Below are 144179 nucleotides of genomic sequence, written 5' to 3'. Positions count from 1 at the left end.
TATGCCTTCTGACTGTGATGTAGAGGGTCAAATTTTACCCTCATGATGCACTATGGGGGCGAATCGAACTTCCGGAAAAGTTTGCGGTTGAACGCGAACCACGGAAGTTCGCCAGGAACCATTCGCCGGCGAACCGTTCGGGCCATCTCTATCCTCCAGTCCCTTCAGTCCACGATTCAGTCACGACCTCCTTCAATGAGTCCTCATCCACTCCCAACCACCTCTCGGTGGGAGTCCCCCAAGGCTCGGTCCTTGGCTCCCTACTGTTCTCCCTATACACATCCTCCATTGGCAAGGTTATCTCCTCCATGGGTTTTAACTATCATCTGTATGCAGATGACACCCAGATCTACCTCCACACCCCTGACATATCCTGAAACTAAATCTAGACAAAACGGAATTTATGATCTTCCCATCCCGGCCATCCCTGAACCTCCCAGATGCATGTCACTGTTAAATAACCACACTACCATTCGCCCTACCTCTCAAGCCCGTTGTCAAGCCCGTTGTCTGGGAGTCACCCTGGACGCCACACTCTCCTTCACTCCTCACATCCAAAACCTCACAAAGTCCTGCAACTTCCACATTCGTAACATCTGCAAGATCCGCCCTTTCCTGACCTCTGCCACCACCAAACTCCTCATTCATGCCCTCATAATTTCCTGCCTTGACTACTACAATGCCCTTCTGTCTGATCTCCCTATGACTCGAATAGCCCCGCTGCAGTCCATCATGAATGCGGCAGCCAGAATTATCCACTTCTCCCATCACTCCACCATGGCAGCTCCCCTCCGTGAATCCCTCCACTGGCTTCCTATCCAGTCCAGAATCAGATTCAAGATACTGTGTCTGACCTACAAATTTGTCCACAAAACCTGTCCAACCTACATTTCCAATCTTACTCAGAGGTACAAACCTAGCCGCTCACTCCGCTCCTCCAATGAACTTTGCCTGACTGCCCCCCGCATCACCCAGTCCCATGTACGCCTCCAGGACTTCTCAAGAGCTGCTCCAAAACTATGGAACTCCATACCTCCACCCATTAGGGCAGCCCCTTCCTTCAACATCTTCAAGAAGGCCCTCAAAACTCACCTTTTCACTCTGGCCTACCACCACTCACAAGTGTTCTAAACCCGCAGCTGAACTGTGATCCCCTACCTTTCATGTTCCTACCTCTCCCTCTAGATTGTAAGCCTTTGGGGAGGGTTCTCCTTCTTTTGTGTCCTACCTGATCATGCACCTCCATTACTGTGAACCCATGCTATGCATTTGAGTGAACTCAAATTGCTTAATCTCCATGCTCCCATCCAGTGACTGACTAAGCTAGAGTGACCAGATTTTTGTAGGTCCAACCTGGGACAGGGAGGGTGGGGGCAGGGGGGGGGGGGGCGTGTGGCCGCGGCGAAAAGTGGGGAGGACTGAAGAGTGCACAGCGATGAAGACCGGGGGGGGGGGGGCTGCGGCGAAAAATGGGCGTGGTGATGACATGTAACACCGAGGCATAAGAAAGCAGTGTTTACGCCATGATGTGGACAAACGAGACTTTGCATCATGGGTGTGCAGAAACTGTGTGATGCTAATAGTATACCGTAACCACAAAGCAGCAAACATAGCCATCTATGACCATTAAATAATAAATGCAGTAACAGTTACCCCGGACACCAGAAACTAAATGCAATGGGCAACATGTCAGCACAAAATAAACGCAATGCGGGCAACATGTCAGTACAAAATAAACGCAATGCGGGCAAGCATGTCAGTACAAAATAAACGCAATGCGGGCAACCATGTCAGTACAAAATAAACGCAATGCGGGCAACATGTCAGTACAAAATAAAAACGCAATGCGGGCAAACATGTCAGTACAAAATAAACGCAATGCGGGCAACATGTCAGTACAAAATAAACGCAATGCGGGCAAACATTTCACCAGAAAATTACTGCAATACGGGCAAACATTTCACCAGAAAATTACTGCAATGCGGGCAAACATTTCACCAGAAAAGAAACGCAATGCGGGCAAACATTTCCCCAGAAAAGAAACGCAATGCGGGCAAACATTTCACCAGAAAAGAAACGCAATGCGGGCAAACATTTCCCCAGAAAAGAAACGCAATGCGGGCAAACATTTCCCCAGAAAAGAAACGCAATGCGGGCAAACATTTCCCCAGAAAAGAAACGCAATGCGGGCAAACATTTCCCCAGAAAAGAAACGCAATACGGGCAAACATTTCCTCAGAAAAGAAACAATGCGGGCAAACATTTTACCAGAAAAGAAACAATGCGGGCAAACATTTCACCAGAAAAGAAACAATGCGGGCAAACATTTCACCAGAAAAGAAACGCAATGCGGGCAAACATTTCACCAGAAAAGAAACGCAATGCGGGCAAACATTTCACCAGAAAAGAAACGCAATGCGGGCAAACATTTCCCCAGAAAAGAAACGCAATGCGGGCAAACATTTCCCCAGAAAAGAAATGCAATGCGGGCAAACATTTCCCCAGAAAAGAAACGCAATGCGGGCAAACATTTCCCCAGAAAAGAAACGCAATGCGGGCAAACATTTCCCCAGAAAAGAAACAATGCGGGCAAACATTTCACCAGAAAAGAAACAATGCGGGCAAACATTTCACCAGAAAAGAAACGCAATGCGGGCAAACATTTCACCAGAAAAGAAACGCAATGCGGGCAAACATTTCACCAGAAAAGAAACGCAATGCGGGCAAACATTTCCCCAGAAAAGAAACGCAATGCGGGCAAAGATTTCCCCAGAAAAGAAACGCAATGCGGGCAAAGATTTCCCCAGAAAAGAAACAATGCGGGCAAAGATTTCCCCAGAAAAGAAACAATGCGGGCAAACATTTCACCTGAAAAAAAAAACAATGCGGGTAAACATTTCACCTGAAAAAGAAAGCATTTACTCACCTGGCAGAAGTCTCCGGCCTCTGGCGCGCTGCTCCCAGGACCACCTTCCTCCTGAAGTCTCCCGCTCTGACAGCCTGGCAGAGCAGGGCTACGGCAAGATGGCTGCCGAAGCCCTGTACTGGAGACAAATAGTCTCCAGTACAGGGCTTCGGCAGCCATCTTGCCGTAGCCCTGCTCGCCTGCCGGTGTCGGAACAGACACCGGAAGAGGAGGCTGGAGCGGGGCTGCGGGCAATGAACTGGCACGGCGTCTATAGACGCCGCTGCCAGTTCACAAGCATAGAATGGCCAGAGTCCCGAGGCCGGGACGTCCCGCTGCTGAAAGCGGGACGTTTCCCGGGACCTCATGCAGCCTGGGACAGCGGACCCCGAATCCGGGACGTGTCCCGGGCAATCCGGGACGTCTGGTCACTCTAACTAAGCATTACCTTGTACTTTTACTGTGCAGCGTCATCTGGTTTTTGTTGTATTCCTGTATTATCATATTGCTGAATGTCACCCCTAAATATTGTCTGTAACCTAAACTAATGTCCAGCACTGCGTAATATGTTGGCGCTTTATAAATACAATAAATAAATAAACTTCATGCAGAGAAAATATTTGACCTGTTGCAGTTCAACAGACTTACCCTGTGCCATTACTAGTGGTGTGAGTCCCTCTAGTGGTATGTCATGCACAGTACATACATACTATCTACAACTGAACAGCTAATAGATATCAGAAGAAACCATGATTGTTTCACCAGTGAAATTTATTTCAAGAATGCCAATCCATTATAATAATTAACAATAAAGTAAACAGGACATATAATGCAACTATGTTTAAAAATGGATGTGATTCAAAGCTGTTGAACAACATATGTTGGTATTGGTAAAGTATATTTTTTTTTTCAGTGTTATTCCAAGAGTCAGGCCTGGAGAGAAAGTACTCAAAACCAACTTGCCAGATTGCCCAGCACCCTAAAAAGCTGGGTCAGAAGATTTGTACTGAGGATATGTTAGACAAGGGACCTACACCCCCCCCCCCCCCCTTGGCCCCCCTTGGTGCCCCCTGTACCCTCCAGATTACATGACTTGCACCCTGCGCTACTATGCTCCATGCTTACCCTACAAAAGTGGCTGTTCCATTGCTTTCTGCAGGCAGTCAAATATAGAAAACGAATGACCTTAACCCGTTTAAAAATGTGCCGTGCGTGCCTGCCGCATGCTCACGTGCCCGTGCGCGCACACTCCCGTTCCTCCTGGCCCCTCACCACGTCATTCCACCAGCTCTCCTTAGTGTCTCTGCGTCCCTCCCTGCACATGTGCACAACAAAAACACACACACAGGAACACGGGACGCAGAGACATTAGGGTTTTATTATATTGGATGAGGTAGAGAGATGGGTCTGAGTGAGTTGTAGTCTATCTATCTATCTATCTATCTATCTATCTATCTATCTATCTATCTATCTATCTATCTATCTATCTATAGATATAAGAAAGATGAAATCCGCTCCACCTTTGTTGCTAGGGCAGTGCTGGAATCAGGCAACTTGGACCCAATCTTGGACCCATAGCACCATGGTGCTATGATTAAGGACCAGTAGGTCCGAAATATGTCAGTTACCTGGCTGTGTGGCTTTTAACCTGACTCAATAAAATTGGATCATTTTTGCTACGGGCATAGTGCAGAATTTCTTCCTATCTATCTATATCACATATGAATTTAGCATTTATCCCACTTCTGTCAGAGTAACTCCACTGAGCGTGGAGACTTACTCCTCAATTGTAAATTAACAGCCAACAGCAGATACCATACAAAAGGCTATTCACAATCCCATATGTAGACTCCAGTGACAGAGTAGTGGTATTGTTTACACTCCCATGGGCAATGGACAATAAACCTGTCCAGGTTTGAAGAACATAATATGGTTATGAATATAAAAAGAGGAGAGATTGAGTACAGGTCGATATTGCATGCTCTTGGAATTTATTGCAAAACTGTGCACTTACCGTACATAAGCCAAGTGTGTGCAGCATCAAGAAGCAGAAAAGCTATTAGGCACCCAGGCACTGGGCCAGCATAGGCCGTCTTGTGCTCCTGCATTTGTTCACGGCTTGGGCGATGAATGTTCAAAATGATCTCCAGGCATCATAGTGAATAAGGCTCCAGGAGTTACCACACTAATATCTCAAATGAATGCTGTGGGCAGCACTGTAGCAAAAAAAAGGTTAAAATATATTTTTCTAATAAGAATATTTGCATTACCTGATGTTTTATTATGTGGGGTATCACATGCGTCCTGCTATTGTACATTTACTGTCATCTTGAGCTGGGTTATGGACAGAAAGATCTCATCTAACCCCTATTTACCCAGGAGTGCTTTTTGAATATCTAAAAAGCATATTAAACCAATATATTGCATATAATGAAAGCTAAGCAAATTATTTATATCAGGAAGGACCCTGTTATTCTGTGTTTTCTGGCTGTATCCTTCACTACATTACACAAGGAGAATAGAGTGAGAGGCTTCACTTCTCCCTCATTTGCATTGAAGCATCCCCTCCCTTCTGACCACTGAGCGGGAAATCTCTGTCAAGGGAGCTAACAACCCTGACTCACTTAGTAATCCATTAAGTGTGGCTGAATGATGAACTGGTACTGAACTGGTACTGACTAAAATCCATCACCAAATGGACCAAAAGACAGCAAGGGGTGGGTTACAGCTGTGGTGGAGTATTTTTTTAAAAAATGTTCAAAGATAAATTTTACTGGATAGAACTTAATGAATAAAATTGCTTACATTTTACAATATTCATACATCTATTATTTAGTCAATGTTTAAATCTTAAAGGGGCACTATAACGAAAAATGGTAAAATTTAAATTTTTCCAGGGTAAAATGAGCCATAAATTACTTTTCTCCTATGTTGCTGTCACTTACAGTAGGTAGTACAAATCGTGACAGAAATGACTAGGGGATTCTCATGGATTTATTTATTTTCAAAAGCACTTAGTGAATGGCAGTTGCTCTGTCCAACTGCCAAAAAACTGTGTAGGCAGCATAGAAGCTGGCCAGCATCATTGATTAAATCCTTTTTAGGGAATATCTTTTTAAAGAATAAAAGCCTTGCTGAGAATCCCCTATGAAGAGCTGGACTAGTCCAAAACCTGTCATTTCTGTCAGATTTCTACTACCTGCTGTAAGTGATGGCAACATAGGAGAGAAGTAATTTATGGCTCATTTTACACAGGAACAAACGTTGATTTATATTCTTAAATTTATCAGTGATGCCATCCTCTTTACTGCTGTCAAGGTGAATAACTGTGGAATGTTTTTTCTCCCTCTGTGTAGTGAGGAGGAAAGTCAGTTGATCTCCCAAAGTGCTGTGGGGCAGAAGTCTGTGTGACATCATAGCCTAGGCTAAACGCGTTTCATACCAATATATAGTTACTACGGTAGGCGTTTTAGCTTGTTACATAATGGGTGCTGAACACTCGGGTGTAAAGGATGAACCATGAAGAAACACAATCAATTGGTTTTCTGATAGTGATTCACGATACAATCCAGATTGCATGTCTAGGAACAGCAGAGAGAAACACCTGGGGTCTGGCTATTCAAGCTAGATAACACAGATTCTATTCAGGAAATCATTTGGCATTTCTGTTCTGGCAAATAGTTTCCCTCAGCTAAGTGTGAATTTTAGTATGAAAAAAATCTTCTTTCAGCAGGCACCTCACAGTTAGGTGTGAACAACAGACATTTGGTAGTACTCTCCAGCCAGCAAGCTTCAGCTCAGCATGGGGGCAGACAGAGCAGAAGCAAGAGTGCTGGCTATACTGTATTTAATAACTATACTTTCTTATCTTTGCCTTTTAAAGATATACCGTACTTATGATCTATATGAAAATTATATCATTTGATTGCTAGGGTCCTGCTGAGTATCCTCATATTTAATTTGTGAAGCTGGCATAACCAACAACCGGGTTATTAAACTTCTCAGGAAGGGAATGTCACACACTATTCATATCTGATATTAATGTGATCCATATTCTTTGAGGTTGCAGAATTTGCTACTATTATTTGTGTGCAATGAACATGGTCTGCAATATGGAATGTTACATATTTTGGACTTAAGAGTCCCACCGAAAATAAAATAACGCCCAGACACCAGCCCAGGGGCTCACTCTGAGTTCCGCCCTCAGACCAGGTCTGGATAAAGGAAACCCAGCAATTTTAGCAAGGGGTTCTCCTTTTTAACACCACATATGGACTGAAGCCACGGCTAGATTCCTGGAATTCTGAAACAAAGGAACTTTGAATTTCTTGTATTCTCCACACAAAGGCCATATTTCTTCCAAAACTTTAAGTATTCATTTTCTTTGTTGCTACCTTTTATTTTATCTGGACTACAGACTCCACAATTGTTACTTTTAATAATTTTCTGTATATATTATTTATATTGCATTTCTAATAAAAGACTTAAGGTCATTTTCCTCGGGTGCATACCTACTTTAAGCACCGCAGAAAGAATCCTAGCCTTTCTGAAGATTCGCTACCTGAAGTATTGTATTGTTTCAGCCAGACGTGTTTTTAACAACTTTATTTGCAGGTTTAGAATAGTCAGAGCAAGTCCTCTGTCCTTCTTCAGAGGTGGTGGCACCCCTGTATCTAAAATATTGTGTAGTAAAGTGTTTATGTGGCTTACACTCTCCTAGCCTGTCTGCTGCCCAATTCCAGTGGTTTCAGCACATCGATTGCATCCACAAGGTTGGATGGTCTGTGGGTTGAAACAGATTGGAAGGCATTGAGCAGTCTGGCCATTAGGGGGTCTGTGACATTGGGCACACCAGCCACGGCCCTGGACCAATTCATTGCAGCGGCACACACACGACAGGACACAGAAACCAGGCATTATTATTATTTAGTATTTATATAGCGCCGACATTTTCCGCAGCGCTGTACATTACAAGTATATTATCTTGTACTGTAACTGTCCCTTAAAGGAGCTAACCATCTAATCCCTACCTTAGTCATATGTCTATGTTTGTATCATAGTCTAGGGCCAATTTAGGGAGAAGCCAATTAACTTATCTGTATGTTTTGGGGATGTGGGAGGAAACCGGAGTGCTTGGAGGAAACCCATGCAGACACAGGGAGAACAAACAAACTCCTTGCAGATGTTGTCCTGTCTGGGATTTGAACCGGGAATCCAGGGCTGCAAGGCGAGAGCGCTAACCACTAGGCCACCGTGCTGCCCAATGGCATCTTATTAAGTAGGATAAGAAGCATTTCTAATACAGAAACCAGGATTATTGATGTAAAAATATTATTTTATGTTCTGCTATGAGTTGTTTCAAATATATAAAAAAAGGGGTTAAATCCTGGCACCTAAGGCAGTCATCTCATTCACCTTGCCCATGAGCCAGCCTTTCTTCCTGACAGTAAAGGTACCCATACATCCAGGGCCGGAGTTCTGGAAAGGCCACCAAGGCTCAGACCTTGGGCGGCTTCAGCTCAAGGGGGCACCTGGAAATGAAATAGGGGTCGCTACATATGAAAGAGGAGGCTGAAAGTGGGGCGCAACAGATGAAAAAGGAAAATTGATGCTCAAGGGAGCTGTTAATAAAAGCGAGGGGTTACACTAAATAGATTATACACATGGCAGAGGGGCTGCACATGGAATAGGAGGGGTGCTGCTGCACATGAAAGGGGAGCAACAACAAATTTGACCTAGGGGCACAAAGAGTATAAATCTGGCCTTGCATACACCAGGCAATGTATGAGCAGTTTGAGCATGAGAAAGTTCTCTCTCTAAAGGAATCTGATCAGAGAGATATGTTGCCTGCCCATATGGACATTGCCTTCACCGTCTGCCTCCCTCCTCCTCCCACCCCAAATGTTAAATGTCGCCTCTGGTGCCCGTGCTCTGAAAAATATAATCTGTCTTACTGCTTGGACTCTCAACCACTACTCCACTCTCACTGGCACTCGTGTAACAGCAGACACTAGGATGACAGAGGGTAAGTGATCCAGGAGTAATGTCGGTGGACAGTTGAGAATTTTCAGAGCAAAGGCATCAGGAGGGGACATTTAACGCTTGGGGGGACAGTAGGCGTGGGTCGGTTGCATACATTGGTTGTAAGCCGTTTACTGCCATGTATCTGATCAACCATGTGCAACCGAGATTTTCCCACATGTGTGATCAATGCTTTTGACTGATTACGGACCCAAATCAATTCAATCATCGATTGGGTGGACAGGTTGCAACAAACAGGTTACAAAATTTTAATCTGATTAAAAAAATATTATCGAATTGGATGGTCATTCGGGCCGCAAAATCAGTAGCTGTATGGCAAACTTAACACAGAAGCCTGACAGAGGTTCTCCTGCTGCATTATTGTAACAAATTAAAGAAAAAAGTTTAAATAGTCTTTCAGTTTAAAGGTCAGCTGTAACAAGGAGAGGGATATGGAGGCTGTCATCATTATTTCCTATTAAAGAGAATCTGTACTCTGAAATTCTTACAATAAAAAGCATACCATTCTATTCATTATGTGCTCCTGGTCCCCTCTGTGCTGTTTCTGCCATTCTCTGCTGCAAACCTGGCTTGTAATTGCCAGTTTTAGGCAGTGTTTACAAACAAACTAACCAGCTTCTAATAGGCTCAGCTAAGCAGAGTGTGTTAGTCACACAGAGCCTGCAGGGGGTGTGTACAGCTTCTAGCTAATCACAAGCAGCCCTGCACATTCCAGTCTGACTGCCTCAGCCTGACTGTGCCGACTATAGAGAGAAGATTAGATCATATAACAGAGATAACACAGCTACTGTGCAATTAGGAAAAGCTGCAGTAAGCCAGACCACATTAGAAAAGGCATAGGAACTTATAGCATAGAAGAAATAAAGATAAACAATTTGTTACAGAGTCTCTTTAAGCAATACCAGTTGCCTGGCAGCCCTGCTGATCCTTTGCCTCTAATCCTTTTAGGCATGGGGGGAACTAGAAATCACTTGGCCCCTCTGCAAAACTCTGGATGGGTTCCGCTCCCGACAAACACTCCCTCCATTGAAAAATACATACAGACAGCAGTGAAGCACTGAATACATTTTCTCTATCAATCACATTAGCTTCTGTGTCAAAACATGCATGTCTTCACACATACAGACACACATGGGGTTTGATTCACTAAACCGTGATAACTCAAATATCACACCTTATCAAAGATATCACACCTTATAAAGGTTAACACGCCTTATCAGAGTAGCATAGCGAGCACTACGAACCTGCAGGGGCTCAGGGCAGGACGAGTGCCATTGCCAATTAGCAGGCATAAGTTCGTAGTGCTCGCTATGCTACTCTGATAAGGCGTGTTATCTTTGATAAGGTGTGATATCTTTGATAAAGTGTGATATCTTTGATAAGGTGTGATATTTGAGTTATCACGGTTTAGTGACTCAAACCCCTGGTGTGCAGAAAACACATACAGAAGACCGATAGACGAGTGTGCTCTCAGCCTCAACTTATTACCTTCACTCTGTCCATCTCTGATGGAGCAGAACTGGCTCTGCAGACTTCTCCAGCATCACTACAGTACAGAGCACTTGGGGAGTGGTAAAGAGGTTTGGGTTGAGCATTGTACAGAAAAGCCTGCTACATACTGAATAGGGACAAATCTCTGTATGTTCCTTATCAGTGGCTGAGCAGATGCAGTCATTAGAACAATTGTGCAGTGAATATAAAAGCTTTTTCTCTCCTAGCTCCTTAGTTCTCAGTCTATAGGGACAGGGCCCCCTGGGGCTTCTGGCCCCCCTGCAGTTGCATCCCTTGCAGGGTCTATTGTTATGCCCCTGCTTTTAGCCTTATACCCTGAACAAGCAAGCAACAGATCAGGTGTTTCTGACATTATTGTCAGATCTGACAAGACTATTTGAATGCTTGTTTCTGGTGTTATTCAGACACTACTGCAGCCAAATAGATCAGCAGGGCTGCCAGGAAACAGGTATTGTTTAAAATGAAATAAATAGGGCATCCTCCATATCCTTCTCACTTCAGTTGTCCTTTAAAACCACATAACGACGGCCTAACGCCGATAGGTGTCGGCAGGTCGCAGTGGTATTTCCATGGAAACGTTCCATCCTCCGATTGCGGCTTGCAGGCGAAATGTAAACACGCGGGGAAGAAATCCCCCCCCTGTTGCAGCAGCGCCGTAAAGGAGATCGGCGAGCCCCGGCCTCTGATTGGCCGGGGATCGCCGGCATCTGATAGGCTGAAGCCTATCAGAGGCGGTACAGGACGGATCGCAGTCCTGTGCCTCCCACAGACAGTAGGAGAGGGAGGGAAGGAGAGGGAGGGGGGAATAGCGCTGTGGAGGGGGGCTTTGAGGAGCCCCCCCCCTGCTAGGCAAAACAGAGCGGCAGCGATCAGACCCCCTCAGCAGGACATCCCCCCAGTGGGGAAAAAGGGGGGGAAGTCTGATCACCCTGCCTAAAACCTGATCTGTGCTGGGGGCTGAAGATCCCACGCAGCACAGATCAACCAAAACACCCCTGGTCCTTAAGTGGTTTTAATGTTATTGGTTTGTGATTTTTTTTTTTAGTGATTCTGTAAAGGGGTAGTCTTATAACAGAGCAAATGGTTAAGTGTGTTTTAAGAATTGATATAAAAAGAAGTTTGTTGCCACTGACTACATCTGACATCCTGCTCATCTCAGGAAATACAGTAAATATCACATTCTTAACAGGCTGCAGCATGAAGCATCACAAGTGCCAGACAAGAACGAGTTGAAAATGACAGGCATTCTTCTGGACATGCCATAGGAAGGAATTCCACTTTTACTTTTCAGTAAAGATTCAGACAATGCCTCCAGCTATTCAACATTACATTGCTGAATCCCTTGTGTTTTTTTAAGAGACACTAAATCAGTGTATTTTTTAATATATTTTTTACAAGTTATTTTTACAAGTTTCAGAATATTTAGAGTTACTGTAATGTTCACTTTATATATATATTTTTTCTGTTACGGTATTATATTTGCATACTGATAGTTTATAATATCGATGTTCCTCCTCACACAGGCCAGCAGTGCGACATTTGGTAACGGGGTCACTTGACAGCATCATTTTTTTTCCTCTCAAACATTCCAGGGATGTAAAATTGACTCAGGGTTGGTTCACACTTGGCACTTTTCAGCGCTTTGCTGATCGCCGGCAATCAGCAGAGCATTGCTGCTAATGTATCCCTATGGATACATTCTTACTGCAATGTTTGCGATCATTCGCAAATACGCTTTGGTAACAATCGCCCTGTGATTCTCGTTCTATTGACCAGGAATCACATGTGCAAAGTGTGGTAAATCGTGAGATTTTGCCCGCCGAATCGCAATCACGGACATGAGTGCAATCGCGATAAAGCGCCCAGTGTGATCTAGCCCTCTGTGGCAATGACCATGAAGTGGGCAGACTAGAAGGCCAACTGGGTACTAAGCCTGAGAGAGAGAGGGTGGCAGGCAATCAGAAGGGGCTGTGGGTACTGTCACGAACGGCTGCTTACAGGTAGAAAACTTCAGCAGGAGCTACGTGCTCAAGACAGGGGTTAACAGTACATTGCAATTCTTTAAAAAGAAAAAAGAGAGCATGGATGTCTGGCACCGTAGCTTTAATGAAAGCAGCAAGTGTACAGTGGATGGTAATCACAATAAATACACAATGGCATGTGTTTACGTGAAAGAATGAGGTACTTATCGTGCTCTGCTGAAGTGGGGAGGCAGCTGCGGGCGCCACAGGGTGCACGGCCTTACGACCGTTTTGCAATGGGGTGAGCCTTGCTTCCTTGGAGGCTAACGTGCACGTTAGCCTCCGAGGAAGCAAGGCTCACCCCATTGCGAAACAGTCGTAAGGCCGTGCACCCTGTGGCGCCCACAGTTGCCTCCCCACTTCAGCAGAGCACGATAAGTACCTCATTCTTTCAGGTGAACACATGCCATTGTGTATTTTTTGTGATTACCATCCACTGTACACTTGCTGCTTTCATTAAAGCTACGGTGCCAGACATCCATGCTCTCTTTTTTCTTTTTGAACAACTGGGTACTAACGAGAGGAGGAGGGCAGGAGGCGGAAGGTGGAACACAAGGAGGCTGGCTTGCGCTTTGACTGCTTCTTTCTTTCAGGGCCTGTTGACACTAGGGGCGTTTTCCGCCTTTTTTCCAGCGCTGGCGATTTTTTAAAATTGCCCACGAAACGCTTGTGCAATGAGTGAGTTCACAGCTGAGCGGTTCGTTTCCGATCTGCTCAGCAAAGCGGTGCCTGTACCATTTTTGAGGCATTTTTGCTATAATGGAAGGTAAAGGAAAAATGCAAACGCTCACAAAATCGCTTTGTGGAGTGATTGCATTCACATTTTTAAGAATAAATACATTGTATTTATTCTTTTCCCGGTCAAAGAGTTAACTTCCTGACTTCCGTCAGGGAGTGAATTACAAAACCACTCTGAAAAAGCGCTTAGAAAAGCGCTTTTTACAGAAACGCAGCATGCAGTGGAGCGCCGGGAGGGGAAAAAAAGCACACAAAAATGCAAAGTGCTTGTGTTTTCATTTTTAGGTGTGAATGGGGCCTCAGACAGAACTTCTTTTATAGGAGGAGAGTGGCCTGGGTGTCGATAAGGTTGGATTAGCCATCCCGTCCCATCTGACTTCAGTGTGAAGGCATACCTCCCAATTTTCTTGAGATCAGAAGGAGGGGCTCTTAAGCCACACCCCTGCCATGCCCTTTGTCACACCCCCACCACACCTTAAAGATTTGATGAGAAAAATATGTTGTTTTAGAATTCAAATCTCACTGGTCCTTTTTATACTGCTTCATTTTCTTTCATATTAACATTTGAAAATAAGAAATGGATAGGAATATACTTTATAGTCAAATAAACACATTTTTCAGTAGAAAAATACATATATCTACACACATCTGTACATCAGTCCTCAAAGAGGGACAAATTAGAGAGAAAAAGGAACAGAAGAATTGGGTTCCCAAAGAGGGACTGTCCCTTCAAAAGAGGGACAGTTGGGAGCTATGGTAAAGGGGCAGAAATGGCTCCATGGGTAAGTATGGGTTGGTTGACAATGGCCTGTATAGTTCCCGTTACTTGCTAGGGGGAGTTGTGACCTTCGCCGGTGATCGTGTCCTGCCATCACTAATGGCGTGACTGCATCCACAGGGACTCTTTTTTAAATAAATCAACATTGACCTGAGTTTATTACAAAGAAAAAAAATGTTTACTGCAGGCTCCAAGGAATCCACACTATGGAATCTTAAGATTGTGGGTTACAATCTTTTAGGTGATACAAATGAGTAAGAGCTGGTACACACTATGCAATTTTCACATCAGATCGACGTGAAATTTGCTTTTGATCAAGAAAGGGATCAATTTTGGAATCAGTATTGCACAAAGCCGATCCCTTTCTTGATCGGAAGCAGATTGGACATGTTGGAAATTGTCAAATGATGGGGAATTTACCATCAATCTGACAGGTAAATTGTATGGTGCGTACCAGGCATTACAAAACCTCTTGCCTGGAGTAACAGATTTTCCCTGCAGAAACGGGGGGGCTTCAGGAGAGTCTTATAGCAGCTTTGTTCCTAAAGCTAGACGTACTCTATATAGCATTGGTGGTAAATCAGGTAAATTGTCAGGAAGTGTATTTGATTGACCCAATTCCAGGCTGCATATAATTTGCATGCGATCAACAAATAATATTTATTATGAACTGAAGAAAAGGAGTAGCATCTGTCAATTATCTGTAGCTTTATTGTAGCTAGATAGACTCACAATCGTAAAGCGCATGGGAGCTGAATGTTCAGGCAGGAAGGTGCAGTAGGACAGCTGCCAGCTAGTAGCACTATGGCTGCCTGCCTCATCATCCAGCTCCTATGCTCTTCTGGATTATGAGTCAATCTATCTGCAAGAAAGACATGGGCAACTGACAGATGCTTCCTCTTCTCTTTAATTCATACTCAAACCTGAACTAAGCACCTTTTCCCTCCGCTCTCTCCTGTACAAATAATTCCTATCTACTCAGCAAGCAGTGTGTGTAACCTAAGTTCATAGCAACAAAAATAGTTATGACATTATTTGCACAATGTTTTTGGTTCTCTTACTGTGGAATTTAAAGGACCACTGCCGCGAAAATCTTAAAATTTTAAATTTATGTAAACCTATACAGGTAAGAAGTACCGTATGTTTCTTCCAGAGTAAAATGAGCCATAAATTACTTTTCTCCTATGTTGCTGTCACTTACAGTAGGTAGTAGAAATCTGACAGAACTGACAGGTTTTGGACTAGCCCATCTCCTTATGGGGGGTTCTCAAGGTTTCCATTATTTTCAAAAGCACTTAGTGAATGGCATTTGCTCCGTCCAACTGCCAATAAAGTGTACGGTAAGCAGGGAGGCTGGCCAGCATCTTTATATAAATCTTTTTCAGGGAGTGTCTTTATAAAAAATAAAGGCCATGCTGATAATCCCCTATGGAGAGATGGACTAGTCCAAAACCTGTCGGTAATGTCAGATTTCTACTACTTACTGTAAGTGGAGAAAAGTAAGCAACTGCCATTCACTAAGTGAGGATCTTGCTATCCTCCAAGCTTTAAAGCTTTAAAGGAGTTACAAGGAGATACTGAGGCTTGTTCTCAAATTGAACATACAAATGTATACGCATCTTATTTTGTCCCTACTCTAGAGGAGGTGGGATTGCGGAACACTTCAAAAAAGTTTCCACCTTTTTCTCTTTTCCCTAATCTGAAAATTTTTATGGAGGTGGTAGAAAGGGACATTTCTAAATTAAGAGGACATAAGACAGATGGTGACAATCTGGATTTGGCTGAACGTAACACACTTGCAGAGTTAATGTTAAACAAAAAATGGGTTATCAAACCCTCAGATAAAGGGGGAAACATTGTGCTGATGAGGGCTGAGCATTACAGAGAGATGTGCCTGGATATCTTGAAAAATCAGGATTGTTATGTGAGGGTCTCCCCGTCCAGAGCTGCACGCTGCCAGGGGGAGCTATTTGCAATAATCGAGGACGCTTTTTCCCGCACGGTAATTGATTTGGATATAGTGACGTTTTTGAAAGTACTTAATCCGGTTTTACCAACATTCTATTCACTTCCCAAAGTTCACAAAGACCTCAAAAAAACCCCGGGGCGCCCGATTGTATCGGGTAGGGGATCCCTTACTGAACGGGCAAGCGCATATATAGATAGACATCTTCAGCCGCACGTTTGTGCATTACCATCATATGTTCGAGATTCATCATACTTATTGCAGATCTTGGAAAATCTTCAGCTTCCCCCTGGTGTGTTGCTTGTGACTCTGGACGTGGAGGCCCTCTATTCAAGTATACCACACGATTTAGGTGTGGAGGCTGTTAGGATTTTTTTGGGGGAGTTGGGCATACAGAATACTCCACATAATATGTTTCTGTTGACCCTTCTAGATTTCATTTTAAGAAACAATATTTTTTTGTTTGAGGACACCCACTACCTCCAGGTGCAGGGGGCAGCGATGGGCACCACGTGTGCTCCGTCGTATGCCAACCTGTACCTGGGGGCGTGGGAGAGGGAGCTGTTTTCCGATGAGGGCCTGGCAATGTACCTGTGCCACGCTTTGGCCTGGCACAGGTACATTGACGACATCTTGCTTTTCTGGACGGGTGGCAAAGAATTATTGCTACAATTTATCACAACTATTAATAAGAACATCTGGAATCTTAGGTTCACTATGCACATGACTCATGTGGAGGTTCCATTTCTGGATCTTCTGATCTCGGTCTCGACTGCGGGCCTTGTCTCTACAAGTTTATATAGAAAAGAAACGGCAACAAATGCACTTCTGAGAGCAGAAAGTTTCCATCTAAAACATACTATTAATGGTATCCCTACTGGACAGTATTTGCGGATTCGACGCAACTGTTCAGAGGATGATGCTTTTCAGAGGGAGGCCCTGCAGCTGAGATCGAGATTCAGACAAAGAGGATATAAGAATAAGACTCTTATTAAGGCTTATAAGAGAGCTAATGCTAGTAACAGATCTGCCCTATTGGATAGAAGTAGATGTCCCACCCGTGAGAGATCAGAGGCAATTAGGTTCTGCACTAGATTCTCGGCACAGCATCAAGAGGTTTCGAGGATATTGGATAGGCATTGGCATATCCTCACTAACGATGCCAAATTGAGCACGGTGTTAACACAAACTCCCCTTTATTCATTCCGGAGGGCACCGTCCCTACGGGATCTTTTGGTTAACAGTCATTTTGTCGATCCTCGGGCCAACAAAAAGCACTGTAAGGTGACTGGTACATATACCTGTGGTGGTTGTTCGGTATGCCGTTATATCCAGGTGGGCAGATTGGTCCGCCTTCCGGATGGCCGGGATTGGTGTTTCCCACACTATGTAAATTGTAGTACTACTCTTGTGGTATACTTGTTGCTCTGCACTTGCGGGGCCTTTTATGTGGGAAAGACCAAGAATGAATTTCGTACACGCATCTCGCAACATATTGCTAGTATTAAGAGTCCAAATTATAACAACCTCACTCCCGTGGCGAAACATTTTAAGTCCGCTCACGGTGGTAGGTTTCAACATGTGCGTTTTGTTGGTCTGGACAGAATTCATAACTCTGCAAGAGGTGGTAATATGGATCGTTTGCTTTTACAACGTGAAGCAAGGTGGATATTTGATCTGGAGGCAACTAAGGAACCAGGCCTCAATGAAAACACAAGTTATGTTCCCTTTCTGCCACCTTAGGGATTTCTGGTGCAGCATCCCACACCTGAAGGGTCTGCATTGCTCTTCCAGTGGGGGGGGGCTTTGGGGGCTCCCTGCTGGGGCATCTCATATCTAGTTTTCCGCATGATGTTTATGGAGAAAATTTCTTGATTTGTGTTTATGCCATAATTGGCTTGATCCTCATTTGGACAGGGGTGTGCATGTATGCACATCTCTTCTTTTTCATGATGGGGGTAGTCTAAACGTAAGAGTGAGCGGAATCTTATACACTGTGATTTAAATTATTCACTTATCTTTGTTGTTTTGTAAAGCCACATATACATATGTTAGGCATTTTCTAATTGCGAATAATAATCATTATTGTATAGTTATTTTGCTTTTGTGATGTTGTTTTGGGATGGGACGTGGAGCGCTTGTGTCTGTTTGTGCTGCCGCCGTCTGATCCGGCTGCTTTGGCGTCTCCCGCCCCTTCCCCGGGGCCTGCGTGCGGGGGGGCGGGGCTTGGCGGACGCGCCGGGTGAGCTATTGGGCGCGCCCGTCGTGTCTGCCTGCTCCGCCCCTCCGCTCGCATTGGCCCTGGTGTGGGGGCGGGAGATGCCGTACCTGCGGTCGGATTAGACGGCGGCCTGCACATAGACGCAGCGCAGTCCACAGAGAGACACGCCTCCTGAAGAAGCCGGCAGAGTCCGGCGAAATCGATCGAGGACGCCGTCCTCCACCATGAGGTCTTCCCCTCAATGCCTCCATGCTGCCTAAACCGGGTGCTGCATCCTCCTCTCCATACCTCCATCACTAGAGACTCGGCTAGTCTTTCCAGGCTCCGTCATAGCAGGTCAACACCAAGGCCCCAGACTGGTGGATACAGTAAGAGCCCTCAGGGCACCTCAACTGCACATGCTGCCTGCATAGAGACATTGTTAACATTGCCATGCACCTTGTCTGCTTGTTTTGCTTTATGAATTGGCTAGCACTGGATGTGCCTTGCTGCTGCTTCAACTTGATACATGCTGCCACTTGATGTGCTTGTTTGCCAAAAGTTCCTTAGGAATCATACTGCATGTGCTATGCTATGCTATAATACAGGACTGCACTCTGCCATATCAACATACTACACTGAGGTGACTTGCTAGCCTGATGGGACGCTGAGTACTCTATTTTGTTCTATTGGATGACTATGTGCACGGTCCCCATACAATATAGGAGGCTATATGATATGAAGAAATCATTATGTACTGGATGAATGTTCTGGAATCCATTTTTCAAATGAACTGCTTATGATATCCATAAATCTCCGCTTGTGAGAGATTCAGCAACATTTTTTCATAACAAGGTTTTGATCTATTTTTGCAGGGCTGCGCAGCCATTAATACGTGTGCACAAGATCCAGAGATACATTTATGCTTAGGAGGGGGAGAGTATAGGGGACGCCTGGGTGGGTATGTGCATGGATGGGGTGGGGGATGGGCTACATGGTGGGATTTTATCTTGCAGTTTTTAATAATGAGCATATGTTTGAATAAAGTTTTGTATTTTTGAATAAGACTGATTTGTATTCAATCAGGTCTCACTCCTCCTTTACTCTATCTCATAGTTTGTACTTTTGAAAATATAGATAACCCTGAGAACCGCCCATGAGGTGATGGGCTAGTCCAAAACCTGTTGGTTCTGTCAGATTTCTACTACTTACTATGAAAGTGACAGCAACATAGGAGAAAAGTAATTTATGGCTCATTTTACTCTGGAAGAAATGTTCTTATTTATTATTTATTTATTATTTATCGTATTTATTCTTATTTATTTACATATATTTACATTTTCAGGTTTTCGCAACAGTGGTCCTAACTGTAAATATTACATTTTTTTAAACAATAGGCATGGATACATGGTTAACGTGAGCACTACTGCAGGAACACAAGTTACACAAGTAATATGGTGTGTGTTACCTTAGCAATGCTCGTTTTACCCATGTACTTCATGTTACATTGATTGCACAACACACGGTACTCTGCTGGTATAAGTACCAGTACAAATGCCATGCGCTGCCTCTACACAGCAATATTACTGGAGCTAAATGAATCAGGCCCAATATCTCATTATACACTGAAAAAGACATTAAGAAAAATCCATGTTTAAAATAGGTATTGACTCTAATAATAAATTAATATATTTAAAAAGTATTGCATAACAGAGGGGAAAGCCCTCAATTTTTTTTCCTTGAAGGAGAGCCTAAGCGTGGTCCTAAAGCATATTTTGTATGGGGACTAAAACATTTTCTTAGATTTCTGCAAATAATGTTAACAACAATAATAGTGTTGTGTGTTTTCTAAAGAAAATGCATTGGTATGCAAATTCACCACTAGAGGGAGATAAATATCTTACTGTAATCATCCCTCCTGTTTAACAAATGTGATTCAGATCAGTCTGGTATCTAGGTATATAAACAATAAAACTAAGGGCTGCCCATAATTATTCATACCCCTGGAAAATTTTGACTTAAAATTACTTTTATTCAACCAGCAAGTAATTTTGTGACGGGAAATGACATAGGCTTCTCCCAAAAGATAATAAGACGAGCAGCAGGGGCGTTGCTAGCCCCAAAGATCAGTGGCACGTGCCCCGGATCTATTCTGGGGTGCCCCAGATGTCCCCCAGGCAGAGTCAGCTGTGGTGCCTCAATGGCAGCAATGCTGGGAGCTGTGGTGCATCAATCAGGGGTATGCTGGTTTCTGTGGTGCATCTGTGGGCATACTGGGTGCTGTGGTGCCATGCTGGGCACTGTGATAACCTCATGGGGGAATGCAGGGAGCTGTGGTTCTTCCATGGGACATGCTGGAACTTGTGGTGCCTCAATGGAAGGCCCATGGGAACATGGGAGGGACAGTGGCGTACCTAGGGTATTTGGCACCCGTTGCTGATTATCCACAGACACCCCCCCCCCCCAATTAGGAGGACAACGTGCGAATGGGGCTACATTGTGCGGCTGCGCTGAAAAATGGGTGTAGTCATGGACCAAAATGTGGTTTTGGTCACAGGTGGAGACAAATTTACATGAACTTAGCAATGGTGGGACATTAGATTAGGACAGTGGTGGCAAACCTTTTGGAGGCCGAGTGCCCAAACTGCAACCCAAAAGTCACTTATCTATCGCAAAACGCCAACAGCAGTTTAAACTAAATACAAACATTTTAGCTCATACGTGAACATTATGGAAAATCCAAGTTGAAAATAAACTGTGAAGATAAACAACTCATCCATCCTACTCCTGAAAAATGTATTGTTTTAGAAACCCCCTCCCCCCAGTTTTAATTTTCTGTTTTAAAAGGCTAAAGAAGTAGGTTTAAGGCTATTGTCTCATATGATTATGATTCAGCTTTTCCCATAGTCTCACAGTTAGCAATCATGAGGCCCCCAACAAGACAAATTCAGCAATCATGAGGCCCCCAACAAGACAAATTCAGAAATCTTGAGGCACTCAACAAATCATGAGGCCACCAACAAGATAAATTCAGCAATCATGAGGCCACCAACAAGACAACTTCAGCAATCAGGAGGCCACCAACAAGACAAATCCAGTAACCATGAGGCCCCCAACAAGACACATTCAGCAGTCATGAGGCACATAAATAGACAGCATTTCACATAAATGGGCAGAATGCCCCCTTAATATGGTAGACACCTCTCACCTGGCTTCTGAGTTCTCCTCTACTGGCTGCTGTGCCTGGCTGGCAATACTGTTTTTGGCTGGATTGGGGATGATGTGTGGACTGAAAGGCCTGGCAGTGATGCTGTGGCCTGGCTGGCGGTGATGCTGTGGCCTGGCTGGCGGTGATGCTGTGGCCTGACTGGCGGTGATGCTGTGGCCTGACTGGTGGTGATGCTGTGGCTGGGCTGGCTGGCTGGCGGTGATGCTGTGGCTGGGCTGGCTGGCGGTGATGCTGTGGCTGGGCTGGCTGGCGGTGATGCTGGGCTGTGCCTGGCTGGTTGAAGTAAATGCTGGCCTGACTGGGGGTGATGCTGTGGCTTTTTTGCCAGTGATTCTGGGCTTGTTGGCTGGTGGTGATGTTGGGCTGGCTGGCCTAGATAGTTTACGTAGTGAGAGGTGCCCCCTAGTTTAGGTAGCGCCAGGAGCCAGTGTAGGTAGTATTGTAGTCCCCAGTACAGCTAGTATAGTGGCCCCCAGTATAGGTAGTATAGTGGTCCCCAGTATAGCCAGTATAGTGGGCCCCAGTATAGCCAGTATAGTGGGCCCCAGTATAGCTAGTATAGTTGCCCCCAGTATAGCTAGTATAGTTGCCCCCAGTATAGCTAGTATAATTACCCCCAGCCAGTATAGCTAGTTTAGTTGCCTCCAGTAAGTATAGCTAGTTTAGTTGCCCCCAGTAAGTATAGCTAGTTTAGTTGCCCCCAGTAAGTATAGCTAGTTTAGTTGCCCCCAGTAAGTATAGCTAGTATAGTTGCCCCCGCCAGTATAGCTAGTATAGTTTCCCCAGCCAGTATAGCTAGTATAGTTGCCCCCAGCCAGTATAGTTGCCCTCCACCAGTATAGCTAGTATAGTTGCCCCCAGTAAGTATAGCTAGTTTAGTTGCCCCCAGTAAGTATAGCTAGTATAGTTGCCCCCAGCCAGTATAGTTGCCCCCAGTAAGTATAGCTAGTTTAGTTGCCCCCCGCCAGTATAGCTAGTTTAGTTGATCCCAGCCAGTAAAGCTAGTATAGTTGCCCCCACCCAGTATAGTTGCCCCCAGCCAGTATAGTTGCCCCCAGCCAGTATAGCTAGCATAGTTGCCCCCAGTAAGTATAGCTAGTTTAGTTGCCCCCAGTATAGCTAGTTTAGTTGCCCCCAGTATAAATGCCCCAGGAGGGTGAAAGCAGCGCTAGAAGGAGGGGCTGTGGAGGCAGCGGTGGGGGGGGGGGAAATATCCTCCCCCTCCCTCACCTGGCACCCCTCCTTCTGCCTCTCTCCCCCTCCATAGATAACTTTCGGGAAGTGCAGGGGCGGCCGGAGGCGTGCTGATACTTACTCACCTCATCTCCGCGATCCAAACGTGGCAGCGTCATGTCGTCACAGATCTCCGCCTTCAATGCCGCCCACTGTGCTTCCGCTAATCAGGAAGCACAGTGGGCGGCATTGAAGACAGAGACCTGTGACGACATGACGCTGCGCTCCACGCTTGGAACGCGGAAATGAGGTGAGTAAGTCTCAGCACGCCTCCGGCCGCCCCTGCACTTCCCGAAAGTTATCTATGGAGGGGGAGAGAGGCAGAAGGAGGGGTGCCAGGTGAGGGAGGGGGGGGGGGATATTTCCCCCCTCCCCACCGCTGCCTCCACAGCCTCTCCTTCTAGCTTCTGCTTTCACCCTCCTGCTGTGCTGCTGCTGTGGGGGGACGTGGTGACACCCCCCTGGGTGTCTGTCACCCGGTTGCCCCCCCCCCCTGCGCTCTATGGTAGGGACGCCACTGGGGAGGGGTACACTAGAAAGCCAGGGAATGCTGTGGGGGAACTGTCAGATAACCTGGCAGCAGGTTAGCCCACCCAGCAGAAAGCCAGACCAGCCAGCACAGAAGCCAGGTAACTCGGCTTAGTTTAAGTAGCACTGCCTATTTATGTGATGTGCTGCATTTTTTTTGTCTTAATGGAGAGGAGGCTTCATCCAATGTGTTGCTGAGCAGGACTACTTAGACCGCTGTTCATATAAATTTGGCTCCACCCATGACCACACCCACATTCTGGTGTGCAGCCACACCCATTTTCCAACTGGAGTGCCCAAAAGTGCCCCTGATCTCTTAGGATCCTAGCATTCATACCCTTCACAAACTGTCACAGTCTGTGGAAAAATCCAAAGTTCTAAACCACTCCAAATAGTCCAAGCTGTTCTAAAGCATCCTAATTACACTGATTAATTGGGAACAGCTGTTTTAATAAACTCAACAGGTGAAAACAGCAGCTCTCTTCAGTTGGATTGTGGACAGTCATGGCTAAGACAAAGGAGCTCAGTGAGGACCTGCGGCTGCGCATTGTGGCTGCTCACAAGTCAGGTTAGGGCTACAAGGCCACTTCTAAATGTTTTCTAGTTCCAGTGACTACAGTGTCAAGTATTATTTAAAAATATAAGATGTTCCGCACTGTGGAAAATCTCAGAGGATGTGGTTGGAAGCCAAAAGTTACACCTGTGCTCGCCAGGAGGATTGTGAGAGAGTAATCCACGCATCAACACCAAGGCCATCCTGGTGAATATGGGCTCTGCTGGTGACAATGTCTCAAGGCAGAAAATCCAACGGACACTGCACACTGCTGCGTTCCACGGTTGCAGACCAAGGAGGACGCCACTTCGCCAGTTAAGGCACACACAAGCTTTTGCAAATGCTCATCTGGACAAAGAAGAAGACTTCTGGTCTTCTATGTTATCGTCAGATGAAACAAAATGTAATAAGTTGGGTCACAATGATGTTTCCTTCATTTGGCGTAAAAAAGAAGAAGCCTTCAATTCAAAGAACATTATCCCCACTGTCAAACATGGTGGTGGGAACTTAATGCTTTGGGGGTGTTTTTCAGCCAATGGACCAGGGAACCTAATCATGGCACCATGACAAAAGAGCAATAAATGAGGATTCTCAATAACAACATCAGGCAGTCTGTAGAGAAACTTGGCCTTGGGCACCAGTGGACATTTCAGCATGACAATTACACAGAACACATAGCAAAAATGGTGAAGAAATGGTTAGCAGACAACAACATTATTATGGAAGATAAAAAGAGAGAAAACGAGAGACCAATATGGTGTAGTATGTACTGGATCAAAGGAGATAATGATTAGTAAGTAGTATACTCACAAACATGGGTTACCGCTCGGGTAACCACTGTATAGGCAGGTGGGGAGATTAGACCTGTCTCCACTCAGGATTAAGATGTCGCTCTCTGCAGAAGGAAAAGAGGGTTTATCACCCTTCCACCAAGGGTGGAAATATTGACTGATAGATGTACAGAGGCGCCAACAGGATAAAAAATATTAAAATGTTTAAAACATTTGGGTGGCGGCGGTGGACCAGCCACTCAAAAATGGACTTGATGCTGTCAGTTGAAAAACAAACCAATTTATTCACATACTCCACGAACAATATCGCAACGCGTTTCACGGGCACAATCTGTGTGCCAAGCGTATACTGGACCTGCACGTGTGTAATACTCCCATTGTTGAATGCCTGATGAAGCGGGATTGTGCCCGTGAAACGCGTAATAATGTCTCTTGTACATCGTCTTATTATCTTTCGGGAGACACCTATGTCATTTCCTGTCAAAAAATTACTTGCTGGTTAAATAAAAGTAACTTAAAGTCAAAATTTGCGGGGGGTATGAATAATTATGGGCAGCACTGTAAATGCAAAACCATATGTTTGCTCAACTCGACTATTAACAGTTTAATTGGGAGATGATCTAATGCTCATATGGGCTTCCACAACTTCTGGGCCTGAACATGCTGAGCAAAACAGTGATCGGCTAAGTCAGGTTTTCTCTCCAAATTGACATTTTGGTTAAGACAAGACAATGATTTTGTGCTTTTCTTGATCTAGCTTCTCTCTGAGCAACCAACAAACATACTTGGCCAAATTAAAGCCCATTCCAAATTTTAAATAACATGATTGTGCACTCTCCACCACACCTCAAATCTCACTATACTCACCTCTGAAGGTCTGCATCTTGAGGCCACGTGACACCAACACCTGCTGGTCATTCAAACATGGAGCCTGAAGCTATCAGAATTCACTTGGATCCAATCAACGCAGTCCATACTAATTGCCCTTCCACAACCCCAAGCATGACATAATCTCTGGAACTTCAGGAATCTTAGTCTTGTGAGTATAAACATGTACTTATATATATATATATATATGGAATGGGTTTTGATCCACCCTATTTATTGTAAGTGGGTGGGGCAATGTTCTTGGAACATGTACGTGGACTTTAAAACCCACTCAAATTCATAACTGAATAAGGCAAATTATAATAGTTGAATAAACGTGTGAAAATAAACTGCATGGAAGGAAAGGAGTGTGGGTAGAATGTCTATTTCATGGGCCAAGTGTGCCTGGCAAACTGCACAACAGCTCTTTTCCTGACATCTCTGGATTAAACTGACCAGAGAGTCAATCAGAGTGACCATGAAACACCCAAAGTACGATCAATAGATGTCAGACTATTTTTTACCGTATGGCTCCATTATAGATTATTGGTAAATCCAGGTAGGTTAACATCACTTAAGGGTTTGAATTTTGTGGGCAGAGCTATGAACTGCATAGTGCTGCAGCGAGTTGTCGAAAGACAGAATATATGAATATATTAATTTTACATTAATGGCAGTTTGATCTGCAGCCTCAAGGGGACTGATCAGCACCCTTTAGAGACAATGGTGCTCCAGGTGGTGGCCTGGACTGTCTGTGCCAAAAAATAGCCCTAGTCCCATGGCTCCGGCTGCCTTCCATGCTGTCAGAGGCAATCATTCTGAATATAAGCAGATGGGTTTATTCATTTGACTTGACTTGTGGGACAGAATAGGAAAAGAACAATGGAGGCTGGGAAAACTTCTGAGAAATAAGTCTATTAGCTATAATCCCATTATTACAAGGCCATTGTCACCAAAGGGCTACATAATTATTAAAAATTAGTATTATGTAGCTAGTATTAGATATCTCCTTTTTATGCAAGCTGAACTGATTCAAACTGCATTGCTACTTTTTCAGACTGCTTTAATTTGCAGAGGCCTTTCACACTTATTTGAATTTGTGTGCATTTTGAGTTTTTGTGAAATCGCTTTCTTCATTCATCTAATATATTTCAACGGCATCACATTTTTTTTTTGCGTTTTTTTCCGCTGTTTTCATTTTGTGATTTTTCTGCAGCATGGCAGGTCTTTTTTTGTGTGTGTGATTCACATTTGATGCAAAGTAGAAAAATCATGTTTTGCAAATTTGAAGTTAATGAGATACATATTCATATAAATTAACTTCATTGGCATGCATGGAAAAATCACAGTTCAAAAATTGGAATATGAACACTCACAAAAATGTGAAATTGCATGAAAGCACCTGCAAAAAATGTTCGAAAAACCACAACCACACATTCGTGCATGCAGGAAATCACATGCAGAATTCCCATTGATAAGTGTGAACAGCTTATTATTATTAATATCATTATTCATTAAAACAGTGATAACAGTTTTCCTGAACACTGATCGCAATGCATTGTACAATTTATGCCACTGTCTCTTCACCCTTAAAGAGGAACTCCAGTGAAAATAATGTAATAAAAAAGTGCTTCATTTTTACAATAATTATGTATAAATGATTTAGTCAGTGTTTGCTCATTGTAAAATCTTTCCTCTCCCAGATTCACATTCTGACATGTATTACATGGTGACATTGTTACTGTGGGCAGGTTATGTAGCTGTTTCTAGCTGTTCTGGCTGTTACAGACAGCTGTAAACAGCGAATTCCTGTCTGTGAACATTGTTACATTGTGGCAGTTTGCCCAGAGTACCTTGGTATTCAGAGCTTCTTGTGGGAGGAGTTTCACCACAATATCAGTCATACAGCACCCCCTGATGGTCTGTTTGTGAAATGCAATAGATTTGTCATGTAAAAGGAGATATCAGCTACTGATTGGGATAAAGTTAAATTCTTGGTCGGAGTTTCTCTTTAAATGTCCCTACCACAGTCCAAACTATGTGGGAAAGCTAATGAACCTATCAATACATAAGGATAGTATATTAGATTATACTATATATTATATATAGTATATTGCATGTAAATAATTACATGGCTGACAATTATGTCTGACCTGCACACACTCACCTTGTGTATAAGATCTCTATCCTAATTTATTGCAAACATCAGCACACTTATATTTCCCTTTTTATTCTTGGTTTGCATAGTAATAAATCTATTACACACACATCCGTTTGCTCAATACAATGACTACCTACTAATTGCACTTAGAATTTCTAATTTATGGCCACAATAAAATAAGAACGGCTCTTACATGCTGATTACTAAAACAAGAGATAGAGAAAGGCTTGGAGACAGGAGTCCATGCCCTGCAGCATCATATCTCAGAGGTAGGCAGAAGTCACACCCCTCACACAGGTATGGATAAATGTGCACACAAGTTTCTCTCAGCTGCAGCTGTCAGACCTGGTAAACACTCCCAAAATGCACTGAGGCAGAAAGGAGTGGCTTATGCAGTACCTGTGAGTCTACAGAAGTAATCATTAACTCTCCATTGTCTTTTTCAAAGTAACCAGGTGAGCCTTCAGGTCATTTGAACAGTGTCCTACTTTCTCGGGAACACTACGAAGAAGCAAGTGAAATGCAATGCCAGTTTCTTGAAAGGACATGGTAAGTGTCATTTAAACCTTGGTTGCGTTGTCAGTGACTTTGGCCAGGCTGCCTCTGTTCTCAGGTGACACGTCTTGAAAAAACTGAAAGTAGTTTTCACTGAACTGTATACATATCATTCTGTGTATGTCACTGGTTAAGAAACATACACATGAAAAAACACTCAAGCAGCATACCTAGCATACAAGAAAGAAAAGACCAGGATTCAAGGACCAGTGAGCTTTACTTTATGTACTTATGAAAGAATTCAGCCCTTTTAAATAAATGTTTAACCTAGCTAATGTGTACAAAATAGAGATGAAAGCTTATGCCTTGTCTTTGTTATGAAGCCATGCATGACATGTGTTGCCAGACTAACTATGCACAACGCTCAGGATCCTAGAATGTACAATGATTTTTGCTTGCATTTTGTGAAGCAAAAATACACGTATTTTTAATGCTTTTCATCATATTTAGTATTATTTTTTTTCATTTACTACGATACAGTGTATTTACAATTGTAGATATAAATACCGGTAGATATACCCCCATTAATTCCCAAAAAAATAGCACAGAACACACATGAATTTGAAAAGCAATCTGTGCAACCGATGGACAACGTAACACTCACAAAATATTTATGACACTCTATTGTAATCTGCTTAAAGGACACATGAAGTGAGAGGTACCGTATATGGAGGCTGCCATATTTGTTTCCAATGCACATTGTCAGGCTGTCCTGCTGATCCTCTGCCTATAATATGTTTAGCCATAGACTCTAAACAAGCATTCAGATCAGATGTTTGACTGAAGTTGACTGGATTTGCTGCATCCATGTTTTGAGGTGTGTGACATACTGGCCTAATAATTTCCTCTAGTAACAGGAAATATGGTACAGAATGATATACTGCTGACTTATGATTGGTCAGCATTATCGGGAGGATTTTCTCAGGAAAGACAGGGTCTAGAGAAGTAACAAAGGTGATCGTTAACTAACCTCCCTGGGTTTTGCTGGCTCAGCAGTAAGCACAAAAATGCAGTTGTTAAAGTGTAACTCCAGTTACAGAAAGTAGACAGAAAAATCTTCTATCTGGTTAGGTTTAAATCAAATATCCAATTATTATTACAAATAGTTTTCATTGCATTTTGCAATAGCGGATCACAAACCACTGTACCTACAGTACTCACCAGTTTAACCTCGTTTCCAAGTTAAATACTCTCTGAATGCTATGAGGTCAGGGAACGTCCTGTAGCTTCATCTTTGCTTAAAGTGGACCTGAACTCAGAATGTCCTCTCTGCTCTAAAAAGATACGCAACAGCATCATAACCTTTAAAGTGACTCCGAGCTCACCCAAAAAAAGAAAGTTGTACTCACCAGGGGCTTTCTCCAGCCCAGTGCTGGTCGGGAGGTCCCACGCCGGCGTCCTGGCTCCTCTCCTTCTCCCCGCTCCGGAATGGCTGACAGGCCGCAGCCCGGGCGACACTCGGCAGAGTGTCGGGCTGCTCCTTCCGCGTATGACGCGGCTGACGTCACACGCCGGCCGCCTCGCGTCATCACGGCGGCCGGCGTGAAAGTACTGCGCATGCGCGCTTCAAACATTTCTTTGTTACAGCTGATACAAATCCGAAAATAAATCTGCACTGTTTCTATTTCCTGATTCATGGAAGCAGACATATTGTAAACACCCTGTGCTTTCAAATGAGCTTATCTTCCATCTCTGCCATGGCAGTCATGTGACACAGGGAGAGTTTAAATTACAAATTGTGATTAGACACAAATGAGGGGGAATTAAACAGGCTAAACTCTCTAAATACATACAGGGTGCATTACTCTATGTTTTCCTTCCGTCTTGTGAAGTGTGAGTTCAGGTCCACTTTAAGGTTATCTCATAAGAGTGTGAAATCTCCTTTAAGTTCATTTACTTGATCTGCTTCCTTCCAAGCGATCGACCAAACGATCCATCGGATACCATTAATGTAACGAAAGATTGTTCTATCAGCTGAACAACTGTCTGTGTCGAAGATTATCTAGTGTGTAAAAAGCTTTAGGCTGTGCTAGGGACATTAGACTGTGACTATGGCAGATATTAAACCGTGGGCTCATTTGAGAAAGAGGTAGTAAATAAATTGTTTGATACTCTGTGTAGCACTGCATAAAGTGTCAGCATTCGATAAATAAATAAAAATAATAACAATAAAAAGCCCCTAACAGGAAACCACACATAGCAGGTATTATTTTTTTAATCTTTATCAGCTTTTTGTTAATTTTGAGTCTTTTCTGTAAATAACCCATACACTGTTATTTTTAACTTTTCTTAAATTATATTTTAAATCAGTAAGCCAATTCATTAAATGCTCTTAGCAGAAAAGCATTGAATCCTGCCTCTAAAAACACTGCTGTAGTGTATTTTGCAGACTCTGGTTACCCTGTCACAGAATATGACAGTGAGTGGCACATTATTGAACTTGTGTGTAGTGTTGGGCGAACAGTGTTCGCCACTGTTCGGGTTCTGCAGAACATCACCCTGTTCGGGTGATGTTCGAGTTCGGCCGAACACCTGACGGTGCTCGGCCAAACCGTTCGGCCATATGGCCGAACTAAGAGCGCATGGCCGAACGTTCCCCGAACGTTCGGCTAGCGCTGTGATTGGCCGAACGGGTCACGTGGTTCGGACCCGAACGCGCTCTGATTGGCCGAACGGTCACGTGGTTCGGGTAAATAAATACCCGAACCACGTCATATCTCCGCCATTTGTCTGTGGGTTTAGCTTTGGGTAGGCAGGCAGGGTAGTTCGCGCTCCAGCCACGCTAGCCAGGGTCCCCCCTGTCATTGTGTCACTGCTGGGAACAGTAGTACACCGCTTGCTCAGCCACACTATATAGCATTCTGTTTACTGCCACTCTGTGTACCTCGCTCAGCCACACTATATAGCATTCTGTTTACTGCCACTCTGTGTCTGCTGGGAATAGTAGTACACCGCTTGCTCAGCCACACTATATAGCATTCTGTTTACTGCCACTCTGTGTACCTCGCTCAGCCACACTATATAGCATTCTGTTTACTGCCACTCTGTGTCTGCTGGGAATAGTGGTACACCGCTCGCTCAGCCACACTATATAGCATTCTGTTCACTGTTCTGTGTCTGCTTGGAATAGTGGTACACCGCTCGCTCAGCCACACTATATAGCATTCTGTTTACTGTTCTGTGTCTGCTGGGAATAGTGGTACACCGCTCGCTCAGCCACACTATATAGCATTCTGTTTACTGTTCTGTGTCTGCTGGGAATAGTGGTACACCGCTCGCTCAGCCACACTATATAGCATTCTGTGCACTGTTCTGTGTCTGCTGGGAATAGTGGTACACCGCTCGCTCAGCCACACTATATAGCATTCTGTTCACTGTTCTGTGTCTGCTGGGAATAGTGGTACACCGCTCGCTCAGCCACACTATATAGCATTCTGTTTACTGTTCTGTGTCTGCTGGGAATAGTGGTACACCGCTCGCTCATCCACACTATATAGCATTCTGTTCACTGTTCTGTGTCTGCTGGGAATAGTGGTACACCGCCCGCTCAGCCACACTATATAGCATTCTGTTCACTGTTCTGTGTCTGCTGGGAATAGTGGTACACCGCTCGCTCAGCCACACTATATAGCATTCTGTTCACTGTTCTGTGTCTGCTGGGAACAGTAGTACACCGCTCGCTCAGCCAGAGTATATAGCATTGTGTTTACTGCCACTCTGTGTACACCGCTCAGCCAGACTATATACCATTGTTTACTGACACTCTGTGTACACCGCTCAGCCAGACTATATACCATTGTTTACTGACACTCTGTGTACACCGCTCAGCCAGACTATATACCATTGTTTACTGCCACTCTGATTCTGCTGGGAACAGTAGTACACCGCTCGCTCAGCCAGACTATATAGCATTGTGTTTACTGCCACTCTGTGTACACCGCTCAGCCAGACTATATACCATTGTTTACTGACACTCTGTGTACACCGCTCAGCCAGACTATATACCATTGTTTACTGAAACTCTGTGTACACCGCTCAGCCAGACTATATACCATTGTTTACTGCCACTCTGATTCTGCTGGGAACAGTAGTACACCGCTCGCTCAGCCAGACTATATACCATTGTTTACTGACACTATATAGCAGACTATATAGCATTGTGTGTACACCGCTCAGCCAGACTATATACCATTGTTTACTGACACTCTGTGTACACCGCTCAGCCAGACTATATACCATTGTTTACTGCCACTCTGATTCTGCTGGGAACAGTAGTACACCGCTCGCTCAGCCAGACTATATACCATTGTTTACTGACACTCTGTGTACACCGCTCAGCCAGACTATATACCATTGTTTACTGCCACTCTGATTCTGCTGGGAACAGTAGTACACCGCTCGCTCAGCCAGACTATATACCATTGTTTACTGACACTCTGTGTACACCGCTCAGCCAGACTATATACCATTGTTTACTGCCACTCTGATTCTGCTGGGAACAGTAGTACACCGCTCGCTCAGCCAGACTATATACCATTGTTTACTGACACTATATAGCAGACTATATAGCATTGTGTGTACACCGCTCAGCCAGACTATATACCATTGTTTACTGACACTCTGTGTACACCGCTCAGCCAGACTATATACCATTGTTTACTGCCACTCTGATTCTGCTGGGAACAGTAGTACACCGCTCGCTCAGCCAGACTATATACCATTGTTTACTGACACTCTGTGTACACCGCTCAGCCAGACTATATACCATTGTTTACTGCCACTCTGATTCTGCTGGGAACAGTAGTACACCGCTCGCTCAGCCAGACTATATAGCATTGTGTTTACTGCCACTCTGTGTACACCGCTCAGCCACACTATATAGCATTGCGTACTCTGCCAGTCAGTGTGTATATTGCTGGGATCAGTAATACTCCACTCACCGTCAACCACTATATGAGCTCAACATGAGTTCCCCAGAGACCTCCGCTGTGAGCAGCACTCCCAACAACAGCAACAGCCAACGCCCCACGCAAGCTATAACATCCACCCCAGCAGCCAGTGGTCAGCAGCAGCCCTCCCCGGAGGAGAACGTTGTGTCCATCAGTCCGTCGCCAGAGCGATTAATGAGGGCTGCCATTGAGGAGATGATGGGGCCTGATGTGGAGGAGGAGGTCTGGCTCAGGCCAGCATCCCAAGTTAATGTTGAGGACGATGAGGGGTCTGTGTCTGGGGATGTTGGGGTGGCAGAGGTGGTGGGTGGGTCAGACTCAGGAGAAGAGTTGTATGATGAGGATGATGATCGGGACCATCTGTATGTGCCTCAGAGTCCGACCCCGGAAAACATGTTGTATCGTGTGTTTAGGTACTAAAATCTGCGTTCCCTCCCAGTAGTGTTGGGCGAACAGTGTTTGCCACTGTTCGGGTTCTGCAGAACATCACCCTGTTCGGGGTGACTATATAGCAGACTATATAGCATTGTGTTTAATGCCACTCTGTGTACACGGCTCAGCCACACTATATAGCATTGTGTTTACTTCCACTCTGTGTCTGCTGGGAACAGTAGTACACCGCTCACCCGCCACTGTATAGCATTGTGCTCTGTGTCACTGCTGACAATAGTGGTACACCGCTCACCCACCACTGTATAGCATTTCTGTACTGCCACTGTACTGCTGCCAGTCAGCGTGTACTTTAAGGATAAGTGAAATGAGGAAGAAATCCGGTGAAAGAGGGAGGGGCAAGGGAAGAGGTGTTTCCCCTGACGGTTCACGTACAGGCCACAGGGGAGCACCCAAGAAAACCCACTCAATACTGCCCATGTTGTCCAGGACAACAACCCTCACAGATCCAAAAGAACAGGACCAGATAATTACTTGGATGACCTCTCAAGCGTCCAGCAGTGGGTTAAGCAGCACCAGCACATCACGCACGAGGTCCGAGTCCTCAGCCAGTTAAAGTCTGGGCTTTCTTTGAAGACTGCACTGAGGATGTTACCATGGCGATTTGCAAGGTGTGCAAGACCCGCCTGAGCAGGGGGAAAAGTATTAACAACCTCTCCACCACCAGCATGAGCCGCCACATTCTATCCAAACATCCCACTCTGTGGGCAAACGCGGCAGGACAGGGTACCACCAGCAACACTGCCTCCCTTGGGTTCACCAGACTCACCACCAGACCCGCCTCAGCAGCAGCAGTAGCCCAGCCATTGCGTGGTTCACAACATTCACAAACATCAGACGATGCTGACACTGTCACTTTCCGGACTAGTGCTCTTGAGGTCTCCCAGTGTTCATCAAACACAACAACCAACAGCCCTTCGGTGTGCAGCGCTACGGTTGAGTTGTCTGTCTCTGAGATGTTTGAGCACAAGAGGAAATTGCCAGCAAATGACCCCCGGGCCGTGGCAGTAACAGCCAGCCAGCATAGCCAAGCTTCTGGCCTGCGAAATGCTGCCATATCGAGTGGTGGAGACAAACAGCTTCAAGGGCATGATGTCAGTGGCCATCCCACGTTACGTTGTTCCCAGCCGCTACCACTTTGCGCGCTCTGCAGTGCCTGAGTTGCATGAGCACGTGGTCAGCTAAATAACCCGAAGCTTGAAGAATGCCGTTGCCTGCAAGGTTCACCTCACCACTGACACCTGGACGAGTGCGTTCGGCCAGGGTCGATACATCTCCCTTACCGCGCACTGGGTGAACCTTGTGGAGCCTGGCAGCGATTCCTCACCTGCTACGGCGCGGGTGTTGCCCACGCCGCAAACAGCTGGATAACAACAGCAGCACCTACCTCTCTGACTCCTTCTCCTCCAACGCATCTCAAAGCTGTACCTCATCCGGAAATGCTAACCCAGCACCAGCAGCAGTAGGATCGTGGAAGCAGTGCAGCACAGCTGTTGGCATGCGTCAGCAAGCGTTGCTGAAGCTGATCTGCCTTGGGGATAAGCAGCACACAGGGGAGGAAATTTGGAGGGGAATAAAGGAACAGACGGATTTGTGGCTGGCACCGCTGGACCTGAAACCGGGCATGAAGCTAGACACCTGGCACGAACTGGCAATGTACGCAATAGAGGTGCTGGCTTGCCCGGCAGCCAGCGTTATGTCGGAACGCTGTTTCAGTGCTGCCGGAGGCATCATCACAGATCGGCGTATCCGCCTCTCCACAGAAAATGCAGACCGTCTGACTCAAATTAAAATGAATCAATCCTGGATTGGAAACGACTACGCAACACTCCTGGACCCCAACCAAGTAACATGACCGATGAACATCTGGGATGGTTTAGCGTTTCCGGTCCCTGTTTATTGAACCTCTCATCTGTATTACATTTATGACTGCATGGCGGCAAAAAGCATTGCTGCTATATCCGCACGCTTTTTGTCCTCATGCAAGGCCTGGGTTGTTGTGTCTCACAAAGCGTGGCCTTCTCCTCCTGTGCCTCCTCCTGTTCCATCACGTGTGCTGCTGCTGCTGCTGCTGCTGCTGCTGCTGGGTTACCGTTGCCGGTCCCTGTTTATGGAACCTCTTATCTTTATTACATTTATGACTACATGGCGGTACAAAGCATGCTATCCGCACGCTTTTTGTCCTCATGCAAGGCCTGGGTTGTTGTGTCTCACAAAGCGTGGCCTTCTCCTCCTGCGCCTCCTCCTGTTCCATCACGTGTGCTGCTGCTGCTGCTGCTGCTGCTGGGTTACCGTTGCCGCGTGGTCCCTGTTTATGGAACCTCTTATCTTTATTACATTTATGACTACATGGCGGTACAAAGCATGCTATCCGCACGCTTTTTGTCCTCATGCAAGGCCTGGGTTGTTGTGTCTCACAAAGCGTGGCCTTCTCCTCCTGCGCCTCCTCCTGTTCCATCACGTGTGCTGCTGCTGCTGCTGCTGCTGCTGGGTTACCGTTGCCGCGTGGTCCCTGTTTATTGAACCTCTTATCTTTATTACATTTATGACTACATGGCGGTACAAAGCATGCTATCCGCACGCTTTTTGTCCTCATGCAAGGCCTGGGTTGTTGTGTCTCACAAAGCGTGGCCTTCTCCTCCTGCGCCTCCTCCTGTTCCATCACGTGTGCTGCTGCTGCTGCTGCTGCTGGGTTAGCGTTGCCGCGTGGTCCCTGTTTATTGAACCTCTTATCTTTATTACATTTATGACTACATGGCGGTACAAAGCATGCTATCCGCACGCTTTTTGTCCTCATGCAAGGCCTGGGTTGTTGTGTCTCACAAAGCGTGGCCTTCTCCTCCTGCGCCTCCTCCTGTTCCATCACGTGTGCTGCTGCTGGGTTAGCGTTGCCGCGTGGTCCCTGTTTATTGAACCACTTATCTTTATTACATTTATGACTGCATGGTGGTACAAAGCATGCTATCCGCACGCTTCTTGTCCTCATGCAAGGCCTGGGTTGTTGTGTCTCAAAGCGTGGCCTTCTCCTCCTGCGCCACCCTCCTCCTGTTCCATCACGTGTGCTGCTGCTGGGTTAGCATTACCGGTCCCTTTTCCTGGAACCTCTTATATGTATTACATTTATGACTGCATGCCGACAAAAAGCATGTTACCTGTGCAAAGAAAACAGACATTTCCCGCATTTAAAAGACAGTTTTCCCTTTGAAACTTTAAAATCGATTTTCTCAAAAACTATAAGCTCTTTTTGCTAATTTTTTTTTTCCTCTTGTACCCACTCCCAAGGTGCACATACCCTGTAAATTTGGGGTATGTAGCATGTAAGGAGGCTTTACAAACCACAAAAGTTCGGGTCCCCATTGACTTCCATTATGTTCGGAGTTCGGGTCGAACACCCGAACATCGCGGCCATGTTCGGCCTGTTCGGCCCGAACCCGAACATCTAGATGTTCGCCCAACACTACTTGTGTGCACTGGAGATTTTGTTGTTTCCACTTAAAAACACATGGTGTACCTGTACCACTAAAATATGGTGTACCCCAGGGTGTGATATTATCCCCTGTGCTGTTTACCATATACATGCTACCACTTGGAAAAATCTTACAAAAACATGGCCTAAGATATCACTGCTTTGCTAATGACACCCAGCTATATTTATGAATCAAACATGATGTCACAAACCCTACCCCACAAATAAATGCATGCTTAGCTAAGCTTCAGTAATGGATGAATGATAACTGGCTAAAACTAAATGCTGACAAAAAACTGAGGTTCTTGTTATCGGAGGTCAGTTCTCAAAAGCAAAGCAGCTCCAGTACCTGCCAACTCCACTAAGGATAGGAAGCTCAGACCTGAACAAGTCAGACCCAGCCTGAGTGTACTGATTGGTGAGGAATTAAATTTCAGGAATCAAATCTCAGCTGTTGTGAAACACTCCTTCTTCCACCTAAGGAACATTGCAAGGATTAAACATCTCATACCTCCAGCAGATCTTCCAACCCTAGTTCATGCCTTCATCATATCACGGCTGGACTACTGCAATGTTCTCTATTCTCTCTATTCAGGCCTTCCAAACAAAGACCTACATCACCTGTAATTACTTGGAGTGCTGTCTAGAGTTCTGGAAAGTGCTGAGTAGAGTGCTGGATCACTGGATTACTTTCGTATAGTTGCTGCTGAAAAGAAAATCAAAGAAAAACCTAACCGGCAGATATGGCAACCACAGACTCTTCTTTTTTTAATATGTTGAAACTGAAACAGACTCACTGGAATTTTGCTTTGTATGGTAATGTGGTGTATAAGGCACAGTGGACTTTGCACACCACATTCCTTATAGTGTGATCAAGGACAAGTCATTGGTGTCTTACTCAGTAATCCCAGTCTGCTGCAATCCATTATATACACAGTATGTATCTAATCTGAAACTGAACTGAGGTCTTTATGATGGTTTCGGCACTGCAGGAGAACTCCACCTAAGCAAATCAGGGCTTTTATATGTACTGTAAACACTCTCCACCATAGAATTCATGTTAAATAGGTGCAAGAAACTGCTTTCTGAAAACACCTTCATTCCAGCACACCGTCAGAAGATGGAGCTGAAGTTACTTACAAAACACTATAATTCGGCCTCCAGCACTTGCTGGAAGCCGAATTATTTCATTCCACACCATCCATGGCAGCCTGGAGGGGGAATAGTATTTAACATCCATGGGAATGTGTGCAGGAGCAGGATCAGCCATACAGGCTGTATCATACGCACTTTCTGGCACAAGCTGCAATGTCTTGGCACAGGTGCTCTGTTATTCTATAGCCAACCACCTCTTATTGACTACGATATCAAATGCTCACCTATCCGACAAATGAACGTTGACACTCAAACAATACAGATGCCAAAAAAGACAATGGAAGGCATTGTTTAGGGTAAGGAGCTCTTATAGAAGAGTTAGTATGAGGGTATATTTAGGGGGAGGTACCATTAAATAATTTGTATAAGGAGGTTAGGATATGGTTTTTGGAAGGAGAAAAGGATTAATAATTTATAATCAAGTTTATGTTAGGCATACATCAAATAAGGGCACCAGGAAAAAAAGGGCACAGGGATTAGAGATGGCCCAAATGGTTCGCCGGTAAACAGTTCCCGGCGAACATCAGCTGTTTGTGTTTGCGGTGGGTAGCGAACAGATAGGGTGGTTTCGATCCGCCCCCTATACTTCGTCATTGGGCTAAACTTTGATCCCCTACATTACAGTCAGCAGACACATGGCAGTCAATTAGGCTGCACTCACCCACGGACCCCCGCCCTCTATATAAAAACGCAGCAGCATCGGCCATGTTCTCAGTCTTTGTCTGCTGCTGTAGTGTGAGGAAGGGAGAGACATTGTTGGAGATAGGGAAAGCATTAGTTAGGCTCTTGTTAGCTTGCTTCTCACTGAAAGTTGTTGCTGAAAGCACCCCAAAAAAAGCTCTTTTGAGGGCTAATATTCTTCTGATCTGATCTGTAATCTCTGCATAAAAAAAAACAGACTCGTGGAAAAAGCAACACCCACGTAGGAATAAGTGCCCTACGAAGGCACTTGATCTTTAAGCACAAACACCAACGGGATGAGCACATCAGGAAGAGCAGCACACAAACACAAAGCCACCCTCCGCCTCCTCTTCCTCCTCCAGGTGCAGCATCCTTAGCCACTTTATCCTCTGCTGCCCTTGCACCTTCACAGCCACCCTCCTCCACTCCATCTCTCACCTTGAGAAGTTCCTGCTCCTCTGCCTTCAGCAGCCAGGTGTCCATTAAGGAAATCTTTGAACGGAAGAAGCCAATGTCTGCCAGTCACCCCCTTGCCCGACGTCTGACAGCTGGCTTGTCGGTACTGTTAGCCCGCCAGCTGTTACATACAGGCTGATGGACTCTGACGCCTTTCGAAAATTTGTGGTGATTGGAACACCGCAGTGGAAGATACCAGGCGGCAATTATTTTTCCAAAAAAGCGATAATTAAACCGTACATTACTTACATTACCTGATCAATGTATACACACGCAAGATGTTTTAAAGCTTCCAATTTAGGAATGCAATGTGATTTCTGCCCTTTAGGGATTATAACCCTGCTCTGCGTCAAATACGTAATTTTCCCAGGAACTTTTGGCATGTATCCCACTCCGCCATGCCTCCTCCAAGTGTTAGACCCCTTGAAACAACTTTTCCATCACTTTTGTGGCCAGAAATAGTCCCTGTAGGTTTTAAAATTCACCTGCCCATTAAGGTCTACAGCGGTTCACCCCAGTTCGCGCGAACATGAACTTTTTCGGAAAAAACAAAATCTGAAGTTCGGGCCATCTCTAGTGGGGATATAGCCGAAATTTTAAGATATTGTCTATAACCATATTTTTATCATTTCTTCATCTTTATCTGAGATAGCAAGACGTTTTAAATCAGGATGATACCATTTATTGGCTAACTAAAAAGAATAAGAATAAGCAAGCTTTCGGCCTTGAAGCCTTAGTCGGGCTTACATCCTGTTTGTTTGCAGGCTGATGGTACAGACAGCTATATACATGCAACATCAAAAGGGAAAACATAAATACATGTCATTAAGATGCCTTAAGTGGAACAGAACATCTAAATGGGGTGGGAGGTTGTTAGCTGAGACAAGGATCCTTGTTTACACCATGCTCTCAGACCTAGGAGTTGGACTGACACAGAGGTATCGTAAATTCTGAGTTCACAAGTTTAGCTATACAGGCTGAGAAAGAGTTTAAATATCATCAGCCTCATACCAATATAAAAAGTTTTTGTCCTTATTCAAGCCCTTGTCCACTGCTTTGAACCAATTTATAAATTTTGTTTCTGCTATTAATCGATTTTTTGATGTTTTGAAGCCACCCTTCAGGGCAGTGACACGAAGATCATACATGCTGTGTCCGTTGGAACGAAAGTGTGTAGCAACCGGGAGTTCAGATTTGGTATCATTAATAGTTTGCCTGTGTCCATTCATATGTTTGCGCAGAGTTTGTCCAGTTTCTCCCACGTACATAACATTGGGGCATTTAGCACACATGGTCAGATATACCAGATTGGTGGAACCACAGGAAAATGTGCCTTGTACTCTGCTCCTGTTGTGAACCTGGTATCGTTAACCCGAGTGGAGTGGAGTAAATGTGTATGCAGGTCCCACACCTTTTTTTGTCGGCTGGGTGATGTTCCGTTTTGTTGAGGCCTGTTCAAAGAACTCCTGACAATCATCTGTTTCAGATTGTGTGGTTGCCAATATGACTTGAGGGGAGGTTTAGGGAATATCTTTCTCAGTCTGTGATCCTTGTGTAAAATGGGATGAAGTTCCTTAGCAATCCTCCTTAAGATTTCCAGGTGTGGGTTGTAGGTGACAACCAAAGGGACAGGGGCGTAGCAATAGGGGGTGCAGAGGTTGCGGCCGCATCGGTGCCCCTGGGCCAGAGGGGCCCTGAGGGGCCTTCCCTCAACTGCAGTATTAGCTTTCTATTAGTCCTGTGTTCATAATAATCACTTCTATAGATGCTATGAATAGTGGTACTCATTAACAAACTGTTCCCCATCCCCTTCTTGCACCTCTGACACTGTAGTTGCCATTGGCAGGTTTTGGTGCGTTGCATCAATAGTTATGTATAGAGTGCATGGGGGGCCCCATTGTAAAACGTGCATCGGGGCCCACAGCTCCTTAGCTACGCCACTGCAAAGGGACACGGTCCTCTTTCTGGTTTTTCATATATTTTAGGAGTTCAGTCCTGGTGATGATGCTGGCCTTCCTGATTTGGGCCTGAGCCATAGGAGGACTGTAACCTTGTTTAATGAAAGTGTTCTTAAAGCGGAATATAACCCTGCATGTCAACTTTGCTCTAAAACATTATTTACAGCATATTATATGCAAAAAGCATATTTTTTTTACTAGACCAGCATTGGAAGGGTTAAACACAGAGGTTTAAAGTTCCATGGAGAGATATGCAGAATTTCAGATAGATACATTCTATTTAGTTAAATGTATCTATTGAGAAATGTTACACACTCTTTGGCTGTCCTCCAGCTTCTTCTCAGTCAGAGACAGTGAGTCACATGCCACACTTAGATACATTTATGTAAACAAAATGTATCTATGTCAGTTTCGGATGCGTCTGCAGAAATCTCCAGGAACTTTAAAGCCCTGTGTAACCCTTCCAATGCTGGTCTAGTAAAAAAAAAAAAATGCTGGTTGCATATAATATACTGTAAATAATGTTTTAGAGCAAAGTTGAAATGCAGGGTTATATTCCGCTTTAAGGCGATCCAGGTGCTTGTCTCTGTCCATCCTGTCAGAACAAATCCAGTTGTACCTTATAGCTTTGCTGTAAATTATAGAGTTCTTAATGTGCTTGGGATGAAAACTGTCATATCTTAGGTATGTGGGACGGTCTGTAGGTTTGCGATACACAGAGGTTTGCAGGTTGTTACTCCTGATGTATATGGTGGTGTCCAGAAAGTTAATCTTTGTGTGAGAGTAGATAAGTTTCAATTTGATTGTAGGATGGAAGGCATTGAAGTTCCTGTGAAACTGGAGAAGATTATCCTCACAGCGGACCAGATGATTAAAATATTATCAATGAAGCGGAAGTAGGCCATGGGTTTTATGCACATGCATTGAAGTATTCCTCTTCGATTTTGGCCAGGAAGAGATTTGCATACTGTGGTAAAAATTGTGAACCCATTGCCACACCCATCTGCTGTAAATAGAGGTCCTGTCCAAAAGTGAAATAATTATGAGTGAGAATGAATTTGATCAGTTCAGCAATAGGCTTCACAGGTATGCCCTGACCCTGAAGATATTTCCGACAGGCCACAATACCATCATCACGGGGGATGTTCGTCTATAGGGACTCCACCTCCATCGTGGCCAGTATGGTTCCCTCAGGTACTAGGCCGATGGCCGTCAGTTTGTTCAGGAGGTGGGTGGTATCCTGTATGAAGCTGGGTCTTTTACAGATAAGAGGTTTTAAGATGTTTTCCAGCCACCCTGAGATGTTCTCTGTAAGAGTTCCGCTCCCTGAGATTATGGGCCTGCCTGGGTTTCCCTCTTTGTGGATCTTGGGAAGCATGTAAAAGCAGGCTGTTCTAGGCTCTTCAGGGATAAGGGTCCTTACATGTTGTCTGATATTTGCAGGCAATCTGTTAACCATCCTATTGAGTGCCATCCTGTAGCCTTTTGTGGGGTCAGCCTGTAATTTGGTATAGTGAGTGGTGTTGGATAAGTGTCTTTGGGCCTCCTGGATGTAGTTACTGGTGTTTATTATGACTATGGCACCACATTTAGCCGCTGGTTTAATAATAATGTCCTTATTCTCCTTAAGGGATCTGATGGCCTGTTGCTCCTGTGGGGTTACGTTCTGGGCCAGTGTCTTTCTTTTATTCAGGATCCTGTCGGAGATTCTGCATCTGAATTTGTTGATGTATTTATCCAGGGCCGGGTTTTTTCCTTTTTTGGGGGTCCATCTTTTTTTTATTCTTTTTGGATCTGGTGCGTTTTGGTCCATTATCCATTGTATCATGTACTATCAGCCTGCAAACAAACAGGATGTAAGCCCGACAAAGGCTGCAAGGCCGAAAGCTTGCTTATTTTTATTCTTTTTAGTTAGCCAATAAATGGTATCATCCTGATTTAAAACTTCTTGCTTTTACTAATGGCTAACACGGTACAATACCCTACTGCTACTACTTTATCTGAGATAGAATAATTAATATGTTAAAATACCGGTAATACAAACGCAAAATATTGTCTATAACAATGAAAACTAAAATATATTTACAGTCGTAATAAGCACAGTAAAACATTGGTAATACCGTATTCTACTACAACTAATTCTAACCCTACTCGCACATAGAACCCTCCCTCTACCGATGCAAACAACGTTAATACAAAAAGCGATACATTTCTACAATAAAAGTTCAAAACATTAATTTATGATATTATAATTTCCAAAACTAATTTCAAAATGATATTTATCAAAACATAATTCTCAAAATAAAAAATTTAATTTGGATGGACCCGGCACCTGCTAATTATCGGCGCCCAAATTTCTTCTTTGGCGCCAAATAGCCAATATTTTGCATTAGCACCTATGGGGCACCCAAATAGTCCATTAGCCCCAAGCGCCCAAATTTCCTGATTCCGTATATATTAGTGGGGAGGTTAGAGTTCAGCTTTAGCAGGGGTCAGTTACATAGCTAGATATTAACTCTTTCAGGAAGGGAAAAAAGAAAAGGAGCATAGGTGTTTGTGTTCTTGCCACTGTATATGCACGTCTATCTCTACACATCACATGTCATAATGGGTACACTTTAACCACTTGAGGACCGCGGTGTTAAACCCCCCCTAAAGACCAGGCCACTAAATTGGGTCACTGCAGCTTTAAAGGCCTCGCTGCAGGGCTGCACAACTCAGCACACAAATGATCCCCCCCCCCCCCTTTTCTCCCCACCAACAGAGCTCTCTGTTGGTGGGGTCTGATCGCTCCCCCAATGTTTTTTGGTTTTTTTTACAAATTTTTTTTTATTTATTTTTTTAATAAAAATGGTATTGGCTATTTCTTTAATAATTTTCCCTCCCTCCCTCTCTCCCACAGTCAGCCTATCACTGCGATCGGCTGTGATAGGCTTTAGCCTATCAGCGCCAATCGCTTATGTGTTCCCCGGGGGACAGCCGTGTCACACGGCTGCCCCAGTACAGCGCTGCCTTAGATCGCAGCGCTGTACACGTATATTAGACGGCGAAAAGTCTCCGAGCAGCGACCGCCGCTGGGAGACTGAAGGCGGAGCGGAGCACCGCCGTCCAATCGGAGATGTGCACGTATCAGCATATGCCCTCTTCTGCCATTCACACCAGTCGGCGTGGAGCAGTCCTGGGTGCTGTAAAAGTGTTCCTATTGGATCCCAGCACTTACCTTGAATGTACCTGCACTGAGAATATTCCTTTTGGCAATAATGCTTTGCCATGGCACAAACACAAAGGTCCTGCCATGAAATGTCCAAGAATTGAATCAGTAGGACCAAAAGGACGTGTTCTCACTTGAAGCTAAATTCCAGAAATCTAAGACTTCAGCTGTTAGCATCCTCAGAGCAACTCAAAACCAGTAATGGTGCTAATTTAAACAAAAGGTATAAGTCCCAAAATGTCATTAAAATAGCTTTGATTATGTGAAATTTACTCTCCTTTTGTGCCTAGCCTGATTTCCAGGCATCTTCATCTCGCTCTAAGAATCCTGACAGTCAGTGCCACACCTCCCCTACTAAGCCACTGCAGAGAGGGCATGATATTGCAGAATTACTGTAACTGGTAATGAGGGATATTTCTCTTCTGATAAGTGGGCTGGGAACAGGGAGAAGAGTGGAACAGGAATCAAGGAATAGCTGTTATTACAGTGTGGAGTTTTTTTTTGTTTTTTTTTAATTTATGCCACTACTGCTTTTGGAGTGTCTTAGCAGTGCCCTATCCATCACTTAAATTCCAAGATTCCTGGAAGAACAACAGAATCCTGCTGTTTAGCTTTTTCATATCCCGGCTGGGGTATGTGCTTCATTTACCCATGGATCTTAATACCATCAGAATCATTGTTATTCATTTTCACACAATGTGGACAAGAGGAATAGGATAACAAGATTTCTACTGTTCTTTAGATCGGTTTACTTGAAGCACCTTAGGGACAGGGTGTGAAGGTGGTATGCAGGAAGTATGGACAATGGTATATATATTGGACAATGGGATATATATAACTTAGGGTCATTTTTTTCTCAAGAGCTTCACATAGAATGGGGCAGCCACATGATCTGTTCCATTTAAATCAAATTGTTGTTCTGTTCCATGTAGATGTGAATGTTTTGCTTTCAAATACTTTGCCTTTGTTTGCCATTGTACTTGAGTATAACATGGTTTTAGGTGTTTTTCACAAGACATACTGTAGCTTCCCTTAAAGGGAAGGTCCAAGCAAAAAAAAAAAATGAGATTCACTTACCTGGGGCTTCTACCAGCCCCATGCAGCCATCCTGTGCCCTCGTAGTCACTCACTGCTGCTCCAGTCCCCCGCTGGCAGCTTTCTGACCTCGGAGGTCAGGGCCAAATTGCGTACATTTTTACACATTCCCGCTAGTGCAGGAACATTAACACATACATTTTTACGCGTTAGTGGTGAAACGCGTAAATTTTTGTTCCTGCACTAGCTGGAATGCGTAAAAATGTATGCAATGTGGCCCTGACCTCCGAGGTCAGAAAGCTGCCAGCGGGGGACTGGAGCAGCAGTGAGTGACTACAAGGGCACAGGATGGCTACATGGGGCTGGTAGAAGCCCCAGGTAAGTGAATCTCATTTTTTTTTTTTTGCTTGAACCTTCCCTTTAAAGGACACCTGTAATGAGAGGTATATGGAGGTTGCCATATTTATTCACTTTTAACCACTTCCGTACCTGCAGTCTCTGCCCCCTTAACCACTTGCCGACCGCCCACTGCACAGAGGCCACCGGCAAGTGGATCCCGCAAGGACCGCCGCATGTACAATTGGCGGCGGTCCTTGTATGGGCATGGGCTTAGCGATCGCGTCATTCGTGACGCGATCAGCCACCGGCGACTGGCTCCGCCCCTCTCGCGCTGTAACCCGCCGGCCGTTCGGAAGCGCCGGCGGGTTACTAGCACCCGCATTGCTGCATACAAAGTGTATAATACACTTTGTAATGTATACAAAGTGTATTATACAGGCTTCCTCCTGCCCTGGTGGTCCCAGTGTCCGAGAGACCACCAGGGCAGGCTGCAGCCACCCTAGTCTGCACCCAAGCACACTGATTTCCCCCCCCCCTGCCCCCTGATCGCCCACAGCACCCCTTAGACCCCTCCTGCCCACCCCCCAGACCACTGTTTGCACCCAATCACCCCCCTAATCACCCATCAATCACTCCCTGACACTATCTGTAAACGCTATTTTTTTATGCCCTAAACTGCCCCCTGCTCCCTCCTGATCACCCCCCCACCCCTCAGATTATCCCCAGACCCCCCCCCCCCCCTGTGTACTGTATGCATCTATCCCCCTGAACACCTGTCAATCACCTGTCAATCACCTGTCAATCACCCATCAATCACCCATCAATCACCCCCTGTCACTGCCACCCATCAATCAGCCCCTAACCTGCCCCTTGAGGGAAATCTGATCACCCACCCACACCAATTGATCACCCGCAGATCCGACGTCAGATCACCTCCCAAGTGCAGTGTTTACATCTGTTCTCTACCCTAAACACCCACTAATTACCCATCAATCACCCATCAATCACCCCCTATCACCACCTGTCACTGTTACCCATCAGATCAGACCCTAATCTGCCCCTTGCGGGCACCCAATCACCCGCCTACACGCTCAGATTGCCCTCGGACCCCCCCCCCCCCCTTATCAATTCGCCAGTGCATTATTTACATCTGTTCTTCCCTGTAATAACCCACTGATCACCTGTCAATCACCTGTCAATCACCCATCAATCACCCCCTGTCACTGCCACCCATCAATCACCCCCTGTCACTGCCACCCATCAATCTGCCCCTGTCACTGCCACCCATCAATCAGACCCTAACCTGCCCCTTGCGGGCAATCTGATCACCCACCCACACCAATAGATCGCCCGCAGATCCGACGTCAGATCACCTCCCAAGTGCAGTGTTTACATCTGTTCTCTACCCTAAACACCCACTAATTACCCATCAATCACCCATCAATCACCCCCTATCACCACCTGTCACTGTTACCCATCAGATCAGACCCTAATCTGCCCCTTGGGGGCACCTAATCACCCGCCTACACGCTCAGACTGCCCTCAGACCCCCCCCCCCCCCCCCCTTATCAATTCGCTAGTGCATTATTTACATCTGTTCTTCCGTGTAATAACCCACTGATCACCTGTCAATCACCTGTCAATCACCCATCAATCACCCCCTGTCACTGCCACCCATCAATCACCCCCTGTCACTGCCACCCATCATTCTGCCCTTAACCTGCCCCTTGCGGGCAATCTGATCACCCACCCACACCATTAGATCGCCCGCAGATCCAACGTCAGATCACCTCCCAAGTGCATTGTTTACATCTGTTCTCTACCCTAAACACCCACTAACTCCCCATCAATCACCCCCTGTCCCTGCTACCCATCAGATTAGACCCCTATCTGCCGCTAGGGCACTCAATCACCCGCCCACACCCTCAGAACGCCCTCAGACCCCAGCCCTGATCACATCGCCAGTGCATTGCTTGCATCTATTCCCCCCTCTAATCACACCTTGAGACACCCATCAATCACCTTCTGTCACCCCCTAGCACACCTACCCATCAGATCAGGCCCTAATTTGCCCCGTGTGGGCTCCTGATCACTCGGCCAAACCCTCAGATCCCCCTCAGACCCCATCCCTGAACACCTCCCCAGTGCATTGATTGCATCTATTTTCCCCTCTAACCGCCCCCTGAGACACCCATCAATCACTTCCTGTCACCCCCCTAGCACTCCTATCCATCAGATCAGGCCCAATACAACCTGTCATCTAAAAGGCCACCCTGCTTATGACCGGTTCCACAAAATTCACCCCCTCATAGACCACCTGTCATCAAAATTTGCAGATGCTTATACCCCTGAACAGTCATTTTGAGACATTTGGTTTCCAGACTACTCACGGTTTTGGGCCCATAAAATGCTAGGGCAGTATAGGAACCCCACAAGTGACTTCATTTTAGAAAAAAGACACCCCAAGGCATTCTGTTAGGTGTATGACGAGTTCATAGAAGATTTTATTTTTTGTCAAAAGTTAGCGGAAATTGATTTTTAATGTTTTTTTTTCACAAAGTGTCATTTTTCACTAACTTGTGACAAAAAATAAAATCTTCTATGAACTCGCCATACACCTAACGGAATACCTTGGGGTGTCTTCTTTCGAAAATGGGGTCACTTGTGGGGTTCCTATACTGCCCTGGCATTTTAGGGGCCCTAAACCGTGAGGAGTAGTCTAGAAAACAAATGCCTCAAAATGACCTGTGAATAGGACATTGTACCCCTTAGCGCACCTAGGCTGCAAAAAAGTGTTACACATGTGGTATCGCCGTACTCAGGAGAAGTAGTATAATGTGGTTTGGGGTGTATTTTTACACATACCCATGCTGGGTGGGAGAAATATCTCTGTAAATGGACAATTGTGTGTAAAAAAAAATCAAACAATTGTCATTTACAGAGATATTTCTACCACCCAGCATGGGTATGTGTAAAAATACACCACAAAACACATTATAATACTTCTCCTGAGTACGGCGGTACCACATGTGTGGCACTTTTTAACACCTTAAGTACGCTAAGGGGCCCAAAGTCCAATGAGTACCTTTAGGATTTCACAGGTCATTTTGCGACATTTGGTTTCAAGACTACTCCTCATGGTTTAGGGCCCCTAAAATGCCAGGGCAGTATAGGAACCCCACAAATGACCCCATTCTAGAAAAAGACACCCAAAGGTATTCCGTTAGGAGTATGGTGAGTTCATAGAAGATTTTATTTTTTGTCACAAGTTAGCGGAAAATGACACGTTGTGTAAAAAAACTATTAAAATCAATTTCTGCTAACTTGTGACAAAAAATAAAATCTTCTATGAACTCACCATACTCCTAACGGAATACCGGAGTGTCTTCTTTCTAAAATGTTGTCATTAGTGGGGTTCCTATTAGTGTTGGGCGAACATCTAGATGTTCGGGTTCGGGCCGAACAGGCCGAACATGGCCGCGATGTTCGGGTGTTCGACCCGAACTCCGAACATAATGGAAGTCAATGGGGACCCGAACTTTTGTGGTTTGTAAAGCCTCCTTACATGCTACATACCCCAAATTTACAGGGTATGTGCACCTTGGGAGTGGGTACAAGAGGAAAAAAAAATTTAGCAAAAAGAGCTTATAGTTTTTGAGAAAATCGATTTTAAAGTTTCAAAGGGAAAACTGTCTTTTAAATGCGGGAAATGTCTGTTTTCTTTGCACAGGTAACATGCTTTTTGTCGGCATGCAGTCATAAATGTAATACATATAAGAGGTTCCAGGAAAAGGGACCGGTAATGCTAACCCAGCAGCAGCACACGTGATGGAACAGGAGGAGGGTGGCGCAGGAGGAGAAGGCCACGCTTTGAGACACAACAACCCAGGCCTTGCATGAGGACAAGAAGCGTGCGGATAGCATGCTTTGTACCACCATGCAGTCATAAATGTAATAAAGATAAGTGGTTCAATAAACAGGGACCACGCGGCAACGCTAACCCAGCAGCAGCACACGTGATGGAACAGGAGGAGGCGCAGGAGGAGAAGGCCACGCTTTGTGAGACACAACAACCCAGGCCTTGCATGAGGACAAAAAGCGTGCGGATAGCATGCTTTGTACCGCCATGTAGTCATAAATGTAATAAAGATAAGAGGTTCAATAAACAGGGACCACGCGGCAACGCTAACCCAGCAGCAGCAGCAGCAGCAGCACACGTGATGGAACAGGAGGAGGCGCAGGAGGAGAAGGCCACGCTTTGTGAGACACAACAACCCAGGCCTTGCATGAGGACAAAAAGCGTGCGGATAGCATGCTTTGTACCGCCATGTAGTCATAAATGTAATAAAGATAAGAGGTTCAATAAACAGGGACCACGCGGCAACGGTAACCCAGCAGCAGCAGCAGCAGCAGCAGCACACGTGATGGAACAGGAGGAGGCGCAGGAGGAGAAGGCCACGCTTTGTGAGACACAACAACCCAGGCCTTGCATGAGGACAAAAAGCGTGCGGATAGCATGCTTTGTACCGCCATGTAGTCATAAATGTAATAAAGATAAGAGGTTCCATAAACAGGGACCACGCGGCAACGGTAACCCAGCAGCAGCAGCAGCAGCAGCAGCACACGTGATGGAACAGGAGGAGGCGCAGGAGGAGAAGGCCACGCTTTGTGAGACACAACAACCCAGGCCTTGCATGAGGACAAAAAGCGTGCGGATAGCATGCTTTGTACCGCCATGTAGTCATAAATGTAATAAAGATAAGAGGTTCCATAAACAGGGACCGGCAACGGTAACCCAGCAGCAGCAGCAGCAGCAGCAGCACACGTGATGGAACAGGAGGAGGCGCAGGAGGAGAAGGCCACGCTTTGTGAGACACAACAACCCAGGCCTTGCATGAGGACAAAAAGCGTGCGGATATAGCAGCAATGCTTTTTGCCGCCATGCAGTCATAAATGTAATACAGATGAGAGGTTCAATAAACAGGGACCGGAAACGCTAAACCATCCCAGATGTTCATCGGTCATGTTACTTGGTTGGGGTCCAGGAGTGTTGCGTAGTCGTTTCCAATCCAGGATTGATTCATTTTAATTTGAGTCAGACGGTCTGCATTTTCTGTGGAGAGGCGGATACGCCGATCTGTGATGATGCCTCCGGCAGCACTGAAACAGCGTTCCGACATAACGCTGGCTGCCGGGCAAGCCAGCACCTCTATTGCGTACATTGCCAGTTCGTGCCAGGTGTCTAGCTTCATGCCCGGTTTCAGGTCCAGCGGTGCCAGCCACAAATCTGTCTGTTCCTTTATTCCCCTCCAAATTTCCTCCCCTGTGTGCTGCTTATCCCCAAGGCAGATCAGCTTCAGCAACGCTTGCTGACGCATGCCAACAGCTGTGCTGCACTGCTTCCACGATCCTACTGCTGCTGGTGCTGGGTTAGCATTTCCGGATGAGGTACAGCTTTGAGATGCGTTGGAGGAGAAGGAGTCAGAGAGGTAGGTGCTGCTGTTGTTATCCAGCTGTTTGCGGCGTGGGCAACACCCGCGCCGTAGCAGGTGAGGAATCGCTGCCAGGCTCCACAAGGTTCACCCAGTGCGCGGTAAGGGAGATGTATCGACCCTGGCCGAACGCACTCGTCCAGGTGTCAGTGGTGAGGTGAACCTTGCAGGCAACGGCATTCTTCAAGCTTCGGGTTATTTAGCTGACCACGTGCTCATGCAACTCAGGCACTGCAGAGCGCGCAAAGTGGTAGCGGCTGGGAACAACGTAACGTGGGATGGCCACTGACATCATGCCCTTGAAGCTGTTTGTCTCCACCACTCGATATGGCAGCATTTCGCAGGCCAGAAGCTTGGCTATGCTGGCTGGCTGTTACTGCCACGGCCCGGGGGTCATTTGCTGGCAATTTCCTCTTGTGCTCAAACATCTCAGAGACAGACAACTCAACCGTAGCGCTGCACACCGAAGGGCTGTTGGTTGTTGTGTTTGATGAACACTGGGAGACCTCAAGAGCACTAGTCCGGAAAGTGACAGTGTCAGCATCGTCTGATGTTTGTGAATGTTGTGAACCACGCAATGGCTGGGCTACTGCTGCTGCTGAGGCGGGTCTGGTGGTGAGTCTGGTGAACCCAAGGGAGGCAGTGTTGCTGGTGGTACCCTGTCCTGCCGCGTTTGCCCACAGAGTGGGATGTTTGGATAGAATGTGGCGGCTCATGCTGGTGGTGGAGAGGTTGTTAATACTTTTCCCCCTGCTCAGGCGGGTCTTGCACACCTTGCAAATCGCCATGGTAACATCCTCAGTGCAGTCTTCAAAGAAAGCCCAGACTTTAACTGGCTGAGGACTCGGACCTCGTGCGTGATGTGCTGGTGCTGCTTAACCCACTGCTGGACGCTTGAGAGGTCATCCAAGTAATTATCTGGTCCTGTTCTTTTGGATCTGTGAGGGTTGTTGTCCTGGACAACATGGGCAGTATTGAGTGGGTTTTCTTGGGTGCTCCCCTGTGGCCTGTACGTGAACCGTCAGGGGAAACACCTCTTCCCTTGCCCCTCCCTCTTTCACCGGATTTCTTCCTCATTTCACTTATCCTTAAAGTACACGCTGACTGGCAGCAGTACAGTGGCAGTACAGAAATGCTATACAGTGGTGGGTGAGCGGTGTACCACTATTGTCAGCAGTGACACAGAGCACAATGCTATACAGTGGCGGGTGAGCGGTGTACTACTGTTCCCAGCAGACACAGAGTGGAAGTAAACACAATGCTATATAGTGTGGCTGAGCCGTGTACACAGAGTGGCATTAAACACAATGCTATATAGTCTGCTATATAGTCACCCCGAACAGGGTGATGTTCTGCAGAACCCGAACAGTGGCAAACACTGTTCGCCCAACACTACTGGGAGGGAACGCAGATTTTAGTACCTAAACACACGATACAACATGTTTTCCGGGGTCGGACTCTGAGGCACATACAGATGGTCCCGATCATCATCCTCATCATACAACTCTTCTCCTGAGTCTGACCCACCCACCACCTCTGCCACCCCAACATCCCCAGACACAGACCCCTCATCGTCCTCAACATTAACTTGGGATGCTGGCCTGAGCCAGACCTCCTCCTCCACATCAGGCCCCATCATCTCCTCAATGGCAGCCCTCATTAATCGCTCTGGCGACGGACTGATGGACACAACGTTCTCCTCCGGGGAGGGCTGCTGCTGACCACTGGCTGCTGGGGTGGATGTTATAGCTTGCGTGGGGCGTTGGCTGTTGCTGTTGTTGGGAGTGCTGCTCACAGCGGAGGTCTCTGGGGAACTCATGTTGAGCTCATATAGTGGTTGACGGTGAGTGGAGTATTACTGATCCCAGCAATATACACACTGACTGGCAGAGTACGCAATGCTATATAGTGTGGCTGAGCGGTGTACACAGAGTGGCAGTAAACACAATGCTATATAGTCTGGCTGAGCGAGCGGTGTACTACTGTTCCCAGCAGAATCAGAGTGGCAGTAAACAATGGTATATAGTCTGGCTGAGCGGTGTACACAGAGTGTCAGTAAACAATGGTATATAGTCTGGCTGAGCGAGCGGTGTACTACTGTTCCCAGCAGAATCAGAGTGGCAGTAAACAATGGTATATAGTCTGGCTGAGCGGTGTACACAGAGTGTCAGTAAACAATGGTATATAGTCTGGCTGAGCGGTGTACACACAATGCTATATAGTCTGCTATATAGTGTCAGTAAACAATGGTATATAGTCTGGCTGAGCGAGCGGTGTACTACTGTTCCCAGCAGAATCAGAGTGGCAGTAAACAATGGTATATAGTCTGGCTGAGCGGTGTACACAGAGTGTCAGTAAACAATGGTATATAGTCTGGCTGAGCGAGCGGTGTACTACTGTTCCCAGCAGAATCAGAGTGGCAGTAAACAATGGTATATAGTCTGGCTGAGCGGTGTACACAGAGTGTCAGTAAACAATGGTATATAGTCTGGCTGAGCGAGCGGTGTACTACTGTTCCCAGCAGAATCAGAGTGGCAGTAAACAATGGTATATAGTCTGGCTGAGCGGTGTACACAGAGTGTCAGTAAACAATGGTATATAGTCTGGCTGAGCGGTGTACACACAATGCTATATAGTCTGCTATATAGTGTCAGTAAACAATGGTATATAGTCTGGCTGAGAGAGCGGTGTACTACTGTTCCCAGCAGAATCAGAGTGGCAGTAAACAATGGTATATAGTCTGGCTGAGCGGTGTACACAGAGTTTCAGTAAACAATGGTATATAGTCTGGCTGAGCGGTGTACACAGAGTGTCAGTAAACAATGGTATATAGTCTGGCTGAGCGGTGTACACAGAGTGGCAGTAAACACAATGCTATATAGTCTGGCTGAGCGAGCGGTGTACTACTGTTCCCAGCAGAATCAGAGTGGCAGTAAACAATGGTATATAGTCTGGCTGAGCGGTGTACACAGAGTGTCAGTAAACAATGGTATATAGTCTGGCTGAGCGGTGTACACAGAGTGTCAGTAAACAATGGTATATAGTCTGGCTGAGCGGTGTACACAGAGTGGCAGTAAACACAATGCTATATACTCTGGCTGAGCGAGCGGTGTACTACTGTTCCCAGCAGACACAGAACAGTGAACAGAATGCTATATAGTGTGGCTGAGCGAGCGGTGTACCACTATTCCCAGCAGACACAGAACAGTGAACAGAATGCTATATAGTGTGGCTGAGCGGGCGGTGTACCACTATTCCCAGCAGACACAGAACAGTGAACAGAATGCTATATAGTGTGGATGAGCGAGCGGTGTACCACTATTCCCAGCAGACACAGAACAGTAAACAGAATGCTATATAGTGTGGCTGAGCGAGCGGTGTACCACTATTCCCAGCAGACACAGAACAGTGAACAGAATGCTATATAGTGTGGCTGAGCGAGCGGTGTACCACTATTCCCAGCAGACACAGAACAGTGCACAGAATGCTATATAGTGTGGCTGAGCGAGCGGTGTACCACTATTCCCAGCAGACACAGAACAGTAAACAGAATGCTATATAGTGTGGCTGAGCGAGCGGTGTACCACTATTCCCAGCAGACACAGAACAGTAAACAGAATGCTATATAGTGTGGCTGAGCGAGCGGTGTACCACTATTCCAAGCAGACACAGAACAGTGAACAGAATGCTATATAGTGTGGCTGAGCGAGCGGTGTACCACTATTCCAAGCAGACACAGAACAGTGAACAGAATGCTATATAGTGTGGCTGAGCGAGCGGTGTACCACTATTCCCAGCAGACACAGAGTGGCAGTAAACAGAATGCTATATAGTGTGGCTGAGCGAGGTACACAGAGTGGCAGTAAACAGAATGCTATATAGTGTGGCTGAGCAAGCGGTGTACTACTATTCCCAGCAGACACAGAGTGGCAGTAAACAGAATGCTATATAGTGTGGCTGAGCGAGGTACACAGAGTGGCAGTAAACAGAATGCTATATAGTGTGGCTGAGCAAGCGGTGTACTACTGTTCCCAGCAGTGACACAATGACAGGGGGGACCCTGGCTAGCGTGGCTGGAGCGCGAACTACCCTGCCTGCCTACCCAAAGCTAAACCCACAGACAAATGGCGGAGATATGACGTGGTTCGGGTATTTATTTACCCGAACCACGTGACCGTTCGGCCAATCAGAGCGCGTTCGGGTCCGAACCACGTGACCCGTTCGGCCAATCACAGCGCTAGCCGAACGTTCGGGGAACGTTCGGCCATGCGCTCTTAGTTCGGCCATATGGCCGAACGGTTTGGCCGAGCACCGTCAGGTGTTCGGCCGAACTCGAACATCACCCGAACAGGGTGATGTTCTGCAGAACCCGAACAGTGGCGAACACTGTTCGCCCAACACTAGTTCCTATACTGCCCTGGCATTTTAGGGGCCCTAAACCGTGAGGAGTAGTCTTGAAACAAAGATGACCTGTGAAATCCTAAAGGTACTCATTGGACTTTGGGCCCCTTAGCGCAGTTAGGGTGCAAAAAAGTGCCACACATGTGGTATCGCCGTACTCAGGAGAAGTAGTATAATGTGTTTTGGGGTGTATTTTTACACATACCCATGCTGAGTGGGAGAAATATCTCTGTAAATGGACAATTGTGTGTAAAAAAAAATCAAACAATTGTCATTTACAGAGATATTTCTACCACCCAGCTAGGGTATGTGTAAAAATACACCTCAAAACACATTATACTACTTCTCCTGAGTACGGCAATACCACATGTGTGGCACTTTTTTGCAGCCTAACTGCGCTAAGGGGCCCAAAGTCCAATGAGCACCTTTAGGCTTTACAGGGGTCCTTACAAATTAGCACCCCCCAAAATGCGAGGACAGTAAACACACCCCACAAATTACCCCATTTTGGAAAGTAGACCCTTCAAGGTATTCAGAGAGGGGCATGGTGAGTCTGTGGCAGATTTCATTTTTTTTTTTTTGTCACAAGTTAGCAGAAATGGAAACTTTTTTTTTTTTTTTCTTGTCACAAACTGTCATTTTCCGCTACCTTGTGACAAAAAATAATATCTTCTATGAACTCACTATGCCTCTGAGTGAATAATTTGGGATGTCTTCTTTCCAAAATGGGGTCATTTTATTTGGGGGGTATTTATACTATCCTGGAATTCTAGCCCCTCATGAAACATGACAGGTGGTCAGAAAACTCAGAGATGCTTGAAAATGGGAAAATTCACTTTTTGCACCATAGTTTGTAAACGCTATAACTTTTACCCAAACCAATAAATATAGGCTAAATGGTTTTTTTTAATCAAAAACATGTTTGTCCACATTTTTCGTGCTGCATGTATACAGAAATTTTACTTTATTTGAAAAATGTCAGCACAAAAAGTTAAAAAAATCTTTTTTTTGACAAAATTCATGTCTTTTTTGATGAATATAATAAAAAGTAAAAATCGCAGCAGCAATCAAATAGCACCAAAAGAAAGCTTTATTAGTGACAAGAAAAGGAGCCAAAATTCATTTAGGTGGTAGGTTGTATGAGCGAGCAATAAACTGTGAAAGCTGCAGTGGTCTGAATAGAAAAAAAGGGTCTGGTCCTTAAGGGGGGTAAAGCCCGTGGTCCTCAATTGGTTAAGGACCAGAGACTGCTGGTACGGTAAAACACAAATTGCCGCACATACCGGCCACTCTCGCCGGTCACGACGCTGCCCCATCGCCGCTGGCTCCTCTCTCTGCTGTCTCTATGACGGCAGAGTGCTGACAGCTTGTCAGGAGTAGAGATGGCCTGAATGGTTCACACACGAACTTGTTCGTAGTGAACCGCGAACTATATGTGAGATCGACCCGCCCCCTATACTACATCATTAGGGTCAACTTTGACCCTCTACATCATAGTCAGCAGATACAGGGTAGCCAATAAGGCTACACTCCCTCCTGGAGCCTCCCCCCCCCTTATAAAACGCAGGCAGCGTCAGCCTTTTCACTCACTCGTGCGGCTGCAGTAATTAGAGAAGGGAGAGAACCTGCTGACATAGGGAAAGCTTAGTTAGGCTCTTGTGTTAGGCTTGTTAGGTTGCTCCTTCTTGCTGATACTTATTGCTAAAAAGCACTCCTCATCATCAACAGCTCTTTTGAGAGCTGATGTTGTTCTTGTAATCTATTTCTTTTTTTGTGCGTGTATGTGTCCCACAGACACTTGTGTTGCATATACAGCCCTGTCAGTCAGTCACAGCTGCTGGACCTTGGCCCCTCGGTAATTCCTACTGTGCCACTGCTAGGCCCAGCACATTTAGTGACTACCTGTGTGTGTGACAGCTGCACATTTGTAATACCAATCACTGCATACCCACCTGTTCAGTGCACCTACCTACCTACGTGAGTGCACACAGTTTTATATACCACCAGTCGCTGCACCTATTGACGGTACCTGTGTGTGTGACAGTTGCACACTTGTTATACCACTCACTGCATACCCACCTGTTCAGTGCACCTACCTACCTACGTGAGCGCACGCAGTGTTATATACCACCAGTCACTGCACCTGTTCACGGTACCTGTGTGTGTGACAGCTGCAAATTTGTAATACTAGTCATTGCATAATTGTTCACAGTACCTGTGTGACCGCATGCTGTTTAATATACCAGTCTGTGCATACCTGTTAACTGCACGTGTGTGACAGGTGCACATTGTGTTGTAATACCAGTCACTGCATAACTTTCACTGCACCTGTGTGACTGCACATTGTATTAGTCAAGTCAGTGCATACCTTTCACTTCATCCCCCTCCCCCCCGATACGGACAAAACAACAGGCAGAGGCAGAGCCAGAGGCAGGCCACCCGGCAGGTCTGTTCGAGGTTGTGCAAGCAAAGAGGGATCCGCAAGCCAGACCAGGTAGAAGAAAAAAGCTGTTCGAGGTTGTGTTGATGTGATTTTGTGTGGCCCTGACCCAAAGTATAGTGCTCAGAAGAAGGCATGTCCCATCAACTCCCAAGATTGTCAGAACGCCGGCCGTTTGGTGAGTCGCAGTGAAGGCGCCATCAGAGACTTGATCCCATATGCTTTCTTCCTGGAGCGTGCCGTGCGTAGAGTGGTGGATCAAGCTGTGGAGGAGCGTGAACAGGAACAGTTACAGGAACAGGAGGAGGAGTTGTGGGATGAATTCTCAGAACCAGATGTTTCCTTAACACCTGCGGCAGCACAGTGGAGGGGGGAGGAGGAGGGGGAGGAAGAGTCATGTGGGGAAGAGGAGTCAGATGATGAGGAAGGTGTTTTTTTTTTTAGGAGGAGGCGGAAGAACAACCACAGCAGGCGTCGCAGGGGGCTTGTTCTGCTCAACTTTCCCGTGGTATTGTTCGTGGCTGGGGAGAGGAGAACTTAGCTGACATCACTGAGGAAGAGCAAGAGGAGATGGATAGTACATCTGCATCCAAATTTGTGCAGATGGCGTCTTTCATGCTGTCCAGCCTGCTGTGGAACCCCCGTATAAAAAAACTCAAGGAGCATGAGCTGTACTGGGTGGCCACGCTACTAGATCCTCGGTATAGGCACAAAGTGGCGGCGATGTTTACAAATCACCAGAAGGCAGAAAGGATGCAGCACTTGCAGAACAAGCTGGCAACTATACTTTACAGTGCGTTTAAGGATGATGTCACAGCACAATGGAATAAAGGTGCCACTGCCAGTAATCCTCCTCCTCCCATGTCCACGCAGGCAAGGACAGGATGTTCTAGCGATCTCATGGTGATGTCGGACATGCGAACATTCTTTAGTCCAACGTCTCGCCTTAGCCCTTCCGGATCCACCTTCCACCAACGCCTCGACCGGCAGGTAGCCGACTACCTGGCCTTAAGTGTGGATGTAGACACTGTGAGCAGCAAATAACCCCTGGTCTACTGGGTGCGCAGGCTTGACCTGTGGCCAGAGCTGTCACAATTTGCCATCCAACTTCTGTCTTGCCCTGCCTCAAGCTTCTTGTCAGAAAGGACCTTCAGCGCAGCTGGAGGCATTGTCACTGAGAAGAGAAGTCGCCTAGGTCACAAAAGTGTTCAGTACCTCACCTTTATCAAAATGAATGAGGCATGGATAACAGAGGGCTACTGCCCGCCCGAAGACTAAGTCAGTCCCCACACACAGCATCTCTGCCTGCACGCCGTGTGACTGCCTGCCTTATGACTAAGTCGGTCCCCACATAGCATTTCTGCCTGCAGGCCGCTGGGGGGGGGGGGGGCGGGGGGGGGGGGGCACACCCAAGGTAATAAGGTCGTTGCTTTATTGTGGACAGACCAAATTCGATTAGCTGGACAGTCACTGTTCTGTAATTGAGCTACCTCAGCCCGGTGACCATATGGGCTGGAAAGCCGCCATCACCTGCACTCTCGTCATGGTGCACACCAGTCCAGCACGGCCGTCACTACACAAACAGCTGTTTGCAGTCACTGCATACCTTTCACTGCATCTGTCACTGCACATTGTCTTATACCTGGCAGTCAGTGCATACCTTTCACTTGAATGGATGGCAGACTTGCCCTCCATAACAGATTCTTGTTAAAGGATTTAAAGTTGATTCGTCTCATATACAGCAGGGCCTCGAAAGTCCTCCTGTATTGTTGTTTTTCGTCACTACCTCCCTGAGTCGGGACTTGCATGCCATGCCTGCTTCCTCCCTTGGATGTGTGGTGGTAGCCGTTTCTCAGGCTCCCACTCTGGACCGGAATCGAACCCTGATTCCCCGGCGATTACCCGTGGTCACCATGGTACTGAGAAAGTAATATGGAAAGTTTATCAGTCACACAGTTGAATGAATGGCAGACTTGCCCTCCATAACAGATTCTCGTTAATGGTACTGAACAGCAAGCAGAACAAATATTTAAAAAAATAGATGTAAGCTTTAACAATGGTAGAGAAAGAACCATTGAAAGTTGATAAGGCATTCAGACATTACCTGAATTCACTGAGGAAGAGTAATCTCACCATGGTGCGCAGTAGTCCAGCATGGCCGTCACTACACAAACAGCTGTCTGCGGTGCGTTACACAGTGAGTTTGGTCTGTCAGTGTGAAGCAGTACACTAATTACACTACCTGATCGTTAAAGGTACTGACTTGCCCTCCATAACAGATACTTGTTAAAGGATTTAAAGTTGATTCGGGCCTCGAAAGCCCTCCTGCAGTGGTGCTCAGCAGAGCTCGAATATTCGAGTAGCTCGAATATTCGAGCTCTTTTTCAGCTATTCGAGCTCGGTATTCGAGCTCCGAATAGCTGCAGCTATTCGAATGGGCTATTAGCGTACACTCAAATAGCCCATTCACTATTCGAGCTATTCGAGCAAACGGCGCTATTCGAGCTCGGTACCGAGCTCGAATAGCGTCATAGCCCAGATTGATGTCCTTAGAGCCAATCAGAGGGCTCCCAGGCCCTCTGATGGCAGCCAATCACAGAGGGGGACCCTGGCCAGCCCCTACCCTATAAATAGCGGCCGCCATGTTACGTTTCTCCGTCCTTGCCTGAGACTTGCATAGAGAGAGAGTTGCTCCTTTGTGCTTTGGCTTAGCAAGAGCTTTATTGTGGTCATTTACCTAGCGTTTTTGCTCACATACACCTCCTATACACACCTATATTGTTGTTAGTTAGTTAGACATTGTATTTTAGTTAGTAGCTTTTGTGTTACATAGAGACAGGCCAGCTGCTGCAGGCTTACAGCTTTAGGCCTCAGGGCCTGCCTGTGTGGGCAGCTGTCCTCCTGTCCTCTGTTTATTTCTCTCTATTCTATACCAGTATTTCTGCTGTCCTTTACTACTGATTGTATTAGTATTGTAGTTATATACTGTAACTGTACTAGGACACTCACTGTCACTGTTCATAGGCTACTAGCTGCTCCTGCGTGTGTGCACTCACTGTCTGTGTACACACTACACACACTCTATTTCCAAGTTCTGATAACTGATTGATTATTGTAATTGAATATTGTAATTAGTTAGTTAGTTGTACTCACTGTTACTACTTACTGTACTAGGAGTCTCGGACACTCAGTCACTGTTCATAGGCTACTAGCTCCTGCGTGTGTGCACTCACTGTCTGTGTACACACTACACACACTCTATTTCCTTCTGATAACTGATTGATTATTGTAATTAGTTAGTTGTACTTACTGTTACTACTTACTGTACTAGGAGTCTAGGACACTCAGTCACTGTTCATAGGCTACTAGCTCCTGCGTGTGTGCACTCACTGTCTGTGTACACACTACACACACTCTATTTCCTTCTGATAACTGATTGATTATTGTAATTAGTTAGTTGTACTTACTGTTACTACTTACTGTACTAGGAGTCTAGGACACTCAGTCACTGTTCATAGGCTACTAGCTCCTGCGTGTGTGCACTCACTGTCTGTGTACACACTACACACACTCTATTTCCTTCTGATAACTGATTGATTATTGTAATTAGTTAGTTGTACTTACTGTTACTACTTACTGTACTAGGAGTCTAGGACACTCAGTCACTGTTCATAGGCTACTAGCTCCTGCGTGTGTGCACTCACTGTCTGTGTACACACTACACACACTCTATTTCCTTCTGATAACTGATTGATTATTGTAATTAGTTAGTTGTACTTACTGTTACTACTTACTGTACTAGGAGTCTAGGACACTCAGTCACTGTTCATAGGCTACTAGCTCCTGCGTGTGTGCACTCACTGTCTGTGTACACACTACACACACTCTATTTCCTTCTGATAACTGATTGATTATTGTAATTAGTTAGTTGTACTTACTGACTGTTACTACTTACTTACTTACTGTACTAGGGACACTCACTCAGTCACTGTTCATAGGCTAGCTCCTGCGCGTGTTTGCGCGTGCGTGCACTCACTGTCTGTAGTGTACACACACTAAATTTACTTGTGATTACTACTGATTATTGTAAGTTGTAACTGCTAGTTGTACTTCCTGACTGTTACTACTTACTTACTGTACTAGGGACACTCACTCAGTCACCTCACCCACCAACCCACTCCATTAAAGTACCCCACTTTTCACCCGCCCTTTTAAAAAAACTTTTGTCTATACGCCCAAAACATCGAAGATGTCTGGAAGTGGCAGCCAGCGCGGTTTGGGCAAGGGGAAGGGCAGCAAGGTTATCAGGAGGAGAGGGAGCAGCATTGTGGCAAGCCGCGGGCGCGGGCGCGCCACCATGCACAGTTCCGCAGCAGCAGCAGCGTCAGTGGCTAACATTCCTCCCATAGCCACTGGCCGTGGACGCCTTGGGCGCCGCCCAGCAGGAGCATCTGCAACTCACGCTGCAGAGACACAGCAGCAGCAGCGTGTAGCACCTGCTCCGATTTTCCTCCAGCCGGGTCGGAAACGTCCCATTGAGGAAAAGCATGCAGACACTGTGGTGCAACTCATGACGGAGGATGAGCAGCCCGCCATCAGCTCTGCATCTGAGGCCTCCACCCTCACCACCACCACCACCACCCCTGTTCGCAGCAGCCGCCCAGCAGGGTCTGGGGAGGAGGCCAGTTCACCGTCACTCGCCGACCTGTCATTCAGCAGTCTTTTGACCCCAGGCATCATGAGTAAATTGTCTGCTGTTGTTGGCGATCTTGAGGAGGAGATGCTGATGGGCACTTTGGGGGATGAGGGATTGGACAGCAAGACTGTGGCGACAGTCAAGCAGCCCATCCATGCATCAGGAGAGGAGTTTGAGGGGTCCTCATCCCAGCAGGACATGTTTCAGGAGGGGGAGGATGTTGATGACCCGGTGACAGACAGAGACTGGGTGCCACCACCTCCAGGGGATGTCGTCCTCAGCAGCTCTGAGGAGGAGGAGGAGGATGCTCTTGTGGGCCTTGCAAGGAGGCGCATCATTGCAAGCATTGGCAGCAGCAGTAGGCAGGTCCCACAGCCTGCTGGTGTCTCAGGCTCAGCAGCAGCAGCAGCAGCATCTGCCAGTACCACCACCAGCCGCACCCAAGCCCCCCAAGCCCCCCCCCCCAAACCACCACAGGGAGACAGGCAGCAGCGCTTCCATGCCGTAGGGGGATGTTTCTGTCACCAATCTGGCGCTTTTTCACCATGCCCACAGTGTACAGCAAGTACGCCACTTGCAACCACTGTCAGCGGAAGTTGAGCAGAGGTGCAGACCCCTTAAAGTTCTGCACCAGCTCGCTCATCAACCACCTCGCTGCGAAACATTTCCACCAGCATCAGGAGTTCCAGAGGCTGAAGGCATCTGGTGCAGGCAGTGGCACCACACCCATCACTGCACAGCCTTCAGCAGCAGCAGCAACAGCAGCCACCCGCCCTCCTGCTCCTCCAGCAGCACCAGCAGGAGTGCGGAAACGCACTGCTCCTCCCCCCTCTGCAACTCCTGCCGCCGACACTGAGGCCTGTTCTGGCAGCCAGTCCTCAGTGGCCTCCTCCGCTGTGTCTGCTGATTCCCGTGCCAGCAAAAGGCCACGCCAGAGCCTTTTGAGCGAGTCCTTCCAGGGGGTGGTTAGGGCTCTGCCTCCCAGCAGCCGTCGCGTGCGGCAGCTGAACGGCTTGCTGGCACGGGCCATGTGCTCCCAACTCCTGCCGTACACGCTCGTGCAGGAGGGGAGCGACATTCGTGCGCTGCTTGCTTGCGCAGCCCCAGACTGGCAGCTCCCCAGCAGACACTTTTTCTCCCGCAAGGCCATTCCTGCACTGCACCGCTTTGTGATGGCCAATGTGGAGCGAGGGCTGGAGCACGCGGTTGGTGAAAGGGTCCACGTCACCATGGACTCCTGGAGCAGCCGCTTCGGGACAGGCCGCTACCTGTCCTTCACTGTCCACTGGGTCAGCTTGGTGGAAGGGGGTGAGGATGGGAGAGCAGCAGCGGGCACAGCAGCAGCAGCAACACAGTGGGTGGTGCCACCCCGCAGGGTCAGGGGAACTGCAGCAGTTTCCTCCGATCCTCTGCCATCCTCCGGCACACCTGGCCAAACCCCCCGCCTCAGCAGCAGCGTGAAGGCCCGCCACTGCCAAGCGCTGCTGCACTTGGTCAGCCTTGGGAAGACCAAGCTGACGGCAACCCATGTGTTGGCCAAACTCCAGGAGCAGGAGAGGATTTGGCTGACCCCCAGAGGCCTCAGAGTCGGAGAGGTGGTGGCCGACAATGGGGCCAATCTGGTTGCCGCAATAGACAGGGGAAACCTGACCCACATCCCCTGTCTTGCCCACGTGCTGAACCTGGTGGTGCAGAAGTTCTTGCGCACCTACCAGGGGATGGGCGAACTGCTGGAAACGGCAAGGAACGTTGTGCGTCACTTCCGGCGCTCGGCTGCAGCCTGTGCGAGCCTGGAAGACGTGCAAAAGGAGCTGGATCTGCCACGCCATCGGCTGATCCTTGACGTTCCGACTCGCTGGAACTCCACCCTGGCAATGTTGGAGCGTCTGGTTGAACAGAAGCGCGCTGTCAAACAGTACCTTGCCCTGGCCACTGTTTCTGCCGCTCAGAAAAGGGACAAGACCAGCAACATCCCATCCATCGTCCCCGATGACGACTGGAGGCACATGCAGCAGGTGTGCTTAGTGCTGGCTCCCTTTCTGCAGGCCACTAACATGGTGAGGGACCATGCTATGGTCTGCGAGTGGGTGCCCCTGGTTTGTCTGCTGAACAGGGCCCTCGATGCTTTGCTGGAACAGGGAGCGGCAGCCTTGGACCAGCAGGAGCGGCAAGCAGCTGCACAGTCCACCTCTGAGGGGGAGGAGGAGGAGGACTTGGTGGAGGTCCCTGACCTTGCTGCTGATGAGGGGGATCAGCATAGTGCAGCTGAGTTGGTGCGGGGGTGGAGAGAGGATGAGGCTGACGAGGCAGAGGAGGAGGATGAGGACAGCAGCACTGCCGTCGATGTGCCAGCAGACGTGGCCCGCCTCTTCCTAATGGCAGCGCACATGCTGACGTGCCTGCGCAGAGACCCCAGGGTGATCCAGATGAAGCAGAGGGAGGACATCTGGATCAGCATGATGTTGGACCCACGCCTCAAGGGGAAGTTGAGCCAGTTCCTGCCGCCTGCAGGAGGAGACCCAGCGCAACAAATAAGGAGCTTGCAGCAGGCCCTTGTTGAGCGCTTGGAGGAAGCCTTCCCCCAGCCTTCCACCCCCACTGTCCAGCAGCCAGCACAGAGGCAGCAGCAGGTGCCTGCATCCAGCAGCAAGCGCCCCACAGACCTGCTGTCTCTCAGCCATGAGCTCTACAGGACTGTAGAGGCTCCGGCAGCAGTGACTAGAGAGGAGGTGCATGCAGCAGCATCCTCCACCGGTCACAGCCAGCGCCTGACCCGCATGGTGGCTGACTACATGGGGTCCTACAGCGGGCTTGACAGCGATGCCCCTGTTGATCCCATGGAGTATTGGGTCAAGCGCCTGGAGATCTGGAGCGAGCTGGCGCAGTACGCCCTGGAAGTGCTGTCCTGCCCCCCTTCCAGCGTGCTGTCCGAGCGCTGCTTCAGTGCAGCTGGTGGTGTGGTCACCGAGAAACGCTCACGTCTGTCTCACAAGTCTGTGGACAGACTGACGTTTCTCAAGATGAACCAGGCGTGGGTGGAAGGCGAGTTCCTGGCCCCTGTTGTCGGCGAGAGGGGGACATGAACTGGCTAAGAACCATCGTTAATGTGCCTTACCACCCTTTACCACCTCCTGGCTCCTGCTCACTAAGCCAGCCTGGTTCACTTTGACTATTACGTCGCCTGCAGCCACACATTTTACACCTACAGTGGGCTGCTGTGTACTGCCCTTCTGCTGTCTGTCTGTGTTTCCCACTGCCAGGGTACACAGATTTACCTTCTGCTGCCACTCTGCCACCAGCTATTACGTCAAACAATAGCTATATATCTGTGTAATTTGTTTTACAAACAAAACCAAAAAACCATTAAAAAAAAAAAAAGGTTTAATTTTTCTGAGGTGCCCGGGTTGAAAACTGTGTTGTCCCAGTTGTGTATTGGACACGATGTGGGCTGCACGACCGCTGTCTGGGACCTCCTGTTGTGTTCATTTACGGCCTGGTATCACCGCTAGGTACCAGGGCTATTATGTCACGCTGCCTGCCTGCTGCCACACTCACACTACTCCTCCATTCCTCCTGCTGCTGCTGTCTGTCTGTGTTTCCCAATGCCAGGGTACACAGATTTACCTTCTGCTGCCACTCTGCCACCAGCTATTACGTCAAAAAATAGCTATATCTGTGTAATTGGTTGTAAAACCAAAACTACAAAACCATAAAAAAAAAAAAGGTTTAATTTTTCTGAGGTGCCCGGGTTGAAAACTGTGTTGTCCCAGTTGTGTATTGGACACAATGTGGGCTGCACGACCGCTGTCTGGGACCTCCTGCCTGCTGTGTTTATTTACAGCCCTGGTATCACCGCTAGGTACCAGGGCTATTATGTCACGCTGCCTGCCTGCTGCCACACTCACACTACTCCTCCATTCCTCCTGCTGATGCTGCTGTCTGTCTGTGTTTCCCAACGCCAGGGTACACAGATTTACCTTCTGCTGCCACTCTGCCACCAGCTATTACGTCAAACAATAGCTGCTCACATTACTCCTCCATTCCTCCTGCTGCTGCTGCTGCTGTCTGTCTGTCTGTGTTTCCCAACGCCAGGGTACACAGATTTACCTTCTGCTGCCACTCTGCCACCAGCTATTACGTCAAAAAATAGCTATATCTGTGTAATTGGTTGTAAAACCAAAACTACAAAACCATAAAAAAAAAAAAAAAAAAGGTTTAATTTTTCTGAGGTGCCCGGGTTGAAAACTGTGTTGTCCCAGTTGTGTATTGGACACAATGTGGGCTGCACGACCGCTGTCTGGGACCTCCTGCCTGCTGTGTTCATTTACGGCCTGGTATCACCGCTAGGTACCAGGGCTATTATGTCACGCTGCCTGCCTGCTGCCACACTCACACTACTCCTCCATTCCTCCTGCTGCTGCTGTCTGTCTGTGTTTCCCAACGCCAGGGTACACAGATTTACCTTCTGCTGCCACTCTGCCACCAGCTATTACGTCAAACAATAGCTGCTCACATTCCTCCTCCATTCCTCCTGCTGCTGCTGCTGCTGTCTGTCTGTCTGTCTGTGTTTCCCAACGCCAGGGTACACAGATTTACCTTCTGCTGCCACTCTGCCACCAGCTATTACGTCAAAAAATAGCTATATCTGTGTAATTGGTTGTAAAACCAAAACTACAAAACCATAAAAAAAAAAGGTTTAATTTTTCTGAGGTGCCCGGGTTGAAAACTGTGTTGTCCCAGTTGTGTATTGGACACAATGTGGGCTGCACGACCGCTGTCTGGGACCTCCTGCCTGCTGTGTTTATTTACAGCCCTGGTATCACCGCTAGGTACCAGGGCTATTATGTCACGCTGCCTGCCTGCTGCCACACTCACACTACTCCTCCATTCCTCCTGCTGATGCTGCTGTCTGTCTGTGTTTCCCAACGCCAGGGTACACAGATTTACCTTCTGCTGCCACTCTGCCACCAGCTATTACGTCAAACAATAGCTGCTCACATTACTCCTCCATTCCTCCTGCTGCTGCTGCTGCTGTCTGTCTGTCTGTGTTTCCCAACGCCAGGGTACACAGATTTACCTTCTGCTGCCACTCTGCCACCAGCTATTACGTCAAAAAATAGCTATATCTGTGTAATTGGTTGTAAAACCAAAACTACAAAACCATAAAAAAAAAAAAAAAAAAGGTTTAATTTTTCTGAGGTGCCCGGGTTGAAAACTGTGTTGTCCCAGTTGTGTATTGGACACAATGTGGGCTGCACGACCGCTGTCTGGGACCTCCTGCCTGCTGTGTTTATTTACAGCCCTGGTATCACCGCTAGGTACCAGGGCTATTATGTCACGCTGCCTGCCTCATTGACTGCCTGCTGCCACACACTCATCCTCCTCCTCCTGCTGCTGAATTTACCTCCTGCTGTCTGTGCGTTTCCACTGCCAGGGAGCACATACAATGGCGCTTCCAACATGCGTGCGCCACCAGCTATTTGTTACGCTCAAAAATAGCTGCATTTCTTTAAAAAAAAAAATTTGAAAAGAGAAATAAGTGAAGAAGAAGACGATATAGAAGAAGATGAAGAAGATGAAGAAGAAGAAGATGAAGAAGAAGAAGAAGAAGATGAAGAAGAAGAAGAAGAAGAAGAAGGAGAAGAAGATGAAGATGAAGAAGAAGAAGATGAAGAAGAAGAAGATGAAGAAGATGAAGATGAAGAAGATGAAGAAGATGAAGAAGAAGAAGATGAAGATGATGAAGAAGAAGAAGATGAAGAAGAAGATGAAGATGATGAAGAAGATGAAGATGATGAAGAAGATGAAGAAGATGAAGAAGATGAAGATGAAGAAGATGAAGAAGAAGAAGATGATGAAGAAGAAGAAGAAGATGAAGAAGAAGATGAAGAAGATGAAGAAGAAGAAGAAGATGAAGAAGATGAAGATGAAGAAGATGAAGAAGATGAAGAAGAAGAAGATGAAGATGATGAAGAAGAAGAAGATGAAGAAGAAGATGAAGATGATGAAGAAGAAGAAGATGAAGAAGATGAAGAAGATGAAGATGATGAAGAAGATGAAGAAGAAGAAGAAGATGAAGAAGTTGAAGATGAAGTAGATGTAGAAGAAGAAGAAGAAGATGAAGAAGATGAAGAAGAAGATGAAGAAGATGAAGAAGAAGATGAAGAAGAAGATGAAGAAGATGAAGAAAAAGAAGATGAAGAAGAAGAAGATGAAGAAGAAGAAGATGAAGAAGAAGAAGATGAAGATGATGAAGAAGAAGAAGATGAAGAAGAAGATGAAGATGATGAAGAAGAAGAAGATGAAGAAGATGAAGAAGATGAAGATGAAGAAGATGAAGAAGAAGAAGATGATGAAGAAGAAGAAGAAGATGAAGAAGAAGATGAAGAAGATGAAGAAGAAGAAGAAGAAGAAGATGAAGAAGATGAAGATGAAGAAGATGAAGAAGATGAAGAAGAAGAAGATGAAGAAGATGAAGAAGATGAAGAAGATGAAGATGATGAAGAAGATGAAGAAGAAGAAGAAGATGAAGAAGTTGAAGATGAAGTAGATGTAGAAGAAGAAGAAGAAGAAGATGAAGAAGATGAAGAAGAAGATGAAGAAGAAGATGAAGAAGATGAAGAAAAAGAAGATGAAGAAGAAGAAGATGATGATGAAGAAGATGAAGAAGAAGAAGAAGAAGACAATATAAAAGAAGAAGAAGATATAGAAGAAGATATAGAAGAAGAAGATATAGAAGAAGAAGAAGAAGAAGATATAGAAGATAAAGAAGAAGAAGAAGAAGTATATACAGTACTGAACAAATTTCTGGACACAACTTCTCTTTTCAACTTTTTTTTTTAAAGGAACATCCCCACATAATCACTTGCTGTTGTTACTTGGAAAAAAAAGAGGTTTCTTGCATCATTCACCCTCAAAACAAGTGTTGGAAGCTATTTAAGGCCATTTCGAATAGTCAGCTCGAATAATGAGCTCGAATACCGACTCGAATAGTGAGCTCGAATTCCGAGGTTGAATCGAATAGTAAAAATTATTCGACTCGAATATTCGACTGATCTCGAATAATTTACTATTCGAATTCGACCTAACTCGAATTTTGAAAAGGGGTATTTGAGCACCACTACCCTCCTGTATTGTTATTTTTCGTCACTACCTCCCTGAGTCGGGACTTGCATGCCATGCCTGCTGCCTCCCTTGGATGTGTGGTGGTAGCCGTTCCTGCTCCTTTGCCCACAGCATGCCTGCTTCCTTCCTTGGATGTGTGGTGGTAGCCGTTTCTCAGGCTCCCACCACACATCCAAGATGTTTTAAAGCACTTTAGGCCTCCAATTTAGCATGCAATGTGATTTCTGCCCTTAAAACGCTGCTGTGCATCAAATCCAGATTTTTCCCCGGGACTTTTGGCGTGTATCCCACTCTGCCATGCAAAAACTCAGACGTTAGACCCCTTGAAAAATCTTTTCCATCACTTGTGTGGCCAGCATAAATGTTTCTAGTTTTTGAAGTTCGCCTACCCATTGAAGTCTATTGCGGTTCGCGAAAGTTCGCACGAACCAAACTTTTTGCGGAGGTTCGCGTTCGAGGTTCGCGAACCGAAAATCGAAGGTTCGAGCCATCTCTAGTCAGGAGCCGCTTTCATTGGCTCCTGACGCTGTCTATCAATGGGAGCCAAAGTGATTGGTTCTCCGTGATCGCGCGGTCAGGAGCCAATAAAAGGGGTTGCTGACCTGCTTACAGAGCTCTGCCGAATTGCGGCGGGTTCAAAGTGGCTAGATCGGCAGTAACGGCGGGGACGCATCATTCATTAGGACGTTGAATCTACGTCCGGTCAGAGCACAGCACTACCTGTTGGATGTGGATTCATACTGAGTCAGTCCGGAACCAGTTAAACAATACCAGTTGTATGGTGTCCTACTTTCTTTCATGAATCAGTCGTGTCTGTCTGAATCACCCACCTGAAACAAGCATGCAGCAAATCAAGTCAAACTTTGTTCAAATATCTGATTTGTCAGTGTAAAGAGTGGGCTGGCACTCCGGACATGCATCAGTGGTGAGGATGCAGCTGTCACCAGCAGACACTCCGGTTACACCTTCATGTTCTCAAGACAAAGGTGTAGTGCTGGACCAACACAGGAAGACAGAAAGTCTGACACTATGCAGTGTATTTGTGCACCTAGCCTCAGATATGTCCAGGAATAACTCCACAAAATGGTTGTTAGGCCATGCACCACAGTCGCCTACTGCCACTACTCTTACTCCTGCTCATTAGATTTGCTATTGCTTTGCATTTGCAAATAACTGTACATTGCAATGAACATTGTTTAGGTATGCTAATGAATGCACCCGCACTTTACTGGTGATAAACCACATAGTGCTGGACTTTTTGTCCTCCTCTGTTCATCAAACATCTGATCTGCATGCTTGTTCAGGGTCTCTGGCTAAATTATTTCAGACAGAGGCTAGAGATTATGCGGCCCCATAGCAGAAATTTGAGGCCCTCAGACCTAGGCACTCAAGAGCAATGCCACTGCCCCTATCCTATAAGATATAAGTTGACTGGCCAATGTACATTCCTATGCAATGTACACTGCAAACAGTCTACCGGCACTGAAATTAAGTCAGAGTGTGGAGAAAATAAAAAAAAATACTGAACAAATTACAGCTTGGGCCCCCTTTACTCCAGGGCCCCATAACAGTTGCTATGGCTGATATGGCTATTGTTACGCCCCTGGCAGAGGATCAGTAGGACAGTCTGGCAATTTGCATTGTTTAAAAGGAATTAAATATGACAGCCTCCATATCCCTCCCACTCACAATCTCCTGCCTTAGTGCTGCTGCTTGTATCATCTAAGCACTAGGCTAGCAGCAGTGTACAGCCAACATACTATGTTTTAGGGGCGGTGGCTAGCTGCCAAGGGAAGGATGCTTGTTGTCCTCTTTAGTGTTATGGATCATGTGGGTCATTGTTTAGGAGCTGGAGCCCCAGATTATTAAACTCCAAATTACTGGGCTATATCAGCTTGGGACAAGAAGTTGATGAGGCACAAGGGAGGCATCATTTACAGCAACTGTGCTAGAGACATGTTGCTGCTACAAGTCTCTGTTAAAGTGACATAGCTCAGAGGGGACTATTTATAAAGGTTCTAGCCGACCGCGTCACGCTAGCGGCAGCCCCGGGACCACCTAACGGCGATCGGCGTAAAGTCCTGGGGCTCTGTTTTGCAGGAGATCGTGCACAGGCTGCGCGAGCATCTGCTGCTTGGTAGGCGGAGCTACGCTCCGCCTTCAGTCTCCCGGCGGCAATCGCCGCTCGAAGACTGTTAGACGGCCGTCTAATTATCCCCTACAGTGCTGCGATCTGCAGCAGCGCTGTACTGGGGACAGCCGTGTGACATGGCTATCCCCTCCATAGGCTGGGAAGTGATTGACTGTCATAAGATAATGGGCTGGCGGGGGGAGGGAGGGAGAGGGGATTGTAAAATAAATAAAAAAATACGAAAAAATATTACAAAACAAATCAAATAAATATTTATCAATAAACAAACAAACAAACATCTGGGGGGCGATCAGACCCCACCAACAGGAAGCTGGCCTGGTCACTAGGGGGGTTTAACACTGTGGTCCTCAAGTGGTTAAACAATCAATGTCAAAGGATCATTAACCTCTTGCGGACCCACAATCTCTGGCCCTTTAAGTACTAGAGACATATTTTCTGAAAAGCGAACTGTGATCACTTTGATAGGCTCACAGTGATCAAGGGGTCAAGAGCCAATGAACTGTCATCATAACAGCAGAGTGATCAGGCTACTGTGATGGCAGAGTAGCGCTAACAGCAAGAGCGATGAGACCTCGCGGCATGAGAAGCTGAAATTTACACCCTGGCAGGGATAACAGCACCCAAACACAGTGTAGATTCCCTGTTGTCCAGAACCGATTAAAAATGCAAATATTTCTGTGCAGGCTGTTCATAAAAATATGACACTTTGGTGGTGACTAACTACTGGCTGGGCACACGTTAACAGGCAACCAAACAACCTAATCCATGCTAAGTTGGTATTTATCCTTTATGACCCATAAATGCATGCATGCTATACTGCATGTTCTACTTGCAATTATGACTCCACATCTTTTGGTTTTTATAGTAATCCACTGTTCTTTCTAACACTTTTAGTTATGCAAACAGTTCTCAGGTTATGCTAGCCACTAAAATTATCATAGCCTCCTTTTTGTTATGAAATGAACTAACTTTAGTTTAGTTGCATTAACTTTCACTTTAATTTAATTGTATTCAAGAAAAGAGTACCACTTTTCTGCACAGTCTGGAAATTCCTGGTGTGGGAAATCCCTTTATGTAGACAGATGTAGCATGTGACAGTATTTCCCATTAACCTGTTCATAGACTTCTGCACACAGAAAGATGGTAGGAGATCTTAGCTGTACTGACAAGAGACGTGTCCTTCATTATTAGTTGTGGAGAAGAATTGAAAGCCTACCGTTTATAACAACAACAAAGGATGATCTGGATAATGGCTTTAATAACTAGGTAGTTTCCTTGCAAGCTTTCAGAATGTTACGTTTCTTTTCTGTAGGTATGATACACAGCTGATCAGTTCTGTGTCATGCCTGAGGAAGTCACGTAACATTCTGAAAGCTTGTAAAAAAAGCTATATACAGTAGCAGTCCTGAGTTGGCAAGAACAGCATGTAAGAGCATACAGTTGCAAAGCGATTTTCTCCTGTAAAGGTGCCCACCAATGATACAATGTTGATAGTACAATCTTACCAAATACCTGTAGTAGAAGGGTAAACTGAGGGGATATACTTTAAATGGATACTTTAGGTAGACCCTCATATAGAAGTGGTAAAATTGTACAATAAATATTGTATCATTGATGGGCACCTTAAAGCACAACTAAAGTGAGAGGGAGACGGAGACTGGCATATTTATTTCCTTTTAAGCAATACCAGTTTCCTGGCTATCCTGTTGATCCCTCTAATACTTTTAGCCATAGACCGTGAACAAGCATGCAGCAGATCAAGCGTTTCTGACATAATTGTCAGATCTAACAAGATTAGCCGCATGCTTGTTTCTTGTGTTATTCAGACACTACTGCAGCCATAGTGAAACAGGACAGTTAGGCAACTAGTACTGTTGAAAAGGAAATAACTATGGCAGTCTCCAAATTCTTCTCACTTCAGTTATCCTTTAAGACTAAACGCATAAGGGCAGCTAAGGAAGGCATCAGCCATTTAGAACAGGCCTGAGGCTGCAAGGGGTCCAAGGAGAAACAAGAAATAGTTCTTCACGTGTGCTGCACATTTATTGATATATTCAATTATTAATTATTGAGATAAATAGCACAGCAATGTACACTTTTTAAATTGGCCCTAAACGCTCCTTGTGGCTTTGGAGAAAAGCATCAGCTGTTTTTATGGGCATTGAGCATCAATAAAGAAGACTTGTTTTCAGCTGGCATGTTTCAGGCTTTCTCTGCTTCTGGTGCATGACCACAAAATGACAGGGGCATTTTTAGGCATAGGCATTCCAGGCCACTGCCTGGAGTGCCATTGGTCGTAAGGGGCGCCATGCCACTGATTAAGCTCCGCCCTAACTAAGCCCCAACCCAAACTAGGCCTCGCCTCCCAAATTAAGCCTCCCAAATTGGTGGTTTGTGCCTCCTTCTCTCCCCCTTTGTGCCTCCTTCTGTCCCCTTGTGCCTCCTTCCTTGTGTCTTCTTGTGCCACCTTCACTCCCCCTGTGCCACGTCTGCCCCCCGTGCTCCAGAGATGGATCTAGGTTAAATGGTAATCAAGGACTTTTGGCCCACCTTTGATGGCCACCTAGCTTTTTGGCCAGATTTGTTGGGGGCTAGCACAAACCGAGCCCCTAGACTCTCTCCAGGCCCTAGGCACCTGCTTAAGTTTCCTTGTGGATGATCTGGCTCTGTGTGCCTTCCTCTGTCCCCCTTTGTGCCTCACTCTGTCCCATTTTACTTTGTCATCTGTTCCCACCCCCTCCTGCGCTCGTTCAGTCCAGTGTGTAAAGGCAAAGTATAGTGCAACAGAAGCTGCGCTCTCACCTCCCCTCTGGAGTCCAGTGCTATGCCTGTGTGGCCATCCTGTCTTTCTCCTGCTCGCTCTAATGCTGGCACTTCACTCCCCTCATGTTATCACGCTACATGCTGTAGGAGATGCTATGCACTAGGGTGAGTGGGGAGCAGACAAGCAGAAGCACAGCACTGGACTCCAGCGGAGAGGTGAGAACACAGCTTCTGCTGCGCTATAATCTGCATTTACACACTAAGCTGGGAAAGTGCAGGAAGGAAGTGTGCATTGATGGGTGAGTTGTTTGTATCTCGGGGACAGTGCAATCTATGCACTTTGACAGATCTGGTTTCATTGCATTGGTGCAAATCGCGGCAAAAAAGTGATTTTGGGGAAGCAGTTTAACCACTTGCCTACCAGGGGTGATTTGCCTGATCTGTGCTGCGTGGGCTCTCCAGCCCGCAGCACAGATCAGTATTATGCCAGGGCGATCAGACTTCCCCCCTTTTTTCCCCACTAGGGGGATGTCCTGCCGGGGGTTCTGATCGCCGCCGGCCATCTGCGTTTTGCGGGGGGGGGGGGGGCTCCTCAAAGCCCCCCTCCGCAGCCATTTCTGCCCTCTGCCTCCTTACCTCCCTCCCTCCCTCTCTCCGTAATGGGCAGCACGGAGTTCCGTCCTGCGCCTGATAGGATAGGCTTCCGCCTATCAGATGCCGGCGATCCCCGGCCAATCAGAGGCCGGGGATCGCCGATCTGCCCTACGGCACTGCTGCGCAGCAGCGCCGTATGATGTAAACAGCGGGGATTTCTTCCCCGCATGTTTACATTTTGCCGGCGAGCCGCGATCGGCGGCTCACCGGCTGTTCACGGAGACACCCTTCGTGAACTGACATGGAAAGGCCGCTCGATCGAGCGGCCGTTTCCATGGTAACCCGCAGACGACCAGTTTACGCCGATCGGCGTTAGCTGGGCGTCAAGAGGTTAAGTGTGTGTTGTGAGGTTGTGTTGTGTGCTGTAAGATATTACAGGCAAGTGCTTTTGCTTTCTATCTGTTCACACTGTGTAATTATGTAAGGTGTATGGACAGCAAGGGGCCATATGCAATTCACTTTTTCTTTTTCCTAGGAGATAATTTTTCATCTTCAATTTAAAATAACTTTCCAGCACTTTTCAACTAAAAAATACCAAAAAGTAGGTGAAAAAGTACTATCAAAATTATTTTGAGTATTTTGTTGCTTTCTGGTGGCTTAAAGGGCATTTTATTGACAAATTTAAAATTATCACCTAGGAGAAAACTCAGGTGCTGTCAGGGAATGGACTACTTGTAGACACTGGCATCTTAGTAAAGCAAATGTCAACAACTGTTTCATTTTTGTTTACAGGTATGCAGCAAACCTAAAGTGATTTAAAATGGCCAAGAATGCTACCCCAGATACTCATTTAGCATTCAATATCAAGGAGTCAAAGTACATCACAAGGTAAGTCTGCTAACTTAGCAGCATCTATGCCATATAATAGAATATGTTTTATAGATGATTCCTGTAGTACAGTAGGTTGATAACCATATATAGTGTGTACAAGACTTTGGCATTTGCTGTAGTGAAATGATTAAAGAGGACCATTGCATCTCACTCCTCACAGCAACTGCCCAACTGTCAAATGTAAGATATTTTTCAAAAGCCCACTGTACACATGGCAATTACAGATTAGCTGTTTCTTCCACCCCACTGTTGCTAAGCTGTGCAACATGACCTAACTCTGGCCTTACAAGCTTTCTTAAAAATCTTTGTGAAACCATCCTCAACTGGTTATGCTCAAAGAACCCCCCAAGCCCCTGCACATAGACCAAAGAAGGAATAAAGAGATGAGTTGAATTCACTGCAAACACTCTGCAGACTACTATACACTGAGGGAGAGACCGGGGTAGGGTTGGGAAGGAAGGCAACAGCAGGCTCCGGGGCAATGGACAGGTTCCACTTTGCCCCTCTGGAAGTGCTGGCTTTGCTAGTAGGAGTATATGCTACTTTTATCCATGCTTTGCTCTAGTGTAGCATATGCTACTAAATACGGAAACAGGAAAAAAGGGTGCAGGCAGCTAGTGGACAAAATGGCCGCCGCCATTTACTCCCATTATAAATATCGTTTAATGGGCGCCCAACAGGAAAAAAGGGCGCCGGAGAATAATAACGTTTTACAAGCGACGCCCGGAGATTTTTAATGTTTTATAACTGCTTGTGATGATTTACGTTTAGAAAATGCACCCGTGACGAATAACGTTTATAAAAATACTAAACATATTTATCCTATTTAACTAAAACGTTATTTTAAATTTTATCCCTTACTGTTTGTAAAACATTATTGTTCACAAAATAAAGCGATCAGTACGTAACGTAAATTGTAATATATTTTATCCTTTACTGTTTTTAAAACATTATTCTCCACACAATAAAGCGATCACTAAGGGGGGTCTTAGGTTTAGGCACCACAAAGGGGGTCTTAGGTTTAGGCACCACCAGGGGGGGTTTAGGTTTAGGCACAACCAGGGGGGTCTTAGGTTTAGGCACCACCAGGGGGATCTTAGGGTTAGGCACCACCAGGGGGGTGGTTAGGGTTAGGCACCACTAGGGGGTCTAGGGGTTAGGGGTAGGTACAGGGAGGGTTCTGTGTGAGGCTAGGGTTAGGTATAGTTTTAGTAAAATTTTAGTAATACTTACTAATGTTTTACAACACTTATTACGAACTTAGTTATATTTATATCATCGTTATAAACAATATTTTCAGATTTTATTATAAGAAGAAACAATAAACGAAGGTTATATACAATAATATACAATCTCAACGATGAAACATATATTATCATATTTTTTTAAGAAACTTAATTATAAGTTTCACTTTTGAAACAGGGAAGATTAACGTTTTCACAATTGCCGATTTCATACACATTATTTAATGATTTATACATTTGTAAAACATTATTTTTAAACGAAATACAGCACAATATTTTTATTAACGCTATTAGTGCTTATCGTTTACACCCCGCGCCCTTTTTTCACGATGCCCTTTTTTGACGTACGCATTCAATACTACTTACAGCAGTATTGTTGGGATTAGATTAAATCTAATTTTTATCTCAGTCTTGAAAATGGCAGTGCAAATTATTATTATTGATTTATTATAAAGTGCCAACATATTCAGTGGTGCTGTACAAAGTACTTATGAGTTGATACAGAGTTATGTAATGATTTATGCAAATATATGCAGCTTGAAAATGCACCAATTTAATTCCATCATAACTTGATTAGGTCCATTTTCAAGTGGCGATAAATCAATATGTCTGCACCAACTCACAATCATTTGCATCTCATTGATGATCCCTACTCCTGTATGTGGATTTCTGTTACAAATGCAGTGGGATGGCTGTGTTTGTTATTAAGGTAAACCTAAGGGCCCTTTTACACTTAATCAGTTGGTATGCGTTAGTGTGCGTTAGTACGCGTTAGTACGCGTTTTTTCCATAGCAGTGCATTGGGAAAAAGATTTCAGTTTTTGAAAGGTGCCATAGGAAAACATGGGACTTACTTTGAAAAGTCAGTTATAACTGAGAGCAACTGATTAAGTGTAAAAGGGCCCTAAGACAAACTGCATTGAAGGATTTTTACTTACCTGGGTCTTCCTCCAGCCCCCTGTAGCCTGTCTGCTCACTTGGAGCCTGTCTGGTCCTCTACATTGTGCCGATGTGAGACTAGTGATCCAGCCGGGTTGTGGACCACTGCTCATGCTCAGTCTCGGCCACACGCAAGACTTGATCAATCTCCCATGGCTGGGAGCATTCTGTGCATTCTGTTTTAAGAAACTGCATATGTGCAGAGAGCTCCCGGCAGTGGGAGTGTGATTGGGGGTGCGCGGCCGGCATGGAATGTGCAGTGGCCCACAACTCAGTTGCTGCTGACAGTGGCAACACGAAGGAAGCTGATGGACTACAGGGGACTAAAGAAGCTCCAGGTAAGTATAAATCCCTTGATGCAATTTGTCATAGGTACACTTTAATCATTGTGACATATAGAGCAGAGCAGAAAGCAATTAGTTTTACTGAACAATAAATTGAATTTCCCTTCAATGAAGCCCTCCTTGTTGGAGAACCCTACCAAATAAGAGTTTCATTTTAAAGCATCACGGTATAGTAAATATTTTGTACATGCCTTTCTAAAATTACTTTACAGTAGGGCAATTAAGATATTATTTTCAGTACGAGATCATAATGAATACAGCAGATTAACCCAGATAGAAAAGCAAAACAAACATTACTGTCTGCACCACTATGAATCAGATCCGTTTCTTGTCGGATGAATTGCCTTGTAGTTTATTTGCATTACTCCACGCCTAGCTGGATTTCCAGAACACGTCCTGCAGCACACTTTGTTTCCATAAACAGCAACCAGGAACTTATGCAAAGAATAAGCCATAGCAACAGCTTTGCAATGACAATGAATATGTGTGAACTGAATTGTTTTACACATAATAAAGATGCATTATATGCTGCGACACAAATGTGCATATTGTTTTTTGAGTTTCTGCTTTGTACGGTGTTGAAAAAAGAACTCCATCCCTTTCTGATTTCCCTGTTATTGAATATTTTTTACAATCATTAGTGTCTGTTTTTATTTCCCTTCAAGACAAAGAGGTTTTTTTTTTAGCAAGGTGTAATTGCACTTGAAGGCTCCCATCTGCTGGCTTGCAATTTCCTTCAAGATACAATTTAATCCAGAAAAATGGCAGCATTTATGACCCCACATACGTCAGTAATTGACAATTTGACATGTGGTACGGTTACCTGGCAGCAAAAAAACACATGTAAGTGTGCCTCGCCAGCGCATGGTAGCAAGTGACAGAAGGTTAATGCACCACTTGTTTATACTGTGCCAGTATTTTAGCTGTCGGTTTTCTTGGCATGTCAACAAATGATCCTGACACTTGTGGCTGAAGTTTTGGGTGGTATTTGTGACCATGACTTGAACAGAGTTTGAACGTTACTGAGGAGGCATTTTCAAATTAATATATCTTTTTACCTTTTGCTGATTTATACAACCTTTTCTGACAGCTCACATGACTCTTAAATTGACTATTTATACACGGATGCGGATTACACTTATCATTACGATTTAAAAAGGGCACACACAATTGCATGATGATTAATTTCTCTAATTTAAGGAAAATTACCACATTCCTCTGCTGGTGTTAGTATACTTATGTATTAAAGGACACCCAAAGCAAACATAAACTAATGGAATAAATAGTTGTATCTAGCTTCCTTCTCCTAGAAATGACTTTTTAAGATATTCCACAGTTGTATTTTATGTTTAAATCTACTTTTTAAGTTTTAACTGTTTTATTGTTTTTGCTCAATGACACATTCATTGAAGTATGCCAGAGCTAAAATCTATGAACTGTTGACCCTTTTTATCTCTTTCCTGCTCTCAGAAGCCATTTTTGCTAGGAAAGTGTTTTATGGTTGGAATTTCTTATCAGTGAGGGTCACATTGTAGTCACTTCCTGTCTGATTCAGGATTGAGTCAGCCACTTACATACCTGATATTTAACTCTTTCAGGCAGAGAAAGAAAAAAGGAACACAGCATAGTTATTAGTGTGCTTTGCACTGTACATACATAGGTATGTACAGTGCAAAGCACACTAATAACTATGCTGTGTTCCTTTTTTCTTTCTCTGTCTATCTCATCATGTCACATGTCAGTTTGGGTATCCTTTAAATTGGACTTCCACTGCCCACCAGCAGATGGCCTCCTCCAGCTTTTGAACTTGACCTGCAATTCACTTGTAAAGCCTGGGGTGATATGTGGAACATAATAAACCTGTGCAGTTCCTCTCGCAGGGGGCTAGCGTATTAATTATGTATTAATTATGCAGGGACCAGTGAATTCCCTGTATGAGGGCTTTTGCTGCATTACAGGGTTACAAGAATATCTGGTAGCTTGCCCTGAGTGCTGCTAAACTATGGTCACCCCTGTATCTGTTTCCTGATCCATAGGTCTTTGCGTCCTTTCACACTGTGTCCATTGCATTCTGTTACAACATACAATACCATGGCAAAGCAATACAATGATATTCCTATGAAATAGGAGTGCAGTGTGGCAGGTTCTGATGGAGTAACACACAGTATGCTGTGCGTTTTCTCGGTAATGTGCGTATTTACGGTATGACTTTCCACCACCGTCGCATTGTGATGGTATCACGGTGTTAAAGGATCCTTAGTTATGTGAGTTCTGCACTGCACAGACACTGTAGCTAAGCTCACAAAAATGTTATATGCTAGGTAATGCTATCGTATGGACTACTTGCTACTGAAGTATGATTTTGGTGATATGTTTGTCGTAAACAACAGGTTTTTTTTGTGTGTTCCAGGGGTCAACTTGATTCATTACTGAAATCATATAACTGTTATTTCAAGGACCAGCAGAACCTTCAAATAAATTATCACCATGTAAGTCATGATGCAGCCTTAGTAAGTTTTAAAAGTACAGTATTAATATCTGTTTATATTTATATACTGTAGTTGTTTAGGTTTTCCGTGATCTGTGTGTTTAAGATTGCTTCACTATTGACACCATTAATAAAAGAGAGGTAGTTCTTTTGACATAGTTTTTGTGTGGCAATAATCTGCACTCAGATTGGTGAATGTTAGTCGTTAGAGTCACCCTAATCATGTTCCATATTCTGTACACAAAAAACATATGCATGATTTTTATACAATAGTTCATGGGTCTCTTATGTTTAGGATCTGCCTCAAGCAGAGTTGTATAAACACTCAACAAAGTCATTTGCTTTGCTTCATGGTTTGTTGTGTTAAAGTAAAAGAAGGAGATTTTTTTTTTCTTTTTTTAAATAAATGTTTCTTTTCTTTTTTTCCCATTTAAAACCATAGCCATAACAGCAATGTGTATATCACAGTGATACAGGACTGGTGAATGATCCAGTGTAATGATCCGCTCAGCTGTCTGCACAGGCAGACAGCTGTTTGACCATTCCTTAACTCTGAGGGCTGCAGGTCTCTGGAAAAGAGACCTGTCTTTGCTTTGCAAGTTTCTGACCTGCTCTGCTGCTGAGGAATTTGCATACATTCGTTATGCAAATTGCCTACTTGCCTCCTTTGAAGGCTGGCAGTATAAATACCATGTTCTCCCAGAATCCTTGGCTGGTCATCTTCATGGTTTGTTACTGATACACTCCTAGAGTGTCAGCCTTGCCTGTTTGTCAAAGATTATCTTAGAGTAATTCTTGGGACTGTACTAGGCATTCCCTCTAGTGCAGTGAGATTGTATTATCTGTTTTGCCTGTACAGTCTTTATGTTGCGATTGTCCTGTCGCCAGCGGCGGTCGACAGGAAATCGTTCTGTCTGTCTGAGGGTGCTAACCAGAGCAGCAGTTGCTACTGGTAGCCCCTTCTGTTCATCGGTCTGGATTGCATTAGCCCTAACGGTAGTGGCAGTGCTTCCTTCTGTGCCTCGATTGCCTTGTCGCCAGCGGCGGTCAACAGGGAATCGTTCTGTCTGTCTGGGAGTGTAGGCCAGAGCTGCAGTTGCTGCTGGCTGCTCCATCTGTCTGGATCGCATTTGCTCTAGTGGTAGTGGCAGTGCCTCCTTCTGTATCTCAGCCTTTGGGGTGTTAACCAGGGCAGTGGTTGCTACTGGTAGCCCTTCTGTTTATCTGTCTGGATCGCACTTGCCCTAGTGGTAGTGGCAGTGCCTCCTTCTGTATCTCTGCCTTAGGGGTGCTGGCCAGAGCAGCGGTTGCTACTGGCAGCCCCACCTGTCTGTCTGTCTTGTCTGATACGAACGCTTGCTGTAGGCTCGGTGAGGTAACTGTTTAGCAAACGTTCGCGTTCTCTATTTCGTGTTTGTCTGTCATTGGTTAGTTAGGGTAGCACGCTTATCACTGGGCGCCTAACGCGCGTTGATCGTGCAGAAACGCATTCGCTGTTGCGAATGAGTGCGGTGTTCGCGTTTAGTTAGCGTTTGTTATTTTCCTTATCTTCTGATTGTTGTTTGCTGTGCCTTTGCTACTCTCATGCTCTGTCCTTCTCAGTCTGGTGTCTGTTGGCAATCGCCTCTCTCCTGCGATTGCATTCCCGCTTTTGTTTCTGCAGATGTGTGTTCACCGTGGCTGGGTGGCGGCTAGATTGGGGAACACACATTTAGTCTGTCTCTGTGCTCTCTCTCTTAGAGGGCTATCGTGCCCTACTTTGCCTTATCTGTACAATTCCCATCTGGCATCTGTGGCCGTGCAGAGGCTGTGCTCGTCTGCACTCCACAGCTTCATCTTCTGGTGGGAATTGCCATCTTGTGCGCTGGCCACGGAGATAGAAACCCGCAAACGTTACATCCAGCTAGATCACCATAAGTTGACATATGCCATTATCTCATAATACAACTGGGACATTACCATAAAATGTTTACCAACAGTCTCTACCCCCTCCCTATCCCTCCTTTATTCTTCCCCCCCCCCCCCATTTGCTCTCTCGCTCTCTCTCTTTTGGTTTAAAATTGCAAGTGCCTTTGGGCTGTTCATAAGCATACCATGATGAGTACTTGAATGGGACCAAGAATTCCTTCAGTTCTGCCTGTGATAATGTATTGGTAATGTATGTTTTCCGTTTCCGGAAAAAAAATGTAGTCCCTTTTTCCACAATTAAAGTGGCATCTAGTCTGTCCAGTTGCATGAGATAAGTCAGTTTATCCTTCATGTCTGACACAGATGGCGGTGTGGGATATGGCCATTGGTTGTATGTAACTTTTTTTGCTGTTGCTAGAATAATTTGGCCTACTGTATCAGAAAGTCCTGGTTTTGGTGTCCCAGAAGTCGTCTGTATTTTGTGTTAAAGCTAAATAGTTACAGACCTGGGTCTTTTGGTGTCTCCTTTTTACAGATTACTTTCAGATAATTCAAAACATCATCCCAATACTTGCGTATAAGTGGGCAGTGCACAAGAAGGAGCTTTGTATGACAGTCATAGTGTTTTCTTTGTCACTAAGGCAGGGAACACACTTGACTGTTTTCGTACGCGTTTTCTGCACAGAAAAACTGAGAACTCATGTTAATCAATGGGCTAGTACACACTTATTATTTTGTTCGCACGCAGAAAAAAAACTGACATTCTGCATCATGACTCTGCACATTTCGTCAGTTTTTTGTACCAATTACATCAGCTGCTATGAAAAAAACGCACGCTTTTTCCTGCATAGAGACACACTTGGTGTGCAGAAAAAGTATGCAGAAAAACGCGCGCGGAAAACTGAAAGTCAAGTGTGTTCCCTGCCTAAAGCTCCCAATCGCAGGTAGGGCTAGTAGAAGCTTAGGAGGAAGAAGTGAAGATGCTAATCAAAACTTACATAAAAAAACATGATTTGGATATTACCTAATCAACCAATATTTCTGGAACTGCTGATCAATTTACATGCAGTTTTCAATGCAGTACACCGGGCCCATATACAATTAATATTTTCTCCTGCGTTTTCTACTAGACCATTTTTCATTTTCTCTTTAAAATAAATGTTTGCATTTTGCAATTTAAAAACTACCAAAAAGTAAGTGAAAAACTACTACCAAAATTATTTTGAGTGTTTTCTTAGTTGCTGGTGGCTTAAAAGGCATTTCATTGGCAAAATGTAAAAGCGTCACCTAGGAGAAAACTCAGGAGAAAACATTAATTGCATACGGCCCCTGGCAACTACTAGCCATGAGCTAATTTGCCATTTTTGTTTCACCCTACTTATTGTGAAAATGTCATATTTGTCATATTGTCCTAACAGATGAGAATATTTGTGAGAATATATGGCCATGACAATACTTGCGATAAATTTAAGGGAATGAGAAAACACATTTTCACCACAAAACATTTTTGAATAGATCAAAATATGTGCAAAAATTGAAGTGCAGTGAAGTTACTGGGCATGAAAAACACAATTTCAGGAGTTCTCAACTTTGCGATAATTTAAATTTTCACGAAAATATAGTCAAATGAAAATGATAATTTAGAGATGAAAATGACTCTGATGACTTTTCCTGTCATGCTAATCTGGCATGCATCCTTCATTTTCCAAAGCTCAAGCCACTTACTAGTAGCAGTAGGGAATTGTACCGTGTTAGCCATCAGTAAAAGCAAGAAGTCTTAAACCAGGATGATACCATTTATTGGCTAACTAAAAATGAATAAAAATAAGCAAGCTTTCGGCCTTGCAGCCTTCGTCGGGCTTATATCCTGTTAGTTTGCAGGCTGGTGGTACAGACAGCTTATATACACGCAACATCAAAAGGGAAAACAGATATTTTTTCAAGCATAAATACATGTCATTAAGATGCCTTAATTCACACAGACCATCGACCTGGGGTTAGAGGTTGTAAGCGAAGATAAGGATCCTTGTTTAACACCTGCTCACAGACCTGGGAGTTGGACTGACCCAGAGGTATCGTAAATTCTTAGTTTACAAGTTCAGCTATAATGGCTTAGAAAGTTCAAATATCATCAATCTCATACCAATATAGAAAGTTGTTGTCCTTATTCAAACCTTTCTGCACAGTTACTGTAAACCACTAGCAATATCATAGTGATTCCTCAATCACTTGTCACATGGCCACATTAAAACAAGATTTGGGTAAAGCTGGGGATGTCTGTTTAATTAAAGATGGGATGTAGTGGGTATGTACTTTAGTTGCCAGTCCACACACAAACAGACCACATCAATGAGTATGCATGACTTGCAGTAAGTGCCAATAAGCTGGGTGCTATGTCATTTGGGTGCTGCTTATTGGGATCTTATATTTTCATAATGTCTTTTTCTACAGGTTTTCCAAGACCCCCTACCTAGCCTTATCCTAATCTCATCCCCTGTCCTGTGCCTGACTCATAACGTCTCCTTCAGCACTACATACCTCTAGCCAAAACTAATTTCTTGCCACCACCCTTAGCCCTAATCTCAACTTAATATATATCCCCATCCCCTTTCCTATCCAATGCCTAATTGTAACCATAACCTGATCACTTACCATACCTTAGCCTACACCATTTAATCAAATCCCTAAATGATCCAATATTTTGTTTGAACCTTAATCAATAATCCTAGCCTAATCCTAATTTACCCAATGACTCTGAGAGCATATCACCAGTTTCCTAACATTCATTTACTGTTTCTTCATTCCTTACCTATCAGGATCAGGACAACTGACGTTATAGGTATTGAGTGCTCCGATGAAGCGGTGCTCAGTTCATCTGCTGCTGTATTAACCAACTTCACTCATCTCCCCCAATTGCATACTCTTTCAGCGACCCCAGGTGTAAAAATGTTGCACACATTGCAAATCGTATATAATCTTTGTTATGCTCATATCTCTGGTAACATGGCTATTATATTTACCTGCAGGATGAAAAAAGACAGATTGTTTTATCTGGACTTATTGAGATATACTGGGGAGTCCAGCGACCCATAAGATTCAAAATGCAAGATGAAAAAAGTATTTCTACAGACTCAATCCAGCTTCCAGAGGTCATTGGATCAAGTATTGCAAAAAGGTAAAACACATAAATGAAAAATAATTACATAAAATAATGTCTATACTTAACAGATTACCAACAAGCTAAATTACTAATGCTTATACACTGTACACTGTACTGACTTGCCCCTAGACATACCGGTCAGTTGTAACAAAATCTTTAATGCACAGGAATAGTTTCTTCCTCAAGCTGGTAGCCCTGTTTAATGCAGAACCATGCTAATTCTGAAACTGCTAGCACTTGAAAATATTATTGCACAGAATTGGATCTGGAAAATGAATGCTTCGTCACTTTTACCAATTATTTTAATTGCCACATTTTTGGATAATTTTGAGTGTAATTCCGTTTGCACCTGAATGTTGCTGAAGCCACACAAATCTTAATTTTGGAATTCTAGTATATTGTGTTTTTTTTCTCTTTGCACCATATGTTGTTGAAGTGTACAAATCTTCTTTTTGTGAAATATATGTTTGATTACAATGTTATTTTTTCCAGTGGAATGATGCGCTGGGGAGAATTTGATGACCTTCACCATATTGCAGAAATAGAGGAACCTATAAGGGCCTCAGATGAGGAATCAGACGCAAAGAATGGTAATAGTAATTTTACATTTTTAAAAATGTAAAAATCAGATAAACATTATTAAGTATGCCTGAAATCCAGAGGGAAGTTGTTTATTGTTGATAAACTAGGGTGAAACCAGCTGTCCTTCAGCTTCACAAATCAAATGGGTTATGAATGTCCTATTTTTGATGCAAGAACAATAGTTATAAATATACTTCTAATGCTTTCCTGCTTCCACAACAGTGTGACATGAACAAGCACTGGAAGTTCCTAGAGCAGGATTTATGAAAAATCTCTGTAGATTTCATTTTGTGCTGGGGAGTTTCTTTGTGCACCAGTACCCAGGCGCTGCTATAGTGGAGGGAGGGTAACAGTGGTGCTGACAATGGCATAGTGGTACAGAATGGGATTGCACTTGAGACTAGGTAGATTTGACCATTTGCTGCTACATCAACTCTACATTGGTTGTATAGTGGTAAGAATGAACTCTATATGTACCAAAAATAACAGTTAGGCCCAGGATGGGATATGAGCTTAGGATTAGGCATATGGCCATAGGAGGTCATCGTTATTGGGTTTATAGATTTGATAAACCATACTAGACCTAAGTGCCATTTAAAGACGGGTGCTAGGCCTCTCCCCTTCCAACTCCTCTCCCCTTTTGACTCTGTTGCCGCCGCCGGTCAATGCGCATGCACGCTCATGGCCACCATGCATACCCGCATGCTCACCCATGCTGCACACGCCCCGCCCCTTGGCCCGTCTTCCTGCTCTCCCAAGTCCGCCCACGTGCCATGCATGCACAGTACGCAGAACGCATGGACACAGGGACAGGGGATGCAGCAACACAGGGATTTTATAGTATAGGATAGACCTAAGGCCCATTTAAAAATGGGTGCTAGACCTCTCCCCTCTTGCCCCTGTTGCCACCGCTAGGCAGTGCACATGCACGCGCACGGCCGCAATGCGTACCAACGCACACCCACGCCACGTCCACCCACTCCCCTGGCTCCATCCTCCTGCTCACCCAAGTCCACCCGCGTGCCGCGCATGTGCAGTGCGCGGAATGCATGGACACAGGGACAAGGGACGCAGCGACACAGAGATTTTATAGTAGTATAGGATAGGGATTAGTAAGTAACATGGCAGCTATTAATAATATTTTCCATATGGAAATGATCTCTTAAAAAATCCCTATTCCTCTCTCTGACTTGTACATCATTATAGGTTTTCCGACTTGTGAAAATCCCTTTTGAGCAGCTTTTTTTTTGCAGCAAACCAGACCTGAATGTATTTATTTATGCATGAGAGATAAATAAATTATGCATAAAGATAATCGAACATAGCAGCGTCCAGATCAGATTTTTCTTTATGTGATATAGCTCACTACATTTTTTCAACATAAATTAAATCTGCTGTGATCTCTTTCAGATTATGACTATAATATGAGCACTCTCAGGCCTAACCTTAATGATCATGATCCTGATTCGCCATCTTTATATCGGACAATGAGTGACGCAGCTTTAGTAAAGAAAAGGATCCGACCAAACACTCCAGACAGAAGTCATCTGCAGAACCATCGGTTTTCTATCAATGGACATGTCTATAACTATAAAGTATGTGAAGCTATACTTTGCATTACATTACACAATCACCTGGCAGAGGTGGCCTGGGGGGGTGGGGAGACAAGTGGGGCGATCGCCCCAGGTGCCGCACCTGAAGGGGGCCCTGCAGTCATGCCCACTGCGCTTGCACTGAGAGCCCCGTTCTTCCTGGTCGGCTCATGCTCAGGTGCTTACCCAGCGGCGGACGCGTCCTTGATTATGTGCCCGTGGACGAAAGCGCCCTGTGCATTGACATCATGACTTACGACATGCACGTAGCACTCCCAGCCATGGGCGTGCAAAATACCACTGACTCAGCGCCGACCACTGCGAGTCTGCAACAATCAACCTCTCACAGCACTTAGTAGCATTATACTTTGTAATTTGCTAAACAGGTAAAAACTCTACAATACCACCAACAGAATCAGAGTCAGCAAGCAAAAGCAGGCCAACAGACACAACACATATCACCCTGAGCCATGGCATTGGTGCAGAAAAAGCATGGGTGAGATCCCCAGCTCCCCATTCAGCCTAGCACCCATATCCAGCCAGTCTGGTACACATGCTTAGCTCCAGCTAGCCTAGTACCCACTACCCATCCCTAGCTCCCAGCCATCTCCAGTTTATTCGTTGGCTTAGTGGCCTTTAGCAAACTTAATGATTTTTAAACAATAATAAGGCGTACTACATTTGAAGTGGACAAGCCCGTGAGCATGGGGGTATGGTAGATGGCCTACACTGATGGCTCTAGGCCCCGCAACTGTCACTCGCCCCAGGCCTCAGGCACTCTGAGGTAGAGTGAACAGACGTCCCGGATTGCCCGGGACACGTCCCGGATTCGGGGTCCGCTGTCCCAGGCTGCATGAGGTCCCGCATCGGGACGTCCCGGCCTCGGGACTCTGGCCACTCTATCCTTATGAACTGGCAGCGGCGTCTATAGACGCCGTGCCAGTTCATTGCACGCAGCCCCGCTCCAGCCTCGTTTTCCGGTGTCTGTTCCGACACCAGCAGGCGAGCAGGGCTACGGCAAGATGGCTGCCGAAGCCCTGTACTGGAGACTATTGGTGTCCAGTGTATTTGTGTCTCCAGTACAGGGCTTCGGGCGCCATCTTGCCGTAGCCCTGTCAGCGCGGGAGAGAAGATCAGCAGCAAGATGGTCCCGGGAGCAGCGCGCCAGAGGCCGGAGTATTCTGCCAGGTGAATAAATGCTTTCTTTTCCAGGTGAAATGTTTGCCCGCATTGCGTTTCTTTTCCAGGTGAAATGTTTGCCCGCAGTGCGTTTCTTTTCCAGGTGAAATGTTTGCCCACATTGCGTTTCTTTTCTGGTGAAATGTTTGCCCGCATTGCGTTTACTTTCTAGTGAAATGTTTGCCCGCATTGCGTTTCTTTTCTGGTGAAATGTTTGCCCGCATTGCGTTTCTTTTCCAGGTGAAATGTTTGCCTGCATTGCGTTTCTTTTTCAGGTGAAATGTTTGCCCACATTGCGTTTCTTTTCTGGTGAAATGTTTGCCCGCATTGCGTTTACTTTCTAGTGAAATGTTTGCCCGCATTGCGTTTCTTTTCTGGTGAAATGTTTGCCCGCATTGTGTTTACTTTCTAGTGAAATGTTTGCCCGCATTGCGTTTCTTTTCTGGGGAAATGTTTGCCCGCATTGCGTTTCTTTTCTGGTGAAATGTTTGCCCGCATTGCGTTTCTTTTCTGGTGAAATTTTTGCCTGCATTGGGTTTCTTTTCTGGTGAAATGTTTGCCCGCATTGCGTTTCTTTTCCGGTGAAATGTTTGCCCACATTGCGTTTCTTTTCTGGTGAAATGTTTGCCCGCATTGCATTTCTTTTCTGGTGAAATGTTTGCCCGCATTGTGTTTACTTTCTAGTGAAATGTTTGCCCACATTGCGTTTCTTTTCTGGGGAAATGTTTGCCCGCATTGCGTTTCTTTTCTGGGGAAATATTTGCCCGCATTGCGTTCATTTTCTGGTGAAATGTTTGCCCGCATTGCGTTAATTTTCTGGTGAAATGTTTGCCCGCATTGCAGTAATTTTCTGGTGAAATGTTTGCCCGCATTGCAGTAATTTTCTGGTGAAATGTTTGCCCGCATTGCGTTTATTTTGTACTGACATGTTGCCCGCATTGCGTTTATTTTGTACTGACATGTTTGCCCGCATTGCGTTTTTATTTTGTACTGACATGTTGCCCGCATTGCGTTTATTTTGTACTGACATATCTGCCCGCATTGCGTTTATTTTGTACTGACATGTCTTCCCGCATTGCGTTTATTTTGTACTGACATGTTGCCCGCATTGCGTTTATTTTGTACTGACATGTTGCCCGCATTGCGTTTATTTTGCACTGACATGTTTGCCCGCATTGCATTTATTTTGCACTGACATGTTGCCCGCATTGCATTTATTTTATACTGACATGTTGCCCGCATTGCGTTTATTTTGTGCTGACATGTTGCCCATTGCATTTAGTTTCTGGTGTCCGGGGTAACTGTTACTGCATTTATTATTTAATGGTCATAGATGGCTATGTTTGCTGCTTTGTGGTTACAGTATACTATAAGCATTACACAGTTTCTGCACACCCATGATGCAAAGTTTCGTTTGTCCACATCATGGCATAAACTCTGCTTTCTTATGCCTCGCTGTTACATCATTACGTTAGCTCCCCCCATACAATGTCATGGCCACACCCATTTTTTGCCGCAGCCCCCCCCCGGTCTTCATCGCTGTGCGCTCCTCAGTCCTCCCCACTTTTCACCGCTGCGCGCGGCGCTAACCCCCCCCCCCCCCCCCCCCCCCCCCCCGCGCCCACCCTCCCTGTCCCAGGTTGGACCCACAAAAATCTGGTCACTCTATCTGAGGCCACCTCTGCACCTGGGAAAAAGTGTGTCCACTTGTTATGTTCTGTAAAGGCTCCACAAAAGGTGTCAGTAATGTGTAAATACCAGACAAGTAAATAAAATGAATTGGTAAGCAAAAGGGAAAAAAAAGAACTAGATATGTCCAGGAATGGAACAATACATACACATGTTTATCTCATCATGTCACATGTCAATTCAAGTACTCTTAATGTTAAAGTGGATCCGAGATGAACTTTTACTCATTGCATAATTGTGTTCCTTTCCTATTGTTTATAGGGCATTCCTCAAGCCAAATACTTTTTTGTTTTTGTTTTAATACTCTAATTCCCTATCAACTAAAGAAGCCACACCCACAGGTTTTCAGAGAGCCAAGGCACTTTCAGACAGTAGCAAGGGCTCATGGGATCTCAGTCTGGGCAGGAGGAGGGGGAGGTATTACTAGCCAGAGATTTCAGAGGCAGAGGGGAGGAGGGAGGAGGAGGGGGATTCGTTTTTTTTTTGCTCAATATGCAGATTCTGTGTAATGCTTCTGTGTAATATTTACAAACAACATGGCTGCTATCATTGTATCACAGGAATAATCAATCATATTCTATTAAAGTCTGTTTGCAGCTAGATTTGCTGCTGTGGGAACTATCTACACTTTAGATAAGATATATAGACAAGTTACTTGTTATAGATAGTTTTTCATCTCGGATCCGCTTTAAAAATTTGCTTAATTCACTACAAAGTTTGACGGATCCATCTGAAAATGGCGTCTGCGAATAATAGCGCACGGTGTTGCCACTAATCCGTTTGTCGCTTATCGCTATTTAACCTTAAAGGGACACTTAAGTCAAACAAAAAAAATGAGTTTTACTCACCTATGGCTTCCAATAGCCCCCTGCAGCTTTCCGGTGCCCTCGCTGTCTCCCTCCGATCCTCCTGGCCCCGTCGGCAGCCACTTCCTGTTTCGGTGACAGGAGCTGACAGGCTGGGGACGTGAGTGATTCTTCGCGTTCCCAGACACATTAGCACCCTCTATGCTGCTATACGGTATATGATATATGCTATAGCAGCATAGATGGCGCTATTGTGGCCAGGAACGCGAAGAATCACTCGCGTCCCCAGCCTGTCAGCTCCTGTCACCGAAACAGGAAGTGGCTGCCGGCAGGGCCAGGAGGATCGGAGGGAGATGGCGAGGGCACCGCACAGCTGCAGGGGGCTATTGGAAGCCCCAGGTGAGTAAAACTCATTTTTTTTGTTTGACTTAAGTGTCCCTTTAAAGCCTTATCGTTATTTAGCTCTGTTTATTTTATTGAAAATTAGCGTTAACACACAGAACCCTCTCTGTACCTATCCCTAACCCGTAGACCCCCCTCCTGGTGGTGCCTAACCCTAACCACTTCCCTGCCCTGGTGGTGCCTAACTTTAAGACCCCCCTGGTGGTGCCTGACCCTAACCACCCCCTAGTAGTGCCTAACCCTAAACACCCCCCTTATGGTGCCTAACCCTAACCACCCACCTGGTGGTGCCTAACTCTAAGACCCCCCTGGTGGTACCTAACCCTAACCACCCCCCTGGTGGTGCCTAACCCTAACCACTCCCCTGGAGGTGCCTAACCCCAAGCACCCCCCTGGTGGTGCCTAACCCTAAGACCTCCCTGGTGGTGCCTAACCCTAAATCTCCCCTGGTGGTGCCTAACCCTAACCTTGACAGTGTTACATTAAATCTATTCACCGTTTTGCAGTTAAATAACGTCTGCAATTTGGCCTATGTAGGGCGCTATTGATAAATAACGTTAGGGTGCGCAATAACGTCTGCTGTTTGGCATATGAACGGTGCTATTGCTAAATAACATTACTGTGTGCCGTTTTTCTTCTTTTTTCCCTGTGCGGCATTATTATGCAGTACTAGTGATAAATAGCGATAAACGTATCTTTTTAATGCGGCGCCATTTTATGCATAGGCGCTGTACGCCATTATTCACTGATCCGAAGTTTGACAGCCCAGTGACATTGGTTTTTGTAGCAAGGGATATAGTAAATTTCATTAAATTACATACTCATACAGTTAAATAGCTTACCAAAGATACCCTATCAAATTAAACCTCATTAAAGGGAACCTAAACTGAGAAGGATATTGATTTTTCCTTTTAAAATAATACCAGTTGCCTGACTCTCCTGCTGATCCTGTGTCTCTAATACTTTTAGCCATAGCCCCTCAACAAGCATGCAGATCAGGTGCTCTGACTGAAGTCAGACTGGATTAGCTGCATGCTTGTTTCAGGTCTGTGATTCAGCCACTACTGCACCCAAAGAGATCAGCAGGGATGCCAGGCAACTGGTATTGTTTAAAAGGAAAAATCCATATCCCTCTCGGTTTAGGTTCCCTTTAACCTCTTGAGGACCATGGTGTTAAACCCCCCAAGTGACCAGGCTATTTTCTGTTTAATTGGCCACTGCAGCTTTAAGGCCAAGCTGCAGGGCCGTACAACTCTGCACACAAGTGATCCCCCCCCCCTTTTCTCCCCACCAACAGAGCTCTCTGTTGGTGGGGTCTGATCTTCCCCCCTGTGTTTATTTTTTTAAAATAAATATTTATTTGTGTTTTTTTTAAATATTTATTACTATTTTTTTTTTTAACCAAATCCCCTCCCTCCCCCCCAGCCGGCCAATCACGGCGATCGGCTGTCATAGGCTTCTGCCTATGAGAGCCGATCGCTCTCTTGTCCCCCAGGGGGACAGCCGTGTCACACGGCTGTCCCCAGTACAGCGCTGCTGCTGATCGCAGCGCTGTACAAGTAAACACACAGCGGTATCGCCGTGTAACAGTCTTCCCGAGCGGCGATGGCCGCTCGGAGACTGAAGGCGGAGCTCAGCTCCGCCCACCAAGCAGGAGATGCGCGCGCACCCTGCACGCGATCTCCTGCAAACTGCTGCCCCAGGACTTTACGCCAATCAGCGTTAGGCGGTCCTGGGGCTGCCGCCATGGCCACGCCCATCGGCGTGACGCGGTCGGCAAAAGGTTAAATCAAGTGTGTGTTATGAATAGTTTTCACTTTTTGTTCCAAGAGTCTATTTCACCATTTAACATTTTATTCAGAATGATAAAAGTCCTTCTTTTTCCACAGACATCAATTTTCACCCCTGCTTTTGGCTCGGAGACAAAAGTTATGATCAACAGTACTATGAAAACAAAAGAAGTAATTGAGCAGCTATTACATAAGTTTATGGTAAGTATGTGTTTTTCTGTAATTTTATTTTAATACAGGTAGTCCCCGGTTAACGTACGAGATAGGGACTGTAGGCTCGTTCTTAACCTGAATCCGTCCTTAAGTCGGGACGCTGTGCCTTCTCTGTCCCCTGTGCTTCCAGTGTCCCCCCTCTGTATCATCTCTGCCCCCCTCTGTGTCTCTCGTGGCCCCCCTGTGTCTCTTGTGGCCCCCCATGTGTCTCTAGTGGCCCCCCTGTGTCTCTCGTGCCCCCCTGTGTCTCTCATGCCCCCTGTGTCTCTCGTGGCCCCTAATGCAGAGTATGCGCAGCGGAAGGCGCAACAAGTCTTACCTCTGCCATGGCAGCTCCTTCTGATTGCGTCATTACGCGACGCTAGGGAAGCCGCCAGGAGGAGCATTGAGGGAAGAGAGGACGCCGCTGATTGGCCCGGAGCTGCCATGGAAGAGGTAAGACTTGTTGCGCCTTCCGCTGCGCATACTCTGCATTAGTAAAGTGGGCACAAGAGGTAGTCCCTGGGCTGCGTGACGTCATCGTGGCAGGTCGGCAGGCATTTGTATTGACGGGTCGTTTGTAAGTCGGGCGTTCGTAGCCGGGGACTACCTGCAACTAAAACCTTTGTAAAAGTGACACTGAAGTGGAAAAAAATATGATATAATGATTTGAATGTGTAGTACAGCTAAGAAATAAAACATTAGCAGCAGAGACATAAGTCTAATATTGTTTCCAGTACAGGAAGAGTTAAGAAACTCTAGTTATCTATGCAAAAGAGCCATTGAGCTCCACGAGTTTCAAAGTCGCAGAGAGCTCTGTATTCTGAAGCTTGTTATCTCAAGTGTTTGCAGAGAAAAAGAAAATACAATGACAGAGGACAGTTCAATAGTTCACTTGCCTGCTCTGTAAATCATTTAGAATGCTGAGTAGTGTGTGAACTGCAAATATTAGAGAATGATGCAATTTTTTAAAAAAAAACCTATATAACTGAAAATAAAAATATGAGAATATTTTCTTTGCTACTAATGTTCTAGTAATTATCTGTACTACACAACCAATTCATAATTTTTTTATGCTTTAGGGCCCTTTTCCACTACAGCGTTTGCGATTGCTTAATCGCAAAACCGCAAACCGCTAGTGATTTGTCAAATCGCTACAGTTTGCTTTTAGCATAGGAATCGCGGTAGGTCATTTCCACTACCGCGATTCGTTTTTGACCGGATCGCGATCGCGCGGCGGAGCGATTATTGCCGCGATTTTGCTATGCAGTGCATAGCATAGCAAAATCGCGGCCGCGAACGTCGGGGAATCGCCGGTAATTGCGATTCAGCAATCGCTAGCGTTCAGCGTGAACGCTAGCGATTGCTAGTGGAAAAGGGCCCTCAGTGTCTCTTTAAAAAGAGCACATTATTATGAATACAAATTATATTGTAAAATGCCATATTTCACAATGCTGTGTCTTTCACACTTTTTCGACCAGCAGAGGATGTTTCTCTACATTAGAACACAGACGATGGCCTTAGAAGATACCTGTGCTCGTTTCAATCAATGTTTTACAAAAAAAAGCTTTACGTTTAAATAAATGATGCTGTAGATCAGGGGTCTCAAACTCGCGGCCTGCGGGCCATTTGCGGCCCTCGATACAATATTTTGTGGCCCTCACAGGCAAAAGCTTCCTTATAGTTCGCTTCAGTGCTCCCAAGTAATCCGCCGCTAAACGAGGGCTGCAGAGCCCCCAAATCACCCGGGGGGCAATCCGCGGCATTTCCTGGAAGGGGCAGAGCTTTCAGCTTCAGCTCTGCCCCTTCTGACGTCAATCGCCACACGGATTGCCGGCTCTCCCTGCCCCTCTCTGTGAAGGAATAGTGAGAGGGGCGGGCAGAGGCGGCGATGCGCTGCGATTGTGAAATTCCTTATGCGGCCCAGCCTCATCCTGACTTTGCCTCCTGCGGCCCCCAGGTAAATTGAGTTTGAGACCCCAGCTGTAGATGATTAGCAAAAATAATAAAAAGGACTTTTAGATCATGATTTACCAAGCTGATGGATTGCACATTGTGATCCCTAGTTTAGTGCTGCTGTGACCGCCTAAACAGACGGGAAAAGGCAGTCATAAAATAAATAGCAAACTATTGGATGATACCCAAATCTGCCTCCCTGCTCCTGTAGTTACGGTTTAAACGTCTTGCATCCCTGTATAGCGCGATTTTATCGTGATTGCGATTTTACCGCAATTTTAATGGAAGTCAATGGGAACGTTTTTTAAAAAGCTCTCAGAAAGCTCTGGAGGCAAAAAACCTCTCAGAAAAGTGCTTATAGTGTGTCTGAGCCTTAACTATTACTCTACCACAGTCTGCAATTAATATGACATCATGCGGATCTCTACAACCGCCCACCCATTCTACTCTTGTCTTGTTGCTGTTTGGTGTAATGTTTGGTATGGAGTACTAAACAGTCTAAGGGCTGGTTCACACGGACGCTTTACGGTGGTGGGGGGGGGCCGGAAGCCGCGTCATCCTGCAACGTTTCATTCAGGGGTGGCGGTATGACGATCGTGGGCTTCCCGTAGCAATCGGCGTCTCTCATCCCCGCTAGGAGACATGGAGACGCTGCGGCTAAGTAACCCCAGATGCCGCATGCGGCTTCTAGGGCCGGGTGAAACGATGCATTAAATCGGGAACTCTGCGTTTGTGCAATCGGCGATAATCGTGCGATGCTAAACGCTCCCATTTATTTGAACGCGTGTGTTTAGCTGACGAGTCCCAAATGCTTGCCGGTAAACACCGCCAAGTGTCCGTGTGAACCAGCCCTGATTCAATAGTATGGACAATCATGTATCCTTGCAAACGTAAACGATATTCAATTGGCTGCTTTTGCTTCTTCTTTTTTTCTCCTACAGATTGAAAATAGCCCCAAAGAATTTGCTCTCTACATTATCCATGCCTCAGGAGGTGAGAGTGCACAAGTAGCATGCAAGAAATGCTGCTCAAACTAATTTAAGTCAGGCTTTTAAAAATAAACTCTTTCACTCACGACAAAGAATCACACTTAAAGGATCAATAACGTGAAAAAATTAAAAAAATGTATAATGCATGTGTATATGTATCAAAGAGAAATTCGCACAGGGTTCCGCACCATCTTCATAAAACGTAAGCTTTATTAAATCTTCATTAAAAGCAGGTTAAAAACATATCTGTCAGACCAGTGCACAGGTGCATTAGTCTAACAGCTTGAGAAAGGACAGTCAGTCCGAAATGCCATGCGTTGCAACCCATAGAGGCACTTTACTCCTTTATGTTTTTATCCTGCATTTAATGAAGATTTAATAAAGCTTATGTTTTATGAAGATGGTGCGGAGCCCTGTGCAAATATACTAAAGTTGACCTTTATGCTCCAGGGGTGTTTCCAGCTAGTGTTGGGCGAACAGTGTTCGCCACTGTTCGGGTTCTGCAGAACATCACCCTGTTCGGGTGATGTTCGAGTTCGGCCGAACACCTGACGGTGCTCGGCCAAACCGTTCGGCCATATGGCCGAACTAAGAGCGCATGGCCGAACGTTCCCCGAACGTTCGGCTAGCGCTGTGATTGGCCGAACGGGTCACGTGGTTCGGACCCGAACGCGCTCTGATTGGCCGAACTGTCACGTGGTTCGGGTAAATAAATACCCGAACCACGTCATATCTCCGCCATTTGTCTGTGGGTTTAGCTTTGGGTAGGCAGGCAGGGTAGTTCGCGCTCCAGCCACGCTAGCCAGGGTCCCCCCCAGTCATTGTGTGTCGCTGCTGGGAATAGTAGTACACCGCTCGCTCAGCATTCTGTTTACTGCCACTCTGTGTACCTCGCTCAGCCACACTATATAGCATTCTGTTTACTGCCACTCTGTGTCTGCTGGGAATAGTAGTACACCGCTTGCACAGCCACACTATATAGCATTCTGTTTACTGCCACTCTGTGTACCTCGCTCAGCCACACTATATAGCATTCTGTTTACTGCCACTCTGTGTCTGCTGGGAATAGTGGTACACCGCTCGCTCAGCCACACTATATAGCATTCTGTTCACTGTTCTGTGTCTGCTTGGAATAGTGGTACACCGCTCGTTCAGCCACACTATATAGCATTCTGTGTACTGTTCTGTGTCTGCTGGGAACAGTAGTACACCGCTCGTTCAGCCACACTATATAGCATTCTGTGTACTGTTCTGTGTCTGCTGGGAACAGTAGTACACCGCTCGCTCAGCCACACTATATAGCATTCTGTTCACTGTTCTGTGTCTGCTGGGAATAGTGGTACACCGCTCGCTCAGCCACACTATATAGCATTCTGTTCACTGTTCTGTGTCTGCTGGGAATAGTGGTACACCGCTCGCTCAGCCACACTATATAGCATTCTGTTTACTGTTCTGTGTCTGCTGGGAATAGTGGTACACCGCTCGCTCATCCACACTATATAGCATTCTGTTCACTGTTCTGTGTCTGCTGGGAATAGTGGTACACCGCTCGCTCAGCCACACTATATAGCATTCTGTTCACTGTTCTGTGTCTGCTGGGAATAGTGGTACACCGCTCGCTCAGCCACACTATATAGCATTCTGTTCACTGTTCTGTGTCTGCTGGGAATAGTGGTACACCGCTCGCTCAGCCACACTATATAGCATTCTGTTCACTGTTCTGTGTCTGCTGGGAATAGTGGTACACCGCTCGCTCAGCCACACTATATAGCATTCTGTTCACTGTTCTGTGTCTGCTGGGAATAGTGGTACACCGCTCGCTCAGCCACACTATATAGCATTCTGTTTACTGTTCTGTGTCTGCTGGGAATAGTGGTACACCGCTCGCTCATCCACACTATATAGCATTCTGTTCACTGTTCTGTGTCTGCTGGGAATAGTGGTACACCGCTCGCTCAGCCACACTATATAGCATTCTGTTCACTGTTCTGTGTCTGCTGGGAATAGTGGTACACCGCTCGCTCAGCCACACTATATAGCATTCTGTTCACTGTTCTGTGTCTGCTGGGAACAGTGGTACACCGCTCGTTCAGCCACACTATATAGCATTCTGTGTACTGTTCTGTGTCTGCTGGGAACAGTAGTACACCGCTCGTTCAGCCACACTATATAGCATTCTGTGTACTGTTCTGTGTCTGCTGGGAACAGTAGTACACCGCTCGTTCAGCCACACTATATAGCATTCTGTTCACTGTTCTGTGTCTGCTGGGAATAGTGGTACACCGCTCGCTCAGCCACACTATATAGCATTCTGTTCACTGTTCTGTGTCTGCTGGGAACAGTAGTACACCGCTCGTTCAGCCACACTATATAGCATTCTGTGTACTGTTCTGTGTCTGCTGGGAACAGTAGTACACCGCTCGTTCAGCCACACTATATAGCATTCTGTTCACTGTTCTGTGTCTGCTGGGAATAGTGGTACACCGCTCGCTCAGCCACACTATATAGCATTCTGTGTACTGTTCTGTGTCTGCTGGGAACAGTAGTACACCGCTCGTTCAGCCACACTATATAGCATTCTGTTCACTGTTCTGTGTCTGCTGGGAATAGTGGTACACCGCTCGCTCAGCCACACTATATAGCATTCTGTTCACTGTTCTGTGTCTGCTGGGAATAGTGGTACACCGCTCACCCGTCACTGTATAGCATTGTGCTCTGTGTCGCTGCTGGGAATAGTGGTACTGTATAGCATTTCTGTACTGCCACTGTACTGCTGCCAGTCAGCGTGTACTGTAAGGATAAGTGAAATGAGGAAGAAATCCGGTGAAAGAGGGAGGGGCAAGGGAAGAGGTGTTTCCCCTGACGGTTCACGTACAGGCCACAGGGGAGCACCCAAGAAAACCCACTCAATACCACCCATGTTGTCCAGGACAACAACCCTCACAAATCCAAAAGAACAGGACCAGATAATTACTTGGATGACCTCTCAAGCGTCCAGCAGTGGGTTAAGCAGCACCAGCACATCACGCACGAGGTCCGAGTCCTCAGCCAGTTACAAGGAGCCAGTGGGCACAAAGCTGACACAACCGGCAGCGACACCACGCACACAACTGCCAGATAACCAGTCCGATGAATTACCTCAGGACACAATGGGGTATTCGCAGGAGCTATTCCCAGCCCAACAAACTTCCACCTTTCAAAGGTCAATGGAGGAACAGCCAGAAATGTTGTGCCTGGATTCACAACCGTTAACTGTGGGAAATGTACCGCGCACTGAAATACGAGGCGAGTCCGAAGAGGACTCGGAAACCCAAATCCCAGAGCAATTTGGGCAGGAGGGGTTGCAATTGCAGGAGGTCGGCCGACAAGATCTGGAAGACGACGTTGGAGTGTGCTGCGCAGAGGTTGTTGTGGGGAGCTCTACTCCACGGCGGTGGCCCACAATGACATATGACGAGTTTGAGGAGATGGAAGAGGAGGGTATGGACAATGTGGACAGAGACCCAGATTTTGTTTGTGAACGAGAACATCGCCGTCGTAGCAGCAGCACAGATGAGTCTGTTGAAGAACACACTGCTGCACGAGTTCGCCTTGTGCCACAAGGTAGGCGGCGCGCAATTTCAGGCACCACAAGCGTGGAAGTTCAAGTGAGAGGCAAAAGAGGAGCAAACAGAAATCGCCAGCAAGGAGGCAGGTGCTCCAAAGTCTGGGCTTTCTTTGAAGACTGCACTGAGGATGTTACCATGGCGATTTGCAAGGTGTGCAAGACCCGCCTGAGCAGGGGGAAAAATATTAACAACCTCTCCACCACCAGCATGAGCCGTCACATGCTATCCAAACATCCCACTCTTTGGGCAAACGCGTCAGGACAGGGTACCAGAAACAACACTGCCTCCCTTGGGTTCACCAGACCCGCCTCAGCAGCAGCAGTAGCCCAGCCATTGCGTGGTTCACAACATTCACAAACATCAGACGACGCTGACACTGTCACTTTCCGGAGTAGTGCTCTTGAGGTCTCCCAGTGTTCATCAAACACAACAACCAACAGCCCTTCCGTGTGCAGCGCTACGGTTCAGTTGTCTGTGTCGGAGATGTTTGAGCGCAAGAGGAAATTGCCAGCAAATGACCCCCGGGCCGTGGCAGTAACAGCCAGCATAGCCAAGCTTCTGGCCTGCGAAATGCTGCCATATCGATTGGTGGAGACAAACAGCTTCAAGGGCATGATGTCAGTGGCCATCCCACGTTACGTGGTTCCCAGCCGCTACCACTTTGCACGCTCTGCAGTGCCTGAGTTGCATGAGCACGTGGTCAGCAAAATAACCCGAAGCTTGAAGAATGCCGTTGCCTGCAAGGTTCACCTCACCACTGACACCTGGACGAGTGCGTTCGGCCAGGGTAGATACATCTCCCTTACCGCGCACTGGGTGAACCTTGTGGAGCCTGGCAGCGATTCCTCACCTGCTACGGCACGGGTGTTGCCCACGCCACAAACAGCTGCACCGCCGTCCCTCCCACTGGATAACAGCAGCACCTACCTCTCTGACTCCTTCTCCTCCAACGCATCTCAAAGCTGTACCTCATCCGGAAACGCTAACCCAGCAGCAGTAGGATCGTGGAAGCAGTGCAGCACAGCTGTTGGCATGCGTCAGCAAGCGTTGCTGAAGCTAATCTGCCTTGGGGATAAGCAGCACACAGGGGAGGAAATTTGGAGGGGAATAAAGGAACAGACGGATTTGTGGCTGGCACCGCTGGACCTGAAACCGGGCATGGTTGTGTGTGATAATGGGAGTAATCTCATTCGCGCTTTAAGGTTGGCTAAGCTGACACACATCCCTTGCCTGGCGCACGTGATGAACCTAGTAGTTCAGCGGTTCCTGAGGACATACCCAGGCGTGCCCGATCTGCTGTTGAAGGTGCGTCGAGTGTCCAAACATTGTAGAAATTCCAGTACTGCTTCGGGGGCACTCGCCAAGATGCAGGAGCGCTTCAATCTCCCCCACCATCGCTTGCTGTGTGATGTCCCTACGCGCTGGAATTCTACGCTGCACATGCTAGCCCGCTTTTGCGAGCAGAAGAGTGCAGTGGTCCAGTACATGACGGCGCAGTACCGAGGCGCATCCGGCCAGCTGCCAAGCTTCTGTGGATCCGATTGGGCCAACATGTTGGACCTCTGCCAAGTCCTCCAAAATTTTGAGCAATCCACGTTGCTTGTGAGCAGTGACAACTCTTCAGTCAGCATTACCATACCACTGCTGTGTTTACTGAAGAGGTCGATGTTAAAAATCAAGGAAACAGCTGTCATGATGCAACTGGGGGAATCTGAAGGAGAAAACGATCAGCGTGATGGTACCAACATCAGGCCATCCGCCTCAGGGAACGCTGGCCCCAGCAGCTATGACGAAGAAGAGGAGGAGGAACAGCTGGAGTTGGAGCAGGAATTTCATGCCACCACTGACGAGGGCCAGAGCGGTGCACGTTGGACTTCCACAATTCAACGCGAATGGTCAGCAGAAGCAGACCAGGAGGAAGGTGACGACTATGATGCATCACAACAACTATCACAACGCTCACAAGAGGATGATGAGGATTCTGGTAGGACTCTGGCACACATGGCTCAATTCATGCTAGACTGCATTGAACGTGACCCACGCATTGTGCGCATTCTGGACAACACCAATTACTGGGTTTATACCCTTCTGGATCCACGGTACAAACACAATGTTCCAAAACTGCTTGAAGAAAGAGTCAGACAGGTCAAAATGGAAGAATACCAGCAGGCCCTTGTGGAGACTTTAGAGAGGAGATTGACATCCTCCCCCTCCTCTAGCCAGTTGTACGCAGACAGACTGACTTCCGCAAACCCAGGACGACCAGGAGGGCAGCAAACAACGCAAGCCGCAGCTAGTACCCAAAAGGGAATGGTATCGGCAGTGTCCTTGGAGTGGGAAAATTTTCTGACACCCATGCAGCCGCAGCCCACTGAACAGCAAGCGTGCAGATCCACCTCCAACACCGATCGCCTGGAGAAGATGGTCAAGGACTACATGTCAGATGGCGTAGCTGTGTCGAACCATCCATCTGCACCCTTCAACTATTGGGTATCGAAGCTAGACACCTGGCACGAACTGGCAATGTACGCAATAGAGGTGCTGGCTTGCCCGGCAGCCAGCGTTATGTCGGAACGCTGTTTCAGTGCTGCCGGAGGCATCGTCACAGATCGGCGTATCCGCCTCTCTACAGACAATGCAGACCGTCTGACTCAAATTAAAATGAATCAATCCTGGATTGGAAATGACTACGCAACACTCCAGGACCCCAACCAAGTAACATGACCAATGAACATCTGGGATGGTGTTGCGTTTCCGGGCCCTGTTTATTGAACCTCTCATCTGTATTACATTTATGACTGCATGGCGGCAAAAAGCATTGCTGCTATATCCGCACGCTTTTTGTCCACATGCAAGGCCTGGGTTGTTGTGTCTCACAAAGCGTGGCCTTCTCCTCCTGCGCCTGCTCCTGTTCCATCACGTCTGCTGCTGCTGGGTTAGCGTTGCCGCGTGGTCCCTGTTTATTGAACCACTTATCTTTATTACATTTATGACTGCATGGCGGTACAAAGCATGCTATCCGCACGCTTCTTGCCCTCATGCAAGGCCTGGGTTGTTGTGTCTCACAAAGCGTGGCCTTCTCCTCCTGCGCCTCCTCCTGTTCCATCACGTCTGCTGCTGCTGGGTTAGCGTTGCCGCGTGGTCCCTGTTTATTGAACCACTTATCTTTATTACATTTATGACTGCATGGCCGTACAAAGCCTGCTATCCGCACGCTTCTTGCCCTCATGCAAGGCCTGGGTTGTTGTGTCTCACAAAGCGTGGCCTTCTCCTCCTGCGCCTGCTCCTGTTCCATCACGTCTGCTGCTGCTGGGTTAGCGTTGCCGCGTGGTCCCTGTTTATTGAACCACTTATCTTTATTACATTTATGACTGCATGGCGGTACAAAGCCTGCTATCCGCACGCTTCTTGCCCTCATGCAAGGCCGGGGTTGTTGTGTCTCACAAAGCGTGGCCTTCTTCTCCTCCTGCGCCACCCTCCTCCTGTTCCATCACGTGTGCTGCTGCTGGGTTAGCGTTACCGGTCCCTTTTCCTGGAACCTCTTATATGTATTACATTTATGACTGCATGCCGACAAAAAACATGTTACCTGTGCAAAGAAAACAGACATTTCCCGCATTTAAAAGACAGTTTTCCCTTTGAAACTTTAAAATCGATTTTCTCAAAAACTATAAGCTCTTTTTGCTAATTTTTTTTTCCTCTTGTACCCACTCCCAAGGTGCACATACCCTGCAAATTTGGGGTATGTAGCATGTAAGGAGGCTTTACAAACCACAAAAGTTCGGGTCCCCATTGACTTCCATTATGTTCGGAGTTCGGGTCGAACACCCGAACATCGCGGCCATGTTCGGCCTGTTCGGCCCGAACCCGAACATCTAGATGTTCGCCCAACACTATTTCCAGCACATGACTACGGGGTCCATTGGTGCCGTTCTCCAGCACCCAAGGCTGAGACACCAAAGAGTGTCCCTTCATCCCTCCCACCCCAGCCATCACACACTGATTGCTATTAGACTAAGAGGCGCCCCAGGGCCCCCAAGCTCCCAACTCCTTAATCTCTAGTTATCTGGCTTGCGGTCACTGCCTTAAATCCCCTTTTCTTATTTCTCTCTGCTTCAAACACAATAGGCGAATGATAGCTGAGTGCAGGCACGTGCAGGGGGGGGGGGGGGGGGGGGGGCTCTGGGTGCCTAAGCACCCCTCTTTAAATAGCTATAAAAAGGCCCCTTTGGCCTTTGGCTGCGAAAATTAAATTACGCCCCCGGCTGCAATAAGCTCCACCTACCACCCCACCTATGGAAGCCATGCCTACCACATGTGGGAACCTCCTCCACATCTGGGACACTATGAAGTAAAGAGGTCCCATACATGAATGCTAGTGTAACCATCCCCGCAGTTGTGTGGGAGCAGGTACGATGGTGTCTCCCTGATAGCAGTGACCTCTCCCTCCCCCAGCATTCAGTGACCTCTCCCTCAACCTTGCACCCACACTGACCTCTCCCTCCACCTACAACCCATGCTGACCCCTCCCTCCCCAGCATTAGCACTGCAGTGATCCTGCCTTCCCCCAGCACCCACATTGTCCTTTCCCTCCTGCAATTGCATCTTTCCTGACCCCAGCAGCACTCATAGTGACCCCCCTCAGTACCTAAACTGACCTCTCCCTCCCCCAGCACCCTCAGTGCCCTCTCCCATCCTCCACCACCCCCAATGACTCCCCCTTCCTGCAGCACCCACACCAACCTCTACTTCTCCCAACATCTACCCACACCCCTTCCCCCATAGCTGGCACCCAGTACTCACACTCACATGACACCAAGTACCTGCACCTAGGCCTGACATTGCACCCAGTGCTCACACCTGCACACAGCCTCCACACTGCACCCACTATCTGCACCAAGCACCCACTTAACTGGTACCCATACCCAAAGTACCTGCATTTAAAACCTACTTTACACTCATAGCTAGCACCCAGTACAGGCATGGCACCAAGTATTTGCACCCATGTCAAAACCCAGTACTTGCACTCAGCACCCACATGACATACAATACACACACCCAGATCTCACATGGCACTAAGTACCAGCAATCAACACCCGCATGACACTCGATATCCACCCATAGCCCGAACCCACATGACACCCTGTACCCACATCCAGAAACCACATGGCACCCAGCATCTGCATTCAGCACCCACATGACAACCAATACCCACCTAGCCAGAAACGAAGCCTAGGAACCTGCGACCTGACTGACACAACATTGAATGCACCTAGCCTGTCTGTGACTGAATGTATGTGTCAAGTGGAGGGGCTCGGGGTGGTTTGGGACAGCTGGAGAACCAAGGGGGGAGGGGGAATTTACATGTCATTGCACTATTGTATCGTACTTTTTTTTGTTGGGGGGGGGGGGGGGCTTTTTAAAATCTGAGCACCCTCCAGTAAAGGACCCTCTGCATGGCCCTGGCTGAGTGAGCAGTGCGCTCCCTCCTACACTGCACCCTGGGGCTGGAGCCTCTCTCGCCTCTGCCTCAGCCCTGATTGGTGCTTAACCCTTTACTATATATATATATATATATATATATATATATATATATATATATATATATATATATATATATATATATATATATATATATAATGTATATTTGTTCCAAAGCAAAAAATGTTTCCTATGTTACTGTCACTTACAATAGGCTGCAAAAATCTGACAGATCTGACAGGTTTTGGAATAGCCCATCTCTTCACAAGTTTTCTTTTTTTTTTTTATAAAAGCACTTACTGAACAGCTACAGCAAGTCAGCTGCCAACATAGTGTGCAAGCAAGTAGGGAGGCTGGCATCTTTGTATAGATCCTTTCAGATTTTATTGCTTATTTTGAGCAACAGCAATATAGGAGTAACGTACAATTATTTTTAATTTTACAATTTTTCGTGATAGCGGTCCTTTCAGATGAAATGAAAGTGATACCTAATTAAACAGTTTTTTTGTATCTTGATACTTTATACAAGACAAGTAAAAAGACCCGCCCGTTAAAAAACAGGCACTAGATCACAGCCGCTAAACCCCCCCCCCCCCTCCCCCCACAATGTGCGCACATACGCGTCCTGCTTGCTCGTTCCCCACCACTGTCTGAAATATATGCACACAGGGAGCTGCTTGCTTGGCAGTTGGAAAAAGCTGTTATTTCCCACAATGCAATGTAAGTAGTAAAAATGTTTCTACCTCCACAATGCAATGAAAACTGCTGTAAACCACACACAACAAACTGTCAGGTCCGGTCCTGTGTCCTAACTGCCCTGGCTGCGCACATGCTCAGTACAAAAAAGCCAGGGACACACAACCATTTAGTTGATGATGCAGGGACACTTGCATTTTATTATGCAAGATGTGCTGTTGGTGAAAAGATGTAGTGATGTCTGTTTGTTAGATGCTGATGTAATACCGCGTCTAGTTAAAAATGGCGCCGGCCAAAAAATGGCGCCCCCTTCTGCCCGATATATGTTTAAAACGATATTTATCGTTTTAAAGGTTAAAATAGTGCAGACCTTTTGAACGAAATTTATCGTTTTAAAACTTTTTTTTTTTTGTCCTGCCTGAACGATATTTATCGTTTTAACCCCTGCTTTGCTGCCGTTTGGAAAATATCTGCCCGCCGGCTTTAATGTTTAATAGCAAAGCCCCCTTAAAAGCTAAAAACACCAAATTTGCAGGGAATGTTAAGAAGAAAATTGTGAACAAGAGGAAAAAAAATCTTTCAAAAAGACCTTATAGTTTTTGAGAAAATCGATTTTGAATATTCTTCTTCTGACCGTGGGAAAATTAAACGCCCGCCAACTTTAGCGGTTAATAGCAAAGCCCCTTTAAATGCCAGAAACACCAAATGTGTAGGGAATGTTAAGAAAAATAGTGGGAACACGAAGAAAAAAAATTTGTTCAAAAAGACCTTATAGTTTTTGAGAAAATCGATTTTAAATCTTCAAAGGAAATATATCTATTTAAATCGCGTACTGACATTTCCGTGGAAACTTTTTCCGCCGACTTTAGCAGTTAATAGCAAAGTCCCCTTAAATCCTAGCAACACCAAATTTGCAGGATATGTTAAAAAGATACTGGGAAACAATATTTAAAAAAAAATTGAAAAATTGTATTTATTTTTTTTTTAAATTAATTTTTTTGGGTTATGTTCAGAGTGTGGGAAAAGTTTTGAAAAAAATGACGTGGGGTCCCCCCTCCCGAGCCTCTGTAACCCCTTGTCTCCCATGCAGGCTGGGATAGCCAGAATGCGGAGCCCCGGCCGACTGGGGAGCCTTGGAGCCAAAATTTAAAGATGCTTTTTGTTCTCAGCTATACTTAGTATAGCTGAGAGTTGCGTCTATGCATCTATATAGACGCATTAGCGCTAGCTGCCGCTGCCCTCCCTGCCTCCCCCCACCTGTCACCCTCACCCATGCTGGCACCCATGGCGGCGTGTGTGGCGTCGGGGCGGCGGAGATCTTCAATCAACATGTATCAGAAGATCGCAAGATAGAGGATACTGTCGTGGGACCTGATTGGTGTGGGATTTTTTTCTTAAAGGTACAGGTAAGTATTTCTGGTTAATTTAGAACATTAAAGGACTTTTCTCGTGGTTGTGTTTTTATTTCATTTAACCCTTTATGGAAATGGGTAAGGGGTACTCCTGCACCCCTATACTCATTTCTCCTGGGAGGGGGGTGGGCATCTGGGGGTCCCCTTCTTAAAGGGGACTCCCAGATGCCACCATGAACCCCCCCCCCAGGGAGTCGTTGCCCCCGCCTCCACCTGGGGCAAGGGAGGCGGGGGAAGAGCCCCTTGTCCATGGATTGGACAAGGGGCTCCGGGGGGGAGGGGGAGGCTTGGCCGCCCCTCCCCCCCCCCAGGGCCCCCCATACCATGGACCATGCGGGCTGGTATAGCTCAGGGTGCGAAGCCCCAGTCCGCCGGGGCTCCGCATTCTGGCTATCCCAGCCTGCATGGGGGACAAGGGGCTACAGAGGCTCGGGAGGGGGGACCCCACGTCATTTTTTTTTTAAATTTGGTATCATTTTTTTTTTTTAATGTTCAGAGTGGGGGAAATAAATTTAAAAAAAAAACGACATGGGGTCCCCCCTCCCGAGCCTCTGTAACCCCTTGTCTCCCATGCAGGCTGGGATAGCCAGAATGCGGAGCCCCGGCCGACTGGGGCTTCGCACCCTGAGCTATACCAACCCGCATGGTCCATGGTATGGGGGGGCTTTGGGGGGGAGGGGCGGCCAAGCCTTCCCCTCCCCCCCGGAGCCCTTGTTCAATCCATGGACAAGGGGCTCTTCTCCACCTCCGATGATCCCTCGCAATAGCCTCGGAAATGTTCTATCAGTTACAATGTAACAAAGTTATTACAATGTAACAACTTTGTTACATTGTAACTACGCCGCACCCGACGTCACTCGCCACCGCCGCCGCATACCCGTCTGCGCTGCACGGACCCGACAGAGCTCTGAGCTATATAGCTCAGAGCTCTCTAAGCATCTTTGAGTTTGGGCTCCAAGGAGCCCCATTGGTCCTTAGCAGACCAATGGGGTTCCTTCTGATTTGAAGGAACCCCATTGGTCTGCTAAGGACCAATGGGGCTCCTTGGAGCCCAAATTCAAAGATGCTTAGAGAGCTCTGAGCTATATAGCTCAGAGCTCTGTCGGGTCCGTGCAGCGCAGACGCGTATGCGGCGGCGGTGGCGGCGGCGAGTGACGTCGGGTGCGGCGTAGTTACAATGTAACAAAGTTGTTACATTGTAATAACTTTGTTACATTGTAACTGATAGAACATTTCCGAGGCTATTGCGAGGGATCATTTATTTAAAGGGACAGGTAAGTATTAATGGTTAATTAAGAATATTAAAGGACTTTTTTCGTGGTTATGTTTTTTGTTCAATTAAAATACTTTTTCTAAGTGTTTGTGTGTTTATTTACTTTTAACTCTTAAAGGAAATGGGTAAGGGGTAAAAGTACCCCTATACTCATTTCTCCTGGGAGGGGGGGGGGGGGTGGGCATCTGGGGGACCCCTTTTTAAAGGGGACTCCCAGATGCCACCATGAACCCCCCCCCCCCCCAGGAAATCGCGGCCTCCACCTCCACTGCCCATCGGAGGTGGAGAAGAGCCCCTTGTCCATGGATTGGACAAGGGCTCCGGGGGGGGGAGGGGAAGGCTTGGCCACCCCTCCTCCCGAAGCCCCCCCATACCATGGACCATGCGGGTTGGTATAGCTCAGGGTGCGAAGCCCCAGTCGGCCGGGGCTCCGCATTCTGGCTATCCCAGCCTGCATGGGAGACAAGGGGTTACAGAGGCTCGGGAGGGGGGACCCCACATCGTTTTTTTTTTAAATTTATTTCCCCCACTCTGAACATTAAAAAAAAAAAATTTATACCAAATTCAAAAAAAAAAAATGACGTGGGGTCCCCCCTCCCGAGCCTCTGTAGCCCCTTGTCCCCCATACAGGCTGGGATAGCCAGAATGCGGAGCCCCGGCGGACTGGGGCTTCGCACCCTGAGCTATACCAGCCCGCATGGTCCATGGTATGGGGGGCTCCGGGGGGGAGGGGCGGCCAAGCCTCCCCCTCCCCCCCGGAGCCCCTTGTCCAATCCATGGACAAGGGGCTCTTCCCCGCCTCCCTTGCCCCAGGTGGAGGCGGGGGCGACGACTCCCTAGGGGGGGGGGGGGTTCATGGTGGCATCTGGGAGTCCCCTTTAAGAAGGGGACCCCCAGATGCCCACCCCCCTCCCAGGAAAAATGAGTATAGGGGTGCAGGAGTACCCCTTACCCATTTCCATAAAGGGTTAAATGAAATAAAAACACAACCACGAGAAAAGTTCTTTAATGTTCTAAATTAACCAGAAATACTTACCTGTACCTTTAAGAAAAAATCCCACGCCAATCAGGTCCCACGACAGTATCCTCTATCTTGCGATCTTCTGATACATGTTGATTGAAGATCTCCGCCGCCCCGACGCCACACACGCCGCCTCCGCCGCACTGCTCTCAGCTATACTAAGTATAGCTGAGAGTTGCGTCTATGTGTCTATATAGACGCATTAGCGCTAGCTGCCGCTGCCCTCCCTGCCTCCCCCCACCTGTCACCCTCACCCATGCTGGCACCCAATGCACCCATGGGTGCCAGAATGGGTGAGGGTGACAGGTGAGGGGGGGAGGCAGGGAGGGCAGCGGCAGCTAGCGCTATTGCGTCTATATAGATGCATAGATGCAACTCTCAGCTATACTAAGTATAGCTGAGAACAAAAAGCATCTTTAAATTTTGGCTCCAAGGCTCCCCATTGGTTCCTTATCGACCAATGGGGATCCTCCTGATCCCCATTGGTCTGTTAAGGAACCAATGGGGACCATTGGAGCTAAAATTTAAAGATGCTTTTTGCTCTTAGCTATACTAAGTATAGCTAAGAGCAGTGCTGCGGAGGCTCTGAACATAACCCCAAAAATTTAATTTAAAAAAAAAAATAAATACAATTTTTCAATTTTTTTTTTAAATATTGTTTCCCAGTATCTTTTTAACATATCCTGCAAATTTGGTGTTGCTAGGATTTAAGGGGACTTTGCTATTAACTGCTAAAGTCGGCGGAAAAAGTTTCCACGGAAATGTCAGTACGCGATTTAAATAGATACATTTCCTTTGAAGATTTAAAATCGATTTTCTCAAAAACTATAAGGTCTTTTTGAACAATTTTTTTTTCTTCGTGTTCCCACTATTTTTCTTAACATTCCCTACACATTTGGTGTTTCTGGCATTTAAAGGGGCTTTGCTATTAACCGCTAAAGTTGGCGGGCGTTTAATTTTCCCACGGTCAGAAGAAGAATATTCAAAATCGATTTTCTCAAAAACTATAAGGTCTTTTTGAAAGATTTTTTTTTCCTCTTGTTCACAATTTTCTTCTTAACATTCCCTGCAAATTTGGTGTTTTTAGCTTTTAAGGGGGCTTTGCTATTAAACATTAAAGCCGGCGGGCAGATATTTTCCAAACGGCAGCAAAGCAGGGGTTAAAACGATAAATATCGTTTGGGAGCAATACAAATATAAATATAAACGATAAATATCGTTTTTAAAGCCGGCGCCATTTTTTAGCTGTCAAAAACAAAAAATAACTAGTGATAATGGTTCTCTATGGGGTGCCGTTTTTTAACTACGATAACTGGCGCCATTTTTAACGGACCCCTGTAATACCAGGGTCCAGATTATTTTGTACAGTTCTCAACTGTAAAGTTGAAAGGAAATTCTAATGTGACGTTCTAGCACTGATAATGACATTAACTTTCTTTAGGCACTAGAAACTGGCAGCATTAACATCCTGACTGGTTGTTCGGGACAATTGTTCAATTTTTTTCTTGATAAATCAACGCCACTGTGGTTAGATTATATTGTACAGCATTTCTGACATCTGGTGGTTACATTTAGAATTGCAGCCACTTACTGTTAAAAGCTATGAAGTCTATTGTTATTAAGCCTATTTACGGTAAAAGACACTTTCATAAAAAAAAGGCTACTTTGGTTCACTTGAAGCAATACCATAAATAGCACCTAGGTAATTTAGTCAGTTAGCAGAAATTTGCACTATGATGGTCTGGTAACATGTCATTGGGAGTGCAATAAAGGAGAAAAGGGTAGATTGAAGAAGCGTGCAAGTCAAATGCTTCCAACTGAAGTCAGACTAGATTAGCCATGTGCTTGTTTCAGGTGTGTGTTTCAGCCACTACTGCACTCAGCAGGATGCCAGGCAACTGTTATTGGTTAAAAGGAAATAAATATGGTAGCCTCCATGTCCCTCTGAGTTCAGGTTTCCTTTAAATTAGCTCCAGGTTAATTAAGAGGCACCTCAGGGTCCCCAACACCTTAATCTCTAGTTATCTGGCTTGCAGTCACTGTCATTTATCCCTTCTTCTTATTTCTCTCTGCTTCAAACACAATAGGGGAATGATAGCTGAGTGAGTTGTGCGCCCCTTCCTACTCTGCGCCCTGAGGCTGGAGCCTCTCTCGCCTCTGTCTTGGCCCTGATGGTGTATGCTATCCTACAGTGGGTTGCAAAAGTATTCGGCCCCCTTGAAGTTTTCCACATTTTGTCACATTACTGCCACAAACATGCATCAATTTTATTGGAATTCCACGTGAAAGACCAATACAAAGTGGTGTACATGTGAGAAGTGAATCGAAAATCATACATCATTCCAAACATTTTTTACAAATCAATAACTGCAAAGTGGGGTGTGCATAATTATTCGGCCCCCTGAGTCAATACTTTGTAGAACCACCTTTTGCTGCAATTACAGCTGACAGTTTTTAAGGGTATGTCTCTACCAGGTTTGCACATCTAGAGACTGAAATCCTTGCCCATTCTTCTTTGCAAAAACACAGGAAAGAGGGCCGGCACCGCTCAGATGTATCAATAACTCTTTATTAAAATTGCAAAACTGCTCCAGCTCAGTCAGAGTAGATGGACAGCGTTTGTGAACAGCAGTTTTCAGATCTTGCCACAGATTCTCAATTGGATTTAGATCTGGACTTTGACTGGGCCATTCTAACACATAGATATGTTTTGTTTTCAACCATTCCATTGTTGCCTTGGCTTTATGTTTAGGGTCTATGTCCTGCTGGAAGGTGAACCTCCACCCCAGTCTCAAGTCTTTTGTAGTCTCCAAGAGGTTTTCTTCCAAGTTTGCCCTGTATTTGGCTCCGTCCATCTTCCCATCAACTCTGACCAGCTTCCCTGTCCCTGCTGAAGAGATGCACCCCCCGAGCATGATGCTGCCACCACCATATTTGACAGTGGGGATGGTGTGTTCAGAGTGATGTGCAGTGTTAGTTTTCCGCCACACATAACGTTTTGCATTTTGGCCAAAAAGTTCCATTTTGGTCTCATCTGACCAGAGCACCTTCTTCCACATGGTTGCTGTGTCCCCCACATGGCTTGTGGCAAACTGCAAAGGGGACTTCTTATGCTTTCTGTTAACATGCCTTTCTTCTTGCCACTCTTCCATAAAGGCCAACTTTGTGCAGTGCATGACTAATAGTTGTCCTATGGACAGAGTCTCCCACCTGAGCTGTAGATCTCTGCAGCTCGTCCAGAGTCACCATGTGCCTCTTGACTGCATTTCTAATCAGCGCTCTCCTTGTTCGGCCTGTGAGTTTAGGTGGATGGTCTTGTCTTGGTAGGTTTACAGTTGTGCCATACTCCTTCCATTTCTGAATGATCGCTTGAACAGTGCTCCGTGGGATGTTCAAGGCTTTGGAAATCTTTTTGTAGCCTAAGACTGCTTTAAATTTCTCAATAACTTGATCCCTGACCTGTCTTGTGTGTTCTTTGGACTTCACGGTGTTATGCTCTCCAATATTCCCTTAGACAACCTCTGAGGCCCTCACAGAGCAGCTGTATTTGTACTGACATTAGATTACACACAGGTGCACTCTATTTAGTCATTAGCACTCATCAGGCAATGTCTATAGGCAACTGACTGCACTCAGATCAAAGGGGGGCAAATAATTATGCACATACCACTTTTCAGTTATTTATTTGTAAAAAATGTTTGGAATTATGTATGATTTTCGTTCCACTTTTCATGTGTACATCACTTTGCGTTGGTCTTTCATGTGGAATTCCAATAAAATTGATTCATGTTTGTGGCAGTAATATGACAAAATGTGGAAAAGTTCAAGGGGGCCGAATACTTTTGCAAGCCACTGTATATATCTCAATATAAAACAGGTGTTAAATAAAGTCACCACTTATTCAGATGGCAAAATTCCATAGCGTCTTATAATTGTATCCAAAATGCTTCTCTGTTAAACATTGGCTTTTCCTTTAATCTAACCCCTACTCTTCATCAGGTCTTTATGTTCTTTAGAGATTGGAATTTTAACAATGAGACCTTGGGCCTGATTCACAAAGCGGTGCAAACAGTTAGCACGCTAGTGAAAAGCCCTTTATCATGCCTAAACTCAGTTTAGGCATGATAAGTTTAGGTGTGATAAGTTTAGGTGTGATAAGTTTAGGCATGATAAGTTTAGGTGTGATAAGTTTTTAGGCGTGATAAGTTTAAGCACCAACTGGGTTAGCACGGCAGTGCACAGCTGATCAAAAGTTTTGCGCTAGCAAAGTCTGGTGCACTTTGCATAGAGTTTAATGACGCTGCTTTGCGTGCGGGACTTTGCGCGCGATCTAAACTTATCTAAACTTATCATGCCTAAACTTATCATGCCTAAACTTATCATGCCTAAAGTTATCATGCCTAAACTTATCATGCCTAAACTGAGTTTAGGCATGATAAAATGGTTATCACGCCTAAAGTCTTTAACTGAGTTATCACCGCTTTGTGAATCGAGCCCCTTGTCTTTACACTTAATAAAATGCAAAGAGACAGACTGATTAAATAATGTTAGGCACCACCAGGGGAGTCTTAGGGTTAGGCACCACCAGGGGGGTCTTAGGGTTAAGCACCACCGGGGGAGGGGGGGTTAGGGTTAGGCACCACAAGGGGGGAGTCTTAAGGTTAGGCACCACCAGGGGGGTTAGGCATCACAAAGAGAGAATTCTGTGTGAGAGAAGGGAGAAGTTAGTTCATAATAATCACTTTTCTCATCTATATCAGCTTACTAAGCTATATCCAGCGCCCTTTTATAGACCAACAAATTTTGCATATACCAGCATCCTTTTAATAAACTAAAACTAGCTTTTCGTCTACACCAGGCGCATTTGTAGCCGATTTTGGCATCTCGTCTACACTAGGTGCCCTTTGTAGACAAATTTGGAATTTCATTTACACTACCAGGCACCCTTTGTAGACGAAATTTGGAATTTCAACTACATGGGGCGCCTTTTGCAGCCGCATTTGGCATTTCGGGAACACCAGGCGCCCTTTGTAGCCAAATGTGGAATTTCAGCTACTCTGGGCGCTCGTTGTAGCTTAATTTAGCATTTCGGCTACACTATGCATTTTGTAGTTGAATTTGAACTTTCGGCTACACCGGGCGCCCTTTGTAGCTGAATTTGGCATTTCGGCTACACCAGATGCCCTTTGTAGATGAATTTGGAATTTTGACTACACCAGGAGCCTTTTGTAGACGAATTTGGAATTTCAGCTACGCTAGGCACCCTTTGTAGCCGAATTTGGCATTTCGGCTGCACCAGGCACCTTTGTAGATGAATTTGGAATTTCAGCTACACCAGGTGCCCTTTTTTCATTTATATCAGATGCCCTTTTTTTCCAGGCACCCTTTTCAAATGTACGTGTTTTCTAAAACTGTGTCCTGGCTGGCTGTCGCCCTTTTGTTGCTAGGGTGGTTGAAACTGTGAAACCATGCAGTGAATTTACATCCTTATATAACGTTAAATATTTAACCTTCTGCCATGGTCAAACAACAGGCAGTGGCAGTTAATGACTATAAGTCTCTGTACTCAACCGGCCTAGAGCATGGCACCGTGGTTGAATTTCATGAGTGGGAGGGTTTTTTAGATCTCGGTGGACATCTCGGTGGATGTCTTTGCCTTAAGCTTAGCTGCCTCAAGAAAAATAGAGCCTGCTTCCCTCACTGGTTACTTGAAAATTACAACAGCATATCTAATCAACAGGCTGTAAATACTGCACCTGGTTAAAAAAACGAACAAAAAAACATGAAAGAGACCAACCCTAAAAACAGGAACCTGGAATGTACTGCCAATGACAACTGGACTGTCTCACAATATTCAAAACATCAGAGACAGAAGGAAGTCAGACATGTTAAACAAGTTCAAAATACTGCACATGGGCAAAAGTGGGCTTTTAGGGACCATGGCAGCCAGATATAATAGGCCAAAATGATTACACATTTTTATGGTGGGAATGTCTTTACTGAACCCACAGAGCAAGGTGTAGGCTTTGCATTCTGGAACACTTTAATGGAGAAAGTGAGGTTGAGCATGAGTGGTACTGAAGAAATCTTCATGTTCTATTGTAATGCCACCCTGCTTAGTGCATCTCACTAAGTACTCCCACTTCAGAAGCCAAGGATGAGTCCTATGAGAAGATATATACTGTATATTGCAGATTACGTTTTGACCACTAGATGGCAAAGGTCCTCCGTTCATGCTACAATTTACTTGCTGTAAAATTGATAGGCCAGGGCTTATAAGTAGAATCCTGGTAAATGGTTAGTGAAGTTTGTACAAATTGCTCTTTGTATTCAAAGTCTCAGCTATATCAATCCCTGCCATGTACTGACGAGGACCAAAAGTCCAAAACAGGATGTCTGCATATGGGTATGATGTGGCTGTGTAAAATTATTAAATTAAAGCTATAGGCTTGCTATACACAAGCGGTTCTGGATGTGAGCTTAGCTTACAGGGGCGAAAAGAGATAATTTGCTTATTCAGTAGTGGTGCATTGTGGGTAACCACAAATGTTCACTTATAGCTGAATTATTGTAAATTTTCTTCTGTTTTAAGAAGGCAAATCACTCCAAGAATCTTGAGAAAACACTGTTTTATTAAAAAAGTTTGACTAACTTGTCTGCACTTTATCCATGTCTATGGGTCCAGGCATGTTAGTGCAATAAATATATTATTAGCTACACTATTTTGTATTGCTTTCAAGTAAAATGAAAAAACAAACAAACCTGAAAATATGTTAGTATGTTAGTGAAACATGGATACATGTTAGAGAGGGAAAACTTTGGATACTACAAAAAATAGGCTGGCTACCAAAGCTTCTGTGCACAACTGTATCCTTCCATGAGAACATGGCTCAGTCCAGTGACAATACTCTGTCAGTGCTGCATCCTTGCTTTGAGCATTTCTTTGACACTTTGGTGCATTATGCTTTTGATTTATCGTTTGCGGCAGTTTTAGCACAAGGTCTACAGGGAAGCTGTATAACCTTGCTCGCTTAAGATCCAAAACAGTGCGCAAGACCCTCATGCTGTTTGGTTGTAAGGCAATAGTCATGAGTCACAAAGAGCAATGACTTAAGACCCTGGGCAAGGTGCAGGACAATGTGCAGAGAATTCGGGCTGACAATCCTTCTGAAGAAGACCAGTGTCATGATTGTAAGATGTTGAAGCACCTCATCTCCTGCTGTCTCAGATTACAGGCTATGGCCTCAATTCACTAAGATCATGCTGGAGATAATAAGGCAAGAGAAAACTTATCTCCACACAGTGAGAGAGTTATCTTATCTCTTCATTCCTTAAGTTACCTCCTCTGTAGTTAAGTTACCTCCTCTGTAGTTAATTTACCTCCTCTGTAGTTAATTTACCTCCTCTGTAGTTATTTTCACACTCAGTTAATTAACAGCCTGTCTTTAACTCTGGAGTTATTTTAAGGCTTGGAGAGTTAACTTAAAGACAGAAGAGTTAACTTTAGGTTTGCCTGAGGTAAAATGTTTCCTGAATACTACATGCCTTATCACCATGGTAACAACTCTAGACGAGTTATTAAAGACAGGAGATAATCTTAGTGAATTGAGGCCTATGTGTTAGATGTTGCTCATCAGTTCACAGAGGCATTGCTAGAATCCTGAAAGATCAAATGCACCCTGGTGCACCCATGATGCCACATATGAAATAAAGCAAAAATTATGCCACATAAAAAATACAGTAAACATAATGCCACATATGAAATGCAATGCAGTAAACATTACATCACATAAGAAATGGGAGAGCAGTGTGGGGCATATACTGGTATACTGGGCACTCGGAAGAACACAAAGGGTAGTGGGGCACAAGCAGAAGCAGAGGTTAGTTTGGGGTAGTCAGAGGGTGGTAGGGGTAGACAGAGAGAGCCGATGAACACAGTGAGTGGCAGAAAGACAGTGTGTGTGTGTGTGTGTGTGTGTGTGTGTGTGTGTGTGTGTGTGTGTGTGTGTGTGTGTGTGTGTGTGTGTGTGTGTGTGTGTGTGTGTGTGTGTGTGTGTGTGTGTGTGTGTGTGTGTGTGTGTGTGTGTGTGATGCTTGGATGGAGGTCGTGATCACGACTTGCCGTGATTCCACGACCATTTTTCAGCTATCCGCCATGGGTATTCGTCGCCGTCGATCAATTTTCATTCACTAGAATCCGCTTCGACAGACTGTGAATGAACGCATTCACGCTCGTGAAAACGGCGCAGAACTCGGGGTTAGTTCGTGAATAGCGGAAGTAGGCGGAAGTGACTTCCCTGGCCCAATTAGAGGCCCCCAGCCAGGCCCTAGCAACCAATCACAGGAGAGGAGGCTATGCCCTCCCCTCTTGCATATAAAGCGGCGGCCATGATGGAAAAGCTCCATCCTTGCTAGACTCTGGTACTGAGAGGATCATCTCCAGTCCATTGTTCCTTCAGCAAACGCGTTTTCTGTGTCAAAACCCAGCGTTTTACTGCTAACAGTGCTCTTATATTGTACTTGTCAGTTGTATTTAGTTAGCTAGCCAGTGAGTTATTGCTGTAGTCAGTGTAGTAAGAGTGTACTGTTGATTAGTGTGTGTTTAGTGCAGGCAGGCAAGTTCAGAGTGCTCACTTTTATTCAGCTAGCCAGTCATACACTTCAGCTACTCCTTACAGACAGTCACACTGCCACTGCCAGTACTGTTCATTCAGTAAGTTTCGTGAGTGACATTGTGTACTGTGCTCACTGCTCACTGGTATTATCTATCTCATTTGGCAGTGATACCCTTCAGTTAGGTTGTACTCTGCTCACTGCTCACTGGTATGATTCATCTCATTTGGCAGTGATACCCTTCAGTTAGGTTGTACTCTGCTCACTGCTCACTGGTATTATTCATCTCATTTGGCAGTGACACCCTTCAGTTAGGTTGTACTCTGCTCACTACTCACTGGTATTAATCATCTCATTTGGCAGTGATACCCTTCAGTTAGGTTGTACTCTGCTCACTGCTCACTGGTATTATTCATCTCATTTGGCAGTGATGCCCTTCAGTTAGGTTGTACTCTGCTCACTGCTTACTGGTATTAATCATCTCATTTGGCAGTGATACCCTTCAGTTAGGTTGTACTGTGCTCACTGCTCACTGGTATTATTCATCTCATTTGGCAGTGATACCCTTCACTTAGCTTGTACTGTGTTTACTGGTCACTGGTATTATTCATCTCATTACCCAGTGATACCCTTCACTTAGGTTGTACTACTGTGTTCACTGCTCACTGGTATTAATCATCTCATTAGCCAGTGATACCCTTCACTTAGGTTGTACTGTGCTCACTGCTCACTGGTATTATTCATCTCATTTGGCAGTGATTTCCTTCACTTAGGTTGTACTGTGCTCACTGGTATTATTCATCTCATTTGGCAGTGATACTGTGCTCACTGCTCACTGGTATTAATCATCTCATTAACCATTGATACCCTTCACTTAGGTTGTACTGCTCACTGCTATTATTTAGCTTGTTAGCCAGTGATTCGCTTCAGTTACTATTTACAGACAGTCAGACTGCCACTGCAGTTCGTTCATCACGAATCCATGATGAGTTTCTCACAGAACTCCGCTGTGAGCAGCATTCCCAACAGCAGCAACAGCCAACGCCCCACGCAAGTTATGACATCCACCCCAGTAGACAGTTGAGGAGATGATGGGGCCTGATGTGGAGGAGGAGGTTGGGCTCGAGCCAGCATCCCAAGTTTATGTTGAGGACGATGAGGGGTCTGTGTCTGGGGATGTTGGGGTGGCAGAGGTGGTGGGGCTGCCCGGGTTAAATTATGCATATAATTTTTTGGGCAGCACTATCAAACTGTGGTACTATCAGTGAGTTGCCATGGTCCTTCTGTGCTGCCGAACTGACCGTCCACTTTGTCCTCCTGACTCATTCGCTACTACACTCATTCGCTACAACACTCTGCGTTCACACTGCCCGGGTCCACTGATGCATCTAAATTTTTGTGCAGCACTATTACACTGTGCTACTACCAGTGAGTTGCCATGGTCCTTCTGTGCTGCCGCACTGACCGGCCGTTTTGTCCTCCTGATGCAGTCGCTACTAAAGTCTGCATTCACACTGACAACTCTGCTGTCATGTCGTTGCTAATCGCTGCAAAAAAACCCCCAAAAATTACAAAAACCACGACAACAGCGGTGGTTGCCTGATTCGTGGATCGAGACATCCGAGCATCACTGTGAGGGAGGAGGATTGTCTCTAAGAACAGTCTCCTTGTTCCAACACAGTGTGAAGTTAGAGGGTTGGGGTGAAGGGAGCGCCGTTGCTTATCTAAAGGGGGCTGCTCTGATAGCCCCCCCACCCATGTGGAGTGTGCCATATGAGCATCTGCAGCAGCCAGCAGTTCAAATAGGTGTAAAGCATTAAACTCAATAGAAATAATGAGAGACCTATAATTTCTTAGGGTAGAATGGTTAATTTGCATATATTCAGCAGTGGTGCTCTGGGAGACATCTCAAGCTCACTCCAACCTGAATTATCGCAAATTCTTTCTGTTTTAGGAAAGCAAACTTTTGTTTTTCTTTTTTTAAAGATTCTTTATTTTAGGAAGTTTTTATACAACATAGAAAGAACACATATCATATAAGCGCATTCCACATCCTCAATTGTGCATTAGAAAAGGAAAAAAATGTGTGCAGCCGGCAGCGACCAGAGCTGTCGGCATTAATAAACAGTTCACATCAGGATGTAGAAATAACCTAACAACGGAACAGAATTTTCTTGAAGAATGCTGCATTAAACATCGTGTACTGTAAAATAGTGTATGCAGCTGCCCCCGCATACACTACACCACTTCCCCTGTCACCTCATAAAGGCGGCAGGGATAATATGGTAAGGGGCCCGGGGCCCATAGGGAACATACACCCAGAACCCTCACCAGATATAATATAATCCAAATTAAACATTAGGCATTGTATCTAGAGAGAATGGCATTCTTCAGAACCCAGTAGTCTTAAGACAGACAGAGGACAAACATATAGACAATAAACAAAAAGGAAGGAGGGGGGGGGGCATCTCAGCGACTGCTAGGCATAAGTACATGACAGGAGCCCCTCTCCCACAATTTAGCAGAAGAGGTGTCTCCTGTATATCTCTTTTCAACACGCCAGGAGCCCCAGCCCCCAGTCCAAGCAAGTCAGCCCATCAAGTTCTTATACTTATCCGACTCTTCAAATTCGGACCATGGTGCCCAAGTCCTGCTAAATTGTTCCTCTCTTTTATGAATAGTCATGGTGATATTTTCCATCTGTCTAATAGATTGGACTTCTTGGAGCCACTCGCCCACTGAAGGAGGCTGTAGCTTTTTCCAGTGGCGAGCGATCAGGAGTCTAGCAGCATTGATAAGGTGTTTTGATAAGGACTTCTTATACTTTCCGAGACGCCATGGTGTATTATGGAGCAGATAATACGTTGGCTCATCTGTAGAGGCTACCCCCGTGACATCTGAGATGATATCTCGGACAGAGTGCCAGTAGAAGTCTAATTGAGGACACTCCTAGAAGATATGGAGAAAGGTGCCTCTGTGAGCCTGGCATCTCCAGCATACATCAATAGCGCCCGGAAACATCTTAGAAAGCTTAATTGGTGTATAGTACCATTGTATTAAAAATGTATACCCAGATTCCTGGATTCATGCTGAAACAGAGGACTTATGGGCCAAAGCTACTATTTTTTGCCACTGCGTGTTATTAAAAGGTTGCCCCATCGTGGATTCCCACCTGAGGCGGATATCATTGGTGGCATCACTATCTGTCACTAGCATTAAATATACCTGAGAAATAGTCTGTGTAGAATAGCCATCTGCTGAGCAAAGAGATTCAAAAGGTGAGAAGTCTCGGGCAAAATCTGATCTATTGCCAAGGCTAAGTAAAAAGTGTTTAAACTGTATGTAAGACCAATCATCTGCTCTAGGTAATTGGAGAATAGTTCTAATTGACTGGATACTTCGCCATTCCTTGTTTTCTATTAAGTGATGGGCTCTCACTATTCTAGTTCCTCGCCAGTGTTTATATGCTGAACTGTAAGTTCCCGGGGGGAATTTAGGATTGTCCAATAATGGGACCATGGGGGTTGGCCATGGGCTAATGGTCTGGCGTTTGTGAAATTTACACAATATCCGTAGTGTATTTGATATGAGAGTGTGATTAATATTACGAATATCTAGTTTAGTTGTGGTCCAGGGTAGATGCGTCAAATGAGGTGTTGACATGTCTTTCTCCATTTTAACCCACTGCTTGTGTTGCTCATGTCTATTCCAGTCTACTATATAGGCGTGATATAGCTGAAGGTCGGGGACAGCCATACCTCCCTCTGACTTGGGTTGGATAGAGATTGAGTAACGAAGTCTCGGAGGCTTACCCTTCCAGATGAATTTGTTGAATCCTTTACGAATATTACAAAAAAAGGAATAAGGCACCATGACCGGTAGGGTCTGAAATATATATAGGAAGCGGGGGAGGAGATTCATTTTTATGATATTTACCCTTCCAAACCAAGAGAACCTGGCAACATCCCATCTTTGAAGGCCCGCCGAACCTTAGTTAAAAGAGGGGCGTAGTTTAGCTGGAAGATATCCGCTAAATTACTAGGGATTTTTGTGCCCAAGTACGATAAGGATCGGGAAGACCATTTGAATGGAAAATTAGATTCTAGGTTATGTTTAGTGGTCGGTTCTAAATTGATATTTAGGGCCTCACATTTGTCGTAATTGACTTTAAAATTAGATAATTGCCCAAAGATGGAAAATTCTCGTAGGAGGTTAGGTAAAGAGATATGGGGATGGGTGATATAAAAAAGCAAGTCATCCGCATATGCGGCTATTTTATGCTCAGTGGATGTTATCTGGAGTCCTCTAATATCAGGGTTGGCCCGAATAGTGCGCAACAATGGCTCAATTGTCAAAGCAAATATAAAAGGGGATAGCGGGCACCCCTGGCGGGTGCCATTAGATATACTGAAGGGGTCAGAGAGTTCGCCATTGACCTTTATTCGAGCGCACGGGGATCTATACAATGCCATAATACGCGTTAGTGCATTCCGTGCCAAGCCAATATGTGACAAAGTGCCTCTCAAAAATTCCCAATGGACATGATCGAAGGCCTTCTCCGCATCTGTAGATAGCAGCATCATAGGCGAGGCCTCCGATCGTGCCCAGTGAATTGCGTTAAGTGTGCGCATGGTATTATCTCGTGCCTCGCGCGTTGGTATAAAGCCAACCTGGTCGTAATGTACCAGTTGGCTAATGGAGGGGGATAGCCTATTTGCGATAATTTTCGCGTACAGTTTTAAGTCCAAGTTTAGAAGGGATATTGGGCGATAGCTAGGGCAAACCGTTGGGTCTTTGCCCTGTTTGTGGATAACCGTGATGTGGGATGTTACCATGTCTGCCGGAAAGAAGGATGGGTTATCAATATCTGAGATTGAATTAAGAGCATTAAGGAGGTAAGGATGTAATGACTCAAAAAGTTGGGAATAGTAGTCTCGCGAGAACCCATCCGGGCCTGGTGCCTTACCCGTAGGTGTTTGGGCTAGAGCAACCTTAAGCTCCGCGAGAGTAAGTGGGGCCTCCAGGTCCTCTATCTCTATTTCAGTCAGTCTGGGCATTCCTGAAGCCTCAAGATATCTCCGGATTCTATCTGTTAATGCCAACTTAGCCTCCTCAGAGGTATCTTGAGGTAGATTATACAGGGTATCATAAAATACCCTGAAAGTCTTGGCTATAGAGGAAGTCCTGTGATGTTTCTTAGAGCTGGGGTCATTAATGAAAGGGACATAATTCGCTGTATGCTGCACCCGAAGCGCCCTAGCCAGCAAACGGCTGCACTTGTTTCCAAATTCGTAATACTGTTGCTTGCAGCGTGTAGCCGCATATCGGGCTTTAAAAAACAAGAGTTTTTTTGAGTTTCTCTCTTTCGGCTGTGAGTGCGCTCAGGTCAGCATTAGACAGCGAGTTCCTATGAAGGAGCTCCAAGCGGCGAATCTCCTGGAGGGAGCCCTCAATAGCCTGATTTCGCTCCTTCTTCAACCTGCTGCCCTCCTGGATAAATATGCCACGGATCACACATTTGTGAGCAGCCCATACAGTTAACGGGGAGACATCCTCAGTCACATTCGTCGCAAAATAGGATTCAAGTGCCCTTACAATTTTTGCCCTCACCTCACTATTTTTTAGAAGGGAGATATTAAGTCGCCATGAAGAGGGTCCCAATCTTTTTTCTAAGATAGTGAAGGATGCCAGCACCGGGGAGTGATCCGAAGTAGTGCCGTCCATGATATGGGTATCAGTGACAACTGGGAGTATGTTATGCGAGGCAAAGATGTAGTCGATGCGTGTGTAGGTCTTATGAGGATGTGAGAAAAAGGTAAATTCTTTATCAGAGGGATGTGCTATACGCCATACGTCCACCAGTTGACGGGATTGGAGGGCAAGTGCACACTTGCGGATCACTCTGTATGGTGTAGCTGACCTACCGGAGGACGTGTCCAAGGCAGGATCTAAAGCTACATTCAGATCGCCCCCCAAGATCAGGCTGCCCTCTGCAAAAGCATCAAGTTCCTCCAAGAATGTGTTAAGGAAGGAATGTTGACTAATGTTCGGGGCGTAGAATGATCCAAAAGTAACTGATTGATCATTAATGATCCCTTTGACCATTACGAACCTCCCCTCTGGGTCCACATGGGACTGGATCTGGGTAATGCCCACGTGTTTGGAAAATAGGATAACTACACCCTTAGTCTTTGCGTCAGGAGACGAGCTATAAAAGGCTAATGGGTAATGTTTGCTACTTAATTTGGGATGGTCCTTTCCTTTGAAATGAGTCTCTTGGATAAAGGCCACTTGGACTTTAGAGCGATGTAGCTCTGTTAAAAGAGCCGATCTCTTTTCAGGGATGTTTAGGCCCCTGGCGTTAAACGTTTGCACTTTAAGTGATGCCATGTTCCGAGTTAGAGAGTCTAAGAAATAGCAGCCGCTGAATTACCACATCCCATCCCAACCGAACAACACATAAGGATAGAAGAAGACATAGACAATGACATAAAAACACAAACAGGAATACACGTTCCCAGTTGCATGGTGAAGGGAGAAAAAAACTCCCCCACCATGTCACCCAATTCTGTTCAGGACTCTCCGTCCAGCTGGACGATAGAGGTATTATTGCCCTGTCCAGATTGAGGAAGGAGGCAGAACCAACAGTCCCACGTGAGTACGGCCCGCCCCTCCCTCCACACGACACATCTCAAACTAATCTGAAAAACAGAACCCCTTCCTTAGGTAAATTCGAGCATAGTAGATCCTGGCTCTCCCCTCAGAGCCTCTATCCCCCCCCCCCCCAAAAGCAGCAACCCCCCCGCACCACCAATGACGCATGTTAAAAGGTTAATCAAATACCACCAACTATACGTAAGGGAATAACATAACCCCCTGGTTTCTCTACATGCAAAATTCACCCAGACATCCTATCCATTACATAATTTCTATGTTCTATGTGCACCATATCCCCCTTCATAATGACAGTCTCATTATCTCTCACTGTGTATTGTCATAACTTAATGTTCTCTTAGATGGCATTGCTCCAGCTATAAACCTGTATTAAATAGGCATCATATCAGTTTTACAAACAGATCTCAGAACACATAATATAATGCTCACGGACAAGCTGAATATTTGGACTGATCTGGGTATAGATCTTAATAAAGTTGTGCAGTGAGAGTATGAGTTTAATAGTTATAAGGACACGGGCCAGTCTTAGACAGGATCCGGGGGCAATATAAAAAGCCATAGGGTTATCAGAGATGTAAGCGGGATATATATGCGGGGTAAGGAAAAAGGAAAAAAGACAAAACCAACGGGGAGGGGGGGGGGGGGGGGGGGGGGCGGGCAAGTCGTCCCCCAATAAGGGAGAAGCTGTAGGTACCTGTATCAGGGAGAAAAAGGATCCAACGATCTCAATTAAACGTAAGGTCAAACAGGATCCCACTGGCGAACTCAGGGGGCTATTCCGGGTGTCTGGAACCTCCCCCCTGCACTGAGCTGTGTATTCAGCCAGGGAAGCCCGCATAATATAAACAGCCTCATTCTCCCTCCCTTCTTACTTCTGGTGCCTCCCTCCAGCTATTAGAATGAGAGAGGCAGCCGAGCTTCCCTCACAACCCTCACAAGAAGATGCAGCCTGCAGTGAGAGAATGTTGATTATGGAGTCCTGGACTCTCCACAGCACAGAAGTGTCAGACATGATGAAATTAGAGTGCAGGCAAGCTGGTAAATATGCACAGCATGATGCAGAGCTTTCCTGGACGCAGGGTCTGTGGGCAAACATCTGTCTGGTCTCTCCCCATTGTTATAATGACTGCATGTGTGGATAACAAGCTGAAAAGTTTTTGACAGTCCCTAGACTCCAGGAGGGCTTCTTTCTGACTTGTGTGAGAGACTGACAGGGACAGGAGTCCGATTACAGGCAAGTAGCCTGTGTGATGTGGGACTTCAATACAGATAAGTTCTCTGCTCCATCTCAGGCAATTCTCAATTTCTCCACTCCTCTCTCTGGGCTAGTGCAACGCCAAAATGACAATAGCAATCGCTAGCAATTTGTGAGTGTGATTTTGTGAAGTGATTTTCAGAGTGATTTTTGAATGAATTGCTCAAAAACATGCTACATGCAGTATACCTGCGATTTTGAAAAAATCACAACGCTGCTGTGGGAACACCCACATAGGGTAACATTAGCCAAGCGCTTTTCAAATCACTGTTGATTTGAAAAACGCTCAGAAGCACTCTTGGTGTGCACCAGCCCTCCCTCATTCACCTTTGTTTCCCTCTTCCCCTAGAGCTGACTGTGTGTTCTTGTCTTACAGGAAAGCTAAATAAAAGTGCAATCCTGGTGAGGCAAATTATTATTATTTAGTATTTATGTAGCGCCGACATCTTCCGCAGATGCATATATCCCTGCATCATATGGGTATCGCTTGCGCTATGTGAAACTATGTAGCATATTCCACTGAATTGTCCAAACTAAGTCTATCTCCTGTTCCTCTCTTGGGGAGTTGTTCCAGCGCTGTACCCCGTTCACATTTGCTGCTACCAGAAGCCCTCAGAAACACTCGTGTCCTTGAGTACTTCCAAAGATAGGCAGCTCCGTAATACGCCAGCGCACTTTTGTGCATGGGCAGTATGGAGCCACCTGTATTTGGAAGCACTCGGGACATACGTGCTTCTGGACCTTTCAGGAACCCCCCCCTTAAAAATCCTGCGTTTGCCCCTGGATCCGGGGTCTCCAATTGTTGCGGAAGATCTTGCATTCCTCTTTGGCGTTTCGAGCGCTGGGGCTTAGAGAAATCCAGAGAGTCAGGATCCCACTCTGGTACCTTCACCACCTGCATATCCAGGGCTTTGAAGAAGTCAGGGAGTTCCTTCGGGTGCCTTAAGGTATAGGAGCTATTTCCTCTTCGTGCGTAGAGATAGAAGGGGAATCCCCTGCTGCAATAGAGCTGTTATAAGTGGCTTGAGAGCCCTTCTCTGGGCCAGGGTGGATGGTGCTAAATCCTGATAAAGTGATATGGAGGCTCCATCAAAGTCTATGGTTCCAGTATCTCGTGCAGCTGCCATGATAAGTTCCTTTGTGCCAAAGTCGTGCACTCTACAAATTACATCCCTAGGTGGTTCTGAACCTTTAGGTATCGGACGGAGTGCCCGGTGCGCTCGGTCTAGCTTTAGAGGATGGTCTGCTGATCTGTGGAGTAGGTCATTGAAGATGCCCTTGAGAGTAGGTTGGAGATTTTCCTCTCTTGTAGCCTCAGGAAGACCCCGCACGCGGATGTTATTCCGGCGGTTCCTATTCTGCAGATCCTCTATCTGCGACCTCATATACGTGTTCACAAGCTGTTGCTGGTCGCTCTTCTCTTTCAGGGTTTTTATTTCTGTCTGCAAATCCTTTACCTCCGTTTCCAGGGTTGTGATGCGCTGTGCAGAGGAGGCAATGTCCGCTCTTACTGCTGCAAACTCCGACCTCGTGGAGCTTAATATGTGCTCCGTCTGGCACTGCATATCTAGCTTGGTAGGCATCCCTCTAAGGAAGGCCCATAGATCATCTATTGTTGAAGAGGATTCCGTAGCATCAGGGACATCGGCCCCAGAGTCCCCGGGAGGCGGGGCGGCAGCCATCTTGGAGGTCACACTTCTTGTTGCTTGGGGGACAAAAAAAGTCTTCTAAACTCGTGCCTTGTGTCGCAGCATCGTTTTTTTTTTGTTGCCTTTCGTCCTCCTCTGCCTGCCATACCATATAGATATCTTTTTGTGCAGAATCTTGGGGTTATATCGCCTTAATCTGTGTCATGTGGCCGGGAGCTCTAAGGGCAAGCTTCTTCACGCGGCCATGCTACGCTCCGCCCAGTAGCGTCCCTACCATAGGGCGGCAGGGGGCGCCCCGCACCGGGTGTCGGGCGCCCCAGGGGGTGTCATCAAGGCCTCCCACAGAGGCCTGTGCAGGACAGGAGGGGGAAGCAGCACGGAAAGGAGGGGTGGCGGGGAAAGCGGTGGGGAGGGGGGCCGGACCCCCCACCTCCCTCACCTGGGTCCCCTCCTTCTGGCGCTTCCCCCTCCTAATTAGTAGCAGCGGCGGGCAGCAGCGGGCAAGAGGACTTATTCACCTCCTTCCTGCGTTCCAGGCGATGGCAAATAGCGTCATCGTCCCGTGACGCTGGTCTCCGCCTTCTCCACCGCTCACTGTGCTTCCTGATTGGCGGAAGCACAGTGAGCAACAGAGAAGTCGGAGACCAGCGTCGCGTGAGGATTACGCTATGCGCCGCCGCCATCGCCAGGAGCAGGTGAGTGAGTCTTCTTCGCCGCTCCTGCCCGCTGCTGCTAATTAGGAGGGGGAAGCGCCAGAAGGAGGGGACCCAGGTCAGGGAGGTGGGGGGTCCGGCCCCCCTCCCCGCCACCCCTCCTTCTAGGCTTTCCTCACACTGGGGGCAACTAAACTAGCTATACTGGGGGCAACTATACTGGGGGCAATTATACTAGCTATTCTGGGGGCAATTATACTAGCTATTCTGGGGGCAATTATACTAGCTATTCTGAGGGCAACTGTACTGGCTATACTGGGGGCAACTAAACTAGCTATACTGGGGGCAGCTAAACTAGCTATACTGGGGGCAGCTATACTGGGGGGCAGCTATACTAGCTATACTGGGGGGCAGCTATACTAGCTATACTGGGGGCAGCTATACTAGCTATACTGGGGGCAGCTATACTAGCTATAATAGCTATACTGGGGGCAGCTATACTAGCTATACTGGGGGCAGCTATACTGGGGGCAACTATACTAGCTATACTGGGGGCAGCTATACTAGCTATACTGGGGGGCAGCTATACTAGCTATACTGGGGGCAGCTATACTAGCTATACTGGGGGCAGCTATACTAGCTATACTGGGGGCAGCTATACTAGCTATACTGGGGGCAGCTATACTAGCTATACTGGGGGCAGCTATACTGGGGGCAGCTATACTAGCTATACTGGGGGCAGCTATACTGGGGGCAGCTATACTAGCTATACTGGGGGCAGCTATACTAGCTATACTGGGGGCAGCTATACTGGGGGCAACTATACTAGCTATACTGGAGGTAACTATACTAGCTATACTGGGGGCAACTAAACTAGCTATACTGGGGGCAGCTATACTAGCTATACTGGGGGCAGCTATACTAGCTATACTGGGGGCAGCTATACTAGCTATACTGGGGGCAGCTATACTAGCTATACTGGGGGCAGCTATACTAGCTATACTGGGGGCAGCTATACTGGGGGCAGCTATACTAGCTATACTGGGGGCAGCTATACTGGGGGCAGCTATACTAGCTATACTGGGGGCAGCTATACTAGCTATACTGGGGGCAGCTATACTGGGGGCAACTATACTAGCTATACTGGAGGTAACTATACTAGCTATACTGGGGGCAACTAAACTAGCTATACTGGGGGCAGCTATACTAGCTATACTGGGGGCAGCTATACTAGCTATACTGGGGGCAGCTATACTAGCTATACAGGGGGCAAATATACTAGCTATACTGGGGCAGCTATACTAGCTATACTGGGGGCAGCTATACTGGGGGCAGCTATACTAGCTATACTGGGGGCAGCTATACTGGGGGCAGCTATACTAGCTATACTGGGGGCAGCTATACTGGGGGCAACTATACTAGCTATACTGGGGGCAACTAAACTAGCTATACTGGGGGCAGCTATACTAGCTATACTGGGGGCAGCTATACTAGCTATACTGGGGGCAGCTATACTAGCTATACAGGGGGCAAATATACTAGCTATACAGGGGGCAAATATACTAGCTATACTGGGGGCAGCTATACTAGCTATACTGGGGCAGCTATACTAGCTATACTGGGGCAGCTATACTAGCTATACTGAGGGCAGCTATACTAGCTTTACTGGGGGCAGCTATACTGGGGGCAACTAAACTAGCTATACTGGAGGCAACTAAACTAGCTATACTGGGGGCAGCTATACTAGCTATACTGGGGGCAGCTATACTAGCGCAAATATGGAGCTGGGAAAAAAGGGAGAAAGGCCGCTAGTGGACAAAAAGGGCGCCGCCATTCACTCCCATAATAAATAACGTTTAATGGGCGCCGAGCAGGAAAAAAGGGCGCCGGAGCTAAATAAAGTTTACAAACGGCGCCCGGAGCTAAATAAAGTTTACAAACGGCTCCCGGAGCTGTTTAATGATTTATAACTGAGCTTGTGTTGATTTACGTTTATAAAATGCACCCGTGCCGAATAACGTTTATGAAAATACTAAATATATTTATCTAATTTAAATAATTAAAACATTATTTAAAGTTTTATCCCTTACTGTTTTTAAAACATTATTCACAAAATAAAGCAATCAGTACGTAATGTAAATTGCAATATATTTTTTTATTTAAAGTTTTATCCCTTACTGTTTTTAAAACATTATTCACAAAATAAAGCGATCAGTACGTAATGTAAATTGGAATATATTTTTTGGAGTCACAATTTGTAAAACATTATTATCCACATAATAAAGGGGGGTCTTAGGTTTAGGCACCACCAGGGGGGGTCTTAGGTTTAGGCACCAACATGAGGGTCTTAGGTTTAGGCACCAACAGGGGGGTCTTAGGTTTAGTCACCAACAGGGGGGTCTTAGGTTTAGGCACCAACAGGGGGGTCTTAGGTTTAGGCACCACCAGGGGGGTCTTAGGTTTAGGCACCACCAGGGGGGTCTTAGGTTTAGGCACCAACAGGGGGGTCTTAGGTTTAGGCACCAACAGGGGGGTCTTAGGTTTAGGCACCAACAGGGGGGTCTAGGGGTTAGGGGTAGGTACAGGGAGGGTTACTTAGGCACCAACAGGGGGGGTCTTAGGTTTAGGCACCAACAGGGGGGTCTTAGGTTTAGGCACCACCAGGGGGGTCTTAGGTTTAGGCACCACCAGGGGGGTCTTAGGTTTAGGCACCAACAGGGGGGTCTTGGGTTTAGGCACCACCAGGGGGGTCTTAGGTTTAGGCACCAACAGGGGGGTCTTAGGTTTAGGCACCAACAGGGGGGTCTAGGGGTTAGGGGTAGGTACAGGGAGGGTTACTTAGGCACCAACAGGGGGGGGTCTTAGGTTTAGGCACCAACAGGGGGGTCTTAGGTTTAGGCACCAACAGGGGGGTCTAGGGGTTAGGGATAGGTACAGGGAGGGTTCTGTGTAAGAGTAGGCTTAGGTATAGTTTTAGTCAAATTTTAGTAATAATTACTAATGTTTTACAACACTTATTACGAACGTACTTATATTTATATCATCGTTATAAAGAATATTTTCAGATTTTATTATAAGAACAAACCATAAATGAAGGTTATTCACAATAATATACAATTATAACAATTAAACATATATTATTGTTTTTTTAATAAACGTAATTATAAGTTTAACTTTAGAACTAGGGAAGATTAACGTTTTCACAATTTCCGATTTTATAAACATTATTTAATGATTTATAGTTTTGTTAAACTTTATTTGTAAACGAAATATAGCACACTATTTTTATAAACCCTATTAATGATTAATTATTATTTAGAGTTTACACCCCGCGCCCTTTTTGTCCAGGCGCCCTTTTTGTACGTACGCCGCAAATATACTAGCTACACTGGGGCAGGGCCGGCCCGCTCATGAGGCGGGGTGAAACATTTGCCTCAGGCGGCAAACTTCAAAGGGCGGCACCCGCCCGGGGGGGACGGCCGCCGAGCAGGAGGGGTAGCGGGCAGGTCGGGGGTATTGTGCCTAGCGGTGGGGAGGGGGGTCGGACCCCCCCCTCCCTCGCCTGGGTCCCCCGATCTGCGCTCCCCTCCAGCCTGTAATTAGTAAGCTGCTGCCAGAAGAGGCACGGGCGGGGAGGACTCACCTTTTCCGCGTTCCAGCGAGCGCTCCACTGACGTCACTTCCTGCATCGCCGCCCACTGTATTGTAAGTGGACGGCGATGCAGGAGGTGACGTCAATGGAGCGCACGATGGAACGCGGAAAAGGTGAGTCCTCCCCGCCCGTGCCTCTTACGATCTGGCAGACGGGGGGGGGGGGGGGGGGTGGCGGCAGCAGCTCTGCCAAATTTGCCTCAGGCGGCAAAAAGTGACGGGCCGGCCCTGCACTGGGGGCAAATATACTAGCTACACTGGAGGCAACTAAACTAGCTATACTGGGGGCAACTAAACTAGCTATACTGGGGGCAACTAAACTAGCTATACTGGGGGCAACTATACTAGCTTCACTGGGGACAGCTATACTGGGGGAAACTGTACTAGCTCCACTGGGGGCAGCTATACTGGGGGAAACTGTACTAGCTAATACTTTAAAATACAGTTAGCTCCGTCCTCATCTGGTCATGACCACACCCATTTTTTTGCTGCGAAGCATGCCGCAGGTTGTGGCCACGCCCATTTTTAAGGGGGGGGGGTGTCTTTTAATACCCAGCACCGGGTGCCAAATGCCCTAGGTACGCCACTGGCTCTGCCCCCCTTTTGTTTTTCTTAACATCTTAGTAAGGGGTCTTTTAGGACCATTGTAGTCCCTTACACACTCCAATGAGTTCTGGGTCACCATGAGCATGCTGGTTAGTCTGTACCTCTATAATTTCATGAAGGCTGCATTTTTTTAAATATAAGATGTACCGTAAATTATGAACAGATATGTTTACGGAGCGCTGAAGAAGTTTTTTAGTCAGTTGTTTCAGTAATTTCACTGTCTGCAGGTGTATACAGTATACACAGTATGAGTCAATGAGAGGGTACAGATGCCCGGCAATCAGATATAGTAACTAGCATTTTCAGAATTTGGTCAGTATTCAGTAACACTAGTCCACCTTTTTCCATCAGTAATAAAAATTACCTGATGCCGTTCCTTTTGACATTCGTGTAACTCTCTACAATCTCTACATTAATCAAGACTCTAAAATTGCACAAAAATATTTTATTTCCCAGAAAAGAAAAAGCTAAAGGACACAGATTGCCCGCTGTGGGAAAGACTTTTACAAGGCCCTTCAAGGAGCATAGCAAGGATGTTCCTCATGGACAGAGAAGCAGAAGAAATTACCGGCGATGTAAGTACTTCCAGCTCAGATTTGTGTAGTAGCTAACAATGTAAAGATTTCACATGCATTTTTTTTACTTTATCTTTAGTTTTTTTAAATATTCTTAAAGGACCACTCCTGCGAATCATTTCATTTTTAATAACCTCACAGTACATACATCAAGTATACAAAAGCCTTACTGTGTCATTTTTTTATTTTCTGACATGGCCCTTTTATTTGCCATATATCACTGTCGCTTCCCTCCGTCAGTCTCTGCAGTAGCGCTGACGGACTTTTTTAACTGTAAAGCCAAAGCAGGGGGAGCCTTGTCAGGTGTTAGGGGAAAAAACAGATAAAACAAATGGTTTAGCCCTGCTCTGCTTAACTGTCCAAACTGTATAGTAAAAACTCACGTGCTGCCAGTCTTCCCATCACGAGCCAATCACATCTAAAGAACCCCCGCACGCAGGCATTGAAGGAGGCAGCTGTCAGCGCAGAATCTGCTGCGCAATGAGCTGCTCTCCCTCTCCAGTAGAGATGCGAAGTTCGGATCTTTTCAATGATCCGGATGATTCAAATCGGATCATTGAAAAGATACGGATCTTTGATCCGAATCTCGGATGATTTTACTATGGAAGCATTCGGGGGTGAAATGACTAGCAGGACAGGAGAAGGGGAGGGGGGTGGACACACAGAGAAGGGGAGAAGATGGACAGAGGGCAGGGAGTGGACAGAGAAGGGAGGAGGGACGAGCAGAGATGTTTGTTTGCACGCAATACCCACATGCTGCAATCATATGCTTTACATATATTTCACCTATATGCTCATCTGTGTACTTTGAATGCAAACGTCGCACAGTGAAAGAAAGCATTCCCCAAAGCTTTCCCAGAAGATAAGTGCAGCTGTATAGAGCAGTGCAGGAGGATCATATTGCCCGGCAATCACAGTGCCTGCAAAGTTACTGAGCTGTGCTGAGCCAAAAGTGTTCTGTAGTTGTGCACAGTGAACAAATTGGAAAGACAGCCTATAATCAGCAGCACGTTATAGCCAGTATGTGTGCTCTACACATATCTGGCAGTGGCACCCATGTCCCCTCTCTCTCATCTACCTGTCCCTGGCTCCCCTCCAACAGAGCGATCCATCTCTGCTCTGCTTCCAGGACCCCGCTGCCCGCTGAGAGGGGGGGGGGGTGTCGCTCCTGGCCCCGCCCCTTTTGCGATCCGAATCTCTCATTTTGATGATTCGGATGATTCGACTCATAAAAGAGATTCGGATCAAAGATCCGAATCTTTCATGATCCGGACAACACTACTCTCCAGCCATACGAGTCTGTCTGTCAGAAAAAAAAACAGTGATGGGCTGTGTGTATTGAGCCGCTCTGGCTTCAGTCACCTGGGCTCTGCCTCTCATGACGTACTTGACCAATTAGCCACTCCCCCCTCCATTCACAGAGCGGCTCATTACCCGGATCATTACACACAGCCCATCACTGTTTTTTTTTCTGACAGACAGACTGGTATGGCTGGAGAGGGAGAGCAGCTCATTGCGCAGCAGATTCTGCATTGACAGCTGCCTCCCTCAATGCCTGCGTGCGGGGGTCCTTTAGATGTGATTGGCTCGTGATGGGAAGACTGGCAGCGCGTGAGTTTTTACTATACAGTTTGGACAGTTAGGCAGAGCAGGGCTAAATCATTTGTTTTATCTGTTTTTTCCCCTAACACCTGACAAGGCTCCCCCTGCTTTGGCTTTACAGTTAAAAAAGTCCGTCAGCGCTACTGCAGAGACTGACGGAGGGAAGCTACAGTGATATATGGCAAATAAAAGGGCCAAGTCAGAAAATAAAAAAATGACACAGTAAGGCTTTTGTATACTTCATTTATCTACTGCGAGGTTATTAAAAATGAAATGATTTGCGGGAGTGGTCCTTTAATGGAACAAAAGAAAAATAGACAATAGCATTAGCAGTCTCAATACAGTATATACTAATAGTATATGCCAGTGTACATAATCATTGATTATGAACATGAAGGAAATTGATTAATTGCAATTTGCATTGTAAAATACTCACTTATCTGGTAAGCAATGCAAAAGGTAAACATAATTAATGAAGTGCTTTTGTCTGCAATAGGTGAAATAATAGCGACTGTAACAATCAGAATACAGTCAAGGAATATAAGGATCCTACCTAATAAAAGCCCAGGAATCTGTGTCCGTGGGTTGCATCCCTGGCAGGCACCAAGTGCACAGGCACAGAGTCATGGCTGTTGCCATGTGTGCTGGCGCCAGACAGATGTGGGTGCGACCGTGCTTGCTATCTGTCAATCTAATAATAATAATGGCAGTATTTGTATAGCGCCTTTCTCCTGTCGGACTCAAAGCGCTTGCGAGGCAGCCACTAGAGCGCACTCAGTAGGCAGTAGCAGTGTTAGGGAGTCTTGCCCAAGAAACTCCTTACTGAAATAGGTGCTGGCTTACTGAACAGGCAGAGCCGAGATTTGAACCCAGGTCTCCTGTGTCAGAGGCAGAGCCCTTAACCATTACACTATCCAGCCACTGCATCTAGCGCCTGTTTTTTCAAATAAGGACACTGGTTGACATAATGTAAATGTAAAATCAGCCTGTTAAGCACCCAAGCCACAAAATGAGTAAAATAGTACAGAAGGCATGAGACTCAAAAAATATTTGTTACATTTTGTCTTTATTTTTGCCAGGTAGCACAATACATAAAATTCAGTCTTCCACTGTTAGAAAATATTCTACAGCAGCTAAATGAGGAGGAAGAAAGGGAAATTCAGAAAACTATGGATAAGTAAGTATCAGTGTTTTTCCTGATATAATCTATCTATCTATCTATCTATCTATCTATCTATCTATCTATCTATCTATCTATCTATCATCCAATGCCCTCTCTCAGAAAACTGTAAACATTACTGTTGCTATTTCTATCCTGCATTAGAGTGCCACCAATTTTTTTCCTTTACAGATACAAAATTGGTATAGTGCTGGATAGTCTCTTATGAGGTCTATACAAAATAGTCCAAAATTATAACAAGCACCTTCTAATCATTAGTGTCTAACTTCTATTATTGCCTAGAGGATATCTTCATCTACTGATGCCCCTATTCCAATTCATCAAGCCCATCCCCAATGTGTAACATGTCTTGTTTCACCTCCTTCATATCCATTGTATAGGGTTTTTCAGTCCTGGTCACCAGTGCCTCAGGTCAGGCATAGCTACAAGAAATACAGTGAAATTACAATCTTGCTTCCCATTAGATGAATCCAACGATTGTGCCTAGAAGATTGATGGAGGGGATGGTATTTGTGCAGAACTGCTAGCATGGTTAATGGCGCCATCTGTTCTGTGGCCATATTGTGGCATCTCATGAAGGTGCACTTGAAGGAGGTGATGTTACCATCTCCACCTCCTTCTCTCTTCTCTTTCCTTGTCACTTTTGCTAATATTCCATCCACCAAGTCAGCCAAGCCACAGCAGTGTTAAAGTGGATCTGAGATAAACCTTTACTCATTGCGTAATTGTGTTCCTTTCATATAGTTTATAGGGCATTCCTCAAGCCAAATACTTTTTTGTTTTGTTTTAATACTCTAACTCCCTATAAACTAAACAAGCCTCGCCCGCAGCTTCAGAGTGCCTTGGCATTTTCAGACTCATGTACCAAGGGCTTATGGGAGCTCAGTCTGGGCAGGAGAAGGAGGAGGTTACTATTACTAGCCAGATATTTCAGAGGCAGAGGGGAGGAGGGAGGAGAAGGAGGGGAGGCTGAGGGCTGAGATGCTATCAGCTTGCCTGTGTAATGTGACATACAGAAAATGGCTGCGTTCATTGTATCACAGGAATAAATAATCATAAACTGTTGAAGCTGTTTGCAGCTAGATTTGCTGTGAAACTATCTAAACTTTAGATAAGATATACAGACAAGTAACTTGCTATAGTTAGTTTTTCAACTCGGATCCGCTTTAAATGCATGATTGTTGTTAACCTGCCTCAGTGCTTCCTCAGCCACACCTAGCTCCCAACCCAGGCTGCACTCTCTTACTGCAGCTGGGCTTTAAACATAGTAATAAAGGCAATATTATATTCACAGATTTATGTAACTTTTAAAAATACAGTAATGTTCATTTTATTTATTTATATAAGTATTTATGTAGCACCGACATATTACGCAGCACTGTACATAGTATATTGTCTTGTCACTAACTGTCCCTCTGAGGGGCTCACAATCTAGTCCCAACTCCCAACCATAATCACATGTCTATGTACATAGCCGGCCATAGACCTGAGCGACCAGAGTGGTCGCTCAAGGCGCCGGCTTCCAAGGGGGCGCCTATAGCTGTTTACCTATACTGAGGCGACCTACACCTGATTTCCTATACTGGAGGCACCTATAGATGGCTACCTATACTGGAGGCACTTACGCCTGGCTACCTATGGGGGTTGGAGACCTTCAACTGACTTCCTATACTGGGGGCACCTATGCTTGGGAACCTATATTGAGGGCACCTACACATGAGATCCTATACTGGGGGAACCTATACTGGCTACCTACCTAAACCTGGCTACCTACCTATACTGAGTCTGAGGGCTTTTTTTTGGGGGGGGGGGGCGCACTGCGGCTATAACGCGTGGTGATTGTCCGTGCTATGCTATCATTCTAAATGGGGGGGGGGGGGGGGGTTGGCTAACTGTCCCACTGATTGTTTTTACTGTTATTGTTTTTATTAATGTTCCTGAAAAGTTCTAGCCTCAATTTTTAAGTACAGTATATTCAGGTATATTTTTTCTATTATACATATGTGATGTGTCACGGAGATCTGAGCATTTGGCGTGATGTGTCACAACATCAAAAAGGTTGGGAACCACTGTCCTAGGATATATCTCAAGAGAAAACGTGACGTGCATATGGGCCTGAATGTGTGTGTGCGTGTGTGTGTGTGCATGTGTGTGAGTGGGTGAGTGTGTGCGTGCGCATGCGCAAAGAGGATGAAGGAGGGGCACAAAAATCAGGTTTCGCTCAGGGCGCTGTGAAACCTAAGGCCGGCCCTGTCTATGTATGTCTTTGTATATCTCTATTTTATGTGGTCAGTTGCATAACGCACAAATTAAACCGAGTGAGAACTGCAATGGACACTGAACATAGACTTTAATACAAAGGCTGCATGCAGCAAAATAGAATAACGTACATGATCTTTTACAACACAGTACTGTGAAAAGGCCCATAAGATTGTATGGGCAGCGAGTCGACATGCAGAATTATTCTGCAATGCAACTGAGCACTGTGAACTAGGCCTTGATGTCAAAATGAAACATTACAAACAAAAAAAAAACCTGCCCATTTCTTGTGTTACAGATGTAATAACTCACTCAGTATTAAATTATTTGAAAAACGCTTCCAGTCTACCCAGATCACATTTATTTTCTTTCTATTTTAGGTATATCAATGAAAGGTCTGTAGTGCTTCAGTACCTTAATATGAAAACTTCTAAGACAGAGACCACAGTCTAATTGTTTCTTGGATATCATGAAGAAATGGCCAAGTGAATTTTCCAACGCCACAGAACTTTCAGCACTGTGAAATAATAGTCCTTACAGAGACTGCATTATTTATTAGCAGAATTCCATTAAAGTGGCGCTGATCATTTCTTGAGACCATGACAAGCTGACCAGAGCCTTACAAACCTATGGCCTGATAAGACTGATTGTATGCTTCTCTATAAGTTATGCAACTCTATGGACGACTCTGCTCAGAAGATTAAAAGGAAGAAAAATACTCCTGGAAGACTTTGAACTAATTTAAAACAACATGGGCACCTCAGTCTAAACACTGTTCAACCAGAGTGATGGCTTTGTATTCACAGAGTTAAAAACGTGTTTTAGTCACTGGATTTGTTTATATTGTCCTATCTCTCTTCTATAAAGTGATTAACACATTTGTTTTTATTGTAAAAATTATCAGTTAAAGTGTTACTCCAAGACCTTAAAGAACAATGCCCATTTGCATACCTGGGGCTTCTTCCAGCCCCCTGAAGTCTTCCTGGCCCCTCACTGTTGTCCCACACTCCTCTGTTCTTCCGGTGTCACCCTCCAACACTGGATGCATGTCCTCTATTGTGCTCCTGTGGCCAGCAATAAGCAAACATTGCTACTGTGCATGCAAAGAATGCTTCTGGCTGCGGAAACGCAATAGTGAATGCAGGCGGCCAGCGCTATGCATGCGCAGGCCGGATTATGGAGGGCCGTCCAAATCGTCAGTTGGCTGGATTACGGAGGGGGACAGTGGAGAAATTGCTGAGGGAGGGATGACGGGGAGGGAGCAGGAGGACTTCAGAGGCTGGAAGAAGCCCCAGGTAAGTAAATGGGCAATTTTTTGTTTACTTTAGGATCGCTTTAAAAAATCATAAATAATCATTGTTCTAGCAAGCACCGTTTGCCCATTACATTTCAGCATAGAATATAAAATCACTCTTTGCTAATTCTTTACTGTGGCATGTAAAGTGGTAGCTACATTTTCCAAAGTCCCCAGACCTCCAGGTGAAGAACAACTGCTCCATTTAATGCATTGTCCTGGTACCGAATCCCCACGTAACTTCCCTTCTTCTGCTGTCCCTTATTTCTGTAAAACAAAATGGGACATTATGGGCATGTTATATAAAGCTTTTTCACAAATTATAAAAACATACACATAGATAAAAATGATACAACTTCCTAGCCATTTAACAATGATTCAAGCAGTCAAAATAGGATTTTTTCCTCATTAACTTATTGTAGAACTCCAGGTATTAGGAAAAAAACAACCAGTAGGGAATAAACCAAATGATTGCTTTCCCAGGAAGGTTCTCAATGTATTTGTCTTTCTTATATTATAGGCTACCTTTCGACCCATTGCCACCATGAAAGCGGTGGTTAATCCAAATGCATCTTTGAAGATGGCTGCCATGTTTTGCCCCTTCCATCAATAAGCAGTATAGGAAGTTATAGGGAGTGGCTTTAATTCATAGCACTGTCACTCACTTGTGTAAGTTAGTGGCTGTGACAGGATAGGGGGCCTTAAAAATGTTGTGACTAAAGAAAGAAGAATGCAGATCAGGCCAGATGAGAGAGGAAACCTGAGTAGCAGTTTGTACATTGAATTACCAGGGTGTAAAGAATACCGTTTCCTATAGTAATAACTATTTGATTTTAGCCACATGTAAAGTTCTGATACTGGAAATACAATTTAAGTACAGATCTGTTGTAAGGTATCCACAAATGTAGCTTTAAAGAAGAATACCCTCAAGAACTAACCTACAGTTCTCTGATTAAGGCAGTGGAATTGTGTATGTGCATTTTTATGGAAAATTGCAATTGCTGTTGGTGCCTGGATGAACCATGTTGCAGCAAAGCAAAAGTAAATGTCATGTTCTGTTGGACCCCATAGTGGATCATGGTCTACTGTGGCTCCAGTAAACCTGTTTTTTATGCATAGTCTTTGACGTTTATTTACTCCAGAATGGACAACCTTGTAAATAAAAATGTATTGTTTGATTCTGCTGTAATCCCGGCCATATATTTATTTTTACGACAACCAGCTGAGATCTTCACTTAAAATGTTTGTGTAAAAGAAGGTATTCTGTATAGTAAGATATTCTGTATAATTAAGAGTTGACTCTACAAATTATTTGAAGTTTTGTTGTTTTTTTTTCATTGTGGCAACTTTAAAAGTTGGGCAATAGAAGTAATTGGCTTTTGGACCTTTAGTGACTCAAAGAGGCAGGAGCTGACTTCTGTTAATACATTTTTGGATTTTTAAAAACAAGTTACAGTGCTTGTTCCGTACTAGCACACATTACTGGGATATATTACTAGAGCACATTAGTGGGGAACTAAAAAATATTGTCACACTGTAAGACTACAAGACGTGATTAATTATTGGGACAAACATTCACTAATCCTCTGCGCTCAAAACACACACTTACTACAAGCTTGAATTGTAGTAAGAATGCATAAAAATGTGTTTGTATTATAACGCAGCCGGTGAGTTGGGTGCAGGGTGAACCAAATGACGGCTCACCCTGCTGCTGCTTAAATTCCCGGTGGCGTTACATACTATTCCCCTTCCGTGTGGTAGCAACTCAGAGGGAGAAGTAATTTGCGGTCCGGTGATCGCTAGAAACCAAAATTATCCTTATGTGCCTCAACATTATAGCGTTCCTGCTGTAGCAGCATCTAGTCTTAGTGCTTGGGGCTGAGCGCTGTGCTCCGCAACCACCTGCTTCGGTAAAGACAACTAAAATGTAGACATGGAGGATTTTAGCTTGGACTGCATTGATTTTGTACTGGATTAACCAATTTACCAGAATTGAGGTCCCCTCCTTTGGATACTTCCGGATCGGATACTTCCAGCAAGGGACTGCAATAAGTGTGATAGTCTCCACAGACTTTCATTGCTTTTGTGATCCCTTGTGACAAAATAGGGCTAATGCCATGCAGGTTTACCCTGTATGTGTCAAAGGGACCTGAAGGGAACGCATACATGCACATAAGTATATCTCATTTTCCAGGAGTACTGACTCTTACCGCTTGCATATAAATTAAAAAGAGAAAGCCTACAGCGTGTCTACAGTGACTACCGAAACACACATACAAACAATGGTAGCCATGGTTATCTTGTCCATAGCATCCTAGCAGGATAAGCATGGCTATCCTTGTTTGTGTCCATTACTGAGAAATCAGTAAAGAAAAGAACATCCACACTCATTGAAGTGCTTTTTATTAGACAAACACAAGACCGAGATAAAAGGCTGACATGTTTCAGACAGCAATGTCCTTATTCATTGCCCAGCTATACAACATTTGCTCTCACCTTAAGTATTCTAAGACACACCCACTACAGGTGTGTCCTACACACATAACATCTTAAAGCGGCAGATCAAGATTGTATCAAATGCTAATACAAATGCAAAAGATGAAAAGGTACAAAAGTTAAAACTGAATGTATTATACAAAATGTAATTAAAATCCTATGCATTACAGAAAAATAGAAAAAAGTCAATAGACCAATAGATCAAAAGATTAGGCTTAGATCCAGAGCCGGATTAAGGCTAAATGGGGCCCTAAGCAAAGTAACTGATTTGGGCCCCCCCATCATGTCGTAATAGAATCAGAAGATGCAGCTGCACAGCAATATGTTGCACACCGGGGCAGCCGAGCTACTGGTTGCTATGGGCAACAGCCCGCTTTCCTCTGTGGGTGCACAATGCAGGGAATAGCAGCGGCAAAATGCAGAGTGAGAGATGAATGGCTGGGACATTTGCACTTTCCCCCTGCATCTACAGCCTGGCAATAGCAGAAAGCTCTGGACACCGCCAAACCAGAAGCCGTTCCCCAGACAGAATTACATAACCACCCCCACTACTGAACAACCGATTTCCTCCCAAACTAGACAGCCAC

At 45.8% G+C, this 144179-nt stretch overlaps 1 protein-coding gene across 1 annotated transcript; it reads left to right on the top strand.

Annotated features, from left to right (window-relative positions):
• Positions 1–27915: 27915 nt before the first annotated feature.
• RASSF6 (Ras association domain family member 6) lies at positions 27916–142285 on the top strand. The gene is made up of 11 exons (XM_068233439.1): positions 27916–28073; positions 76235–76330; positions 81271–81349; positions 86283–86431; positions 86909–87006; positions 88409–88593; positions 94556–94657; positions 97546–97597; positions 134643–134761; positions 137443–137540; positions 140183–142285. Exons 2-11 carry the CDS (start codon positions 76263–76265, stop codon positions 140253–140255), a joined length of 1023 nt encoding a protein of 340 aa, XP_068089540.1. The 5' UTR covers positions 27916–28073; positions 76235–76262; the 3' UTR covers positions 140256–142285.
• Positions 142286–144179: the final 1894 nt, after the last annotated feature.

This window comes from Hyperolius riggenbachi, chromosome 1 (assembly GCF_040937935.1).
Source record: "Hyperolius riggenbachi isolate aHypRig1 chromosome 1, aHypRig1.pri, whole genome shotgun sequence".
Lineage (NCBI taxonomy): Eukaryota > Metazoa > Chordata > Amphibia > Anura > Hyperoliidae > Hyperolius > Hyperolius riggenbachi.
The sequence above is the reverse complement of the archived record's forward strand: the minus strand, read 5'-3'. Positions and strand labels throughout refer to the sequence as shown.

Excerpts from the sequence above, each read along its gene's own strand:
- RASSF6 (XM_068233439.1), top strand. The coding sequence starts at position 76,263 with ATGGCCAAGAATGCTACCCCAGATACTCATTTAGCATTCAATATCAAG. Across the intron at positions 76,331-81,270 it reads GAGTCAAAGTACATCACAAG|GGGTCAACTTGATTCATTAC; the intron begins GTAAGTCTGCTA and ends TGTGTGTTCCAG. Across the intron at positions 87,007-88,408 it reads GGAATCAGACGCAAAGAATG|ATTATGACTATAATATGAGC; the intron begins GTAATAGTAATT and ends GATCTCTTTCAG.